This window comes from Pleurodeles waltl, chromosome 6, assembly GCF_031143425.1.
Source record: "Pleurodeles waltl isolate 20211129_DDA chromosome 6, aPleWal1.hap1.20221129, whole genome shotgun sequence".
NCBI lineage: Eukaryota > Metazoa > Chordata > Amphibia > Caudata > Salamandridae > Pleurodeles > Pleurodeles waltl.
Genome location: NC_090445.1, coordinates 1131451818 through 1131595996, shown reverse-complemented (window position 1 = coordinate 1131595996; position 144179 = coordinate 1131451818).

Here is a 144179-nt window from a genome sequence, read left to right as displayed (position 1 = left end):
AGATATGAATTTTGCAACATTAACCCCTTGGATAGTGCTAAGAAACACAATAGCTCCAACTGGGGCTGTTACAATGTCTTGATAGAGTCATTCCCAACAGCCCACCACCACACGTGAGGGAGTGCAGGCCGGTCATTGAGTCGTACGACCCAGGGCACAGTACCTTTGGTAAACAAGGAAACAAACACGTAGCATGGAGTCGGGGACATGAGGCGTCACTGGGGACAGTGTGGTGTCAATTACTGGCTGCAGCCGGATAGTTGAGGCATTGGTTCCTTACTGATATGCAGGGTAGGCGAAGTGTCGGTTCCATCCTGTTGTAGGAGAGTTGATGCAGCGTTGGTTCTTTGGAACCTGGCGGGATCGATGAGTCCAGCAGGTCAAAGCATGGTGTGTCAACTTTGCAGTGTTGCAATCACACCGCAGGACTTCAGTGGCGTTGTGGCGATGTCCCGCTTACGTTGCAGGCCACTGTCATTGTATTCATTGTGGACCACGAAGCCGGAGCAGGCAGCGGCATGGACAGCGGCAACGGTTCTGGACTCTCTGTAGTCAGCGGGCTAGCTAGTAGAAGAAGTCTTTGGTTGCCCTGAGACTTCAGAACAGGAGGCAAGCTCAATCCAAGCCATTAGAGAGCACTTGTGGAGGAAGGGCAGAGTCCTTCCAGCAGAGTCAGGGAACAGCAGGCAGCAGGGCAACAAGCAGGATAGCAGTCCTTATGGGAAAGCAGTCTAGTTGAGTCCTTTGGGCAGCTCAGCAATTCTTTTGACAGAGTCCAGTTGAAAAATCCAGAAGTGTCTGAATTACTGGGGTCACAGACCCAGTATATGTACCCAAAAGTGCCCTTGAAGTGGAGGAAACTAAAGAGTGGTTATGAGGTGCACAAGATCGACTTTCAACTCAGCCCTGTCTACCAGGAGTCCTGTGGGGAATTATCAGTCTTTTGTGTGAGGGCAGACCACTGCATACAGATGGGTTTCCCTGCAGATAAATGCATTTATCTGCCTACTGATGGGTTTCCCTGGGCAGGACCCTTCCTGCCCAGCGAAACCCATCTGTAGGCAGATAAATGCTTTTAGGAGTGGCTGAGTGTCCTGTGTTTATGGCTGTGTGAGTGGAATGCACAAGGGGAGCTGTCAACCAGCACAGGCCAGACATGGATTGTAGACATGCTCTAAGGCAAAAATGGCAGTAAGTGCAAGGAAATGCCTACTTTCTGAAAGTGGCATTTCTGAAATAGTAATATAGAATGCAACTTCACCAGGAAGTAGGATTTCTTATTACCATTCAAACCCTACCAAATTTGACAAGTCTATTCCTCTCAGATCGGTCATAACCACTTAAAAACATATAAGGTAATTCCCAATGCTGATCTGTGATAGGAACAGGCCTCACAGTAGTGAAAAACTACGTTGGGAGTTTTTCACTGCCAGGATATGTAAAACTTACAAGTACATGTCCTGCCTTTTACTTACATAGCACCCTGCTCTACGGGTTACAGAGGGCCTACCTTAGGATTGATTTATGTGTAAGAATAGGGGGATTTAAGGCTTGGCAAGTACTTTTAAGTGCCAAGTCGACGTGGCAGTGCAACTGCACACACAGACCTAGCAATAGCAGACCTGGGACATGGTTAAGGGGCTACTTAGGTGGGTGGCCCAATCAGTGCTGTGGCGCCCACTAGTAGTATTTAATTCACAGGCCCTGGGCACCTCTGGTGCACTTTAGTAGCGACTTACAGTTAAATTAAATATGCCAATTAGGTATGTACCAATGTTACCATGTTAAGGGGGAAAGAGCGGAAGCACTTTAGCACTGGTCAGCGGTGGTAAAGTGTGCAGAGTCCTAAAATCAGCAAAAAGTAGGTCAGAAAAGTGGAGGGAGGGAGAGAAAAAGTTGGGGGAAGACCACCCTAAGACTGTCAGGTCTAACAGGTCTATTAAAGTATCAAAAGCAAGCATAATTCGTACAAACTCTGGCAAGTTCTCTTGGATGCAATATCCTCACAAATTCCAAAGAACTTCTGGGAATTCATCAGCTGGGGCTGCACCCAAATCTCTGGATTGACCACTTTACCACTCTGTACCAGAGAGATGGCGACACATTGCTGCATGAGGCAAATGACCTACCAGCCCAACATCAGGCGACAGACTGGGGTAACCTCAACCCAATTGAGACACCTCAATCAGAAGATCTTAGTGGGAAACCAGATTTAAAGACAATACTGAATGAGCATGGAGTTACAAAACAGCATATCTCAGATCATGCATCAGCTATGATAGTTTCTATAATTCCTGGTAATCCTTTGATTCTGGAGCAACTGCATGAATTTATAAAAAATTAAGTTGCACAAGTGATCCTGGCTGAAATTCCTCATAAGGCCGCCGGTCCGGATAAAATCCCTTCAGGCGTTTATCGCAGCCATCTAACATTATTGTTACCAATCTTGTCTTGCTACTCTAATAACATCCAGTCTCTAAAAGATACTCTTTCATCATGGAGAAAATCAATAATTGTGCCTCTACACAAAAAAGGCTCCAGGGACCTTGGGTCCAATTATCAGCTGACATCACTGCTTGATGGTGTGGGCTAAATATTTGGAAAACTGTTGCTATCCCAATTGGAGCAGCTGAAGTAGGAAAGTGATCTAATAACACCATACCAAGCAGGCTTCTGGAGTGGTAAGGGTACAGTAGACCAATTATTCAGAATTAATTTAATCTGCTCAAAATACACATTTTTTAAATGTCATGACTATGGTCCTCATTACAACCCTGACAGTTGGTGTTAAAATGGCAGTAATACTGCCAACAGTCCGGCAGTAAATACCGCCAAATTATGACCATGGCGGTATTATCTCCAATAAACAGCCAATGTGCAACACCGACCGCTAGGGCGGAATCAACAGCCATCACGGTGGTAGCTGCCTACAGCCAGGCAGAAGGCAATGTGCCACCCGCCATATTAAGACAGTTGAAACTGACACCTTTTCCGGAGCGCTACCAGCTACAGCAAAAGCCTAGCAGAAACACTCCACAGAAGTGAAAGGACTCACCATTGGAGAGACAGGGTACAACCGCGCCGCCATGGAGCCTGAGTTGCATGTCTTCCCCATGATTTTCTATGTGCTGCTTCACCACGAACACCAACGCCGGCGAAGACGACGACGGTGAGAACAGCCACCTAGCACACAAACGAGGGAGGGAGGAAAAAGAGAGTGACACACACACACACACACACCACACTCTCCCCCCCAACACCATACACACAATCAGCTGCATTACTAAAACATTTTTACCCCGTACCTCTGATGAATTTTGAAAAAGTGAATGTAATGAGAGCTTCACCACGAACACCAATGCCGGCGAAGAGGACGCAGGTGAGAATGACGATGACGGTGAGAACAGCCACCTACCACACAAGCAAGGGAGGGAGGAAAAAGAGAGTGACACACACACGCACCATACTCCCCCGAACACCATACACACAATCAGCTGCATTACTAAAACATTTTTACCCCGTACCTCTGATGAATTTTGAAAAAGTGAATGTAATGAGATCAACACATCAAGATAAATAAGTGAGGCAAGATAAGAGATATATAAATATGTACACAAAAAGGGACACAGCCCAGTCCACAATGTACATAGTCCACATGGCCACAGGCCAAAGTCCAAGACCACACATGGCACCTGCCACAACACGGAGAGAACGTTGCAGGGGCCTCTGTTGGTAAATAGGCAGGGACCTCAGGGGGACGGGGGCACCTAAGCCGGCAGATGTAACAAGACCAATGGTTCTGGAGGGGGCAACATGCTCTGTGCTTGGTCCTGGGGAGTGCAAGGCCACAGACTCTCAAGTGGGTGTCTTACCCACTGGATCTGGATGGGGCATCGTGGCCTGTGTTCTTGATCCTGGGGAGTCTGGGGTAGGTGGGTCTTACCCACTGGTTCTGGAGGGGGCATCGTGCCCTGTGCTCTTGATCCTGGGGAGTCTGGGGTTGCGTTCTGGAGGGGGCGTTGTGCCCTGTGCTCTTGATCCTGGGGAGTCTGGGGTAGGTGGGTGTCTTACCCACTGGTTCTGGAGGGGGCATTGTGGCCTGTGCTCTTGATCCTGGGGAGTCTGGGGTAAGTGGGTCTTACCCACTGGTTCTGGAGGGGGCATCGTGACCTGTGCTCTTGATCCCAGGGAGCGCAAGGTCACAGTCTCTCTGGTGGGTGTCATACCCACTGGATTTGCAGGGGGCAGGCCCCACAGCAGCCCATGGAGGCAGGATTACATACCGTCCGCCGGCGGTGACAGCTGCTCAGTGGTGGTGGTGCTGCTGGTGGGGGGAGGCTCCTGCCCATCCCCTGCAACCTCTGAAGGCTGCTCACTGGAGATGGTGGTGCTGCTGCTGGTGGGGGGAGCCTCCTGTCCATCCCTTGCAACCTCTGACAGCTGCTCACTGGAGGTGGTGATGCTGCAGCTGGTGAGGGGAGGCTCATGCCCATCCCCCGCAACCTCAGATGGCTGCTCACTGGAGGTGGCCGTGCTGCTGCTGGTGGGGGGAGGCTCCTGCCCATGACCTGCAGTCTCGGACAGCTGCACAACCATGTCACAGTTCCTGCCCCAGGCCCCTTGCTCTTCCTGCCTGCTGGTACTGGCTCCTTAGTCTTCCTGGGAGTTGGGGCAGGCTCCTTTGTCTTCCTGGCAGCAGTTTGGGCAGGCTCCTTTCCCTTCTTGGCAGCAGCTGGGGCAGGCTCCTTTGTCTTTCTGGCAACAGCTTGGGCAGGCTCCTTTCCCTTCTTGGCAGCAGCTGGGCCAGGCTCCTTTGTCTTCCTGGCAGCAACTTGGGCAGGTTCCTTTCCCTTCTTTGCAGCAGCTGGGGAAAACTCCTTCACCTTCAGGACATGTGCCCTGGATCCTTTTCCACCACGAGTGGGTGTGGTGACGATTGGGTCCCCGGACTGGGTGGCTGAGGTGCTTGGCTGGGTTCTTCCCACCCTGGCCAGACGGGCAGGATGGGGGTGGGGGTAGGGAAGCAGTCAATGGTAGATAGGTACAGTTTCTTTGGGAAATTGGGATGGAAAGAGGGAGAAGGTTTGGGAATGGAGGAAGACAGAATGGTTGTTGGAGGTGTCTGTCTGCTGATTTTGGGTGCAGGTGCATGGGATGGATGCTGTTGTGAGGTGGATGGCTGTTGGGTGTCTGAGTGCTTGTGTTTGTGTACCTTAGGGGGGGGGACAGACACAGTGGGAGAGGACACAGGGGACGTGTGCATGGCTGTTGTGGAGGTGTCTGCCAGTGAGGCGTGTGTTCTGCTTTGTGTGGTGATGATGCTGGTAGTGGATGATGATGTAGTGCATGCAGGTGTGAGTGTAGATGGAACTGGGAGGGAGGTGGAGGAGGAGGAAGGGGAGACAGTGGAAATAGTTGATGTTGGAATGTCTGCATTTGGATGGTGTTTGTGTGAGTGTCTGTGGGATGAAGTGTGGTGTTTGTGTTTGCTTGTACCACTCTTGTGTGTTGTCTTGTGTGCATACTCATCTGCCTGTGTGCTTGGGATGGGTTGGGTTTGAGGAGAATGGGACGGGGCAGTGGAAGTTGGAGGGGGGAGGCTAGAAACAGGGACAATGCTGCCAGCAGAGTGGTGTTTATTTATTAAAGTGCTAAAAAGTAGAGGGGCAAGTGCATTGGGCTGGGGTGATGATGGAGGAAAGACAAGGGTATAGTTCCAGTCTATTGGTAGCACAGGTGCATTGTCCAAGGGGACATAGGAAGGGGAGCAATGGCAGTTCAAAGTGGACAGGGTGACAGAGTGGAACACAAGGGTGACAATCAGAAGAGTCTCATTCCCTGGCGGGGGTCTTGGCAAGTGTCTCTGGGTTCTGTCTGGATCGCAGGAAATGTTTGCGGGGTGGTTCACCTTCTGCATTGGGAGGGGTGCTGGTGGCCTGTGAGTCCTGTGGTGGGGCCTCCTGGCCACTAACGGCAGTGGAGGTGGAAGGCTGTTGAGATGTCTGGCGAGTGGCAGGGGCCTGCTGTTGTGTGACTGCCTCCCTCATAATATTGGCCATGTCTATGGAGATCAGGGTACTGTTGAAGGCCTGCAAGTCCTCCCTGATCCACTTGTACTGTCCCTCCTGCTCTCCTGCACATTGTCCAGGATCTGGCCCATCGTGTCCTGGGAATGTTGATATGCTCCCAGGATCTCTGCAAGTGCCTCCTGGAGAGTCGGTTCCCTGGTCCTGTCCTCCCACTGCCACACAGCAGTCCTCCCAGTGTCCCTGGTGGCCTTTGCCCCTGTCCCCTGAACCGTGTGCCCACTGCCACTGACCCTAGGTCCCTGATTATCTTGGGTATGAGGTGTGGCCTGGGGTCACTGTAGAGGTGGACGCACTGCTGACTGATGTGTCCTGGGGACAGAGGTGTAGGTACACTAGGTGGGTACTGTGGTGGTGTTTCCTGATGGGGGGCTCTGTGGTGGTGTGTGACTGGGCCAGGGTAACTGGCTGTCCAGAGGTCCCTGATGGGCCAGGTTGGTCATCCAGATCCTGAAGCCCAGAGTTGCTGTCATCACTGTGGGCTTCTTCTGTTTGGGGACTGGATATTGCTGGCACCTCATCTCCGCTGACATTGGGTGGGGTACCTCAAGGGATGTAAATGATGTGTTATTGTTTCTGTGTCTGACATATTGTGCATCCATGGCTTGCCCTCTTTGGTTGTATTTGCCCTGGCAGCTTTCAGTTGTGTAAGTTGGTATATGGTGGGATAGCTGACTCTCTCTAGTGTGAATGCTTTAGTGATAGGTGTCCATGCAGGGCTGTGAGTGGTGTCCATGCATTGGTATGGCATGCAGGGCTTGGCATTGGGATGGGTGAGATGTGATGGTGGGGTGTGTGGGAGGTGGTGGAGTGATGGGAGTGAGGGTGAGGGTGGTGGTATGTGATGGCATGCAGGTAGGGGGGTGATAGTAGTTGAGAGTTGACTTACCAGAGTCCAGTCCTCCTCCTACTACGGCCAGGCCCTCAGGATGCATGATTGCCAAGACTTACTCTTCCCATGCTCTTAGTTGTGGGGAAGGAGGTGGGGGTCCGCCGCCAGTCCTCTGTACAGGGAGTTGGTTTCTTGCTGTAATGGAACGTACCTTCCCCCGTAGGTTGTTCCACCTCTTCCTGATGTAATCCCTAGTTCTGGGGTGCTGATCCACAGTGTTGACCCTGTCCACGATTCTCCACCATAGCTCCATCTTCCTAGCTATCGATATCTGCTGCACCTGTGCTCCAAATAGCTGTGGCTCTACCCTGATGATTTCCTCCACCATAACCCTTAGCTCTTCCTCCGGGAATCGGGATGTCTTTGTGGTGTTATGTGAGGTGTGTAGGTGAGGGTGTGTTGGGGTGTGTGATGTGGGGTGCTTAGGTGGTGTATAGGTGTAAGTGGTGTGTGGCTCTGGTTTTATCTGTGGTCTTGGTGGCTGTCTCTTGGCTATTTTTCATGTTCGGAAAGAGCTGTGGGTACTGTGGGTGTGTGTTTTATTGTGGTGTGGGTGTGTGGGTGTGGTGTGTGCTTGGGTGTCAGGTGTGTGTTATTTAAATTGTCCAGTGTGGTGTTGTTTTGTGTGTCTGTGTGTATTTTGAGCGAGAAGGTATGTGCCGCCAATGCTTTACTGCCATTGAATGTCCACCCTGGTGATTCATGGTTCATAATGTGGTGGGCGTTGTTCTGTTGGCGTATTGGTGTGGGTTTTGATACTGCCAGTTTATCACTGACCTTTGGGCTGGCAGAATTGTGTATGTGTGTGAATAGTGATAGATTGGTGTGTGTGTGTGTCATTATATGGTGAACTGATATCCGCCGCGGTAAGTTGGCGGCAGTCAGCGTGGCAGTAAGTGGGATTTACCGCCAACATCATAATGAGGGCCTATATCAGTTATCTGTTGATCTCCGAACAGCATCTGACAGCACAGATCACCCCATGTTAAAGGAGATGGAGATGATAGTCCCAGAAAGATTCTGAAGCTACTAATCCAATTGCACTCTGGTAATTACAACTGCGGTCAGATAGAGCACAAGAGGCGAATACACAACGGAGATCCCAATTCAGCCAGATGTCAAACAAGGTTTCATCTTAGCAGCAACCCTTTTTAACGGCTATATAAATGACGTTGTATACGCATTGAAGGATCGCAATAGTGCCTAAGATAAACAATGAAAATATAGAAATACTGCATTTTGCTGAGTATTCAGTGTTGTTGGCTAGAACGGAAATATCAATGCACTGTTTGCTGGAAGGGTTCGAGTCTTTTTGCACCACCAGAAGATTGACTATCAACACCAGGAAAACTAAATATATGGGCTTCAATCAAAAGCAGAAACTGAAAGCCACTTTTATGGTCTATATTAAATCTCCAGAATGAGTATCTACATATGACTATTTGTGTGGATGGCAAAATCTTGTAGACCCGAGTTATCCAAAAGCAGCACTATCCTGGCTAAGCAAGCTGGAGCAGTGCTGAGATTTACAAAATCCTGTGGTACTCCCTCAATGGGTCAGCAACGATGGTCTATAAAATAAAAGCAAGGACAGAAAATGTATATGGCGTTGAGATTTTTGACATAAGAAGACTCCAGCAGTGCAAGTCACCGAAAATAACTTCATACAATGGTTACTTCACCTGGGCCGTGGAACATCAATGGATGCTGTGAGAATAGAACTAGACACTGTAAAAATCGAGGATGACATTGCATTGGCATCATTAACATTTTGAGTTTGTATATGGTTTAAGGTGGCATTAACATCGTATTGGTCCATTAATAAACATTATGAAGTTACGAGATCCCCGCAAGTCACCATGGTGAAGCAATCAGGAAGGACAGTCGTGGTGTGGCTATGAAGGCATACTGGGATCATAGTAATCAAGTGAAGTATAACCAAAAAGACCCCCTGTTAAAAGGCAATTTGTCACTTAATCAAGAGCGGGTTCCTGTTGCTTTTAGGGAAGACATCTACCCAGTAGCAAAAAATCCCTTTATTTCAAATTCCGACTGGGAACATTGCCAGTGGCTTCACCAACCAAAAAGTGGTATTTAAATTCTGACGAGGGGACAGATCACTCTGTGCTCTTTGGATCGCTGAGAAACATTTTTCCACTTCTTCTGCTGTGTCACTTTAGGCTTTACCTTTGTAAGCAATATCTACGCCCACTTTTCTTATAGTTCAAGGTCAAAAAGTGCAACGAGTCATATCTTTTGTGAATGAGATCGGATGACAGAGACATTGTGCTGGTTGTCTCAACCTATATCTATTAAGCATGGAAACAAAGTGCATTATTGCATACAAATGTTGCACATAGATGGACAACGCTTATAAAGCGGTGGCTACCAAATCTTCCCAGCCTTGGCTTACTATCCAATAAAGCTTAGAGAAAACTGCAACTGTGTCCTTCCTGTGGTTTGAATCCTGAATTCTGTTTTATTCTTCCAACAAACAACTTCAACAAGATTCCAACTTCAAGTGAACAATACCAAAGCACTTTCATAACATCTTTGAAAAGATTAGAAGAAACAGATTGATGGGGTGCTGAAAATTGTTATGTTGTATTTGCCTCAACGTCAAAAGCAGGTTGCTTCAGATGTACCTGGTGGCCTTTTAAATGTATTGGTAATCTATTCAGGGCGCATCGTTAGGCAGACTCTGATTGTCGAAAGTACTTTTCTCTTGTGGTATTTCCCAACGTCCAGGTGGGCTGAAAACTTGTTCTTTTCGGCGATTGCTGGTAGGCTCATTGCTGGAGAGCGTGGGAACATACCAGCATTTTACACCCAATGCACTCTAGAAACATGTTTCTCAACAGCTGCTGTTGGGCCCATTACTGGACGGTCAAAACGCACTAGCACTTTATGTTCGGTGCACTTTGGAATGCCAGTCAACCATACTTTTTGGATTTAGCGTTAATATTTCGTTGCACTTTATGTCTAGCGCACTATAGAATGCTAGCCCGCTAATATTTTCCGCTTTAACACTGAGGGGGTCATTCTGACCCCGGCGGTCTCAGACCGCCGGGGCCAGGGTCGGCGGGAGCACCGCCGACAGACCGGCGGTGCCCCGCAGGGCATTCTGACCGCGGCACTTTGGCCGCGGTCAGTGCAGGAAAACCGGCGGTCTCCCGCCGGTTTTCCGCTGCCCGTCAGAATCCTCCAAGGCGGCGCAGCATGCTGCGCCGCCTTGGGGATTCTGACACTCCCTACCGCCATCCTGTTCCTGGTGGTTCGCCCGCCAGGAACAGGATGGCGGTAGGGGGTGTCGCGGGGCCCCTGGGGGCCCCTGCAGTGCCCATGCCAATGGCATGGGCACTGCAGGGGCCCCCGTAAGAGGGCCCCGCTTGTATTTCACTGTCTGCATAGCAGACAGTGAAATACGCGACGGGTGCAGTAGCACCCGTCGCACCTTCCCACTCCGCCGGCTCGATTACGAGCCGGCTTCATGGTGGGAAGGTCGTTTTCCCCTGGGCTGGCGGGCGGCCTTTTGGAGGCCGCCCGCCAGCCCAGGGGAAAACTCAAAATACCCGCCGCGGTCTTCCGACCGCGGTACGGTATTTTGGCGGCTCCCGCCGGGCGCGCGGTGACCGCGCCCGGCGGGAGTCAGAATGACCCCCTGAGTTTGCACTAGCCAAGATCATTTTGCTTGGCCTGGGGTCAATGTCTTTTTAAATGTTGAGCCACAATCTCAAAAGCAATTGTGCTTTTTATTTATTGTTGATGGCACTGTATCATTTTTAATTGAGGACTTTTAAGAATTAACTGTGACTTTTGTTACGATACCATGTTTCAAATTGCACAATGTACCATTTTTAATTGTTATGGCCGATTTAGCTGAAAACAATAAAAGATTAAGGGGGTCATTCTGACCCTGGCGGCCGGTGACCGACAGGGTCACCGACCACGGGAGCACCGCCAACAGGCTGGCGGTGCTCCCGAGGGCATTCTGACCGCGGCGGTTCAGCCGCGATCAGAAAGGGTAAACCGGCGGTCTCCCGCCGGTTTACCACTGCCCCATTGAATCCTCCATGCTCCGCCGCCATGGGGATTCAGACACCCCCTACCGCCATCCTGTTCATGGCGGGAAACCCGCCATGAACAGGATGGCGGTAGGGGGTGCCGGGGGGCCCCTGGGGGCCCCTGCAGTGCCCATGCCAATGGCATGGGCACTGCAGGGGCCCCCGTAAGAGGGCCCCGCAAAGTATTTCAGTGTCTGCTCTGCAGACACTGAAATACGCGACGGGTGCAACTGCACCCGTCGCACCCCTGCAACTACGCCGGCTCAATTCTGAGCCGGCGTCCTCGTTGCAGGGGCATTTCTGCTGGGCCGGCGGGCGCTCTTTCGGAGAGCGCCCGCCGGCCCAGCGGAAATGTTTAAATGGCCGCCGCGGTCTTTTGACCGCGGTTCGGTCATTTCCCGGCGGTACCTTGGCGGACGGCCTCCGCCGTCCGCCAAGGATAAAATCACCCCCTAAGTTATTGCATCCTGAAAAATAAAAAAATAGGTTGCTGAGTTTAGCGATTTTCTGCAACTGGCTTAGATACCTGGTTTCCCTGTACTCCTCACATTTATCTTTTGCAATATCCCCCAATGTGAATGCACATTGCCAGAAAATGAGCTGTATGTATGACAAGGTATTTCATTAGTCCGCCACTTGTACATACATTGGTGCAGAAAGATCTCTGGATGTGGTGACTGTAAACCTTTCTCCCCACACCAGTGAGCTGCATCTAGTCATAAAAATCATTTAAATGGAGGATTTACGGCTTTCATATCTTTCTTTTATAGGACGACAGTGAACCTACATGTCCGTCTAGTGTGTGCAGCACATGCCATATTAGTTGTTTGCTCCGCGTACAGGTTTCCGGGCTGCAGATGGTTTCCGCCTATCTGGCCAGCCCTTCTAAGCTGTCTGTCTTGGCTAACAGGAGGACAAAGAATAACAACGCATTATTAAATCAAAATACCCAAATCCATTTTGCCACAAAGCGTGTCTCTTTCTTGAACTCTGCTATTATCAGGTAGCTCTGTACGATGTGGAGTGGCTTGATTGCTAATCAAGTTATGCGATGTTATGTATTACCCTTTGTATAGCAAATTTGCACCATGTGTCTCATATCAAATATGCTAAATATATTTTCTTCATTAACTCATTCATATTGGAGTGATCTAATTTGCTCCACTGCACATGACATCAGAATAGAGTAAATTGGATGATGTGCAGAATGGGCGAAAATAGAATTTAGTAATTCCATGTTTGCATGTGTAATGAGATGCACCGTTGTCATATTTGTAAATATTAGCAATAAAAGTGTGGGCAATTAGGTGTGAAAACATAAAGCAGAGATTGTTATTCTAGAACAAAGGAAAATATTAAAAAGGATTTAAATGGATTATGCGGGTATACTCTATGTATTACTTAAATGTAACATTTCATAAAAAAATAATTTTGAGCACATTTATTGAGATTTTTCTGTACGTTTCCTTGAACTCTATATTGCAAATAATGCAGAGCAGGGAGACCAGCTCACTTAGGGGTTGGTCTGGTTGCTAAATTGACTAATTGTCAACACTTAGTTCAACCAGCCCCAACAACATTGAACAATGCCCACTGGAAAAGCCTTGGCTAAAATTTGATGGCGGTGGAGAGGTGGGAATGAAAGAAAGATGCTGACCAGTATAAAATTACAATGGCATCCATGAGACGATTATGTTAGCATGAAGTGTGGGCTCTTATGCCATGAAAGGATAGGGGTGTTAATGGTGACCTTGCTCCCATCTTGTGCAGCCTTTCTTCAACATCCAATGAAGAGTAGCTGCTCTTGACATCAGAGGCTGGCTACATATGCTTTCTCTTCTGTAGAGTGCATTTCTTTCCTCACTAAAAACCCTCACACCTGTGGAGTCCTATCACTCTGAGTCACTAGGTGTGCTAGGTATACTGACTATGTTGAAATACAGTCAGTGCCACTGGAATTATACAATTCTCCAGCCGCTACCTTTCCCACACAATTATGAAATTATGAAAATGCTGCACTTGCCACACAACCTCCTCAAACCTTTTTCTGCATAACTTGTAGATTTTTGTGAGCAAATGCTTTTAAATCATTAGTATAGTTACTTAAAAATGTGTGACTAGTGATGCGCCCATTGGCAGACCCTTTGTTAAGGTTTACTGGTCTCCTTAGAGTTGCTGATTGCTGTATTCAGGTGTTAGCAGGTACTAAAGAGGTATTAGTACCTGGGCGGTATTAATATGATTAGAATTATCAAAATAAAGCAAAAATACATTCAGAGCGTGTGGCGCATTAAGATGCTTAACTTACCTTTTCTTGAAGCATAATTTAGTTAACCATGGGGCCAGATGTAGCAAAAATAAAAATTGCGATTCGCATTTTGCGAGTTGATGCGACTCGCAAAATGCGAGTCGCAAATTGGAATGTCAGAAACAAAAGCGATCCGATTTTGCGACTCTCAGCCGGACTCGCAACGCTGTGTGCGAGTCCGCAGTTTGCGAGGTCGCTGTTTGCGAGTGTGCAAAAAACGAACTCGCAATTAGCGAGTGGGTGTCGCAAATTGCGATTAACTTCAAAATTGCTTGCAGGTGCAGCAGAACACTCCAGAAAGCATACCAGAACACTCTGGAAACACTTCCTGGCACATGATGATGACATCACAGCCAGGAAGTTAACAAATACACCTGGGAGGAGGGCTCAACAGTGAGCAGTGTCTCTGCCACTGACAGTAGGGTGCTGAGGAGTGGTAGGCACAGCACCATGGACGCAGCAGGGACCAGCCAGGCTGGCAGGAGGGGCAGGAGATCATAGATAACAGCCAGGACAGATTAATGTGGCACATGGCGTTAATGTGCCACCTGACTGGTTGGCATTTTCCTGCCCATGGACAATTTCAACTTGTATATAGTTTCTTCATGACATTAATAAAACAGTTATTTTTGTTCCACTTAACAAATGGTTAATAGGTGAGTATGGTGGGAGTTGACACGTACCGTCCAAAATATTGCGTTGCAATGTGGTCCCGTCTCAGTCTGCCTTGATTAGCTAGACTCCTATCCCCATGATGGCGATGTGGTTGTTCTTGCTCTTCATCATCAGGATCTGGGTCTGCAGGGGTGAGAGGTAGCCCACGTCGGGTGGCTATGTTGTGGAGGATGGCGCATGCGACCACAATTTTGAAAGCGGTAATGGGGGTGTATTGGAGGGCGCCTCCACTGCGGTGGAGGCATCTGAATCTTGCCTTCAGCAGTCCGAAGGTGCGCTCGATCAGGTTCCTGGTCCTCTTATGCGCACTGTTGTATTGCCTCTCTGATTCAGTTCTGGGTGTTAAAAACGGAGTCATGATCCAAGGCCTGAGAGCATATGCACTGTCACCTGTTGGGCACAAAAGTACACGGTTAGGAAGTCTAGATTGTCGTGCACAGTGACCTGTGTGTATGTCTGCAAGTGTCTGTGGCTCTACCTAGGAGGTAACCGTCTCCAAATTCCCCACGTTCCAGGCGTTGATGTATCCCACTATGCCTAAAAATGTATGAGTCATGGGTACTGCCAGGAAACTTAGCTACGATGTCCGTGATGACATAATGGGCATCACAAACAACCTGTATGTTGAGTGAGTGGGTACACTTCCTGTTGCGGAAAATGTGTTCCAGATTAGCAGGGGGGCATATTTGAATGTGTGTCCCATCTACACACCCTATGACATGAGGAAAGTGGGCAATGCGGTAAAAGTCCAGCTTGGTGCTGTTAATTTCTGCCTCATTCCTTGGTAAGTATATGAAGTGAGACATGTGCGTGACTAAGGCATCTAGGAATGCCCTGAGGAACCTTGACACTGCACTTTGGGATACCCCACCTGCCACGGCAATGACCCCCTGATAGCTCCCTGAGGCCAAGAGGTGCAGTGCGCATAGTACTTGCACATGCGTAGGGATGGCGCAGCCACGCAGAGTCTTGTGTTCTAGCTGTGGTTTCAGTAAATCTATTAATTCTAGAATGGCTGCGCTGCTAAGGCGGTATTTGTCATAGATCTCCTCTTCAGTTTGCTGAAAAAGAGTCTGCCTGGTTCTATATATCTTCTCCTGTCTGTGGCCCCTCCTCCTCCTCTGCTGGGCTGCGTAGACTCTCCTCCTCACTGCTATCAGGTATATCTCCGCCATCTTGAGTAACCCAGATGCCTTCTGGGTCCCCTTTTATACTTTGGTAATGGTTACCACCTGCTCTGAGTTAGTGGTAAATGGGACATGCAAACTGGGCTTTTTGCGACTAGTCGCAATTTGCGAGTTGCAATTGCATATGGGTTGGGACTCGCAAATTGCGACTTGCAATTTGCGGGTCGCAAAATGGGGTCGCACCGGATGCGACTCGCAAACGGGTCCCATCGCTTTTTGCGAGTCGGAAATGGGCTTTTTGCATCCCATTTCCGATTTTGCACTGTCGCAAATTGCGATTCGGCCCGTTTGCGAGTCGCAATCGTTTGCTACATCTGGCCCCATGTCTTATAATAATATGATCCTCCACTGCAATTTTAGTGCAGTTTAACTTTAATGTGCCTGTCTTTATCATTATACATGACTTATGTTCAGCATTTCTAGTTCAATTACTTGTAAGCTGCCATGTGGCTTGATTGTATCAACAGAGTACAATCAAAGCATTACTCCATGAGTGCCGACAGGTCCTCCTGCTCACTCACTATGCCTCAATGTCACTTTAAAGCACACTTCCAAAGTGCGTCCAGTTACTATGTTAATCCTCTTTGAGATGATGCCTCCTTTTGTCCTTTGGCAGCCTCAATTTCCTTTGGGGATGAGGTGTGGTTCTTATGCCAATGTTGTCAAGCTGAAGAGAGATCTTCTTTATCTCTCAGGATCTTGGTTTCATGGGGTTTCAGCTTGGTATCACAAGAAGTTGGGTCATGGATGTACGTACCTTGTTGTACATGTTTTTTGGGGTATCATTGTAGTTATTGAGGATCTGCTGTATGTTTACAGCAGTTTGCTTTAAGATTGTGTATGGGAGCCTAAATCCCTACCTCTGCAGCAGTAGTAGTTTCTTTGCAGTACTTTGTAGACCCAAGATTAGTAACTTTACTCCACATATGTGTATCGTCATGATATATGTATCTTCAAGTATGGAGATAAGGAGTTAAATATAGTAAACCTACACTTTCCTACATTCACTTACCTTCTTGGTATTTTGGTCCTCAATATTTAGGCCTCAGTATTTTGGCCCCTTGGCGAGGGACCCAAACAGTGATTAACCTTTGGCTCCTGGTTCAGTTCCAAGGTGGCACCCCTTACTTAGGCAGTCCTGTGCAGTAGCAAAATATTTCTACAGCCACCACCACAATGCCCCTCAATGACGGGTGTGAGCACGAGTCTAACATAGGTTTTGCACTGGGAGGGTACCCTTCCTGTACAAAATACTATGCTCAGACATGCTTAAAACTTTTCCTACGATGTATGTGTGCTGTACAGTGCAGCATGTGTGCAAAGTCAGAAAAGAAAGGGAAAATGAAGGGCCTCATTACGAGTTTGGCGGTCCGGTGACTGCCATGTTGGCAGTCCGACTGCCAAGAAACTGGCAGAGAAGGCCGACAAACTATGACGTTGGCGGCGGTGTACACAGAAGACTGCCAAAGAACCGCTAGCACCACCAGGCAGGACAGACTCCTGCGTTTGAATGTAGGCATAAGTTCTGCTGGACTCATTATGAGGTCGCACACCGCCAACATAGCCGCAGCGGTCGAACCACCATGGAACACCAGGCCGAAACGAACAGTGTAAAAGGAGACACTCACTTCCAGCAAGTCATGCACGTCCGGAGCCACCATGGAACCACAACTGGACGTCATCCTACTTCTCCTGCTCGCCGAAAGACAACAGAATCATCTCCGACGAGGACGACAACAACTGTAAGTACACACACTCACCTGATACATTTGTAAATTTCAAATACTGTACAGTTACGTAACATATCATAGAGAGGGGAGTGTGAGGGCTGCACACACACGTAACAGTACAGTGACACACACACTCCCAAACTGCATCAAAGACACCCAAACATACACTGTACGCACACTGCAGCCAGCACACATACCACACGTCAATAACACACAGTTATGCACGGCAACACAGCACAGGCCCAGCCTCACACATTTCTATACAACATACCAGCACGTCACAACAACACTACAACTGCACAATATGAGCACATGTCACTAACTCACAACCAACAATGGCTGGGACTCGACACACAGACAACACAATGAACAACCGTCTGTGATGAAACACTCATAATTACACCATCATACAACCTAGCAATCGACATACACATCACACACACAGCACATCGAACCCATTATGCCATGCACAATACGCGCAGACTCAAACAGTCAAAACACACAAAGCCACACAGCACAACAAAGAACACATGTAAACCCAAACACAACGCAATACCATGACATCAACATATTTTTCCACATATACATAACCCATCACACAACACACACCCTATCCCTGGGGTACGAAAGCACTGCACACAACCTCACATACTGCTCTAACAATACATGAAGCACAAGCAGCACACACACACAAATACAGGCACATTACCAATGATAGCCAGGCACAACTCAAACCTAGGAAAGGAAATGCAGGACAAAGATGTACCCAAAAAAACCAACAACTGGTTGGCTTTAATGAGTGTAAATTGAAATAAATATGAATGTCCAAGGCCATAGGCCAGTCCAAAAGTTTATCATTGGCACCAAAGGAACAAATTGGTGGTCCAACTTGACTCCTGAGTGCCATGTAACCTCCACAGGTAGGGGCATCGAGGGGGCAGGCAGGCACCTCAAGGATTCTTAGGGGGTGGTGGGGGAGGGAGGCTTGGGCTTTGGAGGGGGGCTTCAGGCTTTGGTTTGGGAGGGGGTTGGACCTTTTTGGGAGGGGTGGACTTCTTTTTGGCAGGGGGAAGGGCATGGGTGCTGGCAGGGGAGGTTGGGGGCTTTGGAGGTGGAAACGATGGCCTTGGGGAGGGAACAGTTCTTTTAGGGGTGTCTCAGGGGGAGGATTAGCGAAAAGGTCAAACTTGGAAAGGAAAACTTTTTTTGACCCATGGGGACGGTCATCGGAAGGGGGTTTGGTTGTGGAGGGCGAGGGAGTGGTTGTTTGATGTTTATGTGTGGATGTCTTGGGTGCATGTTTGTGGGAGATATGCTTGTGGGAGAGATGCTTGTTGGTGGTGGGTGTCTGTTGGTTGGAGGTGTGAGGGTGTTTATGTGTCTTGGGCTGAGGGGGGGTGGAGGTGCTGTGTTATGCCGTGGTGGGTGGGCGGCTGTCTGTTGGGTTGGTGACTGCAGGTATGGGGGATGTGCTTCAAGTAAGCATGTCCGTGGTTGTGGTGTCTGCAAGTGTGATGACTGGGGTGGTTGTCTGTGGGTCTGCTGGGGTGCTGCCTGCATGTAGGAAAGGTGTGGTAGCTGGATCACTGAATGTTGGTGTGGTGTCTGCAGGTGTTTCAGGTATTGTGTCTGTGATGCTGGGGTGGTGAGGGTGTTGGGCAGGTTGTGACTGTTGCTGTGTCTACAGGTGGATGTTGTCGGTGTGCGTGCTGGTGATTTGTGTTGTGATGCTTTTATTTGTCTGTGCAACCATTGGATGTTGAGGTTGCCTGTTTGTTTGTGTGCTTTGGCTTTGTCAGGGAAGGGGGATTTGGACTGGGAAGAGGAAGGTGGAGGGGGGACGGTAGACAAGGGGTGATTCACTGCTGTCACTTTGGAGGCCAGAGCCTGAAATTATCTCTGTAGGCCAGAGATTGCACCAAGAATGCCCTCCAGGAACACATTGCTCTGTTGGATCTGGCTTGCCAGTCCTACCTCAGATGACATTCATGAGCATTCACGAAGGCCGCCTGACCTCAGAGATAGACTTGAGGAGGTCAATAGCCTCCTCACCCAGGGCATCAGGACTAACAGGGGCTGGGGCAGAAGTGCCTGCGGCAAATGAGACTCCCACCCTCTTGGATGGGCGGGCACAGCAAACTGGGTGGGGAGCTACAGGGAGGGAAGTGATAGAAAGGAGGATGGAGGGCAGAGATGGTACTGGGGTTATCCCAGATGGGTCCTCCACCACTATGGAGTGGCCACTGGAGGAGGATTCCGAAGAAGATGTTTTGGATCCAGTCTCCCTGTGGCACTCCCCTCGCCCTCTGGGCACTGGGTCCCTCTGTGTCTGTGGTGTCGTGACTGGAGTTCCTGTGGCAAGAAGCTTCCACACTCAGCTGTGCCCCGTCTCCTTCGCCTACCGGTGCTGATGCTGAAAATGGATAGTGATGTAGGGTCATCACATTCACAAGATAACACTTCCATCATACATTACACATAAGTCTCATAACATCCTGCTCACTAGCACCTTCAGGAAGTGCCAGTATAGTGCCAACATCATGTCACAACAAAATATAATGTATGTCCCTCCAAATCTACAATGTGACACACCAGCAAAGCTACCTAACACACACCTACAATGCCATGATTTAAGAGGACCAATCACGTTGACCATACCATGACAAGGTGACTATGCCACTTGATACAGGTTCTCTATACAGAACAATATAGACAATCACTAATCAAACAATAGTTCAGAAATGTGAAATAGCTTTCCTCAAATCTAAAAACATATTTAACACTCAAATACTTTACCCTGATGTATTGTACCATGCAATGACACGTGTTGTAAGCAAAGGCAAGCAAGCCTGATGCAAATAAGCCATACCTTCTTCATGTTGCATGGTTACTACCATACAGTATGGACACATGCCAACATGTAACACCTAAAATTGTCACACGTGTCAAATTTTGATCAAGGAGTTAGAACACATGTCACACACACATGCACCAATGGTGACTTACCAAGGAGTGCCAAGACAATGTGGATTAAGGCATATAGGAAAATAGTCTCCAGAAATCGAACAATATCAGTCATGTGAGGACCAAGTAAGCTCAGACTAATGTCCACACGCAATAACAAGTTCCCAATAAAGTGTATGCATCAAATGGACTATTGTACTATGCAGGAAGGTGAGAACCAGGCATAGTCAACTATGTAATTTGTCCTTCAATAGGCCACTGACTGAATAACAACATCACAACCCACACATAAGACATGGCATGCCTGACATCCTTCTGTGGAGGATTCCTAGAGGCAAAGCATATGTGATGCTACAATAACTGGTACACCAACCATGATGCAAGCCAACAGCCTGGACACACTAAGCAACCTACTCACAGGTATATATGAACTTCCACAACTGCACCAAATAGGTGTCATGGCAAACATGAGGTTACAAAAAAGGCAGGCCTCATTAGACATGTCCTTCATAGCAACAGCAGGTTCACATAACAAATATCAATGTAGAGTCATTACTTGATGTTTCCATTGACACACGATGTTGTCAAATTACTGTCTAGGTCATAGCTGTAAATAGGCTACCATTGCCTATGTATCATATCTACAACAGTATGCCTATGGACAAATCTATGTAGCCAGTTTCTACTATCAGAACATCAGCATGATGGTTACATTCATACCTCTTATACCACAATATGTGTGCCTATCTAAATGCCTATATAAATGTTGGAACACCTCAATGGTATCCAACATGCATATTGTCCACTCTGATGAGGCATCTTAAATGTCTATGTACATCCCTCACTTGCCCGGGGGGGTTTACTTTGCTACAGGTGTGAAGTTGTAACCTTGTATGTCATGACCCTCACCGTCTTGCAATAGCATGAAATGACATGAGATGTGAGAGGTGTCCTAATACCCTAACATGGTAAACCTAACTTCTAACCTAAAGTGAGCTTGGTATTAAACCTAATCTGCCAATACCCTGTCCATAGAAAGAGCCTCCCAACCCTGGTTACCTTGGAAGGAGGTCTCTAGATCAGACTCTGTGGAAACACGAAGACTGGGTCGGCATAAAGGCAATGTGTAGCATCAATACCATTAATGGCATTTGGTAGGAATCCCTCTAAATATCTGTCTGTGTGAAATGTATTTATACAGAACTGATCAGACCCCTCACATAGGTATGTTCCCAAACAATAGATAAGAAGACATGCTTGGGCGGCAATTACATAAACAATTCCCTGGAAAGCACAAAATGGGAAAGTACCTAATGTGAATACCTACATCTTACTTATCATTGACGCTGATAGTGACTCCTTTGCAGACTGCCACTGATAACATGAAACTAAAACATCTTCCTAAGTAGATACAATACAGCTATCTTGGGCAGATCTATTTAAATAATTGTGCTAAAACAGAGCAGACTAAGTAGGGTAAAAGTCACTGGGTGATGGGGGCACAAGTCTGCAAGCCGGAAGGCCAAGCTAACTCCTGCTCCAAATAAAACTAGATAGGATGGACTACACCCTCTCTATTGCAGGAACAAATATGACGCCATAGGATGACGCCACAGAAGGCGAATGAATCCAAGCTAAAAAATGCTCTGGACTAAAAACAAGCTAACATTGTTAAAAAATTGCTAAAATCATATCTAAAAACATGCAAAAACTTGCTAAAACATATCAAGAGACACAGGGCCTGATTCTTACCTTGGCGGTCGGCGGAGAGGCGGCGGTTGGACCGCGAACAGACCGGCGGTCCAAAAAATGGCATTCTGACCGCGGCGGTCACCGCCGCGATCGACCGCCACTTCCCCACTCCGACCGCCACGGCGGTCATGACCGACGGGCTGGAGTTCGCACACTCCGGCCCGGCGGTCGACCCAAGACCGCCAACCATATCATGACCCTGCTTACCGCCGCGGTTTTTGGCGGTCGGGAACCGCCATGCGAACCATGGCGGTAGGCACTATCGGGGCCAGGGAATTCCTTCCCTGGCACTGATAGGGGTCTCCCCCACCCCCCACTGCCCCCCACGAGTCCTCCCCCCACACCCTCCACCCCCCTGCCACCCCCCAGAGGTGGTACGAACCCCCTGCACCCCCCACCCTGACATGCACATACACGCACCCCGACATGCACGCACCCCCAACATGCACATATGCACACCCCCTACACACACACATACACAACGGGGGCACATACCCGCACACATACATGCCGACATGCGCACCCGCCGAACTACACACATTGCCCAAAGGCACAGCAGCACCCCCCGCCCGCATGCACGCACTCACACACCCCCTCTACACACCCCCATGCACGCACACATCACACAACACCCCCCCAACCCCTCCCCTCACGGACGATCAACTTACCTTGTGCGTTGGTCCTCCGGGAGGCGACGGGAGCCATAGGGACGTGACCGCCAACAGAAGACCGCCAACAGAAGACCGCCACACAGAAATGTGGGTCGTAATTCTGGGGGCGGTGTTCTGCTGGCGTGGCGGTGGAGGTTGACCAGTCTCCACTTTCCCGCCGACCGCCAGTGTGGCTGCTGGCGGTATTCCGGCGGAACGCTCCCAGCGGTCGGAATACGCGCAGCGGCATACCGCCGCGGTCTGCGGTCTTTGCCGCGGCGGTAACTCGGCGGTCTTGCGAAAAGACCGCCAAGGTCAGAATCAGGCCCACAATGTCGACCATGACAAGCACAGTAGGCCAAAGTAAAGTAAGGCTATATATGCAAATTTTAAATTTGGTGTAACAAGCCAATCATCAAATTTATTTAACAGTAGTCATGATCTTGAAGAGCGTCTTCAAAGCAATTAAATGGAAAAGGTCCTCTTGAAAGAGGCCACATCGTGAGATGCTAGATCGATGACAAGATAGGCAGATGGATCCATGGAGCAGTAAAGCATGGCAGTCTCTTGTGCAGAACCTCCTGAAGAGGCGGCACCATCCACAGTGCCGAAAAGAGCCAGAGGACGGCTCAAAAGTGGCCTCACGAATCAGCCTTAGTCACAAGGGACAAAACTGTGAATGAGCCCTTATTGGGAACATCATTAGTTCTTGGTCCACAGGAGGCATTGGCAGAACAGCAAGGCACACTGTAGATAAATGTTAGAAGAGGCACCACACGCAGCGAAAGACTGCCGGCACAGACCATAGGACTGGTCTGACTGAAAAGCAACGGAGCATTAAACAACTGAACCATGCGTTTATGGCAGAGCTGGGCTGGTGGCAGTAGCTTCGACACTCTGCCTGGCTGGAAAAGCACAACAACTGCGAATCAGAGGCAATAGCAATAGTACTCCTCTTAAAAATGCCAAAGTCACATCGTCAGATGCTAGATCGATGGCAAGATAAGCAGACGGATCCACGGAGTGGTAATGCGTAGCAGTCTCTTGTGCAGGACCTTCTGCAGAGGCGGCACCATCCACCATCCATAAAAACATGCTAAAAATTGCTAAAACATATCAAGAGACACAATGTCAACAATGACAAACACAGTAGGCCAAAGTAAAGTAAGGCTATATATGCACATTTTAAATTTGGTGTAACAGGCCAATTGTCAAATTTATTTAACAGTAGTCATGATCTTGAAGAGCGTCCTTGAAGCCATTAAAAAGAAAGGTCCTCAGGAAAGAGGCCACATCGTCAGATGTTAGATTGATGACAAGATAGGCAGACGGATCCACGGAGCACTAATGCATGGCAGTCTCTTGTGCAGGACCTCCTGCAGAGCTGGCACCATCCACAGTGCTGAAAAGATCCAGAGGGCGACTCAAAAGTGGCCTCGTGAATCAGCCTTAGTCACAAGGGGCACGACCGTGAATGAGCCCTCATCGGGAACACCATTAGTTCTTGGTCCACAGGAGGCACTGGCAGAACAGCAAGGCACACTGTAGACAAAGGTTCGGAGAGGCACCACACACAGCAAAAGACTGGCTGCACAGACCACAGGACTGGTCTGAATGACAAGCAACGGAGCATTAAACAACTGAACCATGCGTTCATAGCACAGCTGGGCTGGTGGCAGTAGCTTCGACACTCCGCTTGGCTGGAAAAGCACAACCACTGTGAATCAGAAGCAATAGCAGTAGTACTCCTCCTATAAATGCCAAAGTTACAGCAAAGCCACCAAACACACTTGAAAAGCGTGAGTGGATGGCTGAAGGAATGACTCTGAAGGTCTGGAAGATGGACACGAATCCAGACCCGACAGCCTTATAGAAATGCACAATCCCCAAAGTGCTTGAAGCATTGAATATTCTGGATACCAGCTCTCCAAAGTGCTTGGGGAAGTTGGTATTTATTAGGGATTGTATCTCGGCTGATGATCTTGCTATCTGGAGAGCATATTTGTTTCTGGAACAGTAGTGCATTTAGTCTTCTCAGCTTGTCATAATTTACATTAGTAGTATCAATGTGAGGTCACATTTCTGCTACTCTTATCTCTTGTGTGGGGGGGTATAAAACATGTCCGCAACATGTGACAGTCCTAGAGACTGAAATAGCGTAGGCAATTCCAGGTCTCATAGCGCAACACTTTTGATCGCTTAGAATCACATAACTTCCATTCAAAAGTACATGAAATTCTGGATGAATCATAGGGACGGGAGTTCCCTTCAGAAAACAGGCCAAGTTTGCGACCCCCGCATTGCAAAGGCCATAAAGGGACACCTGCTTGCAGATCTTGAATGACGAACAGTAGTCTTGCATTTGCTTCCACTAAGACCTCTGTTTTACCATTCAAACATTTGTATTCAAAGGGCAACTCCCACTGTTTTTTAATATAGCCATCGCCTAGCCGCTCGTATCGGCCCACAGCAAGATGTTTCAGGCATTTTGTGAACCAAAAGGTGGAACTGGACAAACTTATAATGGCATGTATGAGCTACACCGTTAATAGACTTTCTGCAACCGCAAAAGGCAATTTCTCTAATTTTTCAATGTGAAGCATGGTGAAACTTGCTTATTTCCTAGCCATTGTCTGTTGCTCCCTGGATAAATTAAAAGCAGGCTCCTTTACCTTCAGGACATGTGGCTGGGTTCTTCCTACCCTGCCCATACGTGCAGGACAGGGCGGAGGGGTAGGGAAGAGGTCAATGGTGGATAGGAACATTTTTTTGGGGACATTGGGACGGGAGGAGGGAGAAGTATTGGGAGTGTAGGAAGAGGGAGTGGTTGGTGGAGGGGTCTGTCTGCTGTTTTTGGCTGCAGGTGCATGGTCTGTATGCTGTTGTGAGGTGGATGGCTGGTGGGTGTCTGAGTGCTTGCGTTTGTATACCTTAGGAGTGGGGGGACAGACACAATGGGAGAGGACACAGGGGACGTGTGCATGGCTGTTGTGGAGGTGTCTGCCAGTGAGGTGTGTTTTCTGCTTGGTGTGGTGATGATGACGGTAGTGGATGATGATGTAGTGCATGCAGGTGTGAGTGTGGAATGATCTGTGTGGGAAGTGGTGGAGGAGGGTGAGACAGTGGAAATAGTGGATGTTGGTGTGTCTGCATCTGGATGGTATTTGTGTGAGTGCATGTGGGATGAAGTGTGATGCTTGTGTTTGCCTGTACCACTCTTGTGTGTTGTCTTATGTGTATGCTCGTCTGGCTGTGTGCTTAGGATGGGTTGGGGTTGAGGATAATGGGACTGAGCAGTGGAATTTGGATGGGGGAGGGTAGAAACAGGGACAAAGGACTGCTTTAGATCTCAATTCCTTCTCTCCACGACTGAATTTCCCTCAGGATGGTATGGTGTGGAGTAATGGATTTCAACACGCATCATCCTCATGGTGTTTGATGAAGATCAGCAAGTCTTTTATAACAGTTCGAGCTTCAGCCGACCGCTGTGGCCACACCCACAGGTATCTAGAACAAGAATCTACAGCGACTAGGATGTATTTGTATGCACCGTCTGGTTGAAGGGAACCACAATGGTCCAGGTACATACTTTGTAGTGGCATGTTGGACACTAAGAGGGATGTCTGCGGAGGGCGTTTGATGTTCGAGCCCTTAATTTGTTGGCAAATGTCACAACAAAGGATGTATTGCTTTGTCTGTTGTATAGACCTGACCACCAGAAGCGTTTCTGTAAGAGTGTTATTGTGGCCGAAATACCAGCATGCGACACCCTCATGCGCTACTTTGATGAAATATAATCTCTGGTCTTGGTTGGGGATTGCTTGGTCTCCAACCCCAGGAATTGTTGCATAGGCAACATTCTGTGCACTGATGTGATATAAATATTTTGTAGGATATGCTTTTGGAAGTGACTTGCCTTCAGCCGAGGCTTTCACTGCAGTCCGAATTTCATTATCCAATGTCATCTGAGAATGAGTCACTGCAGCCACTTTGGTTGATGAAGCTGTAGCTTCGTCAGCCAAAATGTTTCCAATAATGTGTACTCCTAAAGGTTAGTGGCCCTGTGTATGTACTACATGGACACAAGGTAGTTTATCCTTAAGATCAGCCACACTCCCCCACAGGATTACCTTTAGAATCTCTAAATCTGTTCGACTTCCAATGATTAAGATAATCATTGTAGGATTGGACGCAGTAGTATGAGTCGCAGACAATCAGAGTGAGTAGTCCTGGCACTGTGTGCTCTAGAGCTAAAATAAGGGCTTTGCGTTCAGCCTGCTGGGCTGTGCAGTCCCCTAGGGTCTGAGTAGGTATTGTGAGGGTGGAATACATCATCCTTCATCACTCCTCTCACAGCTGCACAAGCGGCTGAATATTGATTTATGGCACCTACGACTGGTTGTGCTGAACCATCAGTGTAAATGACAGTGTGATATCTGTCAAGTGGAAAGATGTCTAGAGGTGCGGAGTACTCCTGTTCGTATTGGAGAAATTCTTGCGTCTGAAGTTTTGGATCAAAGAAGTAATCAACATCGGTGGCTATCAGGGAAGTTGTCCACTGAATCCAGCGTGAATGTATTGCTTTAGCGTTAGGAACACTAGCTTTGGTGACAGCCTCTAAGGCTGGCACCGGAGTAACGACAATAATGCATTTTCCCTCGGCAAGTACCCTGTTCTTGATGACAGCCATCTGTACTGCTGTTAGAATGTTTTTCTGTGGGTGCCAAACTTTGTTCTGCATAGGAGTATAAATGTGATGTATATGCTATGGGCAATGTATCGCCTTCATTAAAGGTGACATAGGTAAACCCAAAGGCACCAGAAATTATTCTGATGACCAAATTTGTTTTTGTTGTCACATGTGTAAGTGTTTTGCTTCTACCATGTCCTGTTGCAACTCTCTAAGGATGTGTGTATGTTCTGTTGTCTGGTGTTTTTTTGAGAAATCAGGGCGTATTAAGTCATAGAGTGACTTGATATGTTGTGCATAGTCAGGAACGTAAGTTCTGACAAAACTAAAGAAACCTAGTATAGACTGTAGTTTCTTAAGTGTATTTGGTGTTTGAAGCTGATCACACTTCTCCAAAAAGTGTGGGGCCAGGCTCTTGCCCTCGTTTGATAGCTCATATCCCAGGAACAGTACGCTGAGAAAGGCTATTTTACTTTTTCTAAAATTGAATTTGTAGCCAAGGGCTGCAAATCCTCAAACATTCTGATCAACCCTGGCAAGATGAATGTTGAGGTTGTCATGTGTGAGATAGATATCATCCACATAAGACAACACTTTGGGGTCAATATCATGCAATATTGATGATACATGGGCTGAGAACAGCCCTGGGCTGTTCTTGTGACCTTGGGCAAATAAGTGTTTTTGTGAGCCAAATGAGAATGTACTCAGGTCCTGACTTTCGTGTGCTAAATTCTGGTAGAAGAAACCATTGAAGATATCCAATGTCGTTTTGTATTTTTTACGCACTATGTTGTTAATTACTGTGGTGCTGTGTGAATTTTGTATTGTGTATCTGCAAGTATGACTGTTTAAGTGGCTGTAATCTAAGAGTATTCTGAAAGAAAAGTCTGATTTTGCAACAGGGAATAATGGATTATTCACTGCAGAGACACAGCGCTCCATTACACCCTGGTATTCAAGCTGGGTGAGGATCTCCCTCATCGGAGCTTTAGCTTCATGTTTAACAGGATATTGTGGCTGAGGTAGGGGTGTAGACCTAATAGGTATTACATGACAAGGAGAATCCTTGTCCCAACCTACATGATTGCGGTATAGTGCAGGTGCCTGCGCTAAAGTCCAGTTGACAGCGTAGGCTTCTTTTACCACCTCTGGAACAAGATCAGAGAAAGAAGGCAAAATGACATCTTCCCCATGTGGGAGCTTGCGGACGTGCTCAGGTGGCCAGTCTTTTTCAGCCAGTAAGATATCACAACTAAGTTAATCTAAAAAAAACACACCAATGGTGTGCTTTACGTCTCCCTCTATTTGTATGTTTAAGTCATAAACCTTGTCGGGTGGGAGAACGCGCCCGTCCGCAGTCTCAACTGCAATAAATCACTAGTTGCTGTTGCATCCAGATGATCTTCCAGACTCTGGTGATATATCGTGACCTCTGCCGCGCTGTCTAGCAGTATCACTGCCCACGTCTTGCTTTTCAACAATGTCCTCAAGTGTACTGGCATTTTTAATTGACAGTGTTGCAACCTTTTTCTTTTTAAACTGTGGCTTTTGTTGTGAGGACTTATCTTCTTTTTAGTCTGAAGACTGTGGTGAGTCTTTCTTCTGTTTCACGTATTCAAGACGTCGATCTAGACAGCCCCCTCTCTTGCTACATCTGTATGGTGCGTCAATAAAGGAACGAGAGGGACATGAATCAGTATATCTGTCAGGATCTTTTATATTTTCTCTATTTCTGAGATTATATCTCCTGTCGGAGTTCCCCAGGTGTGGGGAATCGTCTCTCTGACTCTGTCTGTCTTTAGTTTGTTTTTGTTTATCCCCGCGCTTTTTAGAACCCTTCTGTGCTTGTTTGGTACTATCCTTAGGGGTGGTACTCTATATTTCAAGTTTCTTCGGCTTGGCTCCCAAACTGTCCCATCGTATGCTGATATAGGTGTCGGAAATTATTATTTTCGGTAGCTGTGTCTCATGGTCCAAATGTGGAATCTCTCGGAGTCGCTGGAGTATGGCCAATGCTACAGCTTCCCCTTTAATGTTATTGAGTATTAATGAGGAGACTGCGTCAAAGTTACGGATTAATTTCATCCCCAAATCTAGAGCAGGAGCAGCCCTGTGCTCATTCTGTATCTGTTTTAACACTTCCGGTAAATTGGCAAGTGTCGGGGTACCATGTGTGGCAGTATATACAGCGGCGAAGACTGTACCCCATGTGGGGCAGTCATCTACTGAGGGAACCATCCCAAAGGGCAAGCACATTGTGAGAATTCTATGTTTTTCCTGTGGCCCCGTGTGGGGAAACACAGCTTCCAGCTGATTTGTTTTCCGGCCTATCCAGAACTGGATTTTCTCTCGTTCTGTGGGCACTTTACCCATGATAGAATGTACAGTTTGTGGATTAATCCCAGTAGTAGCCAATTGGTAACTAGCAGGTGCTGGTGGTGCTGTACACGCTGGTGTTGTGTTCAAAGTTCGCATTACGAACTGAAAAAGTCATCTATATAGCGTTACTATCTCAATGTATAGATTGCGCAGATCAGCTGCCTGCATGTTTTGTACACTGGGGTGAGGTGTATATGTGGCAACCAAATGCCACATCGGTCCATCATTACTGAAGGGATCTAATCTCACGGGTTATATTACGTGTGGTAGGGTGACATTAAACTATTTTTCATGTTCTTGATCAGTGATTAGTATTTCAATATACCGATATGCTTGGTACCGTTGAGGAACCTTTGTGATTCTGTATGTGTGGAATGTGAAAGATCTTTGGTCTTCCTCAAGAAAGGTGGCCCAAGAGTAAAATGTTTCTGTTTGGTAAGCTTCGCTAGCTTCTTCTATGAATGTGACATTCCTGCCCTCGTCTGTTAAGCCATGCGCTACTAAGTGTAATGTTAGTGCTTGTCTAGCATTTTCAGGAATGTCTTTTAGTAAAGTTTGTTTTTAAATTGTGTGTTTGAAAATGCCATCTTTAGAAAGTAGGCATTTTCTTGCTTAAACCATTCTGTGACTCTGCCTGTTTGTGGATTCCCTGTCTGGGTTAGTTTGACAGTTGGCCTGTTTACACCTCTCTATAGACAGTGACACAAAAGAAGCTGGGGTGTAGCCTGCATATCCTGGTGAGCCATCTGTGCTGGGAGGGAGGGGAGGAGTGGTCACCCACACCTGAAAGGGCTATGCCTAGCCTCACACAATGCAGTCTCCAAACCCCTGGTGTGTGTCTGGGGCCTGGCCTGGGCAAAGCAGGATCTTGCAAACACAAGAGACTTTCCTTTGAATTTTGCCTACTTCAAAGGCAGAAAGGAGTATAAGTAGTAGACCCCAAACCCCTGAAGATTAGATTACTTCTGGAATCAAGAGGAACCTCTGCCATGGAGAAGAGCTGAAGAGCTGAGAAGAAGTGCTGCCCCTGCCTGTGATTGTGCTTTGTTGGGCTATCTTGCAGTTGCTGCTTTTGCCTGTGGAAGGGTGCAAAGACTGGACTTTGTTATGCAATCCTGCTTGAGAAGAATCTCCAAGGGCTTGAACTGAGTTTGCCTCCTTTTGTTAAAGACTCAGGGCCATCAACGACTTCCCCTGCCAGCACCTGGACTCACTGCTGAGACTTCTGCCCTGCCAAATGGTGCCCTATCCAGTCCCTGGGCCATTGAGAGGTGAAGCTGGCAGCTAAGAACTGAAAATCCATGCACAGACTGCCGTGTGAGGAAACGTTCGACGCACCACCCGCCTCAAAGCAGATAAACGACACGCTGCTGGCCTCGTGGCTAAAATCGACGCTCCACCTGCATCGCGGCTGGGAGATCGATGCAACCTGGCTGGAGAAATGACGCACAACCCCCGCAGAGGCTGCTGTCAATAATGCAAGCCCCCACACAGCGCAGCAGATTTCAACACATCGCTGAGAGTGGAAAATCAACGCAAAGCCTGCCTGGACCCGAAGTGCCCGTCTGGATAAACGCATCGCTGTCTTGCGGGAGAGAAGAAACAACGGACGCCGACCCGACCGGAGGAGGAACCATGCACCTTCTCGCTTGCGGGTGAGAAATCGACGCATCCCTTGCCTTTTCCAATGCACATTCACCCGGGCAGCTTTATTTTGACGCTACACAGGTACGTTTGTGCACTAACAATGTTCTCACTGTTTTCTAAGAAGTTAAGACTCTTATTCTTTTTAGAATTCATATCTGGACTTTTGTATGTTGGATTTTTGTGGTTTTGGTCTTGTTTTGTTTAGATAAATATTACCTATTTTTCTACACCTGTGTTGTGTCGTTTTGTAGTTGCTCACTGTATTACTGTGTGTGTTGGTACACATTGCTTCTGAAGTTAAGCTTGCCTGCTCGTGCCAAGCTACCAAGGGGGTGTGCGGGGATTAACTGAGTGTGATTCTCCTTTACCCTGACCAGAGTGAGGGTCCTTGGTTGGACAGGGGCTAACCTGGCTGCCATCCAAAGACCCCATTTCTAACATTGGTGATCAGCAGTGAGGACTGGAATTGTATTTGTACTTGACATACAGTGATTAAGTGTACACTACTGTTTTCAGTGCAGATCATTTCGTGACCACATACATCTTGTTTTTGCTTTTTTTCTTTTGGATTATTTTACCTACTTCCATATTTTTGCTGATCTTTGATTGACTTTTTGAACTTCATTGGGAACTTTTTTTTCTGCCTCAGAACTTGCACTTTTGTTGAATTTTCATCATGTCCCGATCAGGAGATGTATCAGCTGGAGCTTCTCTTGACTTAGGGAAACTGGAGAGCTACACAGTTGCTCAATTGAGGCCGTTCTGCAAAAATGTTGCCTGTCCCATTAAGGGCTCCACATAAGGAGGAGCTGCAGAAGGCACTGAGGGCCTGGGTGACAGCAAAGGAAGCTGAGGGGCCCAGAGGAGGAAGAGGAGGAGGAGATTGAGGAGGTGCAATCCATACACAATGGTATAGTGGGTGGGCCTGTTAGGCCAAGGGAGAGAGTCTCCAGGGCAGGTAGCAGTGTGTCATCCAAGGGTCTGACTCCTAGAGAGTTACAGGACAGACAGGCGAGACGGCTCACCAGTTGGAGTTGGAGTTGGAGAAGTTTAGGATGCAAAGGGAGATGGAAGAAAGGAGGATGACCACAGAGGAAAAGAAGATACTGCTGGCTCATAAGCTCAGCTTGAGGGAGCTGGATCAGAGGAGCTAGTCCAGTAGGGATGGTGGCAACAATATCACAGTGCAGCCTGAGAGGAGGGCGCACATTCCTAAAGATCTTATGAAGGATTTCAAAAGGGATGATGACATATTCTTGTTTTTCAAGGGGTATGAGTCTGCTCTCAATATTAATCTGGTAACTGAAGCTCATTGGGGTCGGGTTTGTGGAAGCACTTTGAGCTAGAGAGGAGGGATACAATGACACCTTTAGGGATGCTCAGGGGCTCATGTACTCTATCATGAAGGATGCCCTACTCACAAGGTATGGTCTCACCCCTGAGCAGTATAAGGACAGATTTAGGTCCTATAGGAAGAAGGAATCCCAAACATGGTTGGAATGTGTTGATTCTTTTTGCAGGTCACTGGATGGTTGGGTGAAGGGCAGTAAGGTGACAATGTATAAGGGGCTTTACAATTTGATTGCTTGGGAGCACTTGTACAGTTTATGTTTTCCAGAGCTGTGCCAGCACCTAATTGACAGCAATCTGACTGACCTCAGGAAGCTTGCGCAGGAAGCAGACCACTGGGAGAGCACCAGGGTCCAGAAGAGGTATAGGGCAGAACATGCCAAGGGTGGGCAGGGTCCCTGTCAAACGAACTGGGTGAGAGTAAAAAGGCCCCAACCTAGTTCCCAGGGTAAGGATTCCCAGCCCCCAAGTGAAAAGAAACCATGATTCTCCAAAGGGAAGCCTGTGGAAGGGGGTCCCCTTCCTCAGTGTTATGCACGTGACTAGTTGGGTCATGTGAGTGGTTTAGGAAAGTACCATCTTTCTTGGCATGTTACCACCATTTTTACCTGCATGTCAGTATGTTTTTGCCTGTCTCACTGGGATCCTGCTGGTCAGGACCCCAGTGCTCATAGTTTGTGGCCTAATGTGTGTGTTGGGAATAGTGCTTAACTGTGTCACTGAGGATCTGCTAATCAGAACCTCAGTGGTAATGCTCTATCTGCTTTTAAAATTGTCACTATAGGCTAGTGACTTCATTTACCAATTTCTGTTGGCACACTGGACCCCCCTTATAAGTCCCTGGTATATGGTACCAAGATATCCAGGGCATTGGGGTTCCAGGAGATCCTTATGGGCTGCAGCATTTCTTTTGCCACCCATGAGGAGCTCAGACAAACCATTGCAGCCTACGTGAGATAGTGCACACATTATTTCACAGCCATTTTCACTGCACTTAAGTAACTTATAAGTCACCTGTATGTCTAACTTTCATTTACTGAAGGCTAGGTGCAAAGTTTCTAAGTGTGATGCCATTACATATGTGCACTACATATAGGTCAATACCTATATGTAGCTTCACAATGGTAACCCCGCAAATGGTCATGTAAGGTGTCTAAGATCATGGCATTGTCCCCCCTTTCTGAATCTGGTATTGGGGAGCAAATTCCATGCATCCTAGGGGCTCCACCATGGACCCCCATTACTGCCAAACCAGCTCTCTGAGGCTTGCACTGCAGCTACAGCCGCTGCCACCTCACAGGCAGGGTTCTGCCCTCCTGGGGTCTGAGCAGCTCAGTCTCAGGAAGGCAGAACAAAGCATTTCCTTTGGGAGGAGGGTGTTACACCCTCTCCCTTTGGAAATAGTTGTAACAGGATGGGGAAGTATAGCCTCCCCCAGCCTCTGGAAATGCTTTGAAGGTTACAGATGGTGCCCTCCTTGCGTAAGCCAGTCTACACCAGTTTAGGGACCCCCAGTTCAGGCTGGACTGTTCTCATGGGGAACAGGGTCAAGAGTGATTTGCATATGGCTGGGTCCAAACCGGGGTGACGTGGTGAGCAAAATAACTATGGATTAAACCCAGATCTGTGACTGGGGGGTGAGTGTTTGAAAAGTTTCAAAACTCCGTCCATCATTTTATTTTGTGATGTTGCTTTGTGTGCCCTAAGTGGCAGGGGTATGCCCAGGCGTGGGTCCCTTGCTCGCTGCACCACTGGATTCAAGCTAGCCTGGCTGATGAAGGGTGATACCGTGAAACCAGTCCCAGGATGCTTGTTTTCTGTCCAGGGAGGACCTGGTCTGGCAGTTTGTGCTGGACTGTTCCCATGGGGAACAGGGTCAAGACTGATTTTCATATGTCTGGGTCCAAACAGGGATGACGTGGCAAGCAAAATAATGATGGATTAAACCCAGATCTGTGACTGGGGGGTGAGTGTTTGAAAAGTTTCAAAACTCCGTCCATCATTTTATTTTGTGATGTTGCTTTGTGTGCCCTAAGTGGCAGGGGTATGCCCAGGCGTGGGTCCCTTGCTCGCTGCACCACTGGATTCAAGCTAGCCTGGCTGATGAAGGGTAATACCCTGAAACCAGTCCCAGGATGCTTGTTATCTGTCCAGGGAGGACCTGGTCTGGCAGTTTGTGCTGGACTGTTCCCATGGGGAACAGGGTCAAGACTGATTTTCATATGTCTGGGTCCAAACAGGGATGACGTGGCAAGCAAAATAATGATGGATTAAACCCAGATCTGTGACTGGGGGTGAGTGTTTGAAAAGTTTCAACACTCCGTCCATCATTTTATTTTATTTTGTGATGTTGCTTTACCCCCAGCCCCTGTTCTGGCATGAAACTGGACAAAGGAAAGGGGAGTGACTACTCCCTGACCATCACACCCCAAGGGTGGTGCCCAGAGCTCCTCCAGTGTGTCTCAGACTTCAGCCATCTTGTTTTCCAAGGTGTGGGGACACTCTGGAGGTCTCTGAGTGGCCAGTGCCAACAGGTGACGTCAGAGACCCCTCCTGATAGGTCCATACCTGATAAGGTAGCCAATCCCCCTCTCAGGGCTATTTAGGGTCTCTCCTGTGGGTTTCTCTTCAGATTCTACTTGCAAGTTTCCAGCAGGAATCCTCTGCAACTACTACTTCATCCTCTGATTTCGGATTGACCACAGACTGCTCCAGGAACCGCTGTAACGGCAACAAAGTATCCAGAAGGGATACTTTTCCTCTGCAACTTCAGCTCCAGCCAGCAACTGCAACAGTTTTCACAGTGTGCACACTCTGGGGACTCCCTGCCTTCACCCTGCACCAGAAGGACCGAAGAAATCTCCTGTGGAGTGACGGAGTCACTTCCCTGCTCTTCCAGGCACCTTCTAAGTCGATGACCGGTTCTCTCGGACTCCTCTCCTGGTGATGAGCGTGCTCCTTGGAACACAGGTGGTAGACCCCTTCGACACAGAGGGGGTCATTCTGATCTCGGTGCTAAAAGTCGCTTACCGCCGGCCAGAAGGCCGCCATAACACCGCTGCGGCTGCGGTAAACCGCCACGGTCATTCTGACCCGCAACTGGCAAACTGCCAAAAACCCGACATCCACAAAAATCCGCCACACCAAAGGTCAGCGAAAAAATGGCGCTGACCAAACCTCCACCGTCACGGCAACAGAAAAACACCCATACCATTCCGACCCACAAATCCACGCGGCGGTCTTTCAAATGCGGTATTCCATTGGCGGTACACACCGCCGCGGTCAAAATACACACACACATAGAAAACTCAGCAACATTGGTCAGTTCGAAATACGCACACCTGATACACATACTAACACCACTCCCACACACCCAACACAATATAAAGCACACACCCACATCACCCATAAGCCCCTACGACCCGAAATCATTGATGAAGGCGAGAGACAGAGCACAGAATAGAGAATCCCACAACACAGAGGCACACATTACCATCACCCACACAGAATCCACGCACCAAACACCACACACCACCACACGCACCACACTCATCACCACAAACGCCACCCCACACCTCAACCACACCACCCCATGGCACCCCAAAGACACCCCAGGTTCAGTGGCGCCGAATTCAGGGTCATGGTGGAGGAAATAGTCTGTGTAGAGCCCCAGCTCTTCGGGGCACAGGTGCAGCACACCACAATTGCCAGGAAGATGGAGCTATGGCAAAGGATAGTGGACAGGGTTAACGCGGTGGGACAGCATCCACGCAATCGGGAGGACATCAGGAAGAGATGGAACGACCTACGGGGGAAGGTGCGTTCCATGGTATCAAGGCACAACATTGCGGTGCAGAAGACTGGCGGCGGACCCCCACCTACTCCCCCAGAATTTACCGTGTGGGAGGAGGAAGTCTTGCACATCCTGCATCCTGAGGGCCTCGCAGGAGTAGCCGGAGGAATGGACTCTGGTAAGGCAAATCTTCACTACTGCTTCCCACCCCCACCCCACTTGCATGCCAAATCATACCCCCACCCTCACCCCCTCCCCCATCACACAAACCCCTAGCAAAAGGCTCACCATCACAACCCACCCATCCCAACACCAATCCCTGCATGCGACCACAAAGCATGGACACCCATCACCAAAGCATGCCCACTGCACACACACATCACCCCCACAAGCCACCCTCACAAAAGCCCCCACAAGGAAATGCCTGCACATGGGTACACGGACACCCACCCATCACACGAAATGCCACACACAGAAGCAATAACCATACCTTTAAACCCCTGCAGGACCCGAACGCCACCACACCGCCACAGAGGGTCCAGAGATGTCCATCTCACCCCCAGAAGAGGCCCCCAGCGATGACAGCAGCTCTGTCTCCCTGGAGCCAGACGACCAGCCCGGCCCATCGGGGACCTCTGGACAGTCGGTTCCCCACAGACAGCCACAGGCTACACCAGACCCAACCCCCTCTGGAAACACCAGCACAGCTCCCACCCAGCGGGCCCATGCCTCTGTCTCCAGGACACGTCAATCAGCGGTGTGTCCACCACTACAGGGCACCCAGGTTGACCCACCACCCCAACAACAACAGGGACCTGGGGGCAGTGGTAGTGGGCACACCGTCCAGGGGACAGAGGCCCAGGAACACAGGGGAACTGGGAGGGCTGCTCTGCGACAGGGGGGGGACAGGCCCGGGGAACCGACTCTCCAAGAGGCCCTCTCCACCATCATGGGAGCATACCACCACTCCCAGGAGACAATGGCGACGGTACTGGCCCGGTTCCAGGAGATCCAGGAACTGCAGGAGGAACGGTACATGGGGTTCAGGGAGGAACTGAGGAACATCGGTTCCGCAATGGGGACCATCGTCCTGGCCCTTACCCAGATCGTCACCACATTGCAGGACCATGTGGCACCCCAAAGGGCCCCTGTCACTAGCCCAGGCCAGGAACAGCCTACCACCTCCGCCGGCGCTAGTGGACAGGAGGCCCCCACACAACGACAGGCCACCAGAACCCCACCTCCTGCAGAAGAAGAACCACCCCGCAAGCGGAACCTGAGATCTCACAAGAAGACAGAGTAGGATTGCAAGACCCCCGCCAGCCTAAGATACCCCCTGATGTCATCCCACTGTCCCACATTGTCACCCTGTCCAACCTTGAACTGCCCTTGCTCCATCCTTCCACAGGCATATGGACAATGCACCTGTGCGACTGAGAACTGGACTCTGCCATGGACATTACTCCACCCCCACCCATCCCCGCTTCCCAATCATTTACCTATATGTAGCACTTAAAATAAATCACTTATTCCACTTAAAAAAACAGGAGTCTGCTTGTATTCTTAACAAATGTATTACACATAACGGTGCAATAATGTCCAGTTACTTTGTGATGACAACATACCAATTTCAATAAGCTTTAGTCCATGGGCAAACAAAGCTGAAGTCAGGCAGTGGGTCATACAGCTCTGAAAAGGTAAGGGAAAGTCACAAATCAGTTAACAGGAACTGGGGGGAAACACAGACAGTGGAGACGCATGAGGCCTCAAGTAAATGTAAATTGGGGTGGCTGTTTCTTACCTGTGTGCTACTGAAAGTATTGTTGTATGACTGTATCCCTGTTGTCCGTGTCGTCCCCGTCGTCTTCCTCCTCTTCACTCTCCACAGGCTCCACAGCTGCAACAACACCACCATCTGGACCATCCTCCTGCAGAAAAGGCACCTGGCGTCGCAATGCAAGATTGTGAAGCATACAGCAGGCCACGATGATCTGGCACACCTTCTTTGGTGAGTACATGAGGGATCCCCCTGTCATATGCAGGCACCTAAACCTGGCCTTCAGGACCCCGAAGGTCCTTTCTATGATCCTCCTAGATCACCCATGGGCCTCATTGTACCGTTCCTCTGCCCTGGTCCGGGGATTCCTCACTGAGGTCAGTAGCCACGACAGGTTGGGGTAACCAGAGTCACCAATTAGCCACACACGGTGTCTCTGTAGCTGTTCCATCACATAAGGGATGCTGCTATTTCGCATGACATACGCGTCATGCACTGACCCAGGGAACTTGGCATTTACATGGGGGATGTACTGGTCAGCCAAACAGACCACCTGGACATTCATCGAATGATAACTTTTTCTGTTTCTGTACACCTGCTCACTGTCTTTGGGGGGAACCAAAGCCACATGGGTCCCATCAATGGCACCAATGATGTTGGGGATATGTCCAAGGGCATAGAAATCACCCTTCACTGTAGCCAATTCGCCCACCTCAGGGAAAATAATGTAGCTCCGCATGTATTTCATCAGGGCAGACAACACTCTGGACAAAACCTTAGAAAACATAGGCTGAGACATCCAAGATGACATGGCCACTGTTGTCTGAAAAGACCCACTTGCCAAAAAATGGAGTACTGACAGAACCTGCACCAGAGGGGGAATCCCCGTGGGTTGGCGGATGGGGGACATCAGGTCAGGCTCCAGCTGGGCACATAGTTCATGTATAGTTGCCCTGTCAAGCCGGTATGTAAGTATGATATGTCGTTCTTCTATTGTCGACAGGTCCACCAGCGGTCGGTACACGGGAGGATTCATCCTTCTCCTCGCAAGTCCCAGCGGACGGTGCCTAGGAAGGACAACATGGAGCACAGAGTCAAGCAACCCACAGGTTAATTCACACAGCTTGCACAGTACACGAATCGCTTTGCATGGAACGGCTTGTATGAGTGGCTATGCAAGGCCTAGGCCTGTGTGACGCAGTAGAAATCATGCCATGTGGGCCCTTGAAATGGCGGCTGCCTGACCTGTGAAGTGTGACAGTGGGATGTGAGGTCACTGCGCTGGCGTGGCACACCGTGGCGGTAGGCGGTCGAAGACCGCGGTGCAAAGCAGCATTGGTTAACATTGAACCCTGTGGGTCTCAGGAGCCAATGACGATGTGCGCCGGCGGGCGCGGTACGCACCGCCGCGGTACGCACCGCCACGGGCGTGACCGCCATTTTCTATCTGATTAATCACTCGAGACCTGATCATCCACAGGAGAGGACCTATACTGCAAGTGCTGCTGTGACCTCGGTCTGGGAGATACAATGGCTGCTGCGACTGGGGAAAGGGCCCCTGCCTTCACTGCCGAAGAATTGGAGGTACTTGTTGATGGGGTCCTCCCCCAGTATGCGCTACTCTACGGTCCTCCAGACCAACAGGTTAGTACACAGGGTGCACGTTGAATGGGCTATGCCTGTGTTGAGTGGGGTGTATGTAAGATGGTGGGGAGGGGAGCGAATGAGGAGTGCAACGCACGAAAGATGAGAGCATGTGCCACATGGCAAGGTTGGGGAGGGGGGGCCACTCACATTGACCAGGCAGAAAACTGATGCGATTTCTTTTACCACCCTGTACATGTCACATGGGTCAGCGCCCATCAGAAGATCGACATTTGGCGTGCCATCGCCAAGGACGTCCGGGCCCTGGGGGTCCACAACAGACGGGGCACCCACTGCCGAAAGAGGTGGGAGGACATCCGCCGCGGGACCAGAAAGACCGCTGAGTCTCTGCTGGGGATGGCCTCCCAACGTAGGAGGGGTGCCAGCCGCCAATTGACCCCCCTGATGTCCCGGATCCTGGCGGTGGCCTACCCCGATTTGGATGGGCGCGTGAGGACATCACAGCAGACACAAGGGGGTGAGTATCAGCACATTCTGCTATCTTTGCGCGCAGTGAAGGTGTCTGGGTGGGGGAGGAGGGCTGTGGCTATCTCCAGGCCAGGGCGCATTCTGTAGGCTAGGCCCCTCCGTTAGACACGGCCCTGTGCCTCCGCCCCCCACCTCTGTAGGGTGCCAAGTACAGCTATCCATGGTCCGGCCTCACCCATGTGTGCATTTGTCGTCCATAGACCCGTAGGACTAGTCACAATAACTGAGTAGTGTACCCCCATTGCGCGGCCTAGTTCAGGGGGCTTCTGTGTCTGTCCTCTCCGACAACGGTGTTGCCAATGCATGCACTCAACCTGTCTTCATTTCTCCCCCCCCTTTTCTTTGTCTTCCTGTTCATGTGTACATTAGCATCATCTGGCGGAGGAGAAGTGGCATTGGAGCACGAGGGAGCTGCATCTCACATGGCCCCGGAGGGCCATACAACAGACTCCGAGTACACCAGTGAGACGGAGGGCGAGTGGAGCTCCACAACGGGGACCCGTGGAGACGTCAGCGACACCGACACGTCCTCGGAAGGGAGCTCCCTAGCGGTGGCGGCAACATCCGTGCCCACCGCCACAACAGGTACAGCTGCCACCCAGTGCACCAGCCCCGCCCTCCCAGCAGCCCCTCAGCCTTCGCTCCGTGCCCGCTCGCCCAGGAAGGCGGGCATCTCCTTCGCCCCAGGCACCTCAGGCCCTGCCCCAGTTACCCCTGCTGCCCTCAGTGAGGAGGTCATTGACCTCCTCAGGACACTCATTGTTGGGCAGTCTACCCTTTTGAATCCCATCCAGGGTGTAGAAAGGGAGGTGCATCGGAGCAATGCATACCTGGAGGGCATTCATTCGGGTCAGGCTGCCCATCAGCGATCGTTCAACGCTCTGGCCTCAGTACTGACGGCAGCCATTGTCCCTGTCTCCAGCCTCCCTCTTCTGACTCCCTCCACCCAGTCCCAGTCTCCTGTTCCTCTGCCTATCCCATCCACACCATCAGACCAGCCTGCACACACCTCTACACCCAAGGGCAGCTCATCCAGACATAAGCACCACAGATCCCACAAGCATTCACCCAAGCAACATCCAGATGCAGACATGCCAACAGTCACTACCACCTCTGTGTCCCCCACCTCCTCATCTCCCTCCTCCCTCCCTGTGACGTCTCCACTCACACCTGCATGCACACCACCATCAGCCAGTACTTCCATCACCTGCACACCCTCCATTACAGTCCGCACACGTGCAGTCACCACCCCCACTGCCATTTACACGTCCCCTGTGTCCTCTCCCAGTGTGTCTGTCACCCCCTCTTCCAAAGCACACAAACGCAGGCAGCCACCCACCCAACAGCCATCCACCTCACGACAGCCTCCGTCACAAGCACCTGCACCCAAAGACAGCACACTTGACTCTCCTACAACCACATTCTCTTCCTCCACTCCCAAACCCACTACACCTACCCGTCCCTGTCCTCCACAAGTCCTCTTCCTTTCCAACCTTGAGCTCGTTCCAATCACTGACCCACCCCCTCCATCTGGTAAGACCAAAAAAAGCACCTCAGCCACCACCAGCCCTGCATCTACTGTGACCATCGTGCAGGGCTATTGGAGTCCACCAGATCCTAGGGCAGGAACATCGGCCAGCAGCAAGGGGACAGCCAACCCCCCCCCTGGGAAGAGGACAAAAAAGAAAAAGGCCCGGCGCGACAAGCCTGAGACGGCTGCCACCAAGGACAGTATCCTTGCCCCGTCACCTGCCACATCATCCAAGGGAGGCAAGGGCCACAGAGCTCCAGCGAAGGAGGGCAAGGGCAGCAGGGCGGAGAAGTCAGGCAGCAGGCGAGCTGCCCAGGAGGGCCCCACCAACCCCATTCCGGGTGTGACGGACGACACCCACGGGCCCAGGACTCCATCACAGGAGGGCGCCGCGACCGCAAGTTCGGATGGTGAATGAGCGGGAAGTCTTGCCCAGGTCTGGCTCCCTAGACACACAGGACAAGAACCGCTGAACAGGGCCCGCCGGGACAAGAACCGCTGAACGGGCCCCGCCGGGAGGAGCACCGCTGAACAGGGCCCCGCCGGGAGGAGCACCGCAGAACAGGGCCCCCCCGGTACAAGAACCGCTGAACAGGGCCCCGCCGGGAGGAGCACCGCAGAAGAGGGCCCTGCCGGGAGGAGCACCGCTGAACAGGGCCCCGCCGGGAGGAGCACCGCTGAACAGGGCCCCGCCGGGAGGAGCACCGCAGAACAGGGCCCCGCCGGGAGGAGCACCGCTGAACAGGGCCCGCCGGGAGGAGCACCGCTGAACAGGGCCCCGCCGGGAGGAGCACCGCTGAACAGGGCCCCGCCGGGAGGAGCACCGCAGAACAGGGCCCCGCCAGGAGGAGCACCGCAGAACAGGGCCCCGCCGGGACAAGAACCGCTGAACAGGGCCCCGCCGGGACAAGAACCGCTGAACAGGGCCCCGCCATCTCAAGCACCGCTCCGCTGGGCCCTTCATCTCAAGCACCGCTCCGCTGGGCCCTTCCTGTCAAGCACCGCTCCGCTGGGCCCCGCCGTCTCAGGCACCGCTCTGCTGGGCCCTTCCTGTCAAGCACCGCTCCGCTGGGCCCTTCCTGTCAAGCACCGCTCTGCTGGGCCCTTCATCTCAAGCACCGCTCCGCTGGGCCCCGCCGTCTCAGGCACTGCTCCGCTGGGCCCTTCCTGTCAAGCACCGCTCCGCTGGGCCCTTCATCTCAAGCACCGCTCCGCTGGGCCCCGCCGTCTCAGGCACCGCTCCGCTGGGCCCTTCCTGTCAAGCACCGCTCCGCTGGGCCCTTCATCTCAAGCACCGCTCCGCTGGGCCCTTCATCTCAAGCACCGCTCCGCTGGGCCCTTCCTGTCAAGCACCGCTCCGCTGGGCCCTTCCTGTCAAGCACCGCTCCGCTGGGCCCTTCATCTCAAGCACCGCTCTGCTGGGCCATCCTGTCAAGCACCGCTCCGCTGGGCCCTTCCTGTCAAGCACCGCTCCGCTGGGCCCTTCATCTCAAGCACCGCTCCGCTGGGCCCCGCCGTCTCAGGCACCGCTCCGCTGGGCCCTTCCTGTCAAGCACCGCTCCGCTGGGCCCTTCATCTCAAGCACCGCTCCGCTGGGCCCCGCCGTCTCAGGCACCGCTCCGCTGGGCCCTTCCTGTCAAGCACCGCTCCGCTGGGCCCTTCCTGTCAAGCACCGCTCCGCTGGGCCCTTCATCTCAAGCACCGCTCCGCTGGGCCCCGCCGTCTCAAGCACCGCTGCGCGGGCCCCTTCATCTCAAGCACCGCTGGCCCATTGACAGTGCCGGTTCTGTGTCGAGCACGGCTTCAGGAAGCACTCAGGGCACCATGCCTCCTCCAATAACAGTGGAGTCGGTAATCCATCTGATGGACTGTGGCTTTGCACCCCCCAGGATGGGACAGTGGGCATGGAGGCCCCTCGTGGATCTGGCGTCGTGGACTCATGTGGCTGAGGTGACCCCCCTTCCCTTCCCCCTGAGGTGCCTGTAGTTTTATCATCTGATGCCCCTGCAGTGTTCTCTCCAATGGTATCTGGTCTCCTGTGTGGGCTTTGCCCATGTGTTTGTGCACATTGGCCCACGGACTATGGAACTTTGACGGAATGTGCAGGACTTTTTGCCTATGGATATCTTGTTGACTATGTTCATTCCTTATTTTTGTATCTTTTATATGGCATATTTGCCATTCCTTCAATGGAGCTATTTATACATAGATTTTATAGATAATTTAAATTGTGTCTTTGCATTATTCCGGGGGGTTTGTGTGGTGTCACTCTGACTTGTTGCTCGGCATTGGGGTGTAGGTATTTGTGGTGGGGGGGTGGGTGTATGGCGCATGTGTGTGCCCGTAAGCTTTTCTCCTCCCCCCTTCCCTGTGTCGTAGGTGCAGTACTCACCGTTGTCGTCTGCGCCGGCGTTCGTACTCCTGGTATATGAGCAGGTAGACAATAGCTGGTAGGATGTGTAATTCGGGCTCCATGCTGTCCTCCGTCCTCGTGGAGTGTGTATAGGTGAGCGTTTTCCCGTTCGTAGTCTGTTTCCGCCGTGTTTTTATCGGCGGGGCTCCCGCCCCGGAAAAGGTGGCGGATTGGTGAGTTGTGATAGGGTGGGCGGTACATTGTCTGCCGCCTGCCTGTTGGCGGTGACCGCCGCGCTGTTTATCGGTCCCGCCGTGGCGGTCGGAGTGTTAATGTGGCGGCCTGTGTTGGCGGTTCCCGCCAGAGTTAGAATACCATTTTTTTGACCGCCAGCCTGTTTGCGGGTTGGCCGCCGCTTTATCACCGACCACCGAGGTCAGAATGACCCCCAGACTGTCCTAAGGTCCTGCTGTCCAAATTTGGAGGATGTAAGAGCTTGCCTGTCCCGTTAGCGACAGTACCCCTGGGCACCACATCATCTTCACCTCCTGAGGCCTCTGTGCACTATTTGCAAGAATCCTTTGTGCACAGCCTGGCCCAGGTCCCAAGTACTCTATCCCGCGACGCTCAACTCACTTAGTTGTCCTCCGGTGGCGTGGGACCCTCCTTTGTAGTGCAGCACCAACCACATTTTGCACCTCCTTTGTCCCTGTGTCCTGGGACTCCTGTGGGTTCCATCTGGTCAACTGAGGGCTCTCTGAAGTGCTGAGAGCCCCCTCTTCCTCCTCAAGCTGAATTGAGGCCTCCAGGTCCCTCCTGGGTCCAGACAGCACCACTTTGATGCAAAATGTGACTTTGTCAGAACTAAGGCTTTTTGGACGAATCCAGCACCAAAACTCACCTGAATCCAACATCTCTTTTCGTCCAACCGGGGACTCTTCTTTTGCACCCTCTTCTAGGTTGGCAGGGGCTCCTGTTCTTCCTGGAACTTCTTCTGACTTCTGGACTCAGTCTCCTTCCTTTGCAGGTCTTCAGGTCCAGGAATCCACCATTTGTTGTTTGCAGTCTTGCTTGGTTCTTGCAATAACTCTAATCACGACTTGCAGTGTGTCCTTACAAAACTTGCAGTACTTTACTCCTACTTTCCTGGGCTCTGGGGTCAGGTATTTTACTTACCTTTGCTGTATTCTTACTCTTCCAGCGATTCTCTACACACTACACTTGTCTAGGGGAGAATTCATGATTCGCATTCCACTTTCTTAGTATATGGTTTGTGTTTCCCCTAGACCTATTTTCTCCCATTGCATTCTATAGCATATCCTATTGTTTGCACATCCTATGTCTAATTACTTACCTTATTTTGGTGTCTAGTGTATATTGTGTATAATACTTACCTCCACAAGGAGTATTGCTTCTATGGTATTTTTGACTTTGTGTCACCCAAATAAACTACCATTATTTTTAGTAACACTGAGTATTGTCTTTGTTTGTCTTTACTTGTGTATAACTACTGTGTAACTATAAGTGGTATTGCAGGAGCTTTGCATGTCTCCTAGTTCAACCTAAGCTGCTCTGACATAGCTACCTCTATCAGCCTAAGCTGCTAGAACACTACTACATTTCACTAATAAGGGATAACTGGACCTGGTGTAAGGTGTAAGTACCCAAGGTACCCACTACAAACAAAGCCTGCCTCCTACAAGGGGGGATCCGAAATGCCCCAAGAGTACACCGGCACTCACTGGTGCTCAGTCCCAGGCTTTGGCTAGTGTAGCGCTTGGGGAGGATTTGGTTCCAAGTAGGTGGGAGCCAGCTGAGATGACCCTTGTCTCACTAGGGGACAGTGATATGGTCCAGAGAACCCGAATGCCTGAGAACACTAAAAAGTACAGGCAGTGGGAGACTATTAATGGACAGAGGGTGGAGGCTCTGAGAGACATAGGAGCCAGTGTGACTACAGTGAGGAGTCACCTGGTGTCTGAAGAGGAGATAGATCCCCGTGTACTTCACCAAGTAGTTGGAGTGGAGAACGCAGAGCACCTGTGCAGAGTTGCACAGGTTCCCTTTGAATGTAGCTGTGAGTACAACAATGCCTGTGGATTGTTTGCTTGCAATGCCCTGGACGGTTTCCTTGAAAGGAGGTGGAACACAGGTCACACTTGGAGATGTTGGGTCTGCCTGTGCGTATCCACCAGGTCAATGGCAGCACATCAGGGTGGTCAGGAGCCCCTGGAGCCTGAAACAGTTGCCCAGGGGACCGCCAAAAGAGGGAGGGCAAGGGGCAACCAGCCCCAGAAGTTCCCATGGTCCGGGAGGATACGAAGCCTGAGGGTGACGCCCCAGAGCCTACAGGGGAACAGGTGGCTGAGCTGGAGGAGGTCCCTGAGCTGTCACAGTGGCAGCCGGAAGGAGGACCCACCAGGGAGGAATTCTGTGAGGCACAGAGGACATGCCCTACTCTAGTGAGTGTGTGGCAGCAGGCTGCAGACCATGCGGCTGGCAAGGAGCCAGGATCTCACCTGATCTGTTAGGAGGACGGCCTCCTTTATAGTGAGCCTAAGATTACTGAGCCTGGGTCAGCCCATGTGCTGGTGGTACCCCAGTGCTTTAGAGCCTTCCTACTTGGTCTGGCTCATGATGTGCCTTTAGCTGGACATTTAGGGCAAGACAAGACCTTTAAACGGCTTGTCACCCACTTTTGCTGGCCTCTAATGCGCAGGCACTTAGATGCTCATTGCAGGTCTTGCCACACTTGCAGGCAAGTGGCTAGAGTGGGGGAAATGTAAGGCCCCCTCCAGTCTTTTCCAGTGGTTAGTACCCCTTTGAAAGGGTCGGTATTGACATTGTGGAGCCTCTGGATCCCAAGACAGCCATGGGCAACAGGTTCATCCTGGTCTTGGTGGACCATGCCACCCGGTACCCAGAAACCATTCCTCTGAGGTCAATCACTTCTCCTGTGGTGGGTCGTGCATTGATGGGGGTATTTACGTGCATGGGGTTCCCCACGGAAGTAATATCTGATAGGGATACCAACTTCAATCTACTTGTATGAAGTCTCTGTGGCAGGAGTGTGAAGTAACATATAAGTTCACTACTTCTAACCACCCCCAAATCAATGGTCTGGTTAAAAGTTTCAATGCACCTTAAAATGCATGATCATGAGCCTGTCAGAGCCCTTGAGGTGGAAGTGGGATGTCTTCTTGCCATGCCGTCTGTTCGCCTACAGGTAGGTGCCTCAAAAAGGGCTTGCATTCAGTCCTTTTGAGTTACTGTATGGCTACCCTGTTAGGGGACCTTTGAGTCTGGTGAAGGAGGGCTTGGAGAAAGCAGGCTCACTATTAAGGCAAGCAAGTGCCAAATAGGGCAGGGTTCAGGTGGTGTATTTGAGCACAAAATGACACCATTCTGGCTTGGGAGCCTCCAAGACGCAGACTCAGGTGAGGGCCTTTTTTGGCCTCACTGGCTATTACAGGAGGTTTGTCAAGAAACAACCAAAGAAGGTGATCTAGACAGAGGCTTGCCAGATGGCTTTTGATGCCCTGGAGGCTGCCATGCGCAGAGCACCTGTGCTGAAGGCACCTGAGTACTCCAAGGAGTTTGTTGTGCAAACAGACACCTCAGAGCATGGTATAGGAGCAGTACTCTCACAGCTTAATGAGAGGGCCTAGTTCAAACTGTAGCCTTCATTAGCAGGAGGGTACTTCCCAGGGAACGTAGGTGGAGTGCAATTGAGCGTGAAGCTTTTGCTGTGGTCTGGGTGCTGAAGAAGCTAAGACCATACTTGTTTCGGACAGACTTCTGGGTTCAGACTGACCACAGGCCCCTCAGATGGTTAATGCAGATGAGGGGTGAGAATCCAAAATTGTTGAGGGGGTCCATTTCCCTACGGGGGATTGGCTTTATGGTGGAACACCCCTGGTACAGAACACGCCAATGCTGATCATCTGTTCAGATTCTTCTGCCTTAGTGATGAGAACTCCCATGAGGTTGGTTAGTAGCTCCCCACTTTCAGCTGGGGGGGACACGTGTTAGACTTGACATCCTTGGTGTGGTCTCCCATAACTTTGTGCCTCTGTTTCCCAGGTTGTTCATGTTTGCTGGACTCTGTTTTTGCTGTTTTTGATATTCTGGGTACAGTATCACTGCTATCCAGTGCAAATGTTCAAGTGCTTCCATGTAAAATGTATGTGTAATTGGCTTTCCATGATTGGCATATTTGATTTACTAGTAAGTCTCTAGTACAGTGCACTAGAGGTGCCCAGGGCCTGTAAATCAAATGCTACTAGTATGCCCGCAGCACTGGTTGTGCCACCCACATTAGTAGCCCTGCAGACATGGCTCACACCTGCCAGTGCAGTCTCTGTATGTGCAGTTTTAAACTGCCACTCAGACTGGGCAAGTGTACTCACTTGCCAGGCCTAAACCTTCCTTTTTCTTACATGTGTGCACCCCTAAGGTAGGCCCTAGGTAGCCCCATGGGCAGGGTGCAGTGTATGTATAAGGTAGGACATATACAAATGTGTTTTATATGTCCTGATAGAGAAATATTACCAAATTCGGTTTTCACTGTGCAAGGCCTATCTCTCTCATAGGTTAACATGGGGCCCGCCTTTAAATATTATTAAGGTGCAGATTCCCTTTGAGAGCAGATGCAAGTCTGGAGTTTAGGGTCTCTGAGCTCACAATTTAAAAATACATCTTTTATTAAAGTTTGTTTTTAGATTGTGTGTTTGAAAATGCCACTTTTAGAAAGTGGGCATTTTCTTGCTTAAACCATTTCTGTGACTGCCTGTTTGTGGATTCCCTGTCTGGGTCAGTTCGACAGTTGGGCTGTTTGCACCTCTCTCTAGACAGTGACACAAAGGGAGGTGGGGTGTAGTCTACATTTCCTGATGAGCCATCTGTGCTAGGAGGGAGGGGAGGAGTGGTCACTTACACCTGAAAGGGCTGTGCCTTCCCTTACACAATACTGTCTCCAACCCTCTGGTATGTGTCTGGGGCCTGGCCTGGGAAAGGCAGGTTTTCACAAAGAAGAGCGACTTTTCTTTAAAGTAAGCCTACTTCAAAGGGCAAAATAGGTATAAGAAGGGCACCCAAAACCACAGACTTTAGAACACTTCTGGAATCAAGAGGAACCTCTGCCAAGGAGAAGAGCTGAAGAGCTGAAGAGAAGTGCTGTCCTTCCCTGTGACTGTGCTTTGTTGGGCTATCCTCCAGTTGCTGTGAAAGGGGACAGAGACTGGACTTTGTTGTGAATGCCTGCTTGAGAAGAATCTCCAAGGGCTTGAACTGAGTTTGCTTCCTGTTGTTGAAGTCTCAGGGCCATCAAAGACTTCCCCTGCCAGCATCTGAACTCTCTGCTGAGACTCCTGCCGTGCCAAGTGGTGCCTTATCCAGTCCCTGGACCCTTGAGAGGTGAAGCTGGTAGCTAAGAACTAAAAATCCATGCAAAGACCGCCGTGCGGGGAAACATTTGATGCACCAACTGCCTCGTGATTGATAAGCGATGAGCTGCCGGCCTTGTGGCTGAAACAACATTGAACCTGCATCGTGGCTGAGAGATTGCGCAACACGGCGGGAGAAACGATGTGCAACACCTGCAGTGACTGCTGTTGATGACGCAAGCCCCCATGCAGCGCAGTTTCTTGACACCGTGCAACCGGATTTCAATGCAACATCGCTGGGTGCGGAAAATCAACGTAAAGCCTGTGGGACCCGAGGTGCCCATCCGGATCGACGCAGTGTTCTCTTGCAGGAAAGAAGAGACGACGCATACTGACCCGACTGAGGAGGAACGATGCGCGTTCTTGCTTGCGGGTAAGAAATCGACGATCGCTGGCCTTTTCCAACCCACACTCACCGGAGCTGCTTTATTTTGATGCTACCCTGGTACTTTTGTGCGCTAACAACGTTCTCATTGTTTTCTAAGAATGAAGACTCTTATTCTTTTTAAAATTCATATCTTGACTTTTGTATGTTGGATTTTTGTCATTTTGGTCTTGTTTTGTATAGATAAATATTACCTGTGTTGTGTCATTTTGTAGTGGTTCACTGCATTACTGTGTGTTGGTTCAAATACTTTACACATTGCTTCTAAAGTTAAGCCTGCCTGCTGGTGCCAAGCTACCAAGAGGGTGAGTGGAGGTTAACTGAGTGTGATTCTCCTTTACCCTGTCCAGCGTGAGGGCCCTTGCTTGGCCAGGGGGTAACCTGACTGCCAACCAAAGACCCCATTTCTAACATATTCACTAAACCTTCTCATCAGCTAGATAGTATTAAATCTTACTTGTATGTAGCGCTCACTATGTTTCCTGATTGCAGGTCACTATGCATGTGTGTCAAGACTGACATAGGTGAGTAACATGCCTACAGATACCTGACCATGGTAAGTGGATGGTTCCCTGACTGGGGACAGTTGTATTGACCTCTGTCCGTATAATGGGACATGTTAATTTGGTACGTAAGGTATTGGTATGTGGTAAGGGTTTAGCTGATGACATATTTCACCAATCTGTTTGCCAGTTTGGATAGACTGACAGTTCCCTTACTCCATTGGACTGTGGGATGTTAGGTACTAACACCTATCTGAAGATTTTCTTCACTATGTTATCATTGGCATGTGGTTAGCCTCTGTGCTGCACAGTGCTATAAATGGGAATTGATGATTGTCCACTTCTATCAATGTGTATGCATTGAACCCAGAATCAACAGTACATGTGACCTGTCTATTGCCACATTTGCTACATATGAGTGTATTATGTGTACTGAAAATAATTCACAATTAACTGTTCAAAATAGTTGAAATATGACTCTCAAGCATTAATTGTGATTTAGTTGTGTTTATTTATAAGTGCACGGCAAACTAAAATGAATGGGATCAAAGCAATGAAGTGCAAACAGTGAAGCCTTTGTTCATGGTGGATGTTATCATCAGGGTAGCTGCTACAACATTTGGCGTTTCAAGTCCAGTGTCCTACTATCAGTGAAAAATGGAGAGGGGCATTAGAGGGTGTTTCAGTAGCACATAATGGGAACCAGTCATTAGAGGATCACTTCCTGGTAGTGGTTGTAGTCTTGGAATCTACACCTCCTGGTTGTTTTGGTGGAAGTTTACATTTGTGGGGGGTTCCTCAGCTACAGAGGCAGGGGTGTCTGAGGCATGTCCTACCTCTGGCAGAGCCTCCATTCCTCGGGCTGAAACAGATGTACAGTAGAAGGGGCTGATGTTACATGTCTAGTGGGAGTGGTTTGGTGTTGTGGACAGACCCTGCTCAAGGTGGTGTTGATGTCTCTCAGCACCCGTGTTAAGGAGACCACTGTTGCATTACTTCCTGGTGGTTGTCCCTCTGTAGCTGCTTGATCTCCCCGATCATGGCAAGTACCTGGCCCATCATGCCTTGGGACTATTGGTAAGCTCCCAAGACTTGGTAGATAGTGTTCTTCCCAGAAGTATCCCTAGCAGCCTCAGTCTGCTGGCTCACTTCATTCCTCCCATGCACCCCGTTCACACATGCTTCCTCCCATGGCACTGTTTGCCCACTACCTGTGGTGGCAGGTCCTTCATTGTCAGAGTTTTCTACTTGTGACTCCTGTACCTGTACTGAGGGCACATCATGGTAGAAACAGCCCTAGGGACACAGGTGTGGGGGCAAATGGTTGCTTGGGTTGTTGATGCAACAGATCTGTGTGGAGTCGATGTGGGTAGGTTGAGGCTGACAGTTGTGGACTGACCAGGTATCCCAGATGGGCCAGAGTTGTCCTCATTGTCCACACATTCAGGAGTGTTTTCATCACTGAGGGCTTCATCAAGGGAGAAAGTGGCTGTCTCAGGTATCCTCTCCATGGTCCCAGTGGCAAGTACATCTGTTGAAGAAGTGGAACAGACAGTTACAAATTGTAATACAACATGTGGTATCGAACTTTGACAGTTAGATATGCTTTCAGCCATGTAAAGAAAGGCTTTGCTTGATCCCCTGATATGACAGTGACACCATCTTTCAAATCTGAAGAACAGCTATGTGGAATACAGACAATTCCTGTATCATACACCTTGCTTCAGGATGTCAGAGTATTTTGGCATTTGTATGTCTGTTCATAGACTCATATCTTGGCAGCTCTGTAGCTTTATATTTTTCATGTTACCTCCCAGTTAGCAGTAGTTCAGTATAGAGGCAACATACAACTACACAATGCACTGTGGAAACTGACTTGTCCATCAAATTAGGAGAAACCATTCTACGTGGCCATATGTGTCAGGTTACACCAAGCACACTGCATATATGTGTGTTCCCCCCAGGTGAGTATATTTCAATAGTTGGTGGGAAGTAGAAGGGACAATTTAGCAGAAGACACAACTTTTGCTGTGTGTTGGTAGTATTGTACTGGCAGATGCCTATAGCATTGCTGTCATTGCCATAGACTGTACAATTGTGGAGAATTCAGGTGGTTTTGTCGATTGTTTAGTTGACATGCAAAGCACTTTTCATAGAGATATACTGTTCTGGTTTTCTTAATGTTGGAACAGTGCTTGCTGGAAGTTGTGGTGCTGTCATTCCCTGTCCAACTCCCACCATACACAGACACCGTGCTCTCAGGTGAGTTTTGTTGACATGTGGGATGCCAGACAGGGGTATTAGGACAGTTGAACAAATGGGTGGTTAGCGGGTTGGCAGTTAAGCCATCAAAAAGTGATCAGTGAGCATGCAAGACAAAACTTTTGGGTGACATCGTAGGTGTTGTGACTTACCCGACTCCACTACCACAGGTATTCCTGTCAAGCCCTCAGGATGCAAGATGGCCAAGACCTTCTCCTCCAATTATGTGAACTGTGGGGGAGGAGGTGCCATGGAACAGACCTTCCTGCTGAGATCGTTCCACCTCTTCCTGATGTCCTCCCTTGTGCGTGGATAACTGCCTTCAGAATTCACCCTGTCAACTATTCTTTACCACATCTCCATTTTCCTGGCAATAGTAGTTTGCTGGACTTGGGCTCCAAATATATGTGCCTCTGCTCTAATGATTCCGTTCATCATGACCCTCAACTCGTCGTCAGTAAAACAGGGATTTTTTTGTGAGGACATTGTGGTGCTGGATGACACAGGAAAGCAATGAAAACAGATGAGGAGGTGTGGGTGCTGTGTTGTTAGTGGGCGACGGGTGATCCTGATGTGTAGGGTACTAATTTGTGTGTTGGGTATGTTGTGATGGTGTGGGAAGAGTGGCATTTTAAGTACGGAAGGGTGCCTGATCCATGGTTTGTGAATTATAGTTGCGATCTCTATATTGCTGTGTGTGGCGTTCTGGATGAAAAGGATTGTGGAGTGTGAAGGGGTGGGTTTTATAGTGCAGCTTATAGGTGTGTCAGGTGTGTAGATGTGTGTCAGGTGTGTGAAATTCAAACTATCCAATGTGGTGTTGTGTATTACTGTGGTGCCATTGGTTTTCCGCCATGGAAGAACCGCTATTGTGTTTTGTGGCTTGTAATAGATTGGGTGGATATTTGACAGGCTGGAGGTGCTGGTGGTTGGACCGCCTATTTCCCGCCCTCCAGAATCCTGGCGGTGTCAGGATTTTGGTTGTCTTTTGGCGGGCTTGGCTGTGTAACTCGTAATATGACGGTTTGTATGACCACCAACATGGCGGTATTTTGGCACATCACATCATAGTAGTCTTACCAATAGACCCCCAAACTCGTAATGAGGCCCTAAAACATTTCTTGTTTTAACGCCTGCTTTCCTGGTGTTAACATTTGGTGCAAAACTCAAGGGCATGTTTACAAAAATCTGATGCATCAATGCGTCAGATTTCTTGCACCTGCCGCAATTGCCCTAACAACACCATGGATGCGCTGGACCTCAATGGCGCTAATTTTCATGGATGCATCAGAAACTCTGATGCATCCGTTGGGGATATAGTGACGCATTACCGGAGCTGCGTTGCAAAACTGATGCAACTCCAGCAGTGCGTCAGAACACAAAGGTGAGTCTCATGTTAAAAGCCCTGCATCAATCCTTACTCCTCCTTGCACCTGGTTTGAGGAGGCATAAGGATTTTGATACAGTAAAGTAATAGAGTGAGGCAGTGAACATTTTGCTTCGTCAGTTCTGCGTGGCTTTTAATGTGGGAACGCCCACCCTGGATACATTATACCTGGCACAGGTATAATGTGATGCAGGTGTATACAAACTGATGCATTGGGCTCAATGTGTCAGTTTGTAAATATGGGACAGTGTGGAGCACTGATTACACCACCACTGTGTGAAAAAAAATGACACAGCGACGGCGCAAGCTCCTTGCAAATATGGCCCCTGTCTACTATGTTTGTAGATAGGGTTTTGCGTCAAAAGGCAGGGGTGGTTATATGGGAACACCCATGTAATACCCATGTAACATGCCCTTGGCGCTAAGTAATGCAAAGCAATGCTTAACGCTGCTTTGCATTACTTTTAGGGTATTTTAGCACAAAATAAGTTTTACACTGGAAAGAACATAGGTAAAAAAATTATTTACATCGATTTGTGTCACTTTTGTGACACAAAAACGATGTAAAATCTTTGCAAACATACCACTTTGTTCCTATTTCTGCATTATGCTGAAAAAGCTGAATTACGTGCAGTAGATTTTGATGAAAACATGCAGGTAGAACATAACTAAGAAGCTATTTTCCTCATGTGCTGTAAATGGTGGTTTGATTTGTGAATTTTTATGTTAAATCCGGGGGCTGAATAGGTGCTGGTCGCTTAATAATATTCTGAATCGCCGTATCCCTCTGCACCATGAACATTGAGATGGCAGATTACATTTTTTCGACATGACATTTACACATATGTTCATAAAAAATAAACAAGTATTTGCAAGGCAAGGCGTAAGAGCTATTAGCATTGTAAACGCCTAACCTGACTTTTCTTGCCACTTAAACTAATACTGAAAAGTAAAACAGTTTCACATGTGGAAGCCAATGGTCACCATGAGCGTGAAGGAGACACAGAAAAGAAAATAGAAGTTTGCATGCAGTGAAACTTATCAGCAAAAGTGCAATTATCCATGTTACAGGCAAAAGTGCAATTGTCCACGTAACCAGCAAAAGTGCAATTCTCCATGTGTCATGGTTGATATCATGCAAAGCGCTTGACTTCTGCCCAGAGAGATCGCGCGGCGTAGGAAATGAAAAGATAAAGAAGTCCAGAATCCAGCTGAAAACAGAGCCTCATATGTTTTCAGTAGTTTACCGGTGCGCTCGAGGAGGGCTAAACACCGGAAAAGGCATGACGTATGCATGCCTTTCACAAATGGAATCAATCAATTTTTAAAAGACAATCCCACAAACTAATGAAAGTGACGGTCATGATATTGGCGTGGTTAGGAGCCCACAGAGAGGTTACAACATGGTCCAGAGCGCTTGCGCATGCTCGACCCTAAAAATGGTATGTGATTCAACAAAGAATCCACACCCTTATATCACTTTGACATATATAATGATATCTGAACTTATTGGTTTGTGGGCGTGTATAATGAGAAAATGTGTTCATTAGTATGTAGAGCAAAGGCATCTCATCGCCATAGCAAAAATGTTTCTATGTAATTTACAGGAACTTCATGAAATGAAAGCCATATATAATGCTGACATGCTGTTGACAGTAGCATATGGTATAACGGCAGAAAAAATGACAATCGTAAATGAGTTTGTCACACATTATGGTGTGCTATAAAAACAGAAATGTGGCAATGTCAAAATAAGCATCACGTTCGCAGTCATACGTTGCTTTTTCGCCTCCTACTCAGCTGATTTACTGATAGCTTAATCTTGCGGCTTGTGTTCGCTTCCTGTCACTTTTTGTTTAAGTTTTGGTATAATGTCACATCTCTACGTGTTCTGCCAGCCTCTGTTCTGAATTTTGTCTAGAAATTAGCTGGTAAGTTGGTAGCAATAAAAACCTATTTATAGCAAATAAGTGTCTCTCCTCTTTAGAATTATTTTACTTTTGTTTTTAACTAATTTATGTTATGTACGATCCTTTCAACATGCAACTACCGATTGTTTAATTTCTTACTGATGGGGTGTGGTGGGGGTGTCTTCTCAATACACGGGTTGAGAGTAAGATCTGGGTTTCTGCAGCTTTCGTAAAGGATAAGGTGGTCGGGGGTGTCCTAATGTAGGGAGCATTTTCTTTAAAAAAATCTGGCAATCTGAACCAAGGATTTGGCTATGAGGGTGGAAAGGAAATTGGTGATGAATTGGAGATTGCTATAACTGGAAAAAACTGTTTCACACAGGTAGGGTTAGGTGATCTTTCTTGTGCATATACGCTTGTGGTTTTGACAGGCATCATATAGTGTACAGCAGATGCACACTCTAAAAAACAAAGGTTAAAATTACGCCATAGTTAGGTAAGGTACTAAGGCCCATATTTATACTTTTTTAGCACCGCATGTGCGTCATTTCCTGACGCAAAAGTGGCACAATCTTGCAAAAAACAATTGTATTTTGTAAGTTTGCGCCGTTTTTGCATCAAAAAGCGGTGCAAAGGCGGCGCTAAAAAAGTATAAATATGGGCCTAAGATTTTAACTTACATTTAAAAAATATCAGAAATGCACTGAAAAAAACAATGGTTAAAGTGACATTATAGTTAGGCTGTGTAATAATATAAAAATATTGTTTAAAAAGAAAAGAAACACAGAAACTCACCAGTTATAGTCTACTGAGCTAACTATAACTTGTGCCGCCCACATGCACTGCTGATGATCTCACATAGTATACCACTCATTACATGTTAAATTAAATCATTGACGACATCAATGATGACATCTCAAATGACATATTACATACTGCAGTCCTGCCACCATACTGAAACATTAATTTTGACACATTTGGCAAAGATATTTGACATTATCAGGGGCCTTGATATTATTTAATTCTCTTGCAACTCCTCCTTTCTCTTGCACGGAGTATATGTCACCTGTTTGATTATAAATCTGAAAGACCACTTTGCACCTGCTTTTCTTCATTTCAGTAATGTCCTCTCACCCTCTTTAATGTCTCATCACCATCCCAGTCCTAATGACCTTACTATCTTAGACAAGGTTGAAAACTCATCATTACCCACACAAACAGATGAAATGCCTTCTACTATGTGGTAGCATATTCATTGTAATACTCAGCATGCTGTTAGGTTATTTGTTTTTTCTTCTGTACTTCTGGAGTCACTTTCTTTCTTTTGGATTGCTTGACCGGGGGTGCACCAGTTTTTTATTTTATATCTATAATGTTACAAACAATTGTTTTAAAGCAACTGTTAAGATGTATTAAAACATTGTGATATTATGAGGTAAATGCTGTTTTTATAGTCCTATTGTGACCTCACACAATGCATCCTGCAATGCCTGAAGAATATTTAAGATTATTGAAATAAGTCCCTAGTGAACAATTGTTCTGTAGCAAAATCTCAGGCTCCACATTCCGAAACCTAACAGTTACCCCACCTCTAAATTACTAGAGGGAAATTAGTTTGGTGGATAGGAGAACAGGTGATTTTAGGTGGAGGTGTGTAGAGTACTATTTTGTGTGGGAGGTTGTCCTAACCATGTAATACTCTCACAGTGCCCCAGAGATGGTCCTTGGATTCACACCAGTAAACCCTTAGCTCAGTCCTGGTAGTGTGGCAAAGAGCAGTCAGGCTTTCCTTAGAGGAACATATGGTAAGCATGGACCCTTATAGGGCTAAGGTTGTGCAGTCCATGACTGTCAATTCAGGTTTCCATTGCCCGCGAAGTCCTGGTGCAGATTTGTCCTGGCTGTCCGTAGTGCTGAACAGGACTCGCGTTGAAGTCATGGCAGGAAGCCAGTGGTGACAAACGACCACTTGGAGGTCATGCTGCGGGAATCCTTCCAGGGTTAAGGTGGTGCAGGTCCTGGGACAAGGCCATAGCCGACAGTTCTACCTGGTCCATGGGGCCAGGGTACAGAGTTGTCCAGGTTGTCTGTGGTGCTGAATAGGACTGGTGCTGGTGCTGATTTTACCACTTAAACAACAGTGCTGACAAGAGGATGCAAAACCTCAGCTGGGGCAGCGTTGCAGATGTTGGATGCAGGTTGCACATTATGGCCTGCAGAATCATATGTGGGGATTAGTTACTGGACTGGCAACCAACAAGTCTTGGCAGCGGTAAAGGTGCAGGAATCCTTTGAAACTTCCTGGGATCCGAGGACGTGGTGTAGCAGACTGAAACTTGGAGGCAGGTGGGGCTACAACTCCCAGAAAATACCAGACCACCTGGCTTTCATCAATCCCATGACGGGCCTGATGGCCGGCAAAACTTTGGATCCTGAAAGTGTTTTTACCTGCAGTTTTCTGGGTACTGGTGCCACCAATGTATTGGAGTCTAAGGCTGCTTCTGTCTTCCACAAGTGTCCCTCTGGTCAAGGGTGATGAGTTTAAGCCAAATATGAGAATCGATCATGCAGTTCCCAGTTTGTTGCCTCAGAGACAGAGTATTCCTCTTTTGCCTTGGTGCAATGGGCAGAGTCTGGTTGTCAGTGATGCAGATCTTCTTCTGGTCCTTCTTTGAAGTTGATCATTCAGAACAGAGGTTCTGGTGTCAGGGGTGTCCCTTAAAGCATGGATTTAGGAGAGTTAGAGGTGTGGAGACTAGTGGCAAATAGGCAGCTAGCTTCTTTAGCTAATCCACCCCTGAGGTGACCACATCTGGTGGGACAGGTCACCTTAGCTACCCAGAACCCTATATTCTGCAACTCCTAAGATGGTATATATCAATATTTAGTGCACAGACTGTTGCGTAGGTTCTCATAAGCCTTATGAGGCTACTGGATTTGGGTAGTAGGATCGCATGGATTGTGGGGTACTAAGTACAATTCCACACCTGTTGGCCAAATCCGGGTTTTCTGGCTAACTAGCAGCACCTCACTTCTGTCCAAGAACAGGGATGATTGTGGCAACCGGGTGCATGGCAAGAAACGCTCCTCAGGGGAATCATGGTCGATCAGATCTCATCCCTTTCTCTCAGTTGCGTTAGTCTCACACAGGCAAGGACAGACAGAGGCAGAATATAATTCAATAAGAATTTATTGAAGTGACTGTATCTTAGATAAAATGGCATGTATTACAATACCTAGGATGATAAAATACAATGAAAGCAAAATTGTGACAAGGAGAGTGAAACACAAAAACAGTCCCACTATACTGTCACTAGGAGTGATATATAATTCTCCTACCTAAACTATGTTAGAGCACAGCATAATAATGCCTTAATCCACCCTTCAGGTTCCCCCCCCGGGGAAGACATCATCCCTCATACCTGAGTAAGGAAGCCTGTAGTCTAGGAAGAAACCGTCCCCATGTGGATGTCAGGATACTTCAATTTGATTTCCTCAGAAGCAGAAGATAACTCCTCAGTCCCGACCCGAGCTACTCACAACGAATATTAATCCTTCGTGCTGAGTACCCCGGAGGGGGAAAGGGGAATGGGATGGTAGAGAGACTGCCACAGAGATGATGAACACCAGTACTCAGTCTGCCTCTTCACATCTAAGATTGGATACAGCACCTGCAAGAGTCACAGTCGCAATTACTAGGGACATACAACATCAGTTTTTCACTTTCTACTCTCAACACTTAGTTCTCTTTAATTCTATTATTTCTTCACTCACCCTGAGTTCTCTGTAGCCTTGCTTCTCTCTATAATTGATAGCTCTTCTTAAATAAATTTTTATTACTTATTCTGGAAGAACTTCTCAACCTTTGTTAGAGATTGGTTTTATGTTGCTATATATATATATATACAGTATATAGTTGGTGATAATGTGTTCTTCAAATCAGCTGATGTTATTTAATTTCTCCTGTCTTATTGTGACTTCTGTCAATACTTGTATTTGTAAATGCTTGTTTATTTAAGTTCGTTTCTCCTTTCTTACTTCTACATTTGTTGATAACTTGTATTTGTAAATGCTTGTTTATTACAGTTAGTTTCTCCTTCCTTACTTCGACATCTGTCGATAACTTGTAGTTGTAAATGCTTGTTTATTTAAGTTCGTTTCTCTTTTAAACTCTATTTTGGTTTATTACCATTGAATTTGTAAATGCTTATTTGTTAACAGTTCGTTTCTCCTTTAAACTTGGCCTTTGTTTATAACCTTGACATTTGTAGATACTTGCTCTTTTAAAGTTCTTTTTTTCTTTGACTTTAATATCTTAAACAAGAACCTTGTAAACATAAGGTTAATTCATACATTAACTCTGTAGCCTTGCTGACTTCCACGGGAACGGTCTACTATCAAACTCTTCGAATAAACCTTGACAATATTTATCGGTTTTCTGTAATATAATCTTCAAATGTAATTTTACCTCACAGGAGTTTCTGTTCTGAAGCGCGCTCTCTCTCCACACAGCTGATTCCTGTCAGACCTCAGTTGAAGTGCAAGGCTTCCAGCTGGAGAGCTCGTAACCTAGGAACCAACCGATTGCAAGACTAGAACTGCAACTAACCTTCAGGACTCACAGCGGCCATCTTGGATCTTCTCTTCTTGATTCTTCCTTTGAAATAAGCGCAAGATTACTCTGCAAACCTTCTTCCAGTTTGGGCTTTGCTGTCTCCACTGAGGATATCTCTTTGCTTTTCTCATGCACCTCTTTGATTTGACTTGGCAAGTTTGTGTGGTCATGACAGTACTCCCCCTCAAGGAACAGTTCTCCAATTTAGGTTTGCTTGTGTAGGTTCTATGAAAGTTTCTCACTAATCTTGAAGCATGTACATACTCGTGCGGCTCCCAGGATCGTTCCTCTTGACCATAACCTTTCCAATCAATTAGATAATAAAGCTGGCCATTACGGATTTTGGAATCTAAGATTTGATTGACCTCATACTCTTCTGCAGAGCTAATCTGGATAGGAATTGGAGGGGAGTTTTGACGTAAATTTGGAGGACTGTTCTTTAACAAGGATGTATGGAAAACAGGATGTATCTTTAGATGAGCTGGCAACTGCAATTTAACTGCCATTGGATTGATCATCTTGTCAACTTTGAATGGGCCTATAAATCGTGGCTGAAATTTGCGATTTCCTTTGAGACATAAATGACGAGTGGATAACCAAACTTTGTCTCCTTTCGAATAAATGGGGCTCTCTCTTCTTTTTCTATCAGCCTGAGTCTTATATGAGTCTTTTGCTTGAATGATGTTTTTTCTAGCCCTAACTAACGTGGTCTGCAAATCCCTCACCATCTCTTCTACTGCAGGCACTGAATCATCTTCCTTACCCAACATTACATTAGGATGTCTACCATGGTTCAGATAAAAGGGGGTGAACCCAGTGGTGGAATGAACAGCATTATTGTAAGCAAATTCAGCTGCCCCCATCAACTCGGGCCATTCCTTCTCTTTATCGAATAAATTGAGTCTTAAATACTGTTCTAACTCTTGATTCACTCTCTCTGTTTGCCCATCGGTTTCAGGATGGTAACTGGTAGAGTAACGAGAATCAATTCCTAATCTTTTACTAAAGGCCTTCCAAAAGCGAGAAACAAATTGGGACCCCCTGTCTGAAACTAGAATTTTTGGGATACCATGGGCGCGTACTATGTGTTGTGTAAACAACTGTGCAACCTGTGGGGCTCGAGGGATTTCTTTCAAAGGAATGAAATGCGCCATTTTAGTGAAAGTGTCTACAAAAACTAGGATAGTGTTAAAACCTTGGCTACTAGGGAGGTGCACTATAAGATCCATAGTAACAGTATGCCAGGCATGGGGTGCAGTGGGCAAAGGTCTTAACAGACCTTGTGAAGCTGTTCTATTTGATTTCCCTCTTTGACATTTGTCACAAGTTGACACCTATTGTCTTATCTGAGTTTTCATTTTTGGCCACCAAAATTCTCGTTGTATTAGATTTTGAGTCTTTTGAATTCCTTTGTGTCCAGCCAATTGATCGTCATGATAAGCCTGAAGAATTTTTTCTTGCAGCTCCACAGTCGGAACATACAGTGCACCTTTAAAGTATGGCAAACCTTTTTTGATTTCTCTTCCTTGGCCTTCTTTGGACCACTTCAGCATTCCTTCGAATGTTAAGTTTTCTTGAATTTCTTTGGTTAAATTTTCATACAATATGGCAGATATGAACTTCTCTTGTGGAATAATCAATTCTTTTTCTGGAGGCTCTTTAACTGCACCGGTATCAATTCGAGATAGAGCATCTGCCTTCCCATTTACTTTTCCTGGTCTGAAAGTGATAACAAAATCAAAGTCTGCAAAATATAGGGACCAACGCAGTTGTCTAGCTGTTAGAGTTCGAGCTGATTTTAAAAACTGTAAATTTCGGTGGTCCGTGTAAACGGTCACTTTATGCTTAGCTCCCAAAATGTAATGCCTCCACTCACGAAAAGTTTCTTTGACTGCCAATAGCTCCTTATCCGCAATTGAATAATTTATCTCTGGTGGTGTTAATTTTCGAGAGAAATAGGCCACTGGATGTAATTGACCTGTATCTTTATGACGCTGGGAAAGGATACCTCCTATGGCAACATCTGAAGCATCTGCCTCCACATAATATGGCTCATCTGGATTGGGGTGGAGCAAGATTGGAGCTGAGACGAAGGAATTCTTCAAAAAATTAAAAGCATTTTCAGTTTCTTTTGTCCACTCAAACTTCACTCCTTTCTTCAACAATCGAGTAATGGGTGTAACTGTTTGAGAAAAATTGGATATGAATCTTCGATAAAAATTAGCGAACCCCAAGAAACTCTGGATCTCTTTGACATTGCAAGGAGAAGGCCAATGTTGCACTGTCTTTATCTTGGCAGGATCCATACTAACTCCTTCTGGTGACAAAATGAATCCTAAGAACTCAACTCGTTCCACATGAAATGCACACTTCTCCAATTTTACATAGAGATGGTTTTCTTGCAACCTTGTGAGGATGGATCGAACATGGAAAATGTGCTCCTGTAGATTGTCGGAAAAGATTAAAATGTCATCTATATAAACCACGGCAATCCGGTCGAGGAATTCTCGTAATATATCATTAACGAAATGCAGGAAGGCAGCGGGAGCATTGCATAACCCATAAGGCATCACTTGATATTCAAATAATCCGTATCGAGTCCGAAAAGCAGTTTTCCATTCATCCCCTGAAGCCACTCGAATCAAATGAAATGCTCCTCGCAGGTCCAATTTGGTGTAGATTCTAGCATTCTTTACTTGATCTAATAAAACTGACACTAAAGGCAGTGGGTATCGATTCTTGATGGTAATCTGATTGAGGGCTCGATAATCAATGCAAGTTCGAAGACTCCTATCCTTCTTTGGTATGAAAAATAGTGGGGATGACACTGGAGATTCAGAAGGATGAAAAAAATCATTAGCAAGATATTGATCCAAATACTCCTTTAAATGTTGATTCTCTGCTTCGGTCAATACGTATATTCTGCTACATGGCAATATCGCACCTGGCTCCAGTTCAATTTTGCAGTCGTAGGGTCGATGTGGTGGCAATTTCTCAGCCTCCTTTTCATCAAAAACGGCGACTAAATCCTCATATTCTTTTGGGATTTCTGCTGTCTTTAGTGCACAGATCATTGAAGAGTGTGATGATAAACATGCCGCTTGGGACTTGGTGGACACTTCCACTCCATCATGAAAGCAATTCTCTTTGCAGTAAGAGGAGTTCATCCTGATCGTTCTTTTGCTCCAATCAATTTGTGGATTATGTTCTGTAAACCAGGGCAGACCCAAAATGAGTTGAAATGTGGAGCATCTATCAAATTAAAGATTATCTGCTCCTGATGTCCACCAAAACCTTGCATCTGAATTGGTTCGGTCTCATGGGAAATGGGTCCTGAAGAAAGATTGGTTCCATCCACAGCTCTTACTACTTCCAAAGTAGATTACTTGATAAATCAAATACCCATTTTATGAGGGTATTTGATATCACAGAAGTTGCCCGTAGCTCCAGAGTCTATCATAACTGAGATCCCTTGAATTTCCTTCTCAAGGGTCTTAACTGATACTGTTTGTACCAAATGTGGTGCTGCAGTTTGTAAGGTATTTGCCACTCGTTGATCTAAAGGAGTTGTCTTGGGTTCTGCTTTCATCAGGGCAACTCCCTCTACTGATGAAGCTGGCCTTTTCCCGACTGAAGAGCTTTGGGTTTCTTGGGACAGTTTTTAACAAAATGCTCTGATGCACCGCAATATAAACATAGTTGATTCACTCTTCTTTTCTCTTTTTCTTCCTTAGATAAAGGACCTCGGATGGAACCAATTTGCATTGGTTCTTCTATCGTTATCCCTTCTCCGGCTCTCGTATGATAATTTCTTACACAATCAATTCTCAGGGGAAATGGTCGATACTCTCTTCTCTTTTCTGCTCTTCGTTCAGTTAACCGGTGGTCAATCTGTAACACAAGATCAATTAACTCCGAAATTTCGGTGGGTCTATTTGGAACTTGTGCTAAGGCATCTTTCAATTCATCTCTCAGTCCACGATAAAATATGGCGGCTCTTTTTGACTCCGGCCAGGCAGTCTCTACAATGAGTTTATTGAAATGCGCCAGATAGGCTACTAGATCTTTATTACCTTGCCTGATTTCCAGTAGTTCATTGTCAGTGGCTTGAGCTGCAGTTCGCCGATCAAATATTCTTAAGAACTCTTCCTTGAAATTTTGGAAATTATATAAAACAGGATCATTTCTGGAAATTATTGGCATGGACCATGCGGCCGCATCTCCTGTCAGATAAGACAATGTAAATGCCACTTTGGACTGGTCTTCGGAAAAAATGACTGGTCTACATAAAAAATGCAATGAGCATTGGGTCAGAAAAATCTGCGCCTTATTTGGATCCCCACCGAAGCGCTCGGGTTGAGCCAAAGGAACAATATGGGAAACCGCATGAATTACTTGAGTGGATATACCTACAGACTGTGAAGGGCTAGGGATTTGTGAAAACACAGATTCATTTGATTTAGCGGTGTTCCCTAACTCATTTATTCGCTGTTTTATTTGGACTGTTTCTTCTATGGTGTTATTTAATTGTTTCTGTAACCCTTCCAAAATGGTGGCTAATGCTTTTATATCAATCCCTTCTGCCATTCTGCTCAGGAGGAAATCTGTTTTTTCCCTAAAATTAGGGTGATGGCACTTCAATCTGTCAGGATACTTCAATTCGATTTCCTCAGAAGCAGAAGATAACTCCTCAGTCCCGACCCGAGCTACTCACAACGAATATTAATCCTTCGTGCTGAGTACCCCGGAGGGGGAAAGGGGAATGGGATGGTAGAGAGACTGCCACAGAGATGATGAACACCAGTACTCAGTCTGCCTCTTCACATCTAAGATTGGATACAGCACCTGCAAGAGTCACAGTCGCAATTACTAGGGACATACAACATCAGTTTTTCACTTTCTACTCTCAACACTTAGTTCTCTTTAATTCTATTATTTCTTCACTCACCCTGAGTTCTCTGTAGCCTTGCTTCTCTCTATAAATGATAGCTCTTCTTAAATAAATGCTTATTACTGATTCTGGAAGAACTTCTCAACCTTTGTTAGAGATTGGTTTTATGTTGCTATATATATATATATATTGGTGATAATGCGTTCTTCAAATCAGCTGATGTTATTTAATTTCTCCTGTCTTATTGTGACTTCTGTCAATACTTGTATTTGTAAATGCTTGTTTATTTAAGTTCGTTTCTCCTTTCTTACTTCTACATTTGTTGATAACTTGTATTTGTAAATGCTTGTTTATTACAGTTAGTTTCTCCTTCCTTACTTCGACATCTGTCGATAACTTGTAGTTGTAAATGCTTGTTTATTTAAGTTCGTTTCTCTTTTAAACTCTATTTTGGTTTATTACCATTGAATTTGTAAATGCTTATTTGTTAACAGTTCGTTTCTCCTTTAAACCTTGTTTATAACCTTGACATTTGTAGATACTTGCTCTTTTAAAGTTCGTTTTTTTTTTACTTTCATATCTTAAACAAGAACCTTGTAAACATAAGGTTAATTCATACATTACTCTGTAGCCTTGCCGACTTCCACGGGAACAGTCTACTATCAAACTCTTTGAATAAACCTTGACAATATTTATCTGTTTTCTGTAATATAATCTTCAAATGTAATTTTACCTCACAGGAGTTTCTGTTCTGAAGCGCGCTCTCTCTCCACACAGCTGATTCCTGTCAGACCTCAGTTGAAGTGCAAGGCTTCCAGCTGGAGAGCTCGTAACCTAGCAACCAACCGATTGCAAGACTAGAACTGTAACTAACCTTCAGGACTCACACCGGCCATCTTGGATCGTCTCTTCTTGATTCTTCCTTTGAAATAAGCGCAAGATTACTCTGCAAACCTTCTTCCAGTTTGGGCTTTGCTGTCTCCACTGAGGATATCTCTTTGCTTTTCTCATGCACTTCTTTGATTTGACTTGGCAAGTTTGTGTGGTCATGACAGTGGACAAGCGGTTCAGTAGTCTAAGCAAGCAGCTGTAGCGAAGCAATCAGCAATCAGCAATCAGCAATCAGCATGCAGTTGTGGTCATCTGGCTGGAACCTCTCTCTAACGTGTATGGGACAAAGGGTTGTTTTATAATAAAACAGCAGACATTCTAAGAAAGGGTCCCCACGCAGGAACATGTGTGTTTCTATGAATGTTGGAAACACAGCATATCACTTTTTACCGGCAACCCTATCTGACTGCAGCCATGAAAAATGCACACAGTGAAACTAACGTCCTGTTGAGAATGTAATGCTTTCCTAGGCGAAAGAACAATTAGATAGAGAAAAAAAAACAACACCCCAAATGTGGCTATTACCACAAAATAAAGCGATGCTGAATAATGTAACTGGGGTAAAGTGCACAATGACAGGTCTAGTTTGCTAAAATAATGTGTCTAAAATATGGCTACAATAGCTATACAACACCCTCCCCATTCCGGTTCAAAGGTGGTTTAAAAAGCCTATTAATAAAAAATAAAACCTAATAAAATCTACTTATAAAGGCATGTAAACATAAATGTCAATAGTTACAAGTTAAAAGACATTTGAGCATAAAGGAAAAGAAAGTCAATTTAAACCTTAATAGTTGCGCCAAAGAAAGCCAAATTCAAAGTTCAGTGTCATTTTGAAAGTCACCATATATCAGGGACAATTGACACCAGGAAATCTTCCACTTCAGCAATTGGGTGTGGTGACTCATCCACATGTGGAAACTCAACTGCTTTCCTGATTGGCTATAAATAGCAGAGTGAAGCATGCCTCCCTGCTTGGCTTTGTTTTGCTTCTTGATCTCAGCATTTGATTTGGCATCCAGCCCCTGCTGTCATCCTTGTATTCAGGACTTTGAGGCAATTATTTTCTTCGTTCCTGTACCAGCAGACACCAGGTGTTCCTCCAGAACTCCGGAAAATACTGCAGCTAAGTGACTAGTATTCTCCAAGGAGTTTGTTCTTTGAGCGCTGCGCTTTCCTAGAACTGCTGGTGTATTTCAGACTTCGTATTTTGGCAGAGTGCTTAACTTGAAGAGACAAATGAATTTCTGAACATTCTACATTATTATTGTAGTTACTTGCCTAAATGTGCTCAGGAAAACTGCTTGAGCTCAAGTACTACAAAAAGTGATAGTGCAATTTTAAAAGAGCATTTACATGACTTTTCTTTCTCTAATAGCATAACTCTTGGATTTAAATTGTGTCATTCATGTCTGTGTTTCAGGTTTGAGGAATTTGCTTTTGAAGGTTTTTTCACACACACAGTGAAACCAAACCCAACTGTGCCACCCCAACTGTTTAAACCCAGAGTAGACATTTGTATTTCTTGGATTGTTTTTGTTCCTTTTAGTTTAACCCTATGCATGCAGGAAAGTTATACGTGATATAATTAATGCCCTTGTTTGTCTTTCTTGTGCATGATAAGTGCAACCGCAGTTCTACTTGTAGTGTGCAACAGTGAATCTCTGTGAAGCCAGCCCTAGTGTCGCAGTACTTATTGTTATGGTACGCAGTTTGGGTTTTTGGTAATGCAGTATTAGTAATTGTGCCAACAGTTATTATTATCCAAGAAAATTGCTGGAGCATCCCGGTGTTCTTCTACCGCTCCCGTGCCCATATCAGAAAGAGAGATTCAGTTTCAAAGAAGTTGAGTGCATTTACTCTACTATCACTCTGTCAACAACGACCTGCCCCCCGAAGATACAAGGTGCCTGGCTGGACCGGCAAGACATGGCAGTGTTTTGTCTCTTTCTCTTCCACTCCCCCTTTCCTTTTGGGACACATACCAGGGTTTCTGTGTCCACCAGGAAGTGCTGAAAGGTGTTCCAGCAGGACGGGGGGCATACCATCGCCCCTGCAGACATCCTGCTTTTCAGGTTAGTGGCCCCGTCTTGACAGTCAGTATGTATGCATGCGTTTGGGTGTGGATGTCAGTATATATGCATGTGGTTGGGTGGGGATGTCAATATGTATGTGTGCGGTTGGGTGGGAGTTTCTGGATGTATGCGGTCAGGTGGGGGGGGTGACTGCCAGTGTGGGGTGGTGTGTCTTCAAGTGAGGGAATGCATCTGCCGGTGACAGAAACTGGGATTCCTGTCGCCGGGTACAATACTGCCAGGGTTTTTGTGGTGGGTCGACCGTCGCAAAAAGCCTGGCGGTATGCTGCCTCCTAATACAGCTGGCGGTCTTAGGCCTGCCGCTGGCCTAAAGGAGCTCACTGCCAGCCGTGCTCCTCTGACCACACCGGCAGGACTGGCGAAGTTCTGGCGGTTTGGCTTCGGCCAAACCTCTGAACTTGTAATGCGGCGGTCTTTACCACCAGGTCTGCTGTGGTTAGACCGCCACTGTGATTGTGGCAGTCTTAAGACTGCCACACTCGTAATGAGCCCTTATATGTTGTCACTATACCCGAGTGTTCTGAGGGCACATGGCGAGGGTCCAGCCTATTTGTTCTAAAACCCCCGTGGAGTTTACAAAACATGTATGGCACCCATTGGTGTGTACAGCCCACAATAACCACCCACCAGGAAGTGAAAGTGATGTGTTAAATGTTCCATTCTGGACCCATTCATCTAGCTGATCGTCTGATGCATGTATATACTTTTGCCATTTGTAAAATTTTGCAGGGGCAGGAATGCTAGGCGCATTCAATTCCTTAATCTTTGCTAAGCCTAAAGAACTAGTTTGTTGTACAGTTTCATTCAAAATATCATTTGAACAGGTATCAGGCATGCTCTAAATAAAGCTTCCTTTTCCCTTGTTTGCTATTTTTTAGTTCCCCACACACTTTTCAAGTCTATGGACTTCAACCAGTAATTATGGCCTTAACTAGCCAACCGGGAAACAAAGGAATCAGAATAAATTAATTTTGTATTGGTCAATAAAATATGTTGACTTTCCATAACTGGCAATTTAAAATAATACAACTCTGCATTTTTCACATTGTGCCCAGAGTTTTCAGTATATGTTTTGGAACTCCCTACAGGTGGAGTCGGACAGTGTTCCCCCTGTGTGTAATTAAAAATAGTTTTTGGGGTACTTGTTCTATGAATTAAATGATGTCCATAATATTTATAACAGAACATTTCTCCATAATTTTCTTTGGATTGATACACATCTTCATTTTCAAACACAGTATAATACTGCAAATCAGACATCATAGAATCAACTGTTTTCACATCCCAATCTTCAAAAACCAACCCAGGTGTAATCACAGAAAGTTTGAATACATACGGAATTTGAATTACCTCAGTCGGCCCATATATATCAAATAAGACTTTATCCCAAACAATCCCATCAGGAATCAATTTAGCAGAAATGTTCACTAGAGACAAATCTATGCAGACTTTGTGTGAAGAAAAATTAGGTTTTAGGACCTCATCCACCAGTTCAACTGTAGAGCATTCAGGAAAGCAATGACCATGTATAAATAAGAAGAAAACAATGACAAACCCAATCCAAAGGACAAAGGTAAATGCACTTAGTAGAAGCCATAGATAGTTCTATGGAAGAATGAAATAGTTATTTTTTACCCAAATTGTCAGCTTATGTGCTCTTGACAGTTTCTGTAGCAGTAGAGGTAGATGAGTCAGTAAAAGTGTCACTGATGTCGGCAAAATATCCAGAAGCAATTTGTGCAAAAACTGGAGCAGTATTTGGAAGAGGAGAACTTGCAGAAGACCCCGTTGGTGGTTCATAGTAGACTATGCAATCCGTTTGTGTAGAATTTGAAGAAAATCGATCAATAATATTGGTGTTATTTGTTGTAGAAGTTAGTGCAACCAATGAAAGCTCATTTTCCATCCTCCCTAAGCTCGGAGAGGTATCAGCATTTCTGCTTAAAACCTGTAGAGGAACATCCTGGTCTGTAGTGAGAGGGATTCAGGGTACTGCCGAGGAGTCCCCCGGTCTGCTGTGCAGGATTGCCCATATGGTGTAACTTGACATTGTCGATGGATATGAAGCGATTTTCTTTAGAACCAGGCAGTGGTGGTAAAATGACAGTTCTGGTACCATGCATTCCCCGGACTGGAACCGGTGCACAATAGGAAGGACCAAACTCCTTTTTCACAGCAATTTTTTTCATGCACTAGATCCCCAACTTTCAGAATCCAGCCAGTAGGTGTTACTGGTACATCCCTTATTCCCAAGGAGCCGGAACTGGCAGATGTATTGTCATCATGGAACTGTTGTAAGTCCTGCAAGACAGGGACACGTTCATTTATGTCAAAAGGTGTTTCTGCAAACTCCATGCCAGGACTATCAAGTTCTGGAACATCCAGTTGTGTTCCAAACAGGCATTCATATGAAGTACGCCCCCCCAGGCACATTTTGGGCAGATTATTAAGTGCGCTTTTGACTCCATACAGGTGTGTAAGCCAACTACGACCCGTGCCTAATACCCTGGCTGTTAGGGATTGTTTAAATCTCGGTTTTGTCGCTCCACTGCACTATTTCCCTCGGGATGAAGTGGAGACGAGTAATGCGATTGGACCCCTAACAAAGCCATGGCGTCTCTGAAAGCCTTTGAGGCAAAAGCAGGGCCCTGGTCTGAGTGGAAAGCCTCAACAGCATATGTGCCAATAAAGACTTGTAAATCTTTAATAACAGTTCGAGCAGTAGCGAAGCATTGTGGCCAAACCCATAGAAATATGGAACATGAGTCAACAGCGACTAAGATGTATCTGTATGCACTGTCAGTTGTCAGGGGACCACAATGGTCCAAGTACACACATTGAAATGGTTTGTTGGAAATTAGGAGGGGTGTCTGCAGTGGGCGTTTTATTGTGAATCCTTTTATTTTCTGACAGATGTCACAGCAAAGGACATACTGCTTGGTCTGTTTGTAGAGACCAGGCCACCAATAACGTACATGTAATAGTGATATTGTAGCCACCACACCAAAACGGGCAGAAGTAACTCCCTCATGCACTGCTTTGATCAATTCTGATCTTTTGTCTTTATTGGGAATCACATGATTTCCCATCCCTAGTATAATTGCTATGGCTGCATTGAGGCATGATATGCGGTGGAATATTTAGCAAGATATGCTTTTGATAGGGGTGTGCCGTCCGCCGAAGCTTTCACAGCTGCCAATGTTTCATTATCCAATTTCGTTCTAGGACGAGTTACTGCAGCAACAGAAGCCGTAGCTACTGCTGATTTGGCTGCTTCATCAGCCAAGGCGTTGTCTGCAATGTGTATGCCAACATGTTGATGTCCTAGTGTATACACAACATGGACTTTGGGTAGCGTTTCCTTCAGATCTGCTACTTTCCCTCACAGAAGTTTGTGTTTAATGGTGTTTCCTTTTGAATCTCTGAACCCATTCTGGGGCCAATAATGCAGATATTCATTGAAGGACTGGACACAATAGTACGAATCACCGACAATCAGCGTCATCTGCTCAGGATCCATATGTTCCAGTTCCATCACCGTAGCCTTGAGCTCTGCAAGTTGTGCAGTGCAGTCCCCTAAGGTCTGCGTGTAATTATGTTGTGGATGTAACTTGCCATCTTTCATGTATTCACTCACAAATGCGCAAGTGGCGGTATATTATTGATGTTTAGTGCCTACAGCTGGTTGGGCTGAACCATCAGTTTACAAAATTGTCTGATATTGTTCAATAGGCAATGTGTTTACTGGAACTGGATATTCAAGTTCATATTGCAAAAACTCTTGGGTTTGTAATTTTGAGTCAAAGATATAGTAAACATCAATGGCCGTCAGAGACGTTGCCCATTGGATCCAACGTGAATGTAATGCTTTGGCGTTAGGAACACCAGCTTTGGTAACAGCCTCAAGGAGTGGAATGGGGGATACAACAAAGATAAATTTGCCCTGGGCCGGAGGTCTCTCTTTAATGACAGCCAAATAAACAGCAGTGAGAATTTTCTCAGTTGGAGCACAGCGTTGTTCAGCTGTAGAGTAAAGATGTGATTTGTATGCAATCAAGACGGTCTCACCCTCATTGAATGTTACGTAGGTGAAACCAATGGCAACAACAATTATTTTGATGACAAGGTTTTTTTATTGGCCCTTGTATAAAGGTGTTTTGCTTCAAGCATGTCTTTTTGTAATCCTCTGAGAATGCATGTATGTTCGACTGCCCATTATTTACTGGTAAAGTCAGGACGTATTAGGTCATGTAATGGTTTAATGCATTGTGCATAGTCAGGAATGTATGTTCTGCCAAAATTTAAAAAGCCCAATAGGGACTGGAGATTTTTTTTATTGTTGTTTGGAGGTTGTAATTGTGTGCATTTTTCTAAAAATTGGGGCAGGAGGCTCCTGCTTTCATCTAAGAGTTAGTATCCCAAAAACAGGACGCTAAGGAAGGCTATTTTTGTTTTTTTAAATAAAATTTGTAGCCAAATTCAGCAAATCCTACACCAATATGCGCTACCCGTATTATAGGTTGTCGTCCATAAGGTAGATATCATACACGTAAGACAACGCCTCAGGGTCAATGTTGGGAAAAATAGAGGTAACACAAGTTGAAAACAGTCCTGGGCTGTTCTTGTACCCTTGTGGGAATTTACAGAATTTGTCTGAGAGCCTAAAGTGCTGAAACTTGTTAAGTCCCTACTTTCAGGTGCTATTTTTGGGCAGAAAAACCCTTTGGAGATATCCAGTGTTGTTTTGTAGGTTTTGCGCAGTATATTGTTCATAAGTGCTGTGCTGTGTGCATTTTGTATCGCAAATCTGTGTGCATGACGGTTCAAATGTCTGTAGTCTAAGACTATAATATATGAATCGTCGCGTTTAGCAGCAGGAAACAATGGATTGTTCATTGGTGAGACACATGGTTCAATTACTCCCTGGTATTCTAATTGTTTGAGGATTTCCCTCACATTTTGCTTCATGTTTTATTGGGTATTGGGGCTGAGGTTTGGATTTAATTGAAATTGCTTGATGGGGGAATCTTTATCCCACCCTACGTGGTGGCGATGTAATGCTAGTGCCTGCGCCACTGCACAATCAATGGCATGTATTTCCTCAAGCTTTCTGGGAACAAGGGGCAAGAAGGATTTTTCAATAAACTCTTCTCCATATGGGAGATCATGGACAAACTCCAGTGGCTAGTCTTTTTCACCCAGTACAATATCATAAATGGTAATTACTCAATCCCAAAAGATAGCGTCTATTGTGTGTTCAATGTCTCCCTCCAACTGTATAGTTACTTTATACACCCTGTCGGGTGTGGAGACAGGCATGTCCGCAGTCTCAACTTATAAGAAGTCATCAGTTGCTTTTACCTCCAGATGCTCTTGAAGATCCCGGTAAACTATTGTGACCTTTATTGCACTGTCTAGCAGTACCCACTTCCTGTTCTTCAGTAAAGCCCTCTTTCTGAGTGGCAAAGTGCAACTGCTGCCACATTTTTCTTTTTAAACTGGTTTTTTTGTTGGGGAAGTTTCTCATCTTTCTTAACAGAAACTTCAGACGAGCATTGTGAGTCCTTTCTTGGTTTCACATACTCTGTTCGCTGCTCTGACCACCCACCCCTCTCACTGCGTTTTTCCAGTGAGTCCTGAAAGGAACGAGATTGGCGTGTATCAGTATATTGATATCTGTCAGGCATTTTTATATTATCTCTATTTCTAAGATTCTATCTTTTTTGATTCTCCCCTTTCTTTTTTGGGTGTTTGTTATTTTTTATCCCAGAGCTTTTTCGAACCTTCAGGTGCTTGCTTAGTAGAATCTTTATTACATCTCCCTTGTAATTGTGGTTTAATTGGTCTGGCCCCCAGCCTATCTCAATCAGTGCTGGAGTAGGTCTCAGTGATAATCAGGAACGTCCCGGAACCACTTGTGGACTGCTAGTGCAACTGCTTCCCCTTTAAGGTTACTTAATATAGTTGAAGACACAGCGGCAAAATTGCCCATTAATTGCATCCCCAAATCCAGGGCCGGGGCAGCCCCGTATTCATCTTGAATTTGTTTTAACACCTCCGGAAGATTGGCAAGTGTTGGTGTACCGTGTACGCCAGTATAGAGCGTGGCAAACACCATGCCCCATGTGTTGCGGTTATCTACTGTGGGAACCATCCCAAATGGCAATTACATAGCGAGGATTCTATGTTTGACCTGAGGACCCAAATGGGGAAAGACTTCTTTCAGTGCATTTTTTTTTGAGCTAACCAAAACAGAATTTTCATTACGTTTGGTTGGTATCTTATCCATGATCGAATGGACAGTTGCAGAGTTAATGCCTGGCATAACTGTGTGTGGTTTGGGTCTGGTGGCTTAGTGGACTAATGCGTCCACTATAGGGGCCTGTGTTTGACCTCATGGTCACAGGTTCAAATCCCGGCAGGTTCACTCAGCCTTTCATCCAAAAATTCTGAGGTCGATAAAATGAGTACCATTGAGTTGGGTAACAATAAACATCTGTTATTCAGCGCCAAGATGCCTGCGGGTGAACGTGCGCTTTACAAATACACATGTTATGTTATGTTATGGTTGTGCTGGAGCAGCGCATGCTGGGTTAGTATTTAATGTTTGCATTACAAACTGTACTAATAGTCTGTATATTTCAGAGAGTTCTGTATATAAGCGGAGTACCTTAGCTACCGCTAAGGTTGCTGCATCAGGATGTGGTGTCGGGCCGTCATTGCTCAGAGGACCTAACCTAACATGTAATATTGTATGTGTTAGGGTACCATCAAGCCAATTATTATGGGCTTGATAAGATAAGGTATTTCTAAATATGCATAAGCTCTATATTGCGCAGGTATGTTTGCAGGTGTATAGTGATGAAATGTGTTTGTGTTCCCATCAACTGCTGTAAAAGTGACCCAAGAATAAAAGTTTCTGTTCTGTAGGCTGGATGGTCCTCAACAACAAATGTGACTTGACCCCCCGGGCCGTTAGGCCATTTGCCAATAAGTGTGTAGTAAGGGGTGGTCGCATATTTACTGCAATTGCTACACGTTGCAGGTTTGCCATGTTAATGGTAAAGGTGTTTGTTCAGAGATAAGGACACTAAGTGGTTATTAATCCTTTTAAGGTTCAAGCTTGAACAACCTATATTGTTAGATAGGTACTACCTTCTTAGCTGTGGAGGAAATCCTCAATACCACGGATGTCTCCATATATAGTATTGAGGTGTCTTTTAGCCTTTAATGAGACTTGGGATGCTTAGGTCGATCCGAAAATTAGTGCCTGACCAAACGTTGGCAGCGCCATGTCGTGTAGGTTCTCATTATCCTAATGAGGCTACTGGATTTGGGTGGTAGAATTGCATGAATTGTGGGGTACTAAGTACAATTCCACGCCATGTGACACCTGTCGGCCTAATCCGGGTTTTCCGGCTAGCTAGCAGCACCTCACCTATGTTCAAGAACAGGAATGATTGTGGCAACCGGGCGCATGACAAGAAAGACTCTTCAGGGGAATCGTGGTCGATCAAATCTCATCACTTTCTCTCACTTATGTTAGTCTCACACAGAGGCAGAATATAGTTCAATAAGGATTTATTGAAGTAACTGCATTTTAGATAAATTGGCATGTATTGCAATAGCTAGGATGATAAAGCACAATGAAAGCAAAATTGTGACAAGGAGAGTGAAACACAAAAACAGTCCCACCATACTGTCACTAGGAGTGATATTTAATTCTCCTACCTAAACTATGTTAAAGTACAGCATAATAAGCCTTAATCCACTCTTCAGGTTTACCCCCTGGGAAGACATCATCCCTCATACCTGTTAACGGAAGCTGTAGTCTGTAAAGACCCAGTCCCCATGTAGGCTAGGGGTTCAGCAGTCTAAGTAAGCAGTTGTAGCGAGGCAATCAGCAATCAGAATGCAGTTGTGGTCATCTGGCTGGAATCTCCCTCTAACGTGTATGGGACAAAGAAGTGTTTTTATAATGAAGCAGTTGACATTCTGAGAAGGGGTCCCCACGTTGGAATAATTGTGATTCTATGAATGTTGGAGACACATCGTACCACTTTGCCAGCAATCCCATCTGACTGCAGTCTTGAAGAAAGCACAAAGTAAAAAGAATGTGCAAATGAGAACGTAACACTTTCCTAGGCGATGGAACAATTAGATAGAGAAAAATAAAACAACATCGCAAATGTGGCTATTGCTACAAAATAAAGCGATGCTGAATAAAATGTAACTGGGCTAAAGTGTACAATGGAAGGACTAGTTTTGCTAAAATAATGTGTCTAAAATCAGGCTAAAATAAGTATACAACATCTTCCCCTTGCCGGTTCAAGGTGGTTTAAAACGCCAAATAAAAAATAATAAAACCTAATAAAATGTATTTATAATGGCATATAAACATAAATGTCAATAGTAACAATTTAAAAGACACTTGAGCATGAAGGGAAAGAAGGACAATTTAAAAGGACAATTTAAAACTTCAATAGTGACGCCAAAGAAAGCCAAATTCAAAGTTCAGTGTCCTTTTGAAAGTTGCCAGTGATGTCAGGGACAATTGATGCCAGGAAATGGTCCACTTCAGCAGGTGGTAAAGTATCCAAATCGTTGCCAAGAAAAAACACAGAGCACAGGTGTTCTAAAGCCTGAGCTCCTGCTGAGGCAGCAGCATTCCTTGTTGTGCCAAATGTTGAGTTAAGAGTCGCAGTATCCACAAATATGGCTAAAATAGCTATACAACAAGACCGGGCTGCTCACCCTATAGGTGTGGTCAGCCTGCTGAGGGTGTGCAATAACCTGTAAAGCTAATTTCCTGCCTGGCCACAAGCAAATGTGCCTGGGAGCAGGGGAGGGCTGTTTCCTAGCTGGGGGACAGCACAGATGGCTATCAGGGCTGGTGAAGCCTTTGAAGCTCATGGCCCTGATGACTCTATTCACTATCCTGACTGGAAAGAAGACAGTGTGACCTTCCTGCTTCTGCCTTTGTTCCTGACCTCTGGGAGCGCCCATGATGCCTGGCAAGAGGTCAGAACCCTGTCTTGGCAGCAGCAAGTGTGCAAACAAAGCACATGCTGATCATTCAGAGCACAAAGGAGGGTGGCAAACAGGTGGGCAACCTCTAGTGTGCCACCTGGATGCATGCCAGCTGAACCCTCAACAATTCATGTTAAGAGAGAGAAGGCAAGTTATATGACAACAAACTCAACATATCTAGTCAGTACCATAATGGAGCTAGTAGACCGGGTCTGCCCGGACTTAAGTGCCATGTTATCCTATAGACCGGCCTGCACTTATAGCGTAACTTTATGGGAAGGGCGATAGAGACATATAGGCTCATGCTTATGTGTATGCACCTTCTATATAGTGCACCTTGCCTCCTGGTTTGAAAAAGCCTACCTCAGGGGTGTCTGACATACATGTAAGGTAGTGCATGGGTCTGTGGCACTCATGGTGAGGGCACAGTTGAACTCAGACTGTTTGCACTGCCCTGGCAGTCTGAAATGGCATGCCTGCCATCAGTAATTTGTGTGAGTCACTTAGTGTGACACAAACTCGTGCTGCAGCCCTGGGGACACCTTTACCACCCATGCCATGGGTACCCTGTGTATCTTCTCCTAGGAGATTATAAGGGGGTAAAGCCTTGCCAATCATGGATTCACTATGAGGACATAACAATTTAGGGAGAGAGTGCAGACACTGAGACCTGGTTAGCAGGCTTCCGGAGCACTAACAGAGTCATACATATTAGCACTGGGGGCAAAAAGTGGGGGGGGCATACAAAAAGGAGCACTTTGCTACATGACCCCTCCCTCCAGATGAAAGGGAATGAGCACTAACCTACACCTGGTAGTTCTCATCGTCTAAGTGGAAGAACCTGGAAAGGCCATCTGCAATGGCATGGTCAGTCCCTGGTCTGTGTTGTGAAGTGAAGTCCATACCCTTTAGGGAAATGGACCACCTCAACAATTTGGGGTTTACCTTACTCATCTGCATCAGGTATCCGAGAGGCCTATGGTTGGTTTGAACTTTGAAGTGAGTCCCAAACAAGTATGGTCTCAGATCATTCAGGGACCAAACCACATCAAAGGCTTCCCTCTGAATGGCACCCCAAAACAGCTCTATATGGAGAAGTCACCTGCTGATATAGGCAACTGGTTGTCCTGGCCCTCATCATTTGTTTGTGCTAACAGTGCCTCAATCCTATGTTCAGAAGTGTCTTTCTGGACAGTGAACTTTGTCGTGTAGTCAGATGCTTTGAGCACAGATGCTGAGCACATAGACTCTTTCAGGGTGTCAAAGGGCTTTGGCTTCCTGCAGTCCATATGATTTTCTTAGTCTGTTTCTTAGAGGTATGTACAATAAAAGGAGCCTCAATGGTCCCATAATTCTTCACAAACTGTCTATAGTACCCAGTAATTCCAAGGAAGGCCCTGGCCTGGGTCTGGGTTTTGGGAGCTTCCCAGTCCAGAGAGGTCTTGATCTTGGGCTGGAGGGATTGTACTTGGCCTCCACCTACAAGCTGGCCCAGGTACACAACAGAGCTCTGCTCTATCTGACACTTACTGGTCTTGACAGTTAGGCCTGAAACACCTCCATCAGGTGAACCAGGGGATCCTTCCCGGTGGAGCTAAAGACAGCAATGTCATCTAGGTCTGCTGCGCTAAAGTCTTCCAGGCCTGAGAGAACTTGATTCACCAACCTTTGGAAGGTCGCACGTACATTTGTCAGAGGGCCCGTTGACCCCATGCACATCTTGCTGACCTCAGTCTTTATGCAAGCTGTAACTTGATCTGACAGTCTGTATATCTTGTTTTTGACAGGGAGGCTGCCACTGGTGTCCACATCATAGGTACACCATGTTGTCTGACCAGGGGTAAAACAAATGAGCTCAGTGAACTGACCTATGACTTGCCTGCAGTCAGCCTGCTGCTTTGTCAGACAAGATCATACCTTTGACTGACCCATCCTGGAGTATTGACAGAAGGTCAAGTATGGCTTCACTTTCCTTCTCCTGTCCTTCATCTGTGACTATGATCATGATCATAGCCGCTCTGCCCTAATGGGGTTTTAGATGATCGACATGCAGAACCCTGTGAGGATTCCTGGGAGTGCCTAAGTCTACCAAGTAGGTGACTTCCCCCTTTTTCTCCAAAATTGCATAGGGCCCAGTTCACTTGTCCTGAACGGCCCTGGGAAATGAAGGCTCCAACACCCACAGCAGCTGACCTGGTTGGTACTCCACCCCACCTATGCCGACTTCTGGTCATACCAGTGCTTAATAAGCTCCTGGCTGTCCTCAAGGTTCTTGGTTGCTTTTTTCATGTACTCCGCCACGCGTAGATGCAGGCCTAGTACATTGTTCACTATGTCCTGCTTGGCCTCTTTGGGCTCCTTGCCCATCCTTCCCTTACAAGACTCAATAGACCCCTTTCAGAATGACCAAACAAAAGTTCAAAAGGCCTCTTTTATGGTACATTTCTGTATGCAAACAACAGGTAAGGTAACAGGACATCCCACCTCCTTCTGAGCTTGTCAGAGTCCAATTACCATGTCCTTCAGGGTTTGTTGAATCTCTCAACCAACCCATTGGTCTGAGGATGATAAGGGGTGGTAAACTTGTAACTCACCTCACACTCAACCCACATGGCTTTCAGACAGGCAGACATAAAATTAGTTTCTCTATCTGACACTGCCTCTTTAGGGACCCTATCTTGTGATGATACCAATGAGGGCCTTTGCCACTGTAGGAGTAGTTGCAGTCCAAAGAGGAATTGCTTCAGGTTACCTAGTGGCATGGTCCGCTATCACCAAGATAAAATGATTTCCAGATGAAGTTTAAAGGTCCATGGGGCCACCAATGTCAATCCCACCCTTTCAAAAGGTGTCCCAATCACAGGTACTAGAATTAGCTGAGCCTTTGGTGGTGTGCCTGTCTTTCCACCGACTTGGCAGGTCACATGGGAGCAACAAAACTCCTTTGCTTTCTCAGACATTTGGGGCATTTAGACCTGTCAACTCTTGGCATAGTTCCCCTGTCTTTTTGTTTCTGACCTGTTTTGGATCCTGTGTTGAATTTTATTTTTGCTGGCTTTAGAACTCTGGGCACTTTGCCACTGATGACCAGTTCTAAAGTTCAAATTCTCCCTGTCTAAGTTGTATTGGTTATTTATTTATCCATGATTGACATACTTGATTTAATAGTTAGTCCAGAGTATAGTGTGCTATGCATGCCCAGGGCCTGTAAATCATATGCTGCCAGTGAGCCTGCAGCACTGATTGTGCCACTCACATGAGTATCCCTGAAAACGCAACTCAGGCCTGCCATTGCAGTGCCTTTGGATGCAGTTTTAAACTGCCATTTCGAGCTGGCAAGTGGACCCACTTTCCAGGCTCAAAACTTCCTTTTTACTACATGTAAGGCACCCCTAAAGTAGGCCCAAGGCAACCCCATGGGCAGGGTGCGGTGTATTTAAAAAGTAGGGCATGTATTGGTTTGATTTACATGTCCTGATGGTGAAATACTGATAAATTCGTTTTTCACTTTTACAAGGACCATCTTTCCCACAGGGTAACAAGGGAATTACCGTGAACTATCTTTTAAGTGTAGTTTCCCAGCTCAAATGAGAAATTCTGACATGAAGAAGAGCTGGATGCTGTAGGAGGGACTGCCACTCTGCCTGTTGCTTTGTTGTGCTGGCCTGCTGCTTGCTGCTTCTGTCCTTGGAGTGAAAGGACAGGACTTGGCTTTCTGCATCCTGCTTTCATAGGGTCTCCAAGGGCTTGGACTGAGCTTGTCTCCTGTTAAGAAGTCTCAGAGACATCAAATACTTCACCTGCCAGTGCCTTGGCTTTCTTGCTGAGAGTCCTGACTTGCCAAGTGGTGCCAAATCCAATTCTTCGGGTGTGGGAGTGAGTTCTGGTACAACAAGATAGAAAATAGTGCATCAACTTCCTGAACGACTTTGGAACCAGCGCCGCTTTCCAACCCCATGCTGTTACCTGCTCCAGAGGCGTGGTCCCCGCTGAGTGCAACAATTGCAATCTACAATGCAGACCCGACACTGCGATTCCAGAGTGCTGTGTCACCGATGTCCTTAGCACCCGACTCTGCAGCAGCACTGTGGCCCGTGGTGTGATCGGGTCACAGCAAAGTCGATGCTTGGCATCTTGACCTGCTGGATATATCGACCTTGCCTTGCTGCCAGGAACAAACACCTTGCTTCAAACACCGCATTACCTGCTCTGCAACTGTAAGGAACCAACAGCTCACCTTCTCTGCCTAGCAGTAAGGAACCAAAGCCTTACCTCTGCAGTGGCAGTTAGGAACCAATGATGCACTGGCTCTAGCGATGCCTCACCTCACTGACTCCGTGGAACGTCTTTGTTTCCTCATTTTTTTCCGGGGTCTACACAACTCTGTGGCCAGCTGCGTTCCCTCACGGGTGGTGCTGGACTGTTGGAAGGGACCCCGTCAAGGCATTTTAATAGCCTTAGTTGGAGCTATTGTGTTTCTAATTGCTATACTACATTTAATCTTTGAAAATGTATATATGTTGGACATTATGGTTTAAATCTCTTTTATTAATTGTGTAAAAGCAACAACAATACAGTACTCCCACCTACAACCACTGGCCGGTGGGGAGACAGATAACATGGGGAAGGGGTGAGGTAGAGGGGGGGAGAGGGTTGAAGGGGGGGCTGTATCTATAGCACAAAATTTACCCCAATCAGTATGCAGACTCAAAATGTTCAGTGCAGAGGGGAAAGCCCTAGAGTCAGCTATTTAAAGGGAATTCTCGAGAGTATTCGGCAGTATAAGGATGCGCAAGTAGGAAGGGCAGGTTAGTTCCCTAAATTCGTATGACAGGTATTGTGTACATGGTCCCCATGTTTTATCAAAGAGGGGCAATGAGCCGGTCACTACGGCTGTCAGTTTTTCCATGCCCATTAGAGTCCAAAGCCTATGCAGCCAGTCGCTGTGAGTGGGAATGGTCACGGTACACCAACGGGAAAGCAGCAGCTGTTTAGAAGCCCACAGAGTAAGGGTAATAGCTCTACCCTTAGGTGTGTGGTGGATATGTTTGAGGATTGGGGAGGCCCAGCAGTATGTAACTTGGGAAACATGATATGGCTGTGTTATACCTGTCATCAATTGCGTTGAGGACGGATTGCCCAAAGGAGGTGATCTTTGGACAGTGCCAAAAATTGTGAGTGAGTGTACCTTTCTGTCCACACTGACGCCAGCATTCGCCATCGCCGTATGTCTTCCACTGGGCCACCCGTGCAGGTGTCTAGTACATGTAATGGGCTATTTTCAGAAGCATTTCTTTGGTGATCATGGCTTGTGCTGTGACCCACACTCGGTGAAGGATGTCGTTCCACTCCCGATCCGTAAAGGTATTCTCGCATTCCCTCTCCCATCTGCGTCTCGCTGGGGCAATGGAAAGTGTAGGTGTTTTGATCAATAGGGTATAGATGTCGGACAAGAGCCGCTTGTCCGTATCTTTGGTCAGTAACCATTGCTCAAATCTCGAAAGGGGTCGACCGGCATGTGGATGTATCGTGGGCGAGGTCACCCAGTGGTGGACGGCCATGAATTGCCAGTAGGTAGAGGTCGGGAGACCGTACCCTGCTTGGAGGCTGTAGAAGTCCATGACGCCGTCCTCGTCAAAGAGGTTGCCTATCCTCTTGCAATTCGCTTCCTGCCAGGACAAGAAGGCAGGTTCGTCAAGTGCGGGGGGAATCCGGGTTGTCAATGATTGGTGTCTGTGGGGACACCGGTGTGGAGAGTTCTTTCATAACCTGTGCCCTGTCCTGTGCATTCACCGTGGCCCTCAGAATCGGGGAGACATATACCCGGGTTGTCGGTGTTTCTTAGGCAACCATGGTACCTTCCAGATGTGGACCCCCACCACCGCTTGGTCAATGAAACACCAGTATTTCTCTGTCAGGGGTCAGTTCCATTCAACCATATAGCACAGCTGTGCCACTTGGTAGTAACTCAATAGGTGTGGGACTCCCAACCCGCCTTCAGCCTGGGTAAGGTATGCTTGGGCTCTTGACATTCTGGCCCTTTTTCCGCCCCAGATGTATTCCCAGATGAGTGTTTGCATTTTGTCTAGAAGGTTAGGGGGTGGCTGCAGAGGCAGGGTCTGCATGAGGTAAATTATCTTAGGTAGGAGTGTCATCTTTACTGCTGCTAGGCGCCCCAGCCAGGAGAGACCATGTGACTTCCATTTTGTTAAGTCTGAGCGTGTAGTGTTGAGTATCTGGTTGCAGTTACTGTCTATTGTGGCGGCTATTGTGAGGAGGATTGGTAAAACCAAGTACGTGATCCCTTGTGCAGCCCACAGAAAGAGAAGGGCGGCCTCCAGGGAGATCCTCTCAGCCTCCGGGGTGGTGAGATTCAATATGGATGATTTGGTAGGCTTAGCTTCAAAACCTGATTCTTTGCCGAAAGCCGTCAATTCCACCATGACACTGGGAGAGAGATCTGGGGCCGGGTCAGGTGAAGAAGCATATTGTCTGCATAGGAGCCAGCTTATGCAATCTGCTGCCCATTTACACTCCAGAAATATCTGGATGTTGCCGTATGTGCTCAGCAAAAGGCTCTATATATAGAGCAAATAATAGAGGCGAGAGAGGGCACAGTTGTCGAGTGCCCCGTAGTATGGAGAACTGCCAGTACAGTTCCCCATTCACAGTGACCATTGCTCTAGGCTTGTAATAGTTGCATCGAATCCACTCTTGGAATCTGGGGCCAAGCCCAATTTTCCTTAAGACTGCGTGGAGATACTGCCAGTGCACTCTGGCAAATGCCTTCTCCATGTCAATGAAGAGGATAAGAGCTGTTTTTTTTTTACGATAGACCTTATCCAGTAAGTGGCAGGGTCTCTTGGTATATTCGCTATAGGACCGTTCAGGTATGAATCCAGTTTGGTCCGGGTCTATCAGGTGCTGCATGTACGGGTTCAGCCTGTGGGCTAGATTAACTGTGAAGATCTTCGCATCCACATTTAGCAGTGTGATGGGGCGGTAGGAAGAGCAGAGCTGCGGATCCTTCCCTGGATTAGGAATGACTGTCACTATACCCAGTTGCATCATGGGCAGAAGGGGAAGAGATGAGCCCAACGCATTCTAGAGTCTGCCAGCACTGGGGCTAACTGTGTGCCAAAAGATGTAAAAAATTTCGCTCAAAAAACATCTGCGCCCGGAGCCTTACCAGGCTGCAGGCAGTGTATGGTCGCAAGGACCTCCACGGGCGTAATATCATTCTCTAATATGGCACTAGCCATGGGTGGGAGTCGGGCCACAGGCACAGAGTCCAAATAGTCCTCCACACCCTTATTGTCGATCCCCTCTGCGGAGTATAAGTCTGAAAAGAACCCTTCAAATTGTTGGCGGATCGGCTCTTCCTGACAGGTCAGGGTACTATCGGACAACTTTAGTTCTGCTACCCGGTGTTCTGTGGCCTGCGTGCGGAGTCTGTGAGCCAGCAGTCAACCCGCCCTGTTCCCCCCAGTGTAGAACTTTTGCTTGGTGCGGAGTAGGGCGAATTCCGCCTTATTCTCATCCAAGGCCCATAGCTGCTTTCGCTGAATGGTGAGCTGTGTTCTCACGGCCAAGGACCCAGTCTGTCTATGTGTCACTTCTAAAGCCTGTATGTCATCCTCTAGCTCTTGACGCTTATCATGCCGTACGGCGTTCTGTCTTGCTGCTATCGCTATAAACTGACCTCTAACAACTGCTTAAAGGGTCTCCCAGAGGGTCACAATGTTGGTTGTAGGAGTATCGTTCATAGTTAGAAAGTGGCTGACGATGTCTGTAATTTCCGCCAGCATGTCCTCGTATGTTAAAAGCTGTGTGTTGAGACGCCATTGCTGCGTGATCTGTTCTCTAGATCGTCTATTTGATATTGCAGGTCTTGGTTCTTGTCTTATAGGGTGAGGAGTTCTCTCCTCTGACTGTCCATTTCTTCCTCTCGTGCGCCGTGTGTCTGTTCTATCGTGTCCACGCGTTGTCCCAGGTCGATCTACCCCTCTTTTAAAGTCTTTAATGTCAGCCGCTATTTCCTGCTTCAGTGTTGCGAAGTCATCGGTTAAAGACCTGAACAGTTGTCCAATGAATGCTCTCGTCAGGGGTGCTCCATCACTCTTCAATGGCAACGCCCAAGCCACGTCTCCGCTCTCCACCTCTGGTGCTCCTGACTGTGCCGTTTTTTTGGCAGGGGTTTTAGTGAAGAGGTCTTTGAGGGAGCCCTCCTTCTTGCTGTGCTTCTGAGATGCCATTCCTGGTTGCCCATATCTGTCTGAGGCCGCTAACAGGCCCGCCGTCTTTCTATTGCTGTTGTGGCCGGCACACCCGCTCCAGGGGCCACGGCCAGGCCGGCAGCCTAGCGAGCGCTATCCTCTCTCTGATGCGTGGCCTAGCGCAGCGGAGCGTTCCCAGTGTAGCAGGGCCTGTAACAGCCGGCTCCCGGTCTGTCCTACCTGGGGCCTCTCTCCTGGGGGAACCTCATTTTCCTGTGAGGGATAGGGCCCACGGCCCTTGTCAGCAGGCCCGAGCAGCTCCCTTCTGCTCAGCTGCGATAGCCGGCCACTTGCCCCGCCTCTTCCCAGACCTCAGCCAGGGCTCCTCATCTGGTCTTGTCTTTATTCGCGCTCCTGCGGCGAGCAATGATCTTCAGGGCCCCCGATCCGTGGGTGTCTGTCTTCCTCCAGCCGCGCACACCCTGGACCTATAGCGCGCCGCGGCCCATCGAGTGCGCCGGGTCGTCAAACGCCTTGCTCATGGGCCCACTGCGGGCCTCTTCCAGGACATTTCCACGCAGGTCGGCCCGTCAAGGCCCGGGTCCTGCCTGCCGCACCAGGGCTGACAGTCGAGCCGCCTCCTCGCACTGCTTCGTCAGCGAGCAGGGTACATCTGGGTTCACTGCGGGGGTCTTTTTTATTAGTGTGACAGTGGAGGTCCGCACCCCAAAGTGCCTTATCCGCCACCTCCACACGGCAAAGGATCCGCAGTCACGGCACGGCTGCCATTTTCTGGCTGCTCTAGCTGCGGCTCCCAGTGGCCTGCACCTCTGGGATCCGTGAGGCCCAACGTTGCGCCTGCAGCCACCAGCTGGATCCAGGAGCCTCCAGGGGACCCAGTCAGCTCCGCTACACTCTCCAGTGGTGTGTTTGGGTGTCCGGGCGGTTTGCTACTTGGTCCGGCAGCGGAGCTCCAGCGAGACGCTTCTACTTGGGGGCCATCTTGGCCACGCCCCTATGTTGGACTTTAGTTGTTTTGTTCTTGTTTTACTCAAATAAATATTGGCTTTTTTCTAAACTGATGTGCAGTACTTTTGTGGTGATTTCACTGTGTTTTAGTGTGTGTGTGTACAAATACTTTACACGTTGTCTCTGAGATAAGCCTAACTGCTTGAGTCAAGCTACCAGAGGGATAAGCAGGGGTTTTCTTAACTGTGTGAGTCCTTTACCCTGACTAGAGTGAGGGTCTCTACTTAGGCAAGGTAGAGGCCACTGTCAATTAGAGACCTCATTTCTAACAGAGGCCAATAAAAATAGGCAACCAACCTGCCCCAGGTTTTGGTTTATCCCAGATGACCAGCTAGGGGGATGTCATGGGTCAATGTGAGCATAATCTCTCTTTACTTTTGGGGGACCATCACTCTCCTGGATAACTCTGGTTTGGGGTCCCTGGCCTCATTGTACAGACGCTGTGGGTGCCACTGACATCACCCTCCTCTTGCCTGGAAGCTTTCAGCCTAGGGCCCTCAAGAGTAGGGCACTATCTTTCGCACTGGAGTGTTCTCCTGCACTAAGAAACTCTGATACATCAGGCCAGGCTCCCTCAGCTGCAGTTCCCTCCTCAGGCACCAGGGCATCTCCCTCTGGAGAAGTTTCCGCTTGGCCCTGGGATCTCTTTCAAGCTGCTTTGGCAGACTTCTTTCCCTTTCTCTTGTTAGGGACTACTTGGTCCTCCTTTTCAGGATTCAAGTCCCCTCCTTTACACTGACATGCTGTTTGGGCTCTGGTAGAGACACACAACCACTCGGGGAGACCCAGCATTTCTGCATGAGCCTTCCTTTCTACTATTGTCCAAGCAGAAGTCTATAGATCATTTCACAACAGACACTCCACTGGGATGGCAGGGGACACAAGCACCTTCTTTGGCCAGTAACCCCTCCCCATTCTAAGATTACCAAGGCCATGGGATGTAGCTTAGTTTCATTGTCAATACTGGTGACCTGGTAAACGGCAACAGGCAACATTTAGTCAGGTGAAACCATTCTAACAGCCACCATAGTGACAATGGCACCTGTATCACTCAGAGACTCTACCTTAGTCCCATTGATCTTCGGCGATTGTCTGTACCTCCCCGTGTTTGGGGGGTAAGACAGACAGGTTTTCAATATCTACCCCACCCACGGACACGTGTAGCGTTAGTGTAACCTCTGCTCCCTCCAAAGTACACTTCCATCGCCACTCCTATGCTTGCCAACCAGAGGGATTGTCCCCCACTAGGGGACTGTTTGGAGCATTCTGCATCTCCTTTCATATGACCTACCTGATGACAGTCATGACACAACCCAGAAGTCTTCTTTGGGTCCCAGTTTTTACCCTGAAGCCCCTTTGCTTTGGATTGTGAGTCTTCTCAGGGTCCATTGTTCTTGTTTTTATCTTTCTCCTTGCACATTGAAAAGACACGCCGATGTCTTTCGCCCATTTATTAAGATGGCTTTATTTAAGCAAAGTCTCTTACGACCAACCCTGGCAGATTCCGTGCACAACTGAACTGCCCTCACCACCTTTAACATTCCAAATCCCTTGTTCCGTTGCTAGGCAGTAGATGCCTGTCCACATTCCATTAATAACATAACACATCTCCCCCTCATACAAAGGACATACATGAAAATATAGTTGTATCATACAGAAAATATTAGAGAATAAGAATAACATGGCAACGTAACCAAGATATGAAACTTAGACAAAATAACTATACAATTAATTCATTATGTTGTTAACTATTGTCATACTACCTGACTATGTTGGTATGCAACTCAATAGATCGTAAACAAATTCTAACTATAAAAAAAGAACAAGTCCCCTCAGTGTACTCGTTACGTTATATAATCCTTCAAATACAAAGGCTTCTTCACAGATCTCCTCCTCCTCTCCCTCCTTTCCTTTCCTCCCTATTCACAACTTCATCCTTGTTATCCTCCACTGTACCCTTCCACTTCCGCAATTCCACTTCATTACACTTTACCACACTGCTCACATTCCACCTTCTGCCGTCATCCAACTCCACACTATACTCATTCACCTTTGCCACTCGCTTAGGCACAGACCACCTAGATAAACCTTTTCTAGTTTTATCCCACATTTTGGTCCTCACCCAATCACCCACTTCCAAAGCACACTTCTTCCAATTGTGCTTATCTCTTCCATCGTACTTCTCCTGTTTTTCACCCACACGACTCAACAATTTATTCTCATCCACCTTACCCTTTTCCGGCCCTTCCCATCCAACCTGGCACAGCTTTAGTGCAAGGCTTCCTACCTTTCAACAACACAAATGGCGTTTTCAAAGTGAGGGAATGCGGAGTGGTGCAATAACACAATAGATTCTTTATCTCCTTCTTTCAATTCAAACCATTTTGAACCGATAACTGTATGTTCTCACTCAATACCCTGTTGAACCTTTCTACTAGTTCTTTCTCTCTAGGATGTGCCACAGCTGCTCTAATGTGTTTAACGCCACATCTCTCCACATAATCTCTAAATTCACTAGAGGTAAACTGTGGACCATTGTCTGTTACCACAGCCTCAGGGTACCCTTCTCTTCTACAAACCTCTTCACAAAATTCAATGATCACGTTTGGCCTCACATCATTCACTATGCTAACTTCCGGCTATTTGGAATGACAGTCTACCATTACAATAGCAAACGTTTTCCCATTTGTATCCAAAACAAAAGTACCACACACATCCATACCCACTTTCTGCCTGGGTTTATCCAAAAATGGAATCGGAATCACCGGGGTCCTTCCTCCCACATGAGATTAATCGCTACGTACACAACTCAAACAATTTCTCAAAAACCTCTCCACATACCAGGTCCATTCCCGGCCACCAAAAATCCTCTCTCACCTTCCTTTTCATACCGGACATACCCCCATGTCCTTTATGCAATACTTCCAGTAATTTTCCTCTTAAACCATGTGGAACAATTAACCTGTCACCCCTCCTCAACAACCCGTCCTGATCCGATATCTCAGACCACACACATTTAAAATTCGATACTATGTTGGTGACGACTCCCAGATCTGACCAATGTTTACCGAAATTCTTCCTTAGTGCTTGCAGTTCCACATCTTCACCCATTGATGCTCGCCAGACCTCTTCACTGACGGCACTTGTTTTCAAATCTTGTATGCTTGCAACCATCCATTCCTCATCTTCCTCACTATTCGCACCCTCAATCGGTAACCTCGATCAACAATCCGCATTCACATTATTTACATATTTCATTACAAAATCATACTCTCACAGTCTATACATCCACTTTGCTATTCTGGAAGATGCTCGACTGGCACCTTTTGTGCTAAATACGTCAATTAAAGGTTTATGGTCTGTTCTCAGTTCAAACCTTCTTCCCAAAACATAGTTTCTGAAAGATGTTACCCCCCACCAACAGGCAAGAGATTCCTTCTCAATCGTAGAGTATGTTACTTCCGCCCCTTCAATGTCCTAGAAGCAAATGCTATCACATGCTCTTTTCCCTTGTGTGGTTGTATTAACACCGCTCCCATACCATACATACAAGCATCTGTTGATATTATGGTATGATCTTCTGTCACAAACGGTTTCAATTCCACAGCGTTAATTATACTTTTCTTCAGTGCAGAATATACCTGTTGACATTCCATAGACCACTTAAACCTTTGATTTTTTTTCATTAAGGAGCACAACGGTTGAGCAATATCAGCAAAGTTCTTCACAAATTTTGCATAGTATTCAGCCAAACCCAAAAACGATCTTAGTTGATCCTTATCAGTAGGGTTAGGAGCCTTCTCAATTGCTTCTAATAAATTCATTTTCGGTTTTATACCTTCCCCCAACACAGTATGACCCAGATACTCAACACACTGGCATTCAAATTTACATTTCTTCATTTCCACAGTCAGCCCCGCATTTTCCAGAATCAAACACACATTCCTTAATACCTTATCATGTTCTTCCACATTCCTCGCCCATACCAACACACCACTTTGAAAAATTTTAACGTTTTTGATTTTACCTAGCAAATTTTGCATAATTCTCTGGAAAACTGCCGAAGCCGGTGCCAACCTAAATGGCATGCGTACAAATCTAAATGCTCCTTCCGGTGTTATAAAATACGTTAAATGTCTTGAATCCTTATGCAGCATGACCCGATGGTATGTACTAGATAAGTCAAGAGTCGCAAATATTTCTCCATCCTGAATACTCAATAACAACTCATTTATATTCGGTATCGGGTGCCTATCAATCCAGATGTTCTCATTCAAATCCCTCAAATCTATGCACATTCGACTCTTACCATTCGGTTTCCGAGCCAAAACCATTGGGCTTAATCATTCTGAGGATTAAACTTCTTCTATCACTCCCATTTTTAGTAATCTATTCAACTCATCTCTCAAAGCTTCTTTTAGTACCATGGGAACCCCTCTTGCTTTATGTACCTTCGGTACGGCCCCTTCTTTCAGTACAATTTTATGTTGGAACCTTGTCAGACATCCCAATCTATCACCAAACAACACCGGAAACTCTGACCTCCACTTCTCTGATCCTTGTTCTTCACTCCCAATTGTCAAAACTTGCTCCTCCGTATTCGGATTCAACACTATTTCCAAAGCTTTTTGTTAATTCCAACCTAGCAAACACCTTCCACTCTCCACCACATAAATGTCACTGGTGATCTCCCTCTGTTTGAACACTATTGTCCCTTCCATGTTTCTTTATCAATCAACGTATACGAGGAACATGAATACACCCACATACAAACCGATAACCCATTCAAGTTTACAACACACTTTGGTGGTCTATATCCATCGTTACCCAACATTAACACATCACCATTACACGCTATTTCTTTTGTAGAGACATCCTGCAGCATAAGCACTTCTACGTGCTCGTCAGCTTCTCCATCCACCAATGGGTCATCCCCGAACAGACAGTTTACACTCTTCTTATCCCCACTTTTCTTCTAATTGCAAACTTTGGAAAAATGTCCGAGTCTGTTACATCTGAAATATTTTGCATTTTTAGCTGGACAGTTTGTTGAAAATGCCAAATGTTTAGCACTTCCACACCTGTAACATTTCTTCTTTCCATCGCTCTTCACACCTTCTTTATTACATTTAATTTTGTCTACCTCCTGGATGGTTATACCTTCCCCATCTTTCTCATTTTTTTTCCTAACTCCTTAATGTACTTAGATGTGGCTTCTATGCACCTTGCAACAGATAAAGCCTCATCCAATGATGGATCTCCCAGAGACAGCAACTTCTCCTGAATCTTCATATCTCTAGTATGATTTATTAACTGATCTCGTATTATCTCTTCATGTTAATCCCTAAACTTACATGTATTGGTAAGAGATCGCAATGCACACACATACTGATCAATCGATTCACTGGGCGCTTGAACTCTAGAGAAAAACTTATGACGTTCCACTACAATGCTCCCTTTTCTGCTATAATGACTTTCCAATGCCACCATGGTTCTCATGTAGATATCATTACCCTCTACTTCTTCATCCGACCCATCCCCATTCACTTCCACCACTTCATCACTGGATAGCGTTTTCAACACCTTCCTCCCCTCAACTCCCAAATTGTGTTTCGGTAGAGCTAACTTTCTTTTAGCAGTAAAAGTTGCCCCACCCAAAGCTTTCAAATAAGTCTCAAATGCCTCTCGCCAATCTTCCCACGGCATACTTGGTTCACCCGGCGTACTAAAAAATGTCGGTGGTGGCACTATCGACTGCATACTGTCCCTTTTTTTTTTTCTTTAACCAATAAACAATTTTAAAACTATAGCTCTACTGATATCTCAACATCACCAGTGTGTTTTTTTAAACGTTTGAATTCAATAAAAACAACATTGTCCTTATCTGACAACTTGCTCTTCCTCCCACGCCGTCGTCAACTAATTGTACAATGCGTCCATATTTTTTCATATAACTTCCTTTGATTTACGGACATACACAGCCCAGACGAATACTTCTGGGTGAGTTCTATTTTCAACACAATCCGTCTGTTTTTTCAGATAGGTTTCCCTTGTTTTACAGGAACGCACTGCACTGAGATTTACTTCCGGGTAAGACTGTTGTTCCGGCACTTGTTGCTATGGCAACGCCCACCTTCAGTCAAGAGACAGTTTCCTGCACGCGGACACGCAGACGCACGAGATCGCCTCAAGACACGCTCAACGGTATCCCATTGATGCGTGAGGTACAAGCAGACACACGAGATCACCTCGAGACACGCTCAACGGTTTTCCAACAATGCGCAAGGTAGGCACTCTGCTACTCACCACAAGTACGAACAAAGCATAACATATTATCCAACTTCGCACTAGCGGCAAGCACTTCTTCTTCGTCACGTGTCTTTCTTTCCGTCCTGTGTTTTCCTTTCCGTTCCGCAGATCCAGATCACTCCCCATACTTCAGGCACAACTTTCAGTCCTTGGGTGATATAGATCTCCCTCCAAAGAGCACCACCTGGTACCCAAATATTCCGGCACTTGGCTGGCTCCCCACACGTACAGTATTCCTTTAGCTTGGTACAGAACGAATACACTCATCCTTGTAGAAATCCTCCTCCGCACAGAGGTGTCCCTCAGCCTTCATTATCCTCTTATTGCCAGGGTTGGTTTACTGGGTAGATCCCATCCTCATCCCCACTGAAAAGACACGCTGATGTCTTTCATCCATTTATTAAAATAGCTTTATTTGAGCAAAGTCTCTTATGACCAACTCTGGCAGGTTCCGTGCACAACTGAACTGCCTTCACCACCCTTAACATTCCAAATCCCTTGTTCCGTTGCTAGGCAGTAGATGCCTGTCCACATTCCATTAACAACATAACACACACCTCTTTCCCTTGCTGGGAAGCCTGTGAACCCTTCTTATGGTCAAATTCACCCTCTGGCCTTTTAGGGACCCGGGATCTGACCCATTTGTCAGCTATCTTTCCCAGCTCTCTCGTAGAAGACATCTCAGAATCTACTAGATGCTGACACAATTTCTCTGTGGTGCAATTAGTTTGAATGTGCTCTTTCATGATCAAAATATACAACCCATCAGAAGTGTCCACATTATTGCCTTTAATCCAGCCCTCTACTGCTTTTACTGAACAGTTCCTAAAGTCCACCAAGGCCTGCTTTTGACCTTTCTGGGTATCTGTAAACTTTAGTCTGTACCCCTCAGTGATGAGTCTAACCCTCTATAAGAGTGTCCTTCATTTGTGTGGAGGACTCAACAACCTCCTCAGGAAGGGTCAGAAGTCTATCTCTGCCCCTAAATGGGAATAACTTCCAAAGTAAACAGCCCTAGTGATGAGATGGTCCCTTCCTCAGTCTGCATGGCCTCTCAAAGGCTCCATTCCATTTGTCAATGTTGTCTCCATCGCTATATCTAGGGACAGTCCATTTAGGGATTTTTAGGTAAAAGGATTCCTCCTTCTCCCTAATGTTGCTGCTACCACCTTTGGGCCTCAGGCCCAATTTAGCCTTCCTTTCTTCTAGGGCTAGTCTCCACTCCTTGAGTTCAAGCTTCCTCTCATCCAAGGAGATTAAATCCAACCCTTCCTCTAGGAGTGCTACCCTTTTACCGATGGGGGGGGGTCTACTAGAGTGACATCTGTCACTTCCCACAGATGAAGGGGGTCTGGAGAAAGGTTGATAACTGTTGTCCTCATCTTCTTCCCCTTCATTTTCTGGGACAAGAGCATCTTCCTCCACCTCCACAGGTTCACCTTCTGAGGAAGAAATATCCTTCTTTACCCTCCCTTATAGCCAGTGCCTTTAGATTTACACAGAGTTCTCAGATCAAGGATTCTGAGGGCTGGCAGGATATACAAGTGGAGCCTCATGGCAGTATCCATTGTGCTTTCTAACCTAAGAATTGGGACCTTATTACAAATACGGACAACTTTTAAGGGAAGAATTCCTAACTCACTGTCTAATGAATTGAGGGTCTACACAGAACCCTTACAAGCCAATTAGAAAAATCGCAAAAAAATATATATATATTAATAATTTTAGGTGCTTAAGTCAATTTAGTGCATTTCTTGTGCAAAATACACTTTTGACCAAGTGCTACTGTGAAACACCAGCTTAAGATTGCACCGCTGAACCACCAATGTAGAAAAATTAAGTATTATGTGGTGTGGGGGTTAGTCCTCACCATATAACACTCTCACAATACTCCAGAGATGGTCCTTGGATGCACACTAGTAAATCCTTAGCTAGGTCCTGGTAGTGTGGCAAAGAGCAGTCAGGCGTAACTTAGAGGAACGTCTTAAGCATTTCATAGCACAAACATGGACGATAAGTAATTGACACGACTCAAAAGAAATCTGACACCAATTTATACAAATAGAGCTTGTTTTTATCTTATTTTAGACACCAAAACAAATCCGAATTGAATCACTATAACAGGAGTTATAGATCTTAAAAGCAATATTAAACTACTGCAGAACTGGCATTTAAGCATTGCATTGAAGTAAATGGGAGAAATATCATTGGTTGCAAAAGATACTTAGAAAGCGATTTGCATGGATCCATTATAGGGTTAACATTGTGCAGTCTCTAGGACCAGTTCGTGACAGTAGGTGCAGTTTTACCTGTCCTGTGGCATCCGGGTGCAGAGTAGTCCTGCCTGTCCGTGGTGCTGAATGGGACTCACGTTGAAGTCAATGGCAGGGAGTCACTGGGGACAAATGACCACTTGAAGGTCATTCTGTGGGGAACTCTTGCAGGGTTAAGGTAGTGTGTGTCCTTGGACTAGGCCACAACAGTCAGTTCACTTCTACCTGTCCCGTGGGACCTGGATGTAGAGTTGTCCTGGCTGTCCGTGGTGCTGAATGGGACTCGAGCTAGTGCTGATTTTACCACTTACGCAACGGTGTTGACAAGAGAATGCAAAATCTCAGCTGGGGCTGCATTGCAGATGTCAGATGTACATTATGCCGTGCACCTGCAGCATTGAATGTGAAGAGAATGTCAAATCTAAGCTGGGGCTGCATTGCAGGTGTCAGATGCAGGTTGCACATTATGCCCCGCACCTGCAGCATCGAATGTGGGGGTTAGTTACCGGACTGACAACTCACAAGCCCTGGCAGCAGTAAAGGTGCATGAATCCTTTGGGAACTTCTTGGGTTCTGAGGGAGCGGTGCGGAGGCCTAAAACTGAGAAGCAGGTGGGACTAAAACTCCCAGAAGACACTGGACCATCTGGCTTTTGATGATCCCAAGGTGGGACCAATGGCCGGTGAAACTTTGGATCCTGTGAGTGTTTTTATCTGCAGTTTGCAGGGGACTGATGCTACCAGTCCATGGGAGCCTGAAGGTGCTTCTGGCTTCCACAAAAGTCCCACTGGTCAGGATTGATAAGTTTTAGCTAAGGACAAGAGTCAAATACGCAGTTCATAGTCTGTTGCCTCAGGCACAGAGTATCCCTTTTTTGCCCTGGTGCGGTGGGCAGAGTCCGGTTGTCGGTGATGCAGAGCTTCTTCTGGTCCGTCTTTGAAGCTGGTTGGTCAGAACTGAGGTTCTGGTGACAGGAGTGTCCCTTAAATCCTGGATTTAGGGGAATTAACATTGTGGAGACTAGTGCCCATTGTGCAGCTATCTCATACAGCTAATCTGCTCCTGAAGTGACCACATCTGGTGGGACAGGTCACCTTTAGCTACCCAGAACCAGCTATTCTACCACACCTAAGTGGCAGAAATCAGAATTTAGTGCACGGACTGGGCTGCTGACCCTAGAGGTGTGGCTGCTGAGGGTGTGCAATAACCTGCATAGCTAATTTCCCAGCTGGCCTGAGCAAATGGGCTTGGGGGAAGGAGGAGGGTTGTTTCCTGGCTTGGTGACAGTACAGATGGCTATCAGGGGCAGAAATGCCTTTGAAGCTCATCACCCTCAGGGCTCTAGTCACTAGCCTGGCTGGCACCTGGCTGGGATGGGAGATGTGATCTCCTTCCTGCCTCAGCTTTGTTCCTGACCTCTGCGAGCACCCAGGCTGCCTGGCAGGAGGTCAGAAACATGTCTTGGCAGCAGCAAGTGCACAAAAAAGCACGGGCTGCCTGGTCAGAGCACAAAGGAGAGTGGCAATCAGGTGGGCAACTTCTAGTGTGTCACCTGGATGGATGCCAGCCATCCCTCGATACTATATTTGTGTTGAGGGAAAGAATGAAAGTTGTTTGACACCAAACTTGACATATCTAGGTGGTACCATAATGGAGCTAGCAGCCTAAGTCTGCCCGGGCTGAAGTCTCATATTTTCCTATGGGCCAGCCTGCACTTATAGTGTACCTTAATGGGAAGGATGCTATTGATACATTTAAGCTTGTGCTTATATCCCTGCACCTTAAATATAATGAACCCTGCCTCAAAGGTTGCAGAGGCCTACCTTAGGGGTGGCTGACATATATGTAAGGTAGTGCATGGAACTGTGCCATTCATAGTCAGGGTAAAGTCGAAATTGGGCGGTTTGCACCGCCCTGGCAATCTAGAATGGCAAGCCTGCAATGAGTAATTTGTGTGAGCCACAAAATGGTGCTGAAGCTCTTGGGAATCCTTTACCACCTTTGGCCTGGGCACCCTAGGTACCATTTACTAGTCCATGTGTGGGTATTTATGAGGGGTTAAAGTCTTGCCAATCAGGGAATCACCATGTCAACATAACAATTTAGGGATCGAGCACAGGCACTGTGGCCTGGCTAGCAGGCTTCTAGTGCCCTAACAGAGTCATACAAAAAAGTATAGTGCTTTAAATATAAAGAGCGTAACCTAATGAGTGCAATTCACTGCTTCAAAGATAACTCGAGCAGACCAGGAAGCACAGCTTTTTCCAATAAGTTGGTAATTTTACTAAAATGGAGATGACACCTCACTGGGGCAACACATGGGGATCACAGGCATTCAATGTAATGCGCTTGGGGCTTCTGATCAGTGGTGTCAGCACCCAGAAGATGGGTCAGGCCTAACCAGGTGGGGCTAAATATCACTCTTTACCTCTCTCAGGATTCTCAGTTACAAAATGGTAAAGTGAGGGTCTGCAGATATATCATACTGCGCTTGTATGGGCGGGGTTAACTAATTGCGCAAGATGCACATCCTCATCGCTTATGGAGTATTCACTATAAAGAAGCTAAATATATATCAGAGAGAAGCTTCTTTTAATAGTAGACTCTCAGAATATATCAAAATAATCATAACATGTTTGGACCATTAGTAGTGAAGGGCTGCCATTTCATTGTCAAACGTTTTTGAGGCAATTTCATCAGGAAAGAGGGCTAGTCAGAAAGCAGGGTACTGTGTCCCCAGTAGTCAGTGCGCCTGGACTCCAGTGACAGAGTGCATGCCAGTCTACCGAAGGTTTAAAAAGGTGCACCAGATAATGTAACAGTAGATGGTCTGTATCATATTATAGTAAATGGTGTCAGCTTTTTTGTCATTAAAAGGAGTGTGAGTCCCAAACGATGCGAGCCCTACGCATAAAAATAGAAGAAAACCCAGAGAACGCACATAGGAAATCCACGCAGAAAAATATTCCACATGGGACAGGATTCAAGTACAAACCAAAAAGGTTTATTTAAAAGTTGGCACTCATTACAAGAAGCAAAAAAGGCAAATGGTTGGTCAATTCAATTCAAGGTACTTAAAATGAAGAAACATATGAATCAGTATAGCATATAGAAACTGAACCCCATTTTAGCTAATAGCCAGACAAATAATAATTCAAAGAGGAAATTGTCACAGGAGCTCCTCAGATTTAAAGGCACGAGAGAATCATGCAAAATCTTCTAAGTTAAAAGTCAAACTGTAGTCTGACATGGAGTCTCTCTTTAAGAATGAGGGGAAAAACACAGGCACACATCCCAAAAACAACAGTTCTTATAGGATTTCAGTGGTAGAGAATCAGGCCCTAAGCATGGTGTTAAGTGGCGCCGATGGGCTGTACTCCGCATGTTGCATTAATAAAACCCAATCTTCATTCAGATATTTCACAATGGAAAACAAGCTCACTCTAGGAACACTCCCAAAATGAATATACAATTAGAACGTTTAGCCTCTATACAAGTGGAAGTCACATTGAATTATTACACAATAACTGCTTGAAAATATAAATAAAACACAGTTTTCTGATAGCACAGACATAAACATTTAAAGATTATATGTGTGTTCCTCCAGCCGTAAGCAGGAGCTAATGAACTTTTACAATGAAAATAAAAATCACCACAGAACAGTGCACTTTTCATCCATTTTAAAAAGAAAGGAAAAACACTGTAGAAATGAAAGCATGAACGCTGTGCATAGTGCAACTATTGTTTTAAAGCCAAGGCCCAATAAATTAGTTTTGCTGTGTAACTTAAACACACAATTTTAGTAATTCGAATTTTGCACTCTCACAGTTGTCCATAAAAAAACATACCAGACCGTTTGAACAGGCAGGAGCTATGAAGAATTAGACTCCTCGAATTTTGTGTGGGCCTGGGTGAAAAAAACTCTACTCCATGGAGGAGTTTGTGGAATTCGGCAACTCCGCGTTCTGCGGAGTATGTAGAGTTACCAATAGACTCTGCCTTCCGCAATGGAGTGGAGTTTTTTCTGTTTCCCCCAGCTGGCACCGACCTAATGTCATTTCGCGCACTCAGAAAGCGAGGCAAGGGACTTCCGGTCACTCGCGAGCACAAGCAAGATTTTTTTACCCGCTCACAAAATTTAGCGGCGCACCAGCCACTTCCGGCGCATCCTTTGTGATGTAGGAGAGCGAGAGTGAGTGTGATCGACCGTGGCTGTAACCTGTTGAAGCTCAAGCAGCTAAAATCTCCACCAAATGAAAACTTTGAGTTAAAAATCTTCACTAATGGACCATTTGTGTTGATTTTCTTTGAGCGAGGAGTACTTTTTTAATTCTTTTTTTTTCAACATCAGGAAGTGCCCCAGAGACTCCAACTTCCTGTTCCTGTCCAGCAGGCTCCTCCCAGTGCTTTGTCCATCTCCTGGTCACTTTTCACTTGGATTTCAAGCTGGGCGGATCACTTTTTTTGCCTTCTGGATGTATCATTTTATTTAAGGACTTTGTTGTATTTGAGATTTCACAAGTACGTTCAAAAACATTTGCATAAGGGTGTTATACAACATGTTTGTTTGATAGAGGGCATTCACCAGGATTTAGATGTACTTTTATTCAATTTTTAGAATTTATTGTGGTGGGTGACCTGCAGTCAGGGACTAGTTTTAGTTTTACTTGTAATTTTAATTCTATAAAGGACAAATGTTTTTCAATTCACTACATTTTCTCCATGTTTTGTTTTGTAAATTTGCAATATTCATTTAATTAACTATGTTTATGGTAAGTGTCCTAGTCTGCTAATGGAATAGGCCTTCCAGCTGTAGGCCTAGTGCTAGTTATGGGTGCATGATGAAATAACTGTTTGTGGTGTCTGTTGAACTGAAACACCATGGATGACATTGGATTAAATATAATAAAATGTTGTTAGGTGGTATTTACCGTTTTTTTCTGTTTAGAGTGTATGGTTAGGTAATACTTGATGCCTTTGTATGATGTGTGTTGTAGTTGTAAAAATTTTAGCCCCTTTAATTTTCGTTTTTTGAATTACTGACTTAATGCTGTTTTTTTCTCCTGTATCAATGCCTTCTTGGTCTGGGCAGTGCATGAGACTGTTTGTCATAGGCCACCATTTGTCTTTGTTCCCCATGCCATGTGACCAGGGGTCCTTTTTGTATAGTCCTATATCTATACGTTTTTTTTGTTTTCTATTCATCCTACTTGTTGTTTGACCATGTGGCTGGTGGCCATTTTGTGTGGGCAGCCAGTAGGCCTGCATGTGTTTTTCTTTGTTGTGGTGGCCATGCCGCCTTGCAGGTTCTTTGTTTGACCATGTGGCTGGCGGCCATTTTGTGTAGGCAGCCAGTGTGCTTTTAGGCCTGCATGTGTTCTTCTTTGTTGTGGTGGCCATGCCTCCTTGCTGGTTGTTGTTTGACCATGGGGCTGGCGGCCATATTGTGTAGGCAGCCAGTGTGCTTTTAGGCATGCATGCATTCTTTTTTCTTGTGGTGGCCAGGCCTCCTTGCTGGTTGCTGTTTGACCATGGGGCTGGCGAGCATTTTGTGTATGCAGCGAGTGTGGTTCCAGGGCTGCATGTGTTCTTCTTTGTTGTGGTGGCCATGCCTCCTTGCTGGTTGTTGTTTGACCATGGGGCTGGTGGCGATTTTGTGTATGCATCCAAGACTTTTTTAGGCCTGCATGTGTTCTTCCTTGTTGTGGTGGCCATGCCTCATTGCTGGTTGTTGTTTGACCATGTGGCTGGTGGCCAGTTTGTGCAGGAAGCCAGTGTGCATTTAGGCCTGCATATGTTCTTCTTTGTTGTGGTGGCCATGCCTCTTTGCTGGTTGTTGTTTGACCATGTGGCTGGGGGGCATTTTATGTAGGCAGCCAGTGTACTTTTAGGCCTACATGTATTCTTTGTTGTGGTGGCCATGTCTCCTTGCTGGTAGTTGTTTGACCATGTGGCTGGTGGCCATTTTGTGTAGCCAGCCAGTGTTCTTTTAGGTCTGCATGTGTTCTTCTTTGTTGTGCTGGCCATGACTCCTTGCTGGTTGCTGTTTGACCATGTGGCTAATGGACATTTTGTGCAGGCAGCCAGAGTGCTTTTAGGCCTGCTTGTGTTCTTCTTTGTTGTGGTGGCCATGCCTTCTTGCTGATTGTTTTTTGACCATGTGGCTGGCGGGCATTTGTTGTAGGCAGCCAGTATGCTTTTAGGCCTGCAGGTATTCTTTTTTGTGGTGGCCATGTCTCCTTGCTGGTTGTTGTTTGACCATGTGGCTGGCGGCCAGTTTGTGTAGGCAGCCAATGTGCTTTTAGGCCTGCATGTGTTCTTGTTTGTTCTGGTGGCCAGGCCTCCTTGCTGGTTGTTGTTTGACCAGGGGCTGGTGGCCATTTTCTGTATGCAGCCAATGCCCTTTTAGGCCTGCATGTGTTCTTCTTAGTTGTGGTGGCCAGGCCTCCTTTCTGGTTGTTGTTTGACCATGTGGCTGGCGGGCATTTTGTATGTTATGCTTCAGGCATAGTAGGTCAATGCCTATTACTAAGGGGCATATTTATACTATGTTTGCGCCAGATTGGTGTCTTTTTTTTGTGCAAATCCGGCGAAAACGTAACTCCATATTTATATTTTGGCGCTAGACATCTCTAGCACCAAAATATTTGAGTTAAAGTACATTTTTGCCTGTAGAAAACTACTTTGCGTCAATGAGATGCAAGGTACGTGTTCCCGGGCATAAAATGACACAGAGGCCCAGGCACCTCATTTATCCTCCTGTGCACAAATCATGCACAGGAAGGAGGCGGGCCTAAATAATGGTGTTAAGCTTGCTTAGCGCCATTATTTAACACTGGGGTCAGGGCAGGCTTTAGGGGACCTGTGGGCCAATTTCCATCATGGGACACCATAGAATATGCCCACAGGTGCCCTCCCCAGGCTCCAGGGACACCCCCACCCACACCAGAGGGACAGTGGAGGATGGGGGACCCCATCCTAGGTAAGTAGAGGTAAGTACAGGTAAGTACATTTTTTTTTTTCAAGTGCCATAGGGGTGCCTAAGTTGGGCCTCCCTACATGGCACTGTGCCCAATGGCAATGCCCAGGGGACCCAAGTCCTCTGGGCATGGCCATGGGGCTGGGGGGCATGTCTCCTGTCTTTACTGAGACAGGAGTCATGTCCATGGGGGTTGTGCATCTAACAATGGCGCTAGTCAGGTTATAGTCATTATTTTGACTCTAACCTGACTGGCACCATTCTTTCACACACACAGTCTCCAGCTTTCCCTACACCTCCCCTACCCAGTTAGCATCAAGTATTTTTACTCTAACCGGGCCATAGCACCGGCTTGTGCCATTCCTTAAATATGGCACCTGGCTGGCGCTAGCCGGCGCTATACTTTTTGACGCAAACCTGGGCTAACGATGGTGTATGAACAGTGTTTTATATTTTGGTACATACTTTTTTGCATTTTTCATGTGCACCAGTCCTTGCCTCCCATAACCCCGTGGTTTTTCATGCTAGCCCTCTTCTCTAGTATATCAGCAATTGATTTGTATTTTTAAAAATTGTATTCATTTTTTAAAATAATTTGTATTACAAACTTTATTTTATTTAATAATAGTAATAATAATAATAATAATAATTACTATTATTATTGTTATTATTATTATTATTATTATTATTATTTAATATGTTTCTTGATTTTAGAATTTAAAAAAATTACAATTTTTCATGTCATTTTTCATTTATTATTATTTTTGTTTTCCATTTTCCCCATTAGCCCCATGTCTGCCATACGCGTACAGCTGCACAACATACCATTATTCAAGGATTATTCCATTTGTCACTAGCCCCTCCCTGAGAGCCCAATGCCAACTTGATGCACATAAAGCTTACAGATACTTTTTGTATGTTGTAGTTGTTGCTCTTTCTTATCCTTCCTGCATGTACATGATAATGAAAGTTACCGTTGGTGTGGTTTTACAAATGGATACACTGTATTATTTCATAATTATTTATAATTTAAGTAACTACTAAATTATATTGTTTCTACTACTAATGCAACTGCAACAATGCCACGTTTCACTGATATCCTTCTTGAATGTTTGGTTTTAGGTGCACAAAGAGAAAGAGACATCACCCAATGTGCTGCCAGCCAGAAGGCCTGTGCACGAAGTGACACGTGACCACACTCATGACCACATGGACATCTCTTCAGCTTGTGAAGCTAAGGTCTATTGCCAATTGAGATCTTTAAGATGGCCCAAAAGAAAGGTGCTGCCAAAAAAGTGGCCAGTGACAAGAAGGAGCTTCCCCCCACTGGTATGAAGCCCCAGAGCTTTTTAAGGCAAAAACATGTGCCTGTTAAACCGGCCTCTTGGGAGCAAGCTGGGAGCAGCACCCCACATCAGCGGCCCCACTCCAAACTAGGCCCAAGCCCATGTTTGGCACAGAGGCAGCCTCTCTAATCACAGCAACGTCGACGAGCAGTGACGTTGAATTGGACTTATCTCTTTCTCAAAGTAGTACCCAATCGTTGTCGAAAACTCAGGTCAGTGGACAACAGCTGCAGCCAGCAATAGCAGTTCCTCTTGAAGTAGGAGCACATCAGGATGTTGAGCTTCATTCCAAGGAAGCCGAAGAAGCCCCTCATTCACAAGATCCACTGTCTTCCAGATCTCCACCATCTTCTTCTTCAAGCTCCCCTTCTGATGATCAAGCCTCTACTTGGATGCCACAGCAATCTGAGACAGTCCAGGAGAGTGAAAAAGAAGGTTCCTGAAAGCCTTAGAGTTATGAATGAAGAAGAGGAGGATGATGAGTCTGACGATGAGCCAGTCATCATGGATGTTAGCCCAGCCCCAGTGGAGTTCGACATTACCCCATCTTCTCAAACTGCTCTAAGGGATGTGGCACAGATACCACCACCTCCCCTTCCAGCAGCTTCCATATTTACAAGGCTCTGGCTGCGACCTACATCCACAGCTACCTCAGTAGAAGTAGACACTGCAGAGAGGCAAACATCATTAAAAAAACAAAACCCACCTACCGCCACTTCTTCAGACATTGGCAGTGGCACCAGTGTTAGAAATGTGACCTCCTGAGTTTGCGACTTCTTTGCGGTTAATGAAAAGGAGCTGAACATTGCCTTATGCTCCATTTGCCGAGCAAGTTAATCAGGGTACGCTTGGTAGAAACTATGGAACCGGAGGCCAAACAACCCATTTGAGGAAACCTTAGTGGTCAAAAGCCTACAAGGGGTGTTGACGAAGGTGTTGAAAGCAGGAATCTTATCCGATCATGGCGGAAGGTGAAGGTGAAGAAGAGGGTGACATTTGTGTTACACAAATCAGCCCTGTCCCCAGCAGTGCAGTGGTATCATCGCTCATCAGCAACATCGCAATGATACAGGAAGACTCAGAGTCAGGTTGAAACACCAAAGAAAGAACATACAGTGGCTGCCCCCCTGAGACGCACATTGACCCTACTACTTGAAGTCACCTGCTTCAGTGGCACCAGTAAAGAAAAAAATCCAGGCCACTATTACTGCTATGATTAGGCAGGAGAGGCAGTATGAACACAACCACTGAACAGCATGTTTGTACAATGGTAAGCTGGCTAAAATGTGAGAGTTCAACCTCCTCCCTTTTTGTTTTGTGGAAGGAGTGGGTTTTCTAGCATTTGTAGCAGCAATATGCCCAAAATGGAAGGTTTCCAGCCAGACCTATTTCACCAGAGTTGCTGTTCCAGCGCTACATCATGATGTGCTAGAATTGGTTGGACAAGATTTGCAGCAGCGTTCTGTCCACACAATCCACCAGACGACAGGTATGTCGACCAGTTGCAAAGCCACTGATTACATGTGCATCACCGCACACTGGATCTCTTTTGTTGAGGTTAGAGAAATTATATCTGCATGTGTTGACACTGCTGAAATTTTTAAGGTGCTCGGAAGCCTGAAATGGTAGCTATGTTCGCCATGGAGAAATCCCATACAGCTGCAAACATCTTGGATGACTTTCACAATAAGGTCTTTGAATGGCTGAAGCCCAGAGACTTAACATTGGATTTGTTGCCACGGACAACGCAGTGATATAGTTAAGGCCATGTCAGATGGTGGCTATTTCAGGGTCCTGCGTTTGGCGCACAGCATAAATATCACTGTACAGGACTTCCTCAAAAAAGAACCCAGAGCCAGCAACTTACTGTCCATATGCAGAAGAATCTGCATTAATTTAGCCATTCCTTTTAAGCCCGCAAGCTGTTGAGGATTATCCAGCGTGATACTAGAATGCCAGTTAAATCCCTCATACAGGAGGTGCCAACACATTGGAATTCAACTTATTACATGTTGCAACGTCTGTTTGGACAGTACTGACCGATCAATGAATATGTCATGCAAAGAGGGGATGCAACTGTGAAAGTCATGATCATTGAGCTGGACCAATGGGTCATGGTCAAATGCCTGACAGAGATAAAGCTTCCTTTTGAAATCTTTTACGCGAGAAGTCAGCAAGGAGGACTTTACTGTGGGCCAAACTATCCCATTCGTGCATATGTTGCAGAAACAGCTAAAGGAGGTGTGGATGAAAAAACAAATGCACAGGAGTTTTTCGGAGAGCTTAATCCTTCGCTGATCTGTTAATACAAGGCTGCAAAGAGACATTGGCCCTCATTACAACCCTGGCGGTTGGTGTAAAAGTGGCGGTAATACTGCCAACAGGCTGGAGGTAATTACCGCCAAATTATGACCATGGCGGATAGATCTGCAGTAGACAGCCACTTTATTATATCGACCGCCAGGGCAGAAATAATAGGCACCACAGCAGTAGCCGCCTACAGCCAGGCAGAAGTAAATGTTCCGACCACCATATTGAGCCATGCCAATCCGTCACCTTTTCCGGGGCAGTACCAACAACATCAAAAGCCTGAGGGAAACACTGCACAGAAGAGAAAGGACACACCATTGGAGACACAGGGAACAACCATGCTGCCATGGTGCCCGAGCTGCAAGTCTTCCCTATGGTCTTCCACGTGCTGCTCCACCACGAACACCAACAACGCCGAAGACGACGATGGTGAGTACAGCCGCCTATCACACAAGGGAGGGGGGAGGAAAACGGCCATGACAAACACACGCACCACACACACCCAACATACACACCCCATACACACAACCAGATGCAAAAGAAAACAAGTTAATTCCCCTAAATCGGCTGAATAATGCAACGACAAAACAAATTTACTAAAGTGAGTGTAATAATATCAACACAGTATCAATAATAATTTAGCCAATGTAACAGATATTTACAAATGTACAGAAAAAGGGACACTGCCCAGTTCTCGGATCACGTGGGCCACAGGCCAAAGTCAAGGCCCCACTTCTCACCTGCATCAACACGGAGAGAGCACTGCAGGGCCATCACTTGGGAAATAGGCAGGCACCTCAGGGGGATGGTAGACAGGGGCACCTCAGCTGGCAGATGGAACAACACCACTGGATCTGGAGGGGCCAACATGCACTGTGTATGGTCCTGGGGAGTGCAAGACCACAGTCTCTCAAGTGGGTGATTTGCACACATGCTCTGGAGGGGGCAACATGCCCTGTGCTTGGTCCTGGGGAGTGCAAGGCCACAGTCTCTCAAGTGGGTGATTTGCCCACAAGCTCTGGAGGGAGCAGCATGCCCTGTGCTTGGTCCTGGGGAGTGCAAGGCTACAGTCTCTCAAGTGGGTGAATTGCCCACATGCTCTGGAGGGGGCAACATGTCCTGTGAATCGTCCTGGGGAGTGCAAGGCCACAGTCTCTCGAGTGGTTGTCTCACCCACTGGTTCTGGAGGGGGCATTGTGCCCTGTGCTCTTGATCCTGGGGAGGCTGGAGTAGGTGGGTTTCTATCCCACTGGTTCTGGAGGGGGACATTGTGCCCTGTGCTCTTGATCCTGGGGAGTGCAAGGTCATAGTCTCTCAGGTGGGTGTCATACCCACTGGATTTGCAGGGGGCAGGTTGCACAGCAGCCCATGGAGGCAGCATTACATACCGTCCACCGGTGGTGACGGCTGCTCAGTGGGGGTGGTTGTGTAGCTGTTGGGGGGAGGAGGCCCCTGCCCATCCCCTGCAGCCTGCAGCCTTGGACAGCTGCCCACTGGATGTGGCGGTGCTGCTGGTGGGGGGAGGCTCCTGCCCATCCCCTGCAGCCTCGGATGGCTGCCCACTGGAGGTGGCTGTGCTGCTGGTGGGGGGGAGGCTCCTGCCCATCCCTTGCTGCTTCCGATGGCTTCACAACCATGGTTGGTGGTGGGGGCTCCGTCACAGTTCCTGCCTCACGCCCCTTGCCCTTTCTTCCTGATGGTGCTGGCTCCTTGCTCTTTCTGGCAGCTGGGGCAGGCTCCTTAGTCATCGTGGCAGCAGCTGGGGCAGCCTCATTTGTCTTCTTGGCAGCAGCGGGGGCAGGCTCCTTAGTCTTCCTGGCAGCAGATGGGGCAGGCTCCTTAGTCTTCCTGGCCAGAGCTGGGACAGGCTCCTTTGTCTTCCTGGCAGCAGCTGTGGCAGACTAGTTTTCTTTGAAGCTTCCTGGTGCAGGCTTCTTCACCCTCAGGACATGTGCCCTGGATCCTTTCCCACCATGAGTGGGTATGGTGACGACTGGGCCCATGGACTGGGTGGTTGAGGCGCTTGGCTGGGTTTTTGCCACCCTGTCCAGATGTGCAGGATGGGGGTAGGGGCGGGAAGAGAGAGAAGGTTTGGGAGTGGAGGAAGAGGAAGTGGTTGTAGGAGGTGTCTGTCTGCTGATTTTGGGTGCAGGTGCATGGGCTGTATGCTGTTGTAAGGTGGATGGCTGTTGGGTATTTGCGTACTCGTGTTTGTGTACCATAGGAGGGGGGACAGACAGTGGGAGAGGACACAGGGGACATGTGTATGGCTGTTGTGGAGGTGTCTGCCAGTGAGGTGTGTGTTCTGCTAGGTGTGGTGGTTATTCTGGTAGTGGATGATGGTGTAGTGCATGCAGGTGTGAGTGTAGACGGAACTGGGAGGAAGGTGGAGGGGGGCACAGTGGAAATTGCGGATGTTGGTATGTCTGCATCTCAATGGTGTTTGTGTTAGTGCCTCTGGGATAAAGTGTGGTGCTTGTGTTTGCCTGAACCACTCGTGTGTTGTCTTGTGTGCATGCTCGGCTGCCTGTGAGCTTGGGATAGGTTGGGGTTGAGGAGAATGGGATTGGGGAGAGGAAGTTGAAGGGGGAGGGTAGAAACAGGGACAATGGCTGCCATCAGAGAGGAGGCCAGAGCATGGATTGATCTCTGTTGGGTCGCCAAGCCAGTGTGAATGCCCCCCCAGGAATGCATTACTCTGTTGCATCTGGGCTGCCAGCCCCTGGATGGCATTCACAATGGTTGCCTGCCTTACAGAGATAGATCTCAGGAGGTCAATAGCTTCCTCACTCAGGGCAGCAGGGCTCACTGGGGCAGGGCCTGAGGTGCCTGGGGCGAAGGAGATGCCCATCATCCTGGGTGAGCAGGCATGGGCAACTCAATGAGGGGCTGCTGGGAGGGCAGTGCTGGTACGGGGTAGCAGCTGTACCTGTAGCTGGGGTGGTCACAGAGGTGTCCAACACCACCAAGGAGCTTCCATTGGAGGAGGTATCTGTGTTTGAACTGTCCCCTCCAGTCTCCGCAGTGGTGGTCCCCTTGCCCTCTGTCCCACTGGTGCCCTCAGCATCGGTGGACTCTGCCTCCTGGATCCTGTGGGATGTAGCTCCCTCCCTTGCCCGTGCCTCTGCTCCTCTGCCAGATGATGCTAATGCACATAAGAACAGGGTGACAAAACAAGAACGGATGGGAAGAGACAAAGGATACACTTGGTCAATGGCTGCACCAACACCACGCGTACACAGCACCCTCACACACAGGGAACAGGCCTACGCAATATGCATTGCACTACCTGTGATATTGCTAGCCACCAAGGCATGGGGAGGGGCACACCGGCAAATCCTGCACACCTGGGACACATGCAGCCCTGACCAGTAGGGGATGCCTACGAGTTAGGTAGCTAAATTTTCCCTTCTGCACCCTAGCCACCAGGGGACCTATGCTGCAATGTCAGGCCTGGCCTAGGGGCACCCACTGACATACATCCACCACCCGGGTACCTCCCCACCAGGCGTTAGTAGTAATGATGGGCACTGCACTCACCCACTTGTGGCTGCTGTGGGGCCCTCAAGTGCCCATCCACTTCTGGACAGGCCACAGCCAGTATGCGGGCCATCAGGGGGGTCAGGGTTTGACAGGCACCCCTTCCTCGTTGGGATGCCATCCCCAGCTGGGCCTCCGCTGTCTTCCATGCCCAGCGCCTCAGGTCCTCCCACCGTTTCCGCCAGTGGGTGCTCCGCCTGCCGTAGACCCCCAGGGTCTGCACGTCCTTGGCAATGGCACGCCATATACCCTTCTTTTGATGGGCGCTGACCTGCAGAGGCAATACAGACAGGAAAATAGTATTAGTCAGACAGTCCTGCCTGTTACACCATGGCCCCCCATACCCCTTCACATCACCATTTGCACACAGAAGGCCAGCAAACAACCAATATGCCACCCAGAGGACATCCACCTACCCCCCTTACACAAGGCCTTCACATACACCACCCCATAAATTCATGCCACATGCATAGTGCCCACAGTGCACTCCCTGTTGGTCTGGAGGCCCATACAGCAGTCCGTGGGGGTAGGACCCCATCCACCAGTCTCTCCAAATCCGTCGAAGTGAAGGCAGGGGCCATTTCCCCAGTCCCATGGGCCATGGTAGGTTCCAGAAACAGGTCACAGCAGCACATGCAGTGTAGGTCCTCTCCTGTTAAAGGTCAGGTAGCAAGTGAGGATTCAGATAGAAAATAGCAGTCACGTCCATGGCTGTGCATACTGTCACCGCCGGCCTAGATCGCCATTGGCCACTGTACCCCATAGGGCCCAATGTTACCCAATGTTACCCAATGAGGAGTTGCAAGGTGGTTCCCGATCGCCTCCAGCAACGGCGCACAATATCAGTGGAATTACCTCACTTCCACCTGTCCCTCCACACAGGACAGGTGGATGCCATTTCAGGGGTGGGGGGGGCAAGCCCTGGATAATTGCTGCTTCACTGTTTAAATTGGACATACTGGACAATTTACACTGACCCATTACAAATTAACAGCATGCAATGTTCTGTTGTAGCCCGGTTGTTCAGTATGTGATCGACTCCTCACTCTTTTCCCCATAGATTGCTGCGGATGAATAGGAGATGGATACATACCCCCGTGTACAGACCCCCGGTGGACTTGGCAACACTGGAAGTCAGGCACATTATCCTCACCTATAGACTGGACAGGGCCACAATCACAGAGCTGTGTGCCCAATTGGAGCCTGACCTGATATCTGATATTCGTCACCACACTGGGATCACCCCTCTTGTGCAAGTTCTATCAGTGCTCCATTTCCTGGCAACTGGTTCTTTCCAATTGACAGTGGGCTTGACAGCAGGAATGTCACAGCCAATGTTCTCAATTGTGCTGACATGAGTTCTGTCTGCCCTGATTAAACACATATGCAGCTACATTGTATTTTCCCAGGTGGAAGATTTGGCCACAATGAAGGCCGAGTTCTATGCAATGGGACATATCCCCAACATAATAGGGGCGATTGATGAAACACACATTGCATTTGTCCCCCCGTCAAAATGAACAGGTGTACAGAAATCGTAAGAGATTCCACTCGATGAATGTACAGATGGTGTGCTTGGCGGACCAGTACATCTCCCACATCAATGCTAAGTATCCTGGGTCGGTGCATGATGCCTTTGTCCTGAGGAATAGCAGCATCCCAAATGTGAAGGCCAACTACAGAGGCACAGGGTGTGGCTAATAGGTGAGTCCTTGTCCCTACCCAGTATATGTTGCTGTATGGGTATGGTGTGGGACATATGGGCTAGTGTGTGGCTAAATGTTGGCCCTCAATACGTGCAGGTGATCCTGGTTACCCCAACACTATTTTGGCTGCTGACCCTTGTGAGGAATGCCAGGACAAGGGCAGAAGAATGTTACAATGAGGCACATGGGTGAAACAAAAGGATTATAGAATGGACCTTTGGCCTCCTGAAGGCCAGGTTCCGGTGCCTCCATCTAACAGGGGATCCCTGTGCTACTCACCCAAGAAGGTCTGCCAAATAATAGTGGCATGCTGCACAACCTTGCCCTGAGATGCCATGTGCCTTTTCTGTAGGAGGAGGAGGCTGGAGATACCCATGTGGAGAGTGAGGATGAGGAGGCAGAGGATGAGGATGATGACAACAGAACAGCAGTCATCAGACAGTACTTCCAATAACACACCGGTAAGACAGTGATACTTCATATTTCGTTGTAATTATTTTTTATATCTGTGGCATGGGCATGCTGTTATTTCCCACCTCTATGCCCACTTACTGTACCCTTTGGCAATTCATTTTACAGATGTTGGTGCCTCACAATAGTTCCTGGTGTGAACAGTGCAGCCAGCTACAGGTCATTAACAAATGCTCATTTACTGTACAGTTGAATTGCATTGTTTGAACCTGGTTAAATTAGTACATATTTGAAAAATGTGACATACTCCATACGTCAATTTTTTCCAAGGGTGTTTAATGAAGTGCTAAGAAAAAGAGAGGCAAGTGCAATGGGCTGGGGTGATAATGGAGGAACGTCTAGGGTATTGTTCCATTCTATTTGTAGCAGAGATGCATTGTCCAAGGGGACATAGGAAGGGAGCAATGACCGTTCAAGGTGGACATGGTGACTGTGTTGGACACAAGGATGACAATCAGGAGAGTCTTATTTCCTTGGGGTCTTGGCAATAGTCATTGGCTTCAGTCTGGATCGCAGGGAACGGTTGCGGGGTGGTTCTCCTTCTGCAGAGGGGGGGTGCTGGTGGTCTGCTGGTCTTGTGGCGGGGCCTCCGGTTCACTAGCAGCAGTAGAGGTGGAAGGCAGTTCAGATGTCTGGCTAATGGCAAGGGCCCGCTGTTGTGATACTGCCTCCCTCATAATATTGGCCATGTCTGCCAGCACCTCTGCTATGGAGACCAGGGTGGTGTTAATGGCCTGAAAGTCCTCCCTGATCCCCTGGTACTGTCCCTCTTGCAGCCGCCTGTTCTCCTGCACGTTGTTCAGGACCTGGCACATCGTGTCCTGGGAATGTTGATAGGCTCCCAGGATCTCTGCATGTGCCTCCTGGAGAGTCGGTTCTCTGGGCCTGTCCTCCCCTTCGCGCACAGCACTCCTCCCAGTTTCCCTGGTGGCCTATGCCTCTGTCCCCTGAACCGTGTGCCCACTGCCACTGACCCCAGGTCCCTGATTGCCTTGGGTATGAGGTGTGCCCTGGGGTCCCTGTAGAGGTGGACACACTGCTGATTGACGTGTCCTGAGGACAGAGGTATGGGTTTGCTGTGGTGGTGTTTCCTGATTGGGGCGGCTCTGTGGTGGTGTGTGTCTGTGCCTGGGTAACCGACTGTCCAGAGGTCCCTGATGGGCCAGGTTGGTCATCCAGATCCTGATGTCCAGAGTTGCTGTCACCACTGTGAGCATCTTCTGTGGGGGGACTGGATATTGCTGGCACCTCCTCTCCAGTGACATTGGCTGGGGTACCTGTGAGGATGTAGATGCTGTGTTATTGTTTCCGTGTCTGACATATTGTGCATCAGTGGCTTGCCCTCTTTGGTTATATTTGCCCTGGCAGTTTACACTTGTGTACGTTGGTATGTGGTGGGATAGCTGATTCCCTCTAGTGTGCATGCTTTAGTGATAGGTGTCCATGCAAGGCTGTGGGTGGTGTCCATGCAGGGCTTGGCATTGGGATGAGTGAGATGTGATGATGGGGTGTGTGGAATGGAGTGGAGTGATGGGAGTGAGGGTGGGGGTATGTGATGGCATGCAGGGTAGGGTAGTAGTAGTATAGAGTTGACTTACCAGAGTCCAGTCCTCCTCCTATTCTGGCCAGGCCCTCAGGATACATGATTGCCAAGTCTAGCTCCTCCCATGTTGTTAGTTGTGGTGGAGGAGGTGGGGGTCAACCACCAGTCCTCTGTACAGCGAGTTGGTGCCTTGCTGCAATGGAACGTACCTTTCCCCGTAGGTCGTCCCACCTCTTCCTGATGTCATCCCTGGTTCTTGGGTGCTGTCCCACAGAGTTGACCCTGTCCACGATTCTCCGCCATAGCTCCATCTTCCTAGTTATCGATATCTGCTGCACTTGTGCTCCAAATAGCTGTGGCTCTAACCTGATGATTTCCTCCACCATGACCCTTAGTTCCTCCTCTGAGAATCGGGGTGTCTTTGTGGTGCCATGGGTATTGTGTGAGTTGTGTAGGTGAGGGTGTGTAGGGTGATGTGTTGGGATGTGCGATCTGGGGTGATTGGGTAGTGTATAGGTGTACGTAGTGTGCGGCTCTGGTTTTGTCTGTGGCCGTGGAGTCCGACTCATGCCAATGGTTTGTAGTCGTAAAGGGTTGTGGGTATTGTGGGTGTGTGTTTTATATTGGTGTGGGTGTGGTGTGTGTATGTGTGTCAGGTATGTGTTGTTTGAATTGTCCAATGTGGTGTTGTTTTGTTTGTATGTGTGTATTATGAGCACAGCGGTATGTACCACCAATGGTTCACCGCCATTGAATGCCTGCCGTGGTGATTCGTGGGTCATAATGTGATGGGCGTTGTTCTGTTGGCGTGACGTTGTGGGTTTTGATACCGCCAGTTTATCACTGACCTTTGGTGTGGCGGAATTGTGTATGTGGCTGAATAGTGACGGATTGGTGTGTGTGTCATGATATGGTGAACAGATATCCGCTGTGGTTGTGGTATGTTGGCGGCAGTCAGCGTGGCGATAAGTGGGATTTACCGCCAATGTCATAATGAGGGCCATTGTGTCATCCAAACATTACATCTGTGCCACAATTCTTGCCCCACGGTACAAACAATTACTGGCCACTTTCATTCCTTTTTCAACCTACAAGACATGGATTGCTATGCAAGCCAGCGACCTAGAAAAAGAATGGCTGGGAATTAAGGCCCACTCACAGACAGAAGTTCTGGGGTGCAGCCTACAACTTTCATAGGGTCTGCAGGAAGTGCTGTTGGCTCACAGCAGCCAAAACCAACACCACCAACAACAATAGGAACAGGAGCAGCAGCCCCCAAATCTGCATTGATTGGGTTATAAAGGCAGGGCTTACGTCCACTGCAGAGGCAAAGACAAAAGAGGTTGAGCAAGGTGGAGCAACAATGACTACTGAGAGGATGGGCTAGGTCTACCTGGATGACCCAACGGAGGTCTATCTGGATAAAAATCCATTGGTGTATTGGTATGGGAAGAGGCACCAAATGACAGTTCTCATCAGTCTTGCCCTGTAGTCAGCGTGTCTGCTGAGTGTGTGTTTAGTGCAGCTGGTGTGGTTGTCACAGTGAGAATGACCAGTCTCTTGCACAAAAACATCGAGAGATTGACCATGATCAACATAAAAATGAATCAGCACTTTATACCCCCGAATTACAGCATAACTGAAGTCCAGTTGAATGAGAGTGATTGATCAGACTCAGGTCAGGTGGTGTGTTATCTGACGAACTTCTGGGCGAACCACCTGAGTTTGAGGATGAACTCTTCTTCCCTGACTAGACGTGGAACACCACAGAACTTCCTACTTTCTTTTATTGATGAACTGCTTTGAGAAAAGAAAATAATATAGTTAGCTAGGGGAACATTATTATTTTATATTGTTTGTTTCTGTCTCAATGACTAACAAACCACAACCGTTTTAGGCACATGTTGGACCAGTGTGCAGTGAAGAAGCGCCTCCAACCCAAATCACTTCAAGGAGATTTGAGAGACAATAACTGCCTCCATTCTGTGCCTCTCCTTCCTTTTTGTCCCCTAGCAGGAGTGCTCCAGATATGTGATTGACAACTTACTGGCCAATGTGTGTTGTGTTTCATGAATCAAAGAGGATCAGCAATGTACCACTATGCTTGATTAGAACAGGTAAATAATGCTGTATGCCCTAGCAACTGATATGAGGGGTTCTTGTTTCAATGTTGAGATGTGTCTCATATCTAGTGGTGGCAGATAGCAAGATTGGGTGTTTATTGTTTAACTATAATCATTATGCCTGCTTGTGTTTGTGTCTTGATTGATTTACAATGTTGGTGGCCTAATATTGGGTGATACTTTTTTTGCTGAAGGTGACTTTTTTCCCTTCCCCTTTGACACTTAGCAAGATTTGTTTGCCAGCAGTTGCAAACCACTTTGTTTTCTGGTGCTTTCTTTTCTAGTTCACATTTGTCAAAGAAGACCCGACTAGTCTATTTAGCTAACAAACACAAATCTAGTATACACAAAAAAAAACTACTCAATGTTTCTCTTGCTGTTCAACACAGCGAAGCACTACAGGTCGCTCTCTGGAGCAGTTAATATGGAGTTGGACATAATCTTTAATCAGAGTCTGGAGGATGATGGAAGGACTCAGATCATGAATTGACAACTTAAACAACTGCCAGAAGAAGGAAATTATCAACTTCATGGAAATCAACATGGATGATGATGAGTCAAAGAGGCCTAATCCGATCTGTGGACTGGTGGTGAGAGGCGTGTAGATTTCTTTATTTAGTAAATGTAATGCTGTTGCGTGTGTGAGCTGGCTGGTTTAAATTTGAAACTATGTGGTTGGTTGGAGGGCCTATTGTTGTAGGTTGTAGGTAACTGGAGGGGATAGACATGTGATGGATGATGTCACATTATGCACATGCTCTAGGCTAAATTATATGATGATCATAACAGTTGCAAGTTTGATCACCCCGATACATGCAGCCACGTCTGTGACTGTTGATTGTTGTTATTGCTCTCACTTAAATGATCGCACATCAGTCATAAAATGACTGAGTTTTCTTGGTACACTACTCCTCATGAAGCTTACCTTCCATTCTATCTTTATTGATTCTACAATAATATGATAATAATTTATATTTTACAGTGCGCAGGCCCTCTCTTCCACTTCACCATAACACTCATGCTTACCTTATTGGACGGCTTCAGGCAGGCACCCAAGAAGATTGACAGGTCAATCCAAGAAGAAAGCAGATGCCCCACCCAATTTGGTAATACAGACTATTGTCATTTTTTTCTTTCAAAAATACTTTTTTTTTAACTGTGACTGTTAGCTTCACCCCAACATTAATTAAATTTACTATTTTGCAAACGTAGGTGACCGAACATTTTTAGATATATAACAACTTGGGACTCACTGGGGCTGACAGAACGTAAAGTTAACTGTATCATTGTAGGAAAGTACCATCTTGCCTGGCATGTTACCCCCATTTTTCACTGTATATATGTTGTTTTAGTTGTATGTGTCACTGGGACCCTGCCAGCCAGGGCCCCAGTGCTCATAAGTGTGCCCTGTATGTGTTACCTGTGTTATGACTAACTGTCTCACTGAGGCTCTGCTAATCAGAACCTCAGTGGTTATGCTCTCTCACTTCTTTCTAAATTGTCACTAACAGGCTAGTGACCAATTTTACCAATTTACATTGGCATACTGGAACACCCTTATAATTCCCTAGTATATGGTACTGAGGTACCCAGGGTATTGGGGTTCCAGGAGATCCCTATGGGCTGCAGCATTTCTTTTGCCATCCATAGGGAGCTCTGACAATTCTTACACAGGCCTGCCACTGCAGCCTGAGTGAAATAACGTCCACGTTATTTCACAGCCATTTACCACTGCACTTAAGTAACTTATAAGTCACCTATATGTCTAACCTTTACCTGGTAAAGGTTGGGTGCTAAGTTACTTAGTGTGTGGGCACCCTGGCACTAGCCAAGGTGCCCCCACATTGATCAGGGCAAATTCCCTGGACTTTGTGAGTGCGCGGACACCATTACACGCGTGCACTACACATAGGTCAATACCTATGTGTAGCTTCACAATGGTAACTCCGAATATGGCCATGTAACATGTCTATGATCATGGAATTGCCCCCTCTATGCCATCCTGGCATTGTGGGCACAATCCCATGATCCCACGGGTCTGTAGCAGAGTAGCCTCCCCCAGCCTCTGGAAATGCTTTGGTGCCCATTTCTGCATAAGCCAGTCTACACCGGTTCAGGGACCCCTCAGCCCTGCTCTGGCGCGGAACTGGACAAAGGAAAGGGGAGTGACCACTTCCCTGACCTGCACCTCCCCTGGGAGGTGCCCAGAGCTCCTCCAGTGTGCTCCAGACCTCTGCCATCTTGGAAACAGAGGTGCTGCTGGCACACTGGACTGCTCTGAGTGGCCAGGGCCAGCAGGTGACGTCAGAGACTCCTTCTGATAGGCGCCTTCAGGTGTTGCTAGCCTATCTTCTCTCCTAAGTAGCCAAATCCTCTTTTCTGGCTATTTAGGGTCTCTGCTTTGGGGATTTCCTCAGATAACGAATGCAAGAGCTCATCCGAGTTCCTCTGCATCTCTCTCTTCACCTTCTGCCAAGGAATCGACTGCTGACCGCGCTGGAAGCCTGCAAAACTGCAATAAAGTAGCAAAGATGACTACTGCAACTCTGTAACACTGATCCTGACGCCTTCTCGACTGTTTTCCTGGTGGTGCATGCTGTGGGGGTAGTCTGCCTCCTCTCAGCACTAGAAGCTCCGAAGAAATCTCCTGTGGGTCGACGGAATCTTCCCCCTGCAACCGCAGGCACCAAAGAACTGCATCACTGGTCCTCTGGGTCTCCTCTCAGCACGACGAGCGAGGTCCCTTGAATCCAGCAACTCTGTCCAAGTGACTCCCACAGTCCAGTGACTCTTCAGTCCAAGTTTGGTGGAGGTAAGTCCTTGCCTCCCCACACCAGACTGCATTGCTGGGAACCGCGTGTTTTGCAGCTACTCTGGCTCCTGTGCATTTTCCGAGAGAATCCTTTGTGCTCAGCCAAGCCTGGGTCCACGGCACTCTAACCTGCATTGCACGACCTCCTGAGTTGTCCTCCGGCGGCGTGGGACTCCTTTGTGCAACTTCGGGTAAGCACCATTTCACTCCACTTTGTAGTGCCTGTTCCAGCACTTTTCCGGGTGCTGCCTGCTTTTGAGAGGGCTCCTTGTCTTGCTGGGCACTCCCTCTGTCCCCTGACACAATTGCCGACATCCTGGTCTCTCCTGGACCAGAGCAGCACCCAAAAAACGCAACCATGAGCTTTGCAGCTAGCAAGGCTTGTTTACAGTCTTTCTGCAGGAAAATACTTCTGCACGACTTTTCACGGCGTGGGACATCCATCCTCCAAAGGGGAAGTTTCTAGCCATTGTCGTTCTTGCAGAATCCTCAGCTTCTACTGTCCAGTAGCAGCTTCTTTGCACCCACAGCTGGCATTTCCTGGGCATCTGCCCACTCTCGACTTGATCGTGACTTTTGGACTTGGTCCCCTTGTTCCACAGGTACCCTCGTCTGGAAATCCATCGTTGTTGCATTGCTGGTTTTGGTCTTTCCTGCAGAATTACCCTATCACGACTTCTGTGCTCTTTGCACTTTGCACTCACTTTCCAGGGTCTTGGGGTGGGCTATTTTTCTAACCCTCACTGTTTTCTTACAGTCCCAGCGACCCTCTACAAGGTCACATAGGTTTGGGGTCCATTCGTGGTTCGCATTCCACTTTTGGAGTATATGGTTTGTGTTGCCCCTATCCCTATGTGTCCCCATTGCATCCTATTGTAACTATACATTGTTTGCACTGTTTTCTAATACTATACTGCATATTTTTGGTATTGTGTACATATATCTTGTGTATATTTGCTATCCTCATACTGAGGGTACTCACTGAGATACTTTGGCATATTGTCATAGAAATAAAGTACCTTTATTTTTAGTATATCTGTGTATTGTGTTTTCTTATGATATTGTGCATATGACACTAGTGGTACTGTATGAGCTTCACTCGTCTCCTAGTTCAGCCTAAGCTGCTCTGCTAAGCTACCATTATCTATCAGCCTAAGCTGCTAGACACCCTATACACTAATAAGGGATACCTGGGCCTGGTGCAAGGTGTAAGTACCCCTTGGTACTCACTACAAGCCAGTCCAGCCTCCTACATTGGTTGTGCAGCGGTGGGATAAGTACTTTGCAACTACTTACCACTTTTGTCATTGTACTTTTCATAAGAGAAAATATACAAAACAAGTTCAGTGTATGTACACCTAACCAAAATGTTTTGCTTTTCTTCTCTCACTTCTTTTCAAAGTGCTGAAAAGTACCTCTAAACTTTCTAAAAAGTTCTTAAAAAGTTAAAAAAGTTTTTTTCTGTCTTTCCAAAAGTTCTGTAAAACTTTTTCTCACTTTTTCTATCACTTAAACACTTTCTAAAATGTCTGGCACAGGCCAAACTGTTGATCTGTCCAAACTTGCTTATGATCACCTTAGCTGGAAAGGAGCAAGGAGTCTCTGCATAGAAAGAGGTTTAAGTGTAGGGAAGAATCCCTGTAGAGAACTGTTGGTTAATATGTTTACTGAACAGGATAAGGCCAGAGGTGCCACTTCTGTTGAGAAATTAGCTGATGGTTCCCAATCTGACCCTGGGGCACCCCTAGCAAAAGATTTAGAAAGGAAACTTCCTAGCCTGCCCATTATCAGACAACCTAGCATAGCTGGTACTGATGTAGAGTCACACCATACTGATAGTGTTGTCTCACATCACAGTAAGAGTATTCCTTCTCATCATAGTAGAAGTGATGTTTCTGTTAGGCAAGCTGTTAGGATGCCATCTGTTAGGGACAGGTCTCCTTCTGTTCATTCTCACCATACTTCTGTTTCAAGGCATGTCCCACCCACCCCCCCCTGATGACAGAGTGTTAGAAAGGGAGCTCAATAAATTGAGAGTGGAACAAACCAGGCTGAAGCTCAAGAAGCAACAGCTGGATTTGGATAGGCAGTCCTTAGAAGTGGAAAGAGAAAGACAGAAATTGGGTTTAGAAACCCATGGTGGCAGCAGCAGTATTCACCATAGTCATCCTGCAAAAGAGCATGATTCTAGGAATCTGCACAAGATAGTTCCCCCTTATAAGGAGGGGGATGACATTAACAAGTGGTTTGCTGCACTTGAGAGGGCCTGTGTTGTACAGGATGTCCCTCAAAGGCAGTGGGCTGCTATCCTATGGCTATCATTTAGTGGAAAGGGTAGGGATAGGCTCCTTACTGTGAAAGAAAGTGATGCCAATAATTTTGCAGTTCTTAAGAATGCACTCCTAGATGGTTATGGCTTAACCACTGAACAGTACAGGATGAAGTTCAGAGAAACCAAAAAGGAGTCTTCACAAGACTGGGTAGACTTTGTTGACCATTCAGTGAAGGCCTTGGAGGGGTGGTTACATGGCAGTAAAGTTACTGATTATGAAAGCCTGTATAACTTAATCCTGAGAGAGCATATTCTTAATAATTGTGTGTCTGATTTGTTGCACCAGTACCTGGTGGACTCTGATCTGACCTCTCCCCAAGAATTGGGAAAGAAGGCAGACAAATGGGTCAGAACAAGGGTGAACAGAAAAGTTCATACAGGGGGTGACAAAGATGGCAAGAAGAAGGATGGGAAGTCTTCTGACAAGGGTGGGGACAAATCTAAAAATGAGTCTTCATCAGGCCTACAAAAACACTCTGGTGCGGGTGGTGGGTCCAAATCCTCTTCAAATCAAAACAAAGAAAAGAAACCATGGTGCTATTTATGTAAAATAAAAGGCCATTGGACAACAGATCCCAGTTGTCCAAAGAAAAGCACCAAGCCTCCTACCACTACAACCCCTGCTGCTACACCTAGTGCCCCTAGTAATAGCAGTGGTGGTGGGAGCAAACCTACTAATAGCCAATCCAAGGGAGTAGCTGGGCTCACTTTTGGTAACTTAATTGGGGTTGGTCTTGTTAGGGAGACCACAGAGGCTGTGTTAGTCTCTGAGGGGGCTATTGATTTAGCCACCTTAGTTGCTTGTCCCCTTAACATGTATAAGTACAAGCAACTACCCCTAATAAATGGTGTTGAGGTTCAGGCCTACAGGGACACAGGTGCCAGTGTTACAATGGTAATATAGAAACTGGTCCACCCTGAACAACACCTACTTGGTCACCAGTACCAAGTAACCAATGCTCACAACAACACACTTAGCCACCCCATGGCTGTTGTAAATCTCAACTGGGTGGGGGGGGTTACTGGTCCAAAGAAAGTTGTGGTTGCCTCAGATTTACCTGTAGACTGTGTACTAGGGAATGATTTAGAGACATCACCTTGGTCAGATGTGGAGTTGGAGGCCCATGCAGCAATGCTGGGCATTCCAGGGCATATTTTTGCTTTAACCAGGGCTCAGGCCAAAAAGCAAAAAGGACAGGGTGACTTGGATCCTGGAAGAATAGACCAAGTGCTCCCTAAAGCTAGGGCTAGTAGAAGTAAAGCACTACCTACTATCCCTCCCTCTACAGTGGATTCTACTTCTGAGGAAGAAGAATTTCCAGCCTGTGCAGAACCTAAAGCAGAGGAGCTGGAAGCAGACACTGCTGAGCTTTTGGGTGAAGGGGGGCCTGCCAGGGAGGAGCTGAGTGTGGCACAGCATACCTGTCCCACACTAGAGGGTCTAAGGCAGCAAGCTGTCAAACAAGCAAATGGGGATGTCAGTGACTCTCACAGAGTTTACTGGGAGGACAACCTCTTGTACACTGAAGCAAGGGATCCAAAACCTGGAACTGCCAGGAGATTGGTGATTCTTCAGGAGTACAGAAAGTTCCTTCTAACTCTAGCCCACGACATTCCCCTAGCTGGACATTTGGGGCAAATCAAAACTTGGGACAGGCTTGTTCCCTTGTTTCATTGGCCTAGAATGTCAGAGGACACAAAGGAATTTTGTAAGTCCTGTGAAACCTGTCAAGCCAGTGGCAAGACAGGTGACACTCCAAAGGCACCCCTTATACCACTGCCTGTGGTTGGGGTTCCCTTCAAAAGGGTAGGGGTTGACATAGTTGGCCCCCTTGACCCTCCTACTGCTTCAGGCAATAGGTTTATCTTGGTGGTAGTGGACCATGCCACCAGATATCCTGAAGCAATTCCTCTAAGGACCACTACAGCTCCTGCAGTGGCAAAGGCCCTCCTGGGAATCTTTTCCAGGGTGGGCTTCCCAAAAGAGGTGGTATCAGACAGGGGAAGCAATTTAATGTCTGCTTACTTAAAGGCCATGTGGAAGGAGTGTGGTGTTACATACAAGTTCACCACACCCTATCATCCACAAACAAATGGACTGGTGGAGAGATTTAACAAAACTCTCAAAGGCATGATTATGGGACTCCCTGAAAAACTCCGCAGGAGATGGGATATCCTGTTACCTTGCCTCCTTTTTGCTTACAGGGAGGTACCCCAAAAAGGAGTGGGCTTCAGCCCCTTTGAACTCCTATTTGGACACCCTGTGAGAGGTCCTCTAACACTTGTTAAGGAGGGTTGGGAACAACCTTTAAAAGCTCCAAAGCAAGACATAGTGGACTATGTACTTGGCCTCAGATCAAGGATGACTGAGTACATGAAAAAGGCCAGTAAAAACCTTCAGGCCAGCCAAGAACTCCAAAAGCAATGGCATGACCAGAAGGCTGTTTTGGTGCAGTACCAACCAGGACAGAAAGTGTAGGTCTTGGAGCCTGTGGCCCCAAGAGCACTCCAAGATAAATGGAGTGGACGCCACATAATTGTTGAGAAGAAGGGTTAAGTCACCTACTTAGTTGACTTAGGCACTGCCAGGAGTCCCCTTAGGGTGCTCCATGTCAATCGCCTGAAACCCTACTATGACAGGGCTGATCTCACCCTGCTCATGGCAACTGATGAGGGACAGGAAGAAGAGAGTGACCCTCTCCCTGATCTCTTCTCTTCCACAGAACAAGATGCTCTAGTGGAAGGTGTAGTTTTGGCAGATTGTCTTACTGCTGAGCAAAAAGACCACTGCATAAATCTCCTGGATCAGTTTTCTCAACTCTTCTCTACTGTGCCAGGCACCACTTCTTGGTGTGAGCACACTATAGATACTGGAGACAGCTTGCCTGTCAAAAGTAAGATCTATAGGCAGCCTGACCATGTCAGAGACTGCATAAAGCAAGAGGTGCAGAAAATGCTTGAACTAGGAGTGGTTGAGCACTCTGAAAGTCCATGGGCCTCTCCTGTGGTACTTGTACCAAAACCTTATTCCAAGGATGGAAAGAAGGAAATGCGGTTTTGTGTAGACTATAGAGGTCTCAACCAGGTAACCAAAACTGATGCTCACCCTATACCCAGTGCAGATGAGCTCATAGATACACTGGCATCTGCCAAGTATCTAAGCACTTTTGATTTGACTGCAGGGTATTGGCAGATCAAATTATCAGAAGATGCAAAAGCAAAAACTGCATTTTCAACCATTGGAGGCCATTACCAATTCACAGTAATGCCTTTTGGATTGAAAAATGCACCTGCCACTTTTCAGAGGTTGGTGAACACAGTCCTGCAAGGGCTGGAAGCTTTTAGGGCAGCATATCTAGACGATATAGCTGTCTTTAGCTCCAACTGGGATGATCACCTGGTCCACCTATGGAAAGTTTTAGAGGCCCTGCAAAAGGCAGGCCTCACTATCAAGGCTTCAAAGTGCCAGACAGGGCAGGGGAAGGTGGTTTATCTAGGACACCTGGTAGGTGGAGAACAGATTGCACCACTTCAGGGGAAAATCCAAACTATTATAGATTGGTTTCCCCCTACAACTCAGACCCAGGTGAGAGCCTTCTTAGGCCTCACTGGGTCCTATAGGAGGTTCATAAAGAACTATGGCTCCATTGCAGCCCCTCTTAATGACCTCACATCCAAGAAAATGCCTAAAAAGGTATTGTGGATAGCTAGTTGTCAGAAAGCTTTTGAGGAGCTGAAGCAGGCCATGTGCTCTGCACCTGTCCTGAAAAGCCCCTGTTACTCCAAAAAATTCATTGTCCAAACTGATGCATCTGAATTAGGGGTAGGGGCAGTCTTATCACAACTTAATTCTGAGGGCCAGGATCAACCTGTTGCTTTTATCAGCAGGAGGTTGACCCCTAGAGAAAAGCGTTGGTCTGCCATAGAGAGGAAGGCCTTTGCTGTGGTCTGGGCACTGAAGAAGTTGAGGCCATACCTGTTTGGCACTCACTTCATTGTTCAGACAGACCACAAACCTCTACTTTGGCTAAAACAAATGAAAGGTGAAAATCCTAAATTGTTGAGGTGGTCCATATCCCTACAGGGAATGGACTATACAGTGGAACATAGACCTGGGAGTACCCACTCCAATGCAGATGGACTCTCCAGATATTTCCACGTAGACAATGAAGACTCAGCAGGTCATGGCTAGTCTTATTGTCCTTCGTTTGGGGGGGGGGGGGGGTTGTGTAGGAAAGTACCATCTTGCCTGGCATGTTACCCCCATTTTTCACTGTATATATGTTGTTTTAGTTGTATGTGTCACTGGGACCCTGCCAGCCAGGGCCCCAGTGCTCATAAGTGTGCCCTGTATGTGTTACCTGTGTTATGACTAACTGTCTCACTGAGGCTCTGCTAATCAGAACCTCAGTGGTTATGCTCTCTCACTTCTTTCTAAATTGTCACTAACAGGCTAGTGACCAATTTTACCAATTTACATTGGCATACTGGAACACCCTTATAATTCCCTAGTATATGGTACTGAGGTACCCAGGGTATTGGGGTTCCAGGAGATCCCTATGGGCTGCAGCATTTCTTTTGCCACCCATAGGGAGCTCTGCCAATTCTTACACAGGCCTGCCACTGCAGCCTGAGTGAAATAACGTCCACGTTATTTCACAGCCATTTACCACTGCACTTAAGTAACTTATAAGTCACCTATATGTCTAACCTTTACCTGGTAAAGGTTGGGTGCTAAGTTACTTAGTGTGTGGGCACCCTGGCACTAGCCAAGGTGCCCCCACATTGTTCAGGGCAAATTCCCCGGACTTTGTGAGTGCGGGGACACCATTACACGCGTGCACTACACATAGGTCAATACCTATGTGTAGCTTCACAATGGTAACTCCGAATATGGCCATGTAACATGTCTATGATCATGGAATTGCCCCCTCTATGCCATCCTGGCATTGTTGGCACAATCCCATGATCCCACGGGTCTGTAGCACAGACCCGGGTACTGCCAAACTGCCTTTTCAGGGGTTTCACTACAGCTGCTGCTGCTGCCAACCCCTCAGACAGGTTTCTGCCCTCCTGGGGTCCAGCCAGGCTTGGCCCAGGATGGCAGAACAAAGGACTTCCTCAGAGAGAGGGTGTTACACCCTCTCCCTTTGGAAAAAGGTGTTAAGGCAGGGGAGGAGTAGCCTCCCCCAGCCTCTGGAAATGCTTTCATGGGCACAGATGGTGCCCATTTCTGCATAAGCCAGTCTACACCGGTTCAGGGACCCCTCAGCCCTGCTCTGGCACGAAACTGGACAAAGGAAAGGGGAGTGACTACTCCCCTGACCTGCACCTCCCCTGGGAGGTGCCCAGAGCTCCTCCAGTGTGCTCCAGACCTCTGCCATCTTGGAAACAGAGGTGCTGCTGGCACACTGGACTGCTCTGAGTGGCCAGGGCCAGCAGGTGACGTCAGAGACTCCTTCTGATAAGCTCCTTCAGGTGTTGCTAGCCTATCTTCTCTCCTAAGTAGCCAAACCCTCTTTTCTGGCTATTTAGGGTCTCTGCTTTGGGGATTTCCTCAGATAACGAATGCAGGAGCTCATCCGAGTTCCTCTGCATCTCTCTCTTCACCTTCTGCCAAGGAATCGACTGCTGACCGCGCTGGAAGCCTGCAAAACTGCAACAAAGTAGCAAAGACGACTACTGCAACTCTGTAACGCTGATCCTGTCGCCTTCTCGACTGTTTTCCTGGTGGTGCATGCTGTGGGGGTAGTCTGCCTCCTCTCTGCACTAGAAGCTCCGAAGAAATCTCCCGTGGGTCGACAGAATCTTCCCCCTGCAACCGCAGGCACCAAAGAACTGCATCACCGGTCCTCTGGGTCTCCTCTCAGCACGACGAGCGAGGTCCCTTGAATCCAGCAACTCTGTCCAAGTGACTCCCACAGTCCAGTGACTCTTCAGTCCAAGTTTGGTGGAGGTAAGTCTTTGCCTCCCCACGCCAGACTGCATTGCTGGGAACCGCGTGTTTTGCAGCTACTCCGGCTCCTGTGCATTTTCCGAGGGAATACTTTGTGCACAGCCAAGCCTGGGTCCACGGCACTCTAACCTGCATTGCACGACCTCCTGAGTTGTCCTCCGGCGGCGTGGGACTCCTTTGTGCAACTTCGGGTGAGCACCGTTTCACTCCACTTCATAGTGCCTGTTCCGGCACTTCTGCGGGTGCTGCCTGCTTCTGAGATGGCTCTTTGTCTTGCTGGGCGCCCCCTCTGTCCCCTGACACAATTGGCGACATCTTGGTTCCTCCTGGGCCAGAGCAGCACCCAAAAACCTTAACCACAAGCTTTGCAGCTAGCAAGGCTTGTTTATGGTCTTTCCACAGGAAATCACTTCTACTCGACTCTCCATAGCATGGGACATCCATCCTCCAAAGAGGAAGTTTCTAGCCCTTGTCGTTCTTGCATAATCCTCAGCTTCTACTGTCCAGGAGCAGCTTCTTTGCACCCACAGCTGGCATTTCCTGGGCATCTGCCCACTCTCGACTTGATCGTGACTTTTGGACTTGGTCCCCTTGTTCCACAGGTACCCTCGTCTGGAAATCCATCGTTGTTGCATTGCTGGTTTTGGTCTTTCCTTCAGAATTCCCATATCACGACTTCTGTGCTCTTTGGGGAACTTTAGTGCACTTTGCACTCACTTTTTAGGGTCTTGGGGTGGGCTATTTTTCTAACCCTCACTGTTTTCTTACAGTCCCAGCGACCCTCTACAAGGTCACATAGGTTTGGGGTCCATTCGTGGTTCGCATTCCACTTTTGGAGTATATGGTTTGTGTTGCCCCTATCCCTATGTGTCTCCATTGCATCCTATTGTAACTATACATCGTTTGCACTGTTTTCTAATACTATACTGCATATCTTTGGTATTGTGTACATATATCTTGTGTATATTTGCTATCCTCATACTGAGGGTACTCACTGAGATACTTTGGCATATTGTCATAAAAATAAAGTACCTTTATTTTTAGTATATCTGTGTATTGTGTTTTCTTATGATATTGTGCATATGACACTAATGGTACTGTATGAGCTTCACTCGTTTCCTAGTTCAGCCTAAGCTGCTCTGCTAAGCTACCATTATCTATCAGCCTAAGCTGCTAGACATCCTATACACTAATAAGGGATACCTGGGCCTGGTGCAAGGTGTAAGTACCCCTTGGTACTCACTACAAGCCAGTCCAGCCTCGTACAATCATCCATACTATTTTTTTCTATTCATCCCACAACAGGCTGCTAATCATTTCCTAGATGAATATTGTGTTTGTGTAGTGTTTGTCTTTTTGTCACACTTTTCCCTAAATCCCTTTCCCATCCATTCATCAAATCCCTAACCTATTTCACCCAGGCTATGTGATTTATTGAGGTGGTACTTAATAATTTACACCACTGATTAATCACACACTTGGTGGGTCGGATGTGAAGCAACGCCAGCTCATTGTGCAGGATCCTCGTTTTAGTTCACCTAGGTATAGTGGGACCTCGCTTCCAGTGCCTTCACTGCTAGTGTGCTAGCATGCTGCTACTACACCACCATGGTACCTTGAGAATCCATGCAGCCCTCGCTTCAGCTATTCAGGTAAGAGAACTTTGGAGCATTGTTGTACTTTTAGCTCAGGCAATATAATTGACAATGGCAAATCTCTCTGGCCCACTCCTTACGGGTCACATATAGTTGCAGAATGCACTGCAGAGACAAAGGGAGTAGTAGGACAAGTTATCTAATTGCATAATTAATTGTTATGCACTATAAGCAGATTTTAAAATATGCTGCACTAAAATGAATATACTATTAGCAGATTTGAAAAACATGCTGCGCTAAAAGGCAGCAGTGCAAAGTAAAACAACTCAAAATAGATTTTAGGCATAAACAACTCTAAATAAATATTTATTAACTCCCATCCCTAACAAAAAGAGTAAAAACACGCCCCTTTCACCGAACAAGTGGCCCACCCCTATCCCCAAAGAAATTTCTGTTTCCCCACCAATATCCAAATAAAACTGTCCATTTTTCCATTATAAAAGAATACAGAGTGGAAAAATCCCGATCCCAAAAATCAATTCCTACCGTCTCCACCCCCAACAAGTCCCACCGACCAAAATAAAAGGTAAAAAATTGGTCAGAAGAGGGCACAATAGGCGAGCCAGGACTAGTTTGTAGACCCCCTCCATGTGTGCCTACCTAGCTTCTATTTGCGCCAACCTTCTAAGGATGCGGCATTGGAAAATGGTGTCTGGGGTGGGGCTCAGCAGTGATGGTGTAGTGGTGGGCAGCTTTCCTGGAACTGTTGTGCTGGTGTTGAGCATGGGCTAAAGGTGCTGGCAGGGGCCCTGAGCAGTGGCAGCGACTGCTGCTGCTGCCTCCTCCTCCTCCTCCTCCTTGAGGACCATCTGCCGCTGATACTCTACTCTGATGGCCTCCAGCTTCTGCCACCACAGCCGGGTTGATATTTCCTGCTGTGTTGGCGCACCAGCAGTAATAGCTATATCAAGAAAGAAGAACGAGAAATTGTAAACAATGCTCTAAGCAAAACACTTGTTTAAAATGATGTAATGGCACAGTAGCAGTACATTTGCTGGTCATCTCAGACCATTTGATTTTAAGGTGATTAGAGTCACAGCCATTATGCACTATGGAGTACAAGTATTCTGCTCTCTCCTGTTGTGCTAAATTAATGGTGTTGTTCTAACTCAGCTGGTGCCTTAGTCATACCCTTTACTGTCTGCAGCTGGAGCAGCTGTACTAGAAATTTCTCTTATTCGAATGGCCCTGTCCTTCTCCTAAATAAATGCCTTCAATTTTCCCCAGACTACAAGGCCAATGAATACTAAGAGTGAAGCATGCCACGCAGAAAAATAAAATCAATCATGCAGACATCCTGTCTGCCATAAGTAGACCGGGGGAAATGTAATGTACTGCAGCACAGGGAAAGGATTTAGGAATGGGATATATATAAATTGTATTTGGCACATTTATCATAGACTATCCCATCCACAGAAATCAAGGCACTTACTTAGTACCACTTTACTCACTGTCATCACCACCCTCCTCCACCACACTTTTTAATAATTACTTTTTTTCCAACAAAATACATTTGTTTTTCAGAAAGGAAAGGAATCTTCTTAATTTACTCAACTGCAGTGTGAGGTACAGGGGATTAGGCTTAGTAGGTAGAGTACACAGTTTACTAATCAATTCCTCATCATCATCATGTGCCTAAGGTTTGGCTATTAGTGTGAGTCACTGTGGTTGGCAAATGCTGAAAGGGAAGAATTTGACCAGAAATAAATCTGTTATGGAAGCCATAATGAATTATATTTATAATTATATATCTCTTGGCTAGAAAAATATGGTGCAAGCAAATAATTAATTTTTCAAATTATTCAGAAGGCTGGGACAGAATTTAACAAAGATTAAAGGAGTGAAGTACCAGGAAGTGACTGGGGGAAGGGAAACACATCTTGTTTTTGCATTGTCATGCATTGAAAACTGTTTAACACATTAACTTAACTTAAGCAGGCAGACGAACATTGCACAGCCAACATTGCAGTGATGATTCTGTTGACCTGAACCATGCAGCTGATAAGTCATCATGGTTGGCACTGGTGAAAGGCCATCTCAAGGGACGGAGGTGAAGGTGAATGGATGCTGAGATACATATTACCTTCCTCGCTTGAAAAATACTGTGAATCAAGGGAATAGTCAGAAATACCATCCAACCCTTTGAATCAAACCTTTGATAAAAACCATTCCAAGCAAGTAAAGTAGGTGAGATGAATGCCCCTTTCCAGACTAGCTCCCTTGTTTCTTCATTCCAAGCATTCATCTATTCATCATTGCAAATTTGTTCCAACCCACCCGAGGATTTAGTTAACCCATCCAGGCAGGCATCCTTTCACCCATACAGTTTCACCCACCTGGGCAGTCATCCTTTCACCTGTATACACTTTTCATCCATCCTTCGCCCACCAATAAATTCTATCATAATCATCCACCTTTATGATGATAATGCACCCTTTCGCCCACACATCCTTTCACTCATATTATATTTCACCCATCCTTTCTACTTCCATCCTTCTTTTAATTTTCTGAAACACATTATAGTTCAAGTTAATTTTATGAACCTTAGTCTGCTGAATTGCAGATAGAAGAGGCCATTATCAGTGAGTCAACAACACTAGTACACCCTTGTAGTGACTGTGGTGGTCATTACAACCCTGGCAGATGGTGTTAAAGCGGCGGTAAGACCACCAACAGGCCGGCGGTAAAAAAATTGGAATTACGACCGTGGCGGAAACCGCCAACAAAGACAGCCACTTTAACACTCTGACCGCCAAGGCGGTACAAACAAACAGCGTGGCGGTCACCGCCAACAGACAGGCGGAGGACAAAGTACCGCCCACCGTATTACAACCTACCAATCCGCCACCTTTTCCGGGGCGGATTCACAGTGAACAAAAACACGGCGGAAACAGAACTTCGAAGGGAAAACGCTCACCTCTACACACCCCACGTGGAATCCGGACGCCATGGAACCAGAGCTGCACATCCTGCCAGCTATTATCTTCTTGCTCCTCTACCAGGAGCACGAACGCCGGCAGCGAAGACAACGGTGAGTACTGCACCTACGACACAGGGGAGGGTGAGGGAAAAAACAGGGTCTCACACACACGCAACACGCAACACCCCCACCCCCACCCTCACCCACTACAACACACACACCAATACAGCATGATACATTACAGGTACACCCCCCAAACCCTCCGGAAGAATGCAAAGCCAAAAGGAAATGAGTGTAACCATTGTAATATATTAAAATCAAGTACGCAAAAATATCTATATATACACACTATAAACAAAATATACACCAAGCTTAGTAGTCCAGGTAGTGCTCCAATGAAGTCCGTGGAACACTAGGCCCACACGGTATGGGCGAGGCCCACACAAGATCCCCGACCAAGATGGAGAGAACACTGCAGGGGCATCAAAGAGCAAGAAAACAGGCACCTCAGGGGGAGGGAAAGGGGGGGCACCTCAGCCGGTTGAGTGCACGACGCCAAATCAACGAGGGGGCCACATGCCCACTGTTCAATCCTGGGGAGTGCAAAGCCACAGTCTCTCAAGTCTTTTCAGTGGGTGGTTTGCCCACTGCTGCATCCTGGGGAGTACAAAGCCACAGTCTCTCAAGTCTTTTCAGTGGGCGGTTTGCCCACTGCTTTATCCTGGGGAGTGCAAAGCCACAGTCTTTCAAGTCTTTTCAGTGGGTGGGTTGCCCACTGCTGCATCCTGGGGAGTGCAAAGCCACTGTCTCTCAAGCCTCTACAGTGGGTGGGTTGCCCACTGCTATATCCTGGGGAGTGCAAAGCCACAGTCTCTCAAGTCTCTACAGTGGGTGGGTTGCCCACTGTTCCATCCTGGGGAGTGCAAAGCCGCAGTCTCTCTAGTCTCTACAGTGGGTGGGTTGCCCACTGCTATATCCTGGGGAGTGCAAAGCCACAGTCTCTCAAGTGGATAACAGTCTCCACTGGTTCTGGAGGGGGCATTGTGCCCAGAGTGCTTCATCCTGCTAAGGACAGAGGTAGTGGATGACAGTCTCCACTGGTTCTGGAGGGGGCCTTGTGCCCAGAGTGCTTCATCCTGCTAAGGACAGAGGTAGTGGATGACAGTCTCCACTGGTTCTGGAGGGGGCATTGTGCCCAGAGTGCTTCATCCTGCTACAGACAGAGGTAGTGGATGACAGTCTCCACTGGTTCTGGAGGGGGCATTGTGCCCAGAGTGCTTCATCCTGCTCGTGACGGACTCAGTAGCGTCAGTGCCCTTGGCGCTCATGGGCCAGCCGGGCTTGTAGCGGCGGTGCCCTGTTCAGCGGTGCTTGAGGCGGCGGTGCCCTGTTCAGCGGTGCTTGAGGCGGCGGTATCCTGTTCAGCGGTGCTTGTAGCGGCGGTGCCCTGTTCAGCGGTGCTTGTGGCGGTGGTGCCCTGTTCAGTGGTGCTTGAGGCGGCGGTGCCCTGTTCAGCGGTGCTTGTGGCGGCAGTGCCCTGTTCAGCGGTGCTTGTAGCGGCGGTGCCCTGTTCAGTGGTGCTTGAGGCAGCGGTGCCCTGTTCAGCGGTGCTTGTGGCGGCAGTGCCCTGTTCAGAGGTGCTTGTGGCAGTAGGTTCCTCTGCAATGACTCATCTGCTGGCGGTCCTCTCTAGCCCAGCGGGGCTTGTGCTGGCGGTCCTCTCTAGCCCAGCGGGGCTTGTGCTGGTGGTACTCTCTCGCTCAGCGGGGCTTGTGCTGGCGGTCCTCTTTAGCCCAGCGGGGCTTGTGCTAGCGGTCCTATCTAGCCCAGCGGGGCTTGTGCTGGCGGTCCTCTCTCGCTCAGCGGGACTTGTGCTGGCGGTCCTCTCTAGGCCAGCGGGGCTTGTGCTGGCGGTCCTCTCTAGCCCAGCGGGGCTTGTGCTGGCGGTCCTCTCTAGCCCAGCGGGGCTTGTGCTGGCAGTGGCCTCTTGGGCAGCAGGGCAGGTGCTGGCGGTGGCCTCCTGGGCAGCGGGGATGATGATGGTGGCCTCCTGGGCAGCGGGGATGATGGCGGTGGCCTCCTGGGCAGCAGGGGTTGTGCTGGCGGTGGCCTCCTGGGCAGCGGGGATGATGGCGGTGGCCTCCTGGGCAGCGGGATGATGGCGGTCTTCTCGGCCGTGCTGCTCTTCCCAGCCTTGCCGGGTTTCTTGTGGCCCTTCCCCACCTTGGAAGGTGTCGCAGCTGACTCCACACTCCCACCGGGACCCCTGGGAGTGGCTTTGGTGGCTGGAGTCTTCCCCCTCTCCCGCCGGGCACTGGCCAACCTCCGATGCTTGACAGGTGGAGGACTGTCCATGCTGTGGCTCCGTGCCACACTGGCTGCCCTGGTGGCCGGTGCACTCCATATTCCGGTGACTACAGGCACCACTGGTCCCGTAGATGTTGTGGCTGAGGTGCCAGGTTGGGACCTGGAGAGTCGGACCAAGGAAACGGACGGGGTGGGGGAGGTGTGGGAAAGAGGTCAAGGTTGGACAGGAAATGTTTTTTGGAGACACTGGGACGGGTAGCTGGAGGGGGTTTGGGAGTGGAGGAAGAGGTTGTGGTTGTAGGAGGTGTGTGTTTGGTGACTTTGGGTGAAGGTGCATGCGCTGGAGGCTGTTGTGAGGTGGATGGCTGTTGGGTGGGTGTGTGCCTGTGTTTGTGTATCTTGGGAGGTGGCGTCACAGACACACTGGGAGAGGACACAGGGGACGTGTGAATGGTAGTGGGGGTGGTGACTGCACATGAGCGGGGTGTGGTGGTGTGTGTGCTGGTGATGGCAGTAGTGGCTGTAGATGTAGTGCATGCAGGTGTGAGTGTAGACGAGACTGGGAGGGAGGAGGGAGACGAGGAGGAGGGGACACAGTGGAGGCAGTGGATGTTGGTGTGTCTGCGTGTTTGTGATGTTTGCGTGAGTGCCTGTGGGATGTGTGGTGCTTATATTTGCCTGAACCACTTGTGTGTTGAGGTGTGTGCATGCTGGTCTGAAGGTGTGCTTGGGATAGGCTGGGGTACAGGGGATTGGGTCTGGGTGGAGGAAGTTGGAGGGGGAGGCTAGAGACGGGGACAATGGCTGCCATCAGTGCTGAGGCCAGAGTCTGAAAAGCTCGCTGAAGGGCCGCCTGACCAGAATGAATGCCCTTCAGGAATGCATTTGTTTGTTGCAACTGCCTTTCTACACCCTGGATGGCATTCAAAATGGAAGACTGCCCAACAGTGAGGGACCTGAGGAAGTCAATGGCCTCCTACTGAGGGCAGCAAGGGTGACTGGGGCAGGGCCTGAGGTGCCTGGGGCAAAGGTGATGCCCACCCTCCTGGGTGAGCGGGCACGGGGCAAAGGCTGAGGGGCTGCTGGGAGGGTGGTGCTGGTAGGAGGGGTGGCGGCTGTACCTGTAGAAGCGGGGGGCACAGATGCTGCCACCACCACAAGGGAGCTCCCATCAGAGGACGAGTCCGTGTCACTGGTGTCAGCTCCTGTCCCCGCCGTGGAGCTCTCCTCGCCCTCCGTCCCACTGGTGAACTCCGAGTCCGTAGTGTCGCCCTCCAGGGCCATGTGGGATGCAGCTCCATCCTTCCCCGCTGCCACCTCTCCTCCGCCTGATGATGCTAATGCACACAAGAACAGGGAGACCACAAAAAGGGGGGGGGGGAACGACAGAAGAAAGACATGTTGAGTGCATGCATTACTGCTACCGTTGGCAGACACGACAGACACAGAAGCCCCCTGCACTACGCCGCGCTCTTGGGCTCCACTGTTCAATCACTGGGACATGGCCTACAAGGCTATGGACGACATCTGCACACATGGATGACACAGGGGCATTACTAGGTGTAGTTGGCACCCTACAAAGGTGGGGTGGGGTGCCACATGGCCTGCCTTACGGAGGGACCTTGCCTACGGAACTCGCCCTGGCCTAGGGAAACCCACAGCCCACCTCCCCCACCCAGACACCTCCACTGCGCGCAAAATCAGCAGGATGAGAGTGTACTCACCCCCTTGTGGCTGCTGTGATGCCCTCAAGCGCCCATCCAACTCCGGGTAGGCCACAGCCAGGATCCTGAACATCAGGGGGGTCATGGTGCGACGAGCACCCCTCCCACGTTGGGAGGCCATCCCCAGCTGAGCCTCCGCCGTCTTCTTGCTCCAGCGGCGAATGTCCTCCCATCTTTTCCGGCAGTGGGTGCTCCGTCTGTGGTAGACCCCCAGGGTCCGGACGTCCTTGGCAATGGCACCCCAAATATCGCTGACCTACATGATTTGTACAGGGGGAAGAGAAATTTTATTATCAACTACACCATCACAGTCATTGGCCCCCATCCCTACCCTTGCCATGTGGAACATGCATTCATCCTCGTTTCATGCACGCCTCAATCTCCCCCACCCATCTTTCATCCACCCCACTCCACACAGGCATAGCCCATACAGCATGCTCCCAGTGTACTTACCTGTTTGTCTGGAGGACCGTAGAGTAGTGTGTTATGGGGAAGGACCCCATCCACGAGTTTCTCCAACTCCTCCGATGTGAAGGCAGGGGCCCTTTCCCCAGACACTCGAGCCATTGTCTCTTCCAGACCGAGGTCACAGCAGCACTTGCAGTGTAGGTCCTCTCCTGTCGAAGATCAGGTATCGAGTGATTGAACAGATAGAAAATGGCGGTCACGTCCGCGGTGGTGCGTATCGTCACCGCTGGCGTACATTGTCATTGGCTCCTGGGACCCATAGGGTCCAATGTTAACCAATGCAGCATTGCGCCACGGTCTTCGACCGCCTACCGCGACGGTGTACAACACCAGCGCAGTTACCTCACATCCCATTGTCCCACTTTAGAGGTCAGGCAGCCGCCATTTCATGGGCCCACATGGCTTAATTTTTAACTGCGTCACACATACCTAGGCCTAGCCTCAACACATATACAGGCCACTTTTCGGATTATGATTCGTGTTCTGGGTAAGCTGTGGGTACGTACCTCTAAGTTGGTTGACTCTGTGCTCGCTGTTGTCCTTCATAGGCACCGTCCGGTGGGACATGTGAGGAGATGGCGGCATCCTTCGGTGTACAGACTGCTGGTGAACCTGTCGACAATGGAGGAAAGACATGTGATCATCACCTACAGGCTTGACCGTGCCACAATCCATGAACTGTGTACCCAGATGGAGCCAGACCTGATGTCAGCTATCCGCCATCCCACAGGAATCCCCCCTCTAGTGCAGGTGCTGTCAGTACTCCATTTCCTTGCAAGTGGGTAATTTCAAATAACAGTGGCCGCCAAAACATCAGGGATGTCCCAGCCTATGTTTTCAAACGTGTTGTCCAGAGTGTTGTCTGCCCTGCTGAAACACATGCGGACCTACATCGTTTTCCCTCAGGTGGAGGATTTGCCTACAGTGAAAGGTGATTTCTATGCCCTGGGACATATCCCCAACATCATAGGTGCCATTGATGGGACACATGTGGCTTTGGTTCCCCCCCGCAGGAGTGAACAGGTGTACAGAAACCGGAAGAGTTATCATTCCATGAATGTGCAGATGGTGTGTTTGGCAGACCAGTACAATCTCCCATGTGAATGCCAAGTTCCCTGGCTCAGTGCATGACACCTACATCCTGCGGAATAGCAGCATCCCTTATGTGATGGGTCAACTCCAGAGGCACTGTGTGTGTGGCTATTAGGTGAGCACCTGGAAGCAAGACAGTGGGAATGGTTGTCTGGGTCTGGGGATATCCCTACAGGTTAGTGTGTGTCTAACAGTTGTCCCTCGCCATTTGCAGGTGACTCTGGTTACCCCAACCTGTCATGGCTACTGACCCCAGTGAGGAATCCCAGGACAAGGGCAGAGGAACTCTACAATGAGGCCCATGGGCGAACTCGGCGGATTATAGAACGGACCTTCGGCCTCCTGAAGGCCACGTTCCGGTGCCTCCATATGACAGGTGGATCCCTATTCTACTCACCAAAGAAGGTGTGCCAGATCATCGTGGCCTACTGTATGCTTCACAACTTAGCTTTGCAACGACAGGTGCCTTTTCTGCAGGAGGATGGTCCAGATGGCTGTGTTGTTGCAGATGTGGAGCCTGTGTACAGTGAAGACGAGGAAGCAGAAGAAGAGGACATGGACAACAGGAACTCGGTGATCCTACAATATTTCCAGTGAGACACAGGTAAGAATACAGACCTGCCTACTACATGTACTTTAACACTACTACCTCTCTACTGTCTGTCCTTTTCACCCAGTGAATGGTCACTGAGTTGTCACTTTCCCTTACGATTTCACAGATGTGGGTCCCACTGTGTGACATCTGTTTGTTTCCTCATGGACTACAGCTGTGTGACATAGGTATTTTGACATTACAATTGAAAGAGCATTTTGTCACTGTAATTGCTAATACACAATTTCGAAATCACAGACTGAATCCAGATTGTTTTGTGCTTCAAGGGTGTTTATTTAAGTGCTCAATATTGGAGGGGGTTGTAAAATGGTGAGGGGGGGTGGTGGAGGAATGTCCATGGCAGAGTCGCGTCTATTAGTCTCACAGGTGCATTGCCCAAATGGGCATAGGAAGTGGAGCTGGGGCAGTTTGAGGATGGACAGGGTGACAAAGTGGGACAGAAAGATGACATTCAGGGTGGTCTCATGTCTTGTCATCGTTCTCTTTGTCCTGGATCTCAGGGACCGTTTGTGGGGTGGTTCTCCCTCTGCAGGGGGTGGGGTGCTGGTGTGGTGGTCCTGTGGCGGGGCGTCCTGTCCACAAGCGCTGGCAGAGGTGGGGCAGTTCATCGTCCATGCTAGTGTCAGGGGTCCCTTGTTGTGCCACAGTGTCCCTCCTGGAGTTGAGTACTTCCTTCAGCACCCCTATGATGGTGCCCAGGGTGGAATTGATGGTTCTGAGTTCCTCCCTGAAGCCCAAATACTGTTCCTCCTGCAGGCACTGGGTCTCCTGAAACTTGGCCAGTACCGTTGCCATCGTCTCCTGGGAGTGGTGGTAGGCTCCCATGATGGAGGAGAGGGCCTCATGAAGAGTGGGTTCCCTTGGCCTGTCCTCCCCCTGTCGCACAGCAGCCCTCCCAGTTCCCCTGTGTTCCTGTGCCTCCGTCACCTGGACCGTGTGCCCACTACCACTGCCCCCAGGTCCATGTTGTTGTTGGGGTGGTGGGTTAGCCTGGGTTCCCTGTAGTGGTGGACACACTGCTGCTTGACGTGTCCTGGGGACAGAGGTATGGGCCTGCTGGGTGGGTGCTGTGCTGGTGTTTCCAGAGGGAGGAAGCTCTGTAGTGGCCTGTGACTATGTGTGGGGAACCGACTGTCCCGAGGTCCCCGATGGGCCGGGCTGGTCATCTAGATCCAGTTGGACAGAGCTGCTGTCATCACTGTGGGCCTCTTCTGTTGGTGGTGTGGACATGTGTGGACCCTCCTGTCCGGTGAAGTTGGGTAGGGGTCCTGCAGGGGTATAAAAGGATGTTTATTAGATCTGTGTGTGGCATGGGGTGCAATGGGTGGGTGACCGTGTACCCCAGTGCTTGCATTCCTGTGTGACCTTGTGTGATGATGGTTTAGGGGGTTGTATGGGTATGTGCAGTGGCCATGCTTTGGTGCTGCGTGTCCATGCTTTGTTGTTGCATGCAGGGCTTGGTGTTGGGATGGGTGGTGTGTGATATTGGGACATTTGTGAGGAGTTGGAGTGATGGGGGTGAGGGTGAGGGTGGGGGTATGTGATGGCATGCAGGTAGGGTGTGGGATGTAATAGTTAAGCTTTGACTTACCAGAGTCCATTCCTCCATCTACTCCTGTGAGGCCCTCAGGATGCAGAATTGCCAAGACCTGCTCCTCTCATGTTGTTAGTTGTGGGGGAAGGTGGTGGGGGTCCGCCGCCAGTCCACTGAACCGCAAGGTGGTGTCTTGAGACCACGGAACGCACCTTCCCCCGTAGGTAGTTCCACCTCTTCCTGATGTCATCCCGATTTCTTGGGTGCTGTCCCACTGTGCTGACCCTGTCCACTATTCTTCACCATAGCTCCATCTTCCTAGCTATGGAGGTGTGCTGCACCTGTGCTCCGAATAGCTGTGGCTCTACCCGGACAATTTCCTCCACCATGACCCTGAGCTCCTCCTCAGAGAACCTGGGGTGTCTTTGCCGTGCCATGGGGTGGTGTGGGTGATGTGTGGGGTGATAGGTGTGCTTATATGTAGTGGTGTGTTGTGTGAGGTGCGTGGAAGTTCTGTTGGTGATGGTATTTTGTGCCTGTGGATACTTGGTTGTGGATTGTAGTGTCTCTCTCTGGCCTTCTCTCTGTAATGTTGTCGTAAGGGTTTGTGGGTGATGTGGGTGTGTGTTTTATATTGGATTGGGTGTGTGGGAGTGGGGTGTGTATGTGTATCAGGTGTGTGTATTTCGATTTGTCCAATGTGGTAGTGTTTTGTATATGTGTGTGTATTTTGAGCGCGGCGGTGTGTACCGCCAATGGAATACCGCGGTTGAAAGACTGCCGCGTGGATTTGTGTGTCGTGATAGTGTGGGCGTATTTCTGTTGGCGTGACGGTGGAGATTTTGTTTTCGCCAGTTTATCACTGACCTTTGGTGTGGCGGACTTGTGTGGGTGTCTGAATTTTGGCAGATTCAGAGCTGTGGGTCGTAATAGCTGTGGCGGATTTCCGCGGCGGTGTGTTGGCGGTCTTCTGCACGGTGGTAAGCAGCTTTTACCGCCAATGTTGTAATGACCCCCTATATTACTAACTGTTAATAAGCAAGCAATATGACTTACCACCGCCTGCAACTGCCGCCACAGAGACTCCCCTCTCATCCGCTGCTGCTGCCACATCTGGGCTGGAGCTGTTGCTGCTGGCTCCAGCACTGGTGGTGAGTCTGGTTAGAAAAAAAACATTACACATTTTAGATGCCAGATACGCCTCCTCCCCCTATTGTGTTTTTTTTAATACAAAATACAACCGCAATTCATCACTAGATTTCAGTTACAAACTTATCTTCTATAAAAATATTAGATGGGTATTTTGTTGGTTGGCAATTTTTTAAAAGCCAGGTAGACAAGCCAAAAAAACATGTTCTGTAATGGAGGGGCAGCACTAGCTATTGATGAATCTGAGTTTTACAAGAGAAATAAAAAGGTGCAAGAATTGGTCAATTTAGGACGTATGGGGGGTCATTACAACCCTGGCGGACGGTGTTAAAGCAGCGGTAATACCGCAAACAGGCCGGCGGTAAAAAAAAGGGAATTATGACCGTGGCGGAAACCGCCAGCATAGAAAGCCACTTTAACACTCCGACCGCCACGGCGGTACAGACAAGCAGCGCGGCGGTCACCGCCAACAGACAGGCGGAAGACAAAGTACCGCCCACAGTATTACAACACACCAATCCGCCACCTTTTCCGGGGCGGATTCACCGTGGATAAAAACATGGCAGAAACAGCTTTTGCAATGGGAAAACTCTCACCTGAACACACTCCATGAGGAAGAAGGGCACCATGGAGCCCGAACTCCAAATACTCCCTGCGCTTTTCTTCCTGCTCCTCTACGAACACCAGCAACGGCGGTGCCGAAGACAACGGTGAGTACTGCACCTACGACATAGGGGAGGGGGGGAGGCACAAGTCACGGACACACACAAGCAACACCCCCACCCTCAACCCGACCCTCACCCACTACAACACACACCAATGCATTTCAAAACTGCCGGGGCCCTCCTGGGCACTGACTCTGGCGGTGGTCTCCGAACCAGTGATGATTGTGCTGCCCTCCTGGGCACTGACTCTGTCGGTGGTCTCCGGACCAGTGACGATTGTGCTGCCCTCCTGGGCACTGACTCTGGCGGTGGTCTGCGGACCAGTGACGATTGTGCTGCCCTCCTGGGCACTGACTCTGGTGGTGGTCTCCGGACCAGTGACGATTGTGCTGCCCTCCTGGGCACTGACTCTGGCGGTGGTCTCCTGACCAGTAACGATTGTGCTGGCGGTGGTGACCTGGCCAGCGGGGAGGATGGCGGCCTTCTCCGCTGTGCTGCTCTTCCCAGACTTTGGAGACTTCTTCAGCCCCTTCACCACCTTGTGAGGAGTCACAGCTGACTCGGCACTCCCCCCGGGACCCTTGTGAGCGGCTTTGCCGGCTGGAGTCTTCACCCTCTCCCGTCGGGCACTGTCCAACTTCTGGTGCTTTACAGGGGGTGGACTGACAGTGCTTTGGCTCCGTGTCACACTGGCTGCCCTCCTGGGCACTGACTCTGGCGGTGGTCTCCGAACCAGTGATGATTGTGCTGCCCTCCTGGGCACTGACTCTGTCGGTGGTCTCCGGACCAGTGACGATTGTGCTGCCCTCCTGGGCACTGACTCTGGCGGTGGTCTGCGGACCAGTGACGATTGTGCTGCCCTCCTGGGCACTGACTCTGGCGGTGGTCTCCGGACCAGTGACGATTGTGCTGCCCTCCTGGGCACTGACTCTGGCGGTGGTCTCCTGACCAGTAACGATTGTGCTGGCGGTGGTGACCTGGCCAGCGGGGAGGATGGCGGCCTTCTCCGCTGTGCTGCTCTTCCCAGACTTTGGAGACTTCTTCAGCCCCTTCACCACCTTGTGAGGAGTCACAGCTGACTCGGCACTCCCCCCGGGACCCTTGTGAGCGGCTTTGCCGGCTGGAGTCTTCACCCTCTCCCGTCGGGCACTGTCCAACTTCTGGTGCTTTACAGGGGGTGGACTGACAGTGCTTTGGCTCCGTGTCACACTGGCTGCCCTGGTGCCCGGTGCACTCCATATACCTCTAACACGCACCACTGGTACCGGACTTTTTTTGGCTGAGGTGCTAGTACGGGACCTATGAATAGGAGGGGGGGTGGTGGGAAAGAGGTAAACTTTGCTCAGGAAAAGTTTCTGACAAACACTGGGATGGGTAGCTGGAGGGGGTCTGGGAGTGGAGGAAGAGGAGGTGGTTGTAGGAGCTGTAACTTTAGATGATTTGGGTGCAGGTGCATGTTCTGGAGGCTGTCGTGAGGTGGATGGATGTTGGGTGTGTGGGTGCCCGCGTTTGTGTACTTTGGGAGGGGGCGTCACAGAGACATTGGGAGAGGACACAGGGGACGTGTAAATGGTAGTGGGGTGGTGAGTGCAGGTGAGCGGGGTGTGGTGCTGGGTGTTCTGGTGCGAGTCCTAGTGGCTGTAGATGTAGTGCATGCAGGTGAGAGTGTAGACGACACTGGGAGGGAGGAGGGAGACGACGAGGAGGGGGACACAGTGGAGGCAGTGGATGTTGCTGTGTCTGTATGTGGGTGATGCTTGTGTGAGTGCCTGTGGGATGTGTGGTGCCTGTGTTTGCCTGAGCTGCCCTTGTGTGTTGACGTGTGTGCATGCTGGTCTGATGGTGTGCTTGGGATAGGCTGGGGTACAGGGATTTGGGTTGGGTGGAGGAAGTTGGAGGGGGAGGCTAGACACAGGGACAATGGCTGCCATCAGTGCTGAGGCCAGAGATTGCAGGGTTCGATGAAGGGCAGCCTGACCAGAATGAATGCCCTCCAGGAATGCATTACTGTGTTGCAACTCCCTTTCTACACCCTGGATGGCATTCACAATGGTAGACTGCCCAACAGTGAGTGACCTGAGGAGGTCAATGGCCTCCTCACTGAGGGCAGCAGAGGTGACAGGGGCAGGGGCTGAGGTGTCTGGGGCGAAGGTGATGCCCACCCTTCTGGGTGAGCAGGCACGGAGCGAAGGCTGAGGGGCTGCTGGGAGGGCGGTGCTGGTATGGGGGGTGGCGGCTGTACCTGTAGAAGTGGGGGGCACAGATGGTGCCACCACCACAAGGGAGCTCCCATCTGAGGACAAGTCTGTGTTGCTGTCTGCTGATCCGGTGACCGATGTGAAGCTCCCCTCACCCTCCTTCCCACTGGTGTATTCGGAGTCTGTGGTGTGGCCCTCCATGGCCATGTGGGATGCAGCTCCCTCGTGCTCCGGTGCCACTGTACCTCCGCCTGATGATGCTGATGCACAAAAGAACAGGGAGAGCACAAAAAGGGGTGGGGAAACAGAAGAAAGACAGGTTGAGTGCATGGCTTACCGCTACCGTTGGCGGACAATACAGACACAGCAGCCGCCTGCACTACGCCGTGCTCTTGGCCTGTACAGATGCAGTTCCGGGGATATGGCCTACATGGCTATGAGTGTCATCTGTCCACATAGATGACACAGGGGCATGTATACCTGTACTTGGCACTCTACAGAGGTGGGGTGGAGTGGACCATGGCCTGCATTCTGGAGGGGCCTAGCCTAAGGAACTCGCCCTGGCCTAGGGAAACCCACAGCCCTCCTCCCCCACCCAGACACCTTCACTGCGCACAAAGTCATCAGAATGTGAGTGTACTCACCCCCTTGTGCTGCTGTGATGCCCTCAAGCGCCCATCCAACTCAGGGTAGGCCACCGCCAGGATCCGGAACATCAGGGGGGTCATGGTGCGACGGGCACCCCTCCCACGTTGGGAGGCCATCCCCAGCTGAGCCTCCGCCGTCTTCTTGCTCCAGCGGCGAATGTCCTCCTATCTTTTACGGCAGTGGGTGCTCCGTCTCTGGTGGACCCCCAGGGTCCGGACGTCCTTGGCGATGGCACGCCAAATATTCTTCTTCTGGTGGGCGCTGACCTACATGACATGTACAGGGGAAGAAGAGAAGTCATTAGCAACAGCACCGTCGAAGTGAGTGGCCCACATCCCTGCCCTTGCCATGTGGCGCATGCATTCACACTCCTTCATGCTCGCATAACTCTTCCCCCTTCCTACTTACATCCAGCCCTCTCCACCCAGACATAGGCCATATAACTTGCACCCTATGTACTCACCTGTTGGTCTGGAGGACCGTAGAGTAGCGTGTACTGGGGGAGGACCCCGTCCACGAGCTTCTCCAACTCCTGTGCAGTGAAGGCAGGGGCCCTTTCCCCAGATGCACGTGCCATTGTCTCTTCCAGACCGAGGTCACAGCAGCACTTGCAGTAGAGGTCCTCTCCTGTCGAAGATCAGGTATCGAGTGATTGAACAGATAGAAAATGGCGGTGACGTCCGAGGCGGTGACGTCCGCGGCGGTGCGTATCATCACCGCCGGCGCATTTCATCATTGGCTCCTGGGACTCATATGGTCCAATTTTAACCAATGCAGCATTGCGCTGCGGTCTTCGACCGCCTACCGCGACAGTGTACAACTCCAGCGCAATTACCTCACATCCAATTGTCCCAGTTTAGAGGTCAGGCAGCCGCCATTTCAGGGG